The 128,182-nt window shown below is 39.6% G+C and overlaps 1 protein-coding gene across 1 annotated transcript; it reads right to left on the bottom strand.

Annotated features, from left to right (window-relative positions):
• Positions 1-20,961: 20,961 nt before the first annotated feature.
• On the bottom strand, positions 20,962-76,212 carry glra4a (glycine receptor, alpha 4a). Its single transcript, XM_008276150.1, has 9 exons — positions 76,145-76,212; positions 43,859-43,989; positions 41,480-41,547; positions 38,657-38,880; positions 36,757-36,839; positions 31,589-31,726; positions 30,995-31,209; positions 27,607-27,756; positions 20,962-21,255 (listed from the first exon to the last, which is right to left on the bottom strand). The coding sequence occupies exons 1-9, from the start codon at positions 76,210-76,212 to the stop codon at positions 20,962-20,964; spliced, it is 1,371 nt and encodes a 456-aa protein (XP_008274372.1).
• Between the last annotated feature and the right edge of the window lie 51,970 nt (positions 76,213-128,182).

The following is a 128,182-nucleotide window of genomic DNA, read 5'->3' as shown; positions in this document are numbered from 1 at the left end:
AGAAGAAAAACAAATAATGTCACGCACACCATTCTACTGTGTTATCACTTGAAATGTATTGCTATATTGCTCTATTTGGTGAGGGAAATAAGCAATAGCCTAAAGGGAACAGGTCATCAAGTCATATTATTCCACCTGGTCATGCAGAGTGCAGGAAAAGGTTTTTGTAAAAAGCCAGCAAAGTCCTCTTTCCCCTTTAGTTAAACTACCAACGTAATCTTTTGTGACAGCAAAACGCCACTTGTGACCTTAATAGAGAAAAATAGTGTAAGCAAGAAAATATGGCTTCTTGTGGATTTTTTTTTTTTTTGAGGGTATGCACAAGAAAACATAGTCAGGATTTTGTAAACACCATCGCCATGGTAACAAGGCAAAATCGCAACCGCTGTGCATTCAGGAGATCTCATGTTTGCTATTCCTTGTCCATGTTCCCGCGCTCTGACGTTGTTTACAGACCTGTTAAACGGAGGCTTTAGCTCATTACCTCTGTTACACTCGGCTGGTAAGCTTTGCAACACTTGAATCAAATGGCAAAGACATAATTGGATTCAAATGAGATTTTAACCTCTTAGAATGAGTTTCTCTTTTCTTTTCTCTTTCTGTGTTGGAAGATGCTAAAATTTTTTAATGCTTTTCATATTAAATGCTAATGAGGAATAGGTAGGTTAAAGCAAAGCCTTTTCACAGCTCGTTAATTATCAGAAAGAGCTTAAAGGTTGTGGCTGCTATTACTCTCAGGAAAAAAAAAATTTTAATGTTTGAAGAAGGTCTACTCTCACCTGTTTTTTTTTTTTTAGACCGTTTTAGCGCAGGGCATCATTATTCATCTAATGTGATTAAATTATTTAAAACAGATTAAACAAAACAGACATGCAAAGACATTTTCACCTTGAGTAACTTCAACCTGCCTCATTTCAACACAGTTCATTTGCAACATTAAAAAAAACTCAAGTTAAGAGCACTCATCTTTTTTCTCTGGTAAAACAGAAAACAGGCATAAAAGGATATTATTCTCATGAGTTTTCTATTTTTGGTGAGACACAGCAGTCCTAGATCTTGCAGCATTTGTTTTTTTTTTACTGAAAACTGGAAATTTAACTTAAAAGTTCATGCAAAACAAACCAACATTTTGACATGAGTAAAGCAATCAATGGGGCCTTTTGAGGAACAACAATCTGAATACAATGTTCACATATTGCACGTGCCATACTCAGGTTTCTATTTGCACATTTAGGAGATACAGAGCAGCTTTAATATTAATTTGCAATTGTGTGTCTGGACATCTAGTGAACACAAGTTCAGTATTTGTTCTCTCTCTATATATATATTTTTTCTGTTTATTGTTTTATTTGTTCTTCTGAAACGGATGCTGTTGAAAACTATACTGAAAGTTGTAAAAGCAAACTAAAAGAGTAGAGCTGCATTGAAATTCTAGAGAAACAACTTTTTTTTTTGTTTTTTACATTATACATCTTGTTACAACCCATTTTGAATGTAAAAATAATAAGCGCAGGTTTAACCAGGAGTAGTTGTTTGTCATACTTTTTGTAATGTAAAAAATATGTGTTTTTAAAAACAAAAGGTGTAAAATGTAAAAATGAAGAACATTTTCTTTAAAACAGAGACATTTAAGACATTTTCTTTAGAACATTTTTTTTCATATGCTGGTCAACTTTGTAGAAAGAAACTGTCCAAATTAAACATGTACAGTCTGTGTTTGTTTTACTGCACTTCATTTATCTGTATCAACTACAATATTTATCTTTGCTGTTTTTTTAAAATGTTTTTTTTTCTCCTACTCTGATCTCCACTTCAGTAGTATTTTTTATCCCTGTCTCTATTCTGAAGCTTTCTATGGAGATATGTGTCTATGTGTCATTTGCAACCTAACTTACTGAACATTTTATTTCTAAAAACATGCTAAAAATAACTTTTTTGTCCTACTCCATATGTGACAGTTTTTTTTTCAGGTTTACCTTGTGATGAAAAGAGACATCCAAAAATTCAATGTGTAAAAACCCTCAGCTTTGATTTGTCAAGAAAATAAATGTTATCTGAGGTTTATATTGCTTTTCTGGAACTGTATGTATATCAGTGGGTACTACTTCATTTGCAAGAACATTTCTGAAAGCTTGGAAAACAAACAAAACACATTATCTTAATGTAAATAAGTTTCACAGCGATATCTGTGACTTAAAATGTTTACCCTGGTCATGTGTAGTGTTTTGCCTTCAGATGAAATCTCAGTGACAAGGTGGAAAAGCTTTCAGCGCCCACCATGAGGTTGAACGGTTGACAAATGGCCACGGGTAAGGACATTTTATGACATTCAGCTATACATTTAATATCTATATATCACGAACAGTGGCAGAGAATGGAAAAATGCAAGTAGGTACAACATTTTTCAAGCCCCTGCAGTGACACATTGGATAAGGTGCGTGTAGTGCGGGGTAACTAGATTGGACAGACTATTACTCAGCAGGAAGTGGACAGTAAATAAAAGGGTGTGGTATCACCTGCTGAATGTTCCCTCCTGAGGCCCGTCTTTCACATTTTCGGATGTTTTTTTCTGCACGGAAACGGTGTTGCGATGCAGAGCTCAACGCGGAGGTAACAAAGAAAGATGTGATGTTTATTTTTGAGGCTCCTGCAGAGAGTGCTCACAGCAATGATGTTGGGAGAGAAAACAGGGTGAGGAGGGGGAGAGTCGCTGGCGTTGATCCTGGTGCGTCTCCTTCAAACGCCGGCGTCTCTTCCCTCCAGCGCCAGCATATGCATCGGGCGTCACGTATGCGCACCAAAACACACTCGTATGTGCACACCTTCATGCTTCAGCCCCCATAGACTGTTTGCTTCTCCTTCAATTACATCCCCGTGTCTCGCAGAATTACTCACTCTTAGCTCCTCAGCAGGCCCTTTGTTTCCAAGGCAACAAGACTTAGAGGAAGCATTGGGTTTGCTGTATTCTAGTCCGTCAGCTTTTTAAAGCTTCCCCAGCTTGATGGAAAAAGTTGACCAGATATAGGGACGTGTTTTGTGCTTTCCAGGTGCTGAACTAAGGAGCATGCGGTAAAATCCTTGTTGTTGCTTTTGTTGTTTGATGCTGTCTGTTGATGCTTAACGCAGCACTGACACCGTTGTCACACTTCTTTACTTATTGCAGGTCAAAAAGCCCTCTTGAGACACTCCTGGCTTCCTTGCAATTGACATGCAGATGCCAGTAACGAGCCCTGTAAGGCAAGGCACGTTTATTTTATAGCACCATTCACTCACAAGGCAACTCAGGGCACTTTAGGGAGGCATAGAAATGCATTTAGAAAGGAACACTGAAATTAAAATCACAGAATGAATGCAAGATATTAAGACATTAAAATTAAAGTATTATATTAAAACGATAGAAATAAAACATGATTTAAAGCCAATAAAAGTGCATTTAAAATACAAGAATGAATAATTAAGAATGAAGATAATTAATCTGAGAAAGCTGTAGTGAATAATAATGTTTGCAGGCCTGATATAAATGAGTTGACAGTTTTAGAAGACCTCTGGTTAAGTTAGTTCCAAAGATGAGGTGCATTATAACTGAATGCTGCTTCACTTTGTTTGTTTTTGGTTCTGTAAACGGTGAACGTGTTCCTGATGACCTGAGGGGTCTGGATGCTGCAAACGCAAGGCGGTTCCTCCCTATAAAAAGGCTTAAGATGAACCCTGAGTGATGGGACACTGACATGGAAAAAACACAGTTCACACCAGAATCAACCGAAGCTTGAGGAGAGAAAAGCTTTTCCCTTTTTCTGTTTCCGTGTCTGGAAACCCAGCCATTTATTGCCCCAAATGATTGAGTCCAATAGGGAATCTTTTTTTTTTTTTTTAAATTGCAACCCACATTCTGTTTTTTTTTTTTTTCACACATTGAAACTTGTCCAATATTGCAATCATATAATATATGTACAAGCATTTTCTGAATCAATGACATTGTTAAGAAATAATGGTGAAAATTGGGACTTTTATTTTTAATGGTTCCTGAGATATTGTTGTCCAAATATAGCTTTTCAATATTCAATGCAAAAACTAATAACCTGAAAGTGGGTTAACATGCTGTTTTTTTTTTTGTTTGTTTTTTTTTTCAATTTTGGCAAAGTATGTCATATACCAATCAAAAAATTCCAAGTATCCATATTTTATGATATGCAATGTTCAAGCAAGCCAGTGATGGTTGAGCAGAAAGTATTTTAAAAATGTTATGATTTGACATGAAGTTCATTTGCAAAAACAGATAACTCTATTTTTTTTTGATAGATTTTTAGAAAACTTTTTTGTTGTTGTTGTTTGCTTGAGATAATCTCAGTCAAAGGGAAGTTGAGTGGATTTGACTCCATGGAAATGACATAACAAAAATAGATGCAACTTAAGTTTAACTGATATTGTTTCAGTTAAGACGATGGAAAAGTGGGTTTTCTGAAGGTTTGTGAAGATGGAGTTCTCAGTTTTTGCAAATGAACTCTTCACATGGACTGACCCTCCAGCTTTGACCACTGACAACTACAAATGAAACAGATCCAGCTGCGTTCCGGCCATAATGCTGGTTCCTGCTTTCTTTGTGTGTCCTTCAGGCTGCTTGGACAACACTGTGGTGACCACTGTGGCGCGGTGGCAGATTCTCACCAACACGTCCTTCCCACTTATCGCTGACTTGAGGTGTCACAGGACCAACAGCAGCGGTGACAGTTGAAGCGAACTGATGTGACGACTCAACCTTGAGGACGGCACGCCACCTCTGAAGGCAGGTCACCTCTCAACCTGTCCGGGAGGTGTCTGTATTCACTGGACAGCCTTCCTTCTCAACTGGGTTTAGTACTGCCAATATTGAAGAATCGCTACGTCCTGACTGCTTAAACTAGGCTAGTATTCTGGGAATTACGTATGTTTTTAGGTCCAATGTCATTGCTTAGTGTCAGTGCAAACAACAGTGTGTGCTGCTGCATGCAAGAGACTGGAGTTCACATCCTGTCTGGGACCTGCAAATGACAATCTTTGATAAGGTCGGCTCAAACATGGCCCATTAAGCCACCGCTGCATCTTAAGTATGTCGAAAAAAATGTCATTGCTCTGCTACAATCCACTAAACTGTTTCTCTCCAAAGATCCTGTGGTCGCTTGTTGCAGGGCGTACCAACTGGGCAAATATAAAACATGAAAAACAACCTTCCACTTCACAAGCAGGAAGGTTTTCCAGTGCATGCTGAGGTTTTTAATCCTTTATGGGGCACGTGACCATATGCCATATGCATTTTTATTTAAAAAAAATTAAAAATACATAGAGAAAATCAATCTTCTTCATCTTCAAACACGTATGAATCATCAACTCTTCAAACATTTTGCTGGTAAAATAAGTGAGCTGTGAAGTCCACCATTTGTTATCAGTTGGAACAGTTCAGATCTATTCCTTTAAAACCAGCTGGTAACTGAGAGCAAAATCTGATGTAAATGAAGCAATGATAAAATGGACAACTTATGATGGAAATATCAGGTGATACATTTTTTGTACATCGTAGACTGGACTTACTGATTAGTCACCTGTTGGTTGAACACACCACAGTGGGACGACTCTCAGCAGCAGCTCTCAGTGTTAAAAGATGATCTTAAAAAAGTTCTATCATATTGAACACCAACCTTTATATAAATCCTGTCCAGTAATAATCATACAAACCTCAAGACCTGCAAACAACCTTAACACTTGGAAACCAAAAACAGTTCAGAGTTGACTTTGTTTTGTTGTATTTATTTGAATCCAGTTTTTTGGAGGGGCAATTTGTAGTTTCCAATCAGCGTGTTTTTGGGGATTGTGGAAGGAAACCGGAGCACCCGGGGAAAACCCACGCAAGCACTGGGAGAACACGAACACCACATAGAGACAACCAGCCGGACAGACAGACAAAGGAGGTGGAGGCGTCTCTGTGAGGCTGCAGTGTTAACCGCTGAACCTCTGTGCTGCCCTGAGGGGAGACAGTGGAGAGAGGGGAGAGACAGGGGGGAGAGAGAGGGTTGAGAAACAGACCTGCAGGAGGTGAAAAAAGACTTGGAGGATGAGGTAAAGAATGAAAAGGTTCCTGTCAAGAAATAAGGCATGGGATGCTTCGGTTTCTTGAGAGGACTGATGACTGGAAAGACGCTCGCTCACCGTTGTCTGCTTCTCAGGTGAAAAGCTCACTACTGCCCCTAGAGGCGGTGGCACTTCCGTTGTGTGACTGGACATGCAGCATTTTCTTTCTGCATTTGTTTTCATTTATGCAGTGCGTCTGTCTATGCAGCATTTTCCTTTTGCAGCACGTTTCTGTTTATGCAACACATTCATCTATATGCAGCTCGTTTGTGTATATGCACGTCATTTGCCACCATAGTTAAGTATTGTCTCCACACACTGTGAGAAAGTACAACTAAATTAAAATACTTTGCTTTCTTCTGAATGGCAAAGCGCCACATCAACCTCCATTTTCAAACCACAGAGATACAAAATGAGCCTTTTTTTGTAGTTAATTGTGGTGTTCCCACAGCCTGGATGCATCAGTTTAGTAACTTCCTGGACATACAGTAAAGCATACAAAGCACGAGGAGAATAACGGAGTCAAGAGGTTGACGTACATGACTCTCGTTTGGCAGAAAAAGAAGAGAGGTCATAATCTTTGGTTTCCTCCAACAGCATCAGATCATCGACCTCAGCAGGAAGGGAGCAGACCTACGGTGTGAGATCAGACATTAGGGCAGCCGGACTGGGCTTGGGAGACCACCACCGCTCTCACAGTAATCATATGACTGCAGGAGCTCAAGCACTGAAAACACTTCCAGCGCTGTAGCCACCTCTGCATACTAAAAGCATAAGACAATGAAAGCATTGAAGTACAGAGTGTGCGTGAATTAACACTTCAACACGGTGACAACAACATAAAGTAACCATTGTACTTTGCTGGGAAATTTATTCTTTTTCATTCCAAAAAAAAAAAAAAAAATCCTCATAAACAGTGAAGGCCTTTTTAGAAAGAGTGCCAAGAATTCAAATGAGTCAAAAAAAAAAAATGAGATGACAGAGAGAGAAAGTGTTTGATAAATTGATAATATCAGGTCAATGTGACTTTAGTTCAAAGACGGACCTGACTGTTTATCTTGTAACCAACCTTTTAGGATGAGATACCAATTTAGAGCAGAACCTTTTCTATAAACTAAGAGTACGCATAAAAGGAAATCTCTTTATCAACCACCCAAAAGTCATTAAATACAAAACACTGACAGATTAGGGAACACGTTTGTATGTAGTTGCTAAATTAATTACATTTTTCTAATTATTGGCAACAGTGCACTGCATCTGGGTGTATAATTCAGATAACAAAAGAATGTCCGATATTATCTCTTATTTGTATGAAGCTGAACTGTTTTCTTGCAAATAGAGGAATTATCAGACTGACGGGGTCCTGCAGGCTCAGCCTTGCTTTTGACCTGCCACTGAAAACAAGCCAGATGAAGATGGAAAGGCTAACCTTAAGAGACATCGCAAGCATTCATTATCATGCTGTCTTTGGCATTCTCTGGGATACGTGATATTTAACAAAGAGACTTTTCTTTGCCCCACTTTTAATTAGCACAGAGGAAAATGACCTTTTTGAATTGTCAGAGCCTGTGTCACCGTCAAAGAGGAAATTGGAGAAATCTGTTTTTAGATATTAGCTATATAGCTGTGTCTGGATTTGAACTTAGAAGCTTGGGAATCAAAATCAGACAAAGTTGCTTCAGTGGCTTGCTTCCATTAAACATATTTATATATATATATATTGCATTTGTTGTTTGTAGTTTAAGCAGTGTTTTGGTGAAAAAAAAAAAAAAAGCATTCCAAGGGTTCAAAGTTTGAATAATATCACATGAAATAGTGTAGCCACACAGTTCCTTTTGGAAAATGTTCATGCATATAGTCAGATAAACAAGGAATGAAAGATATCTCAAAGCATCATATTTCATATTGGGAAACTGTGGCTTGGGCTGCAAGGTGGCGCAGTTTGTAGCACTGTTGCCTCGCAGCAAGAAGGTCACCGGTTCAGCGTGGGTTCTCTCTGGGTTCTCCAGCTTCCTCCCACACAGTCCAAAAGCATGCTGAGGTTAATTGGTGATTCTCAATTGTCTGTAGGTGTGAATGTGAGTGTGCTTGGTTGCCTGTCTCTAAGTGTGGCCCTGTGATAGAATGGTGACCTGTCCAGGGTGTCCCCTGCTTTTTCCCTAAGTTGGCTGGGATAGACTGCAGCCCCCTTGCGACCCTAGTGAGGATTAAGCGGTGTATAGCTGGTGGTTGAATGGATGGATAAAATATGGATATTTATTAAGATACATAAAGATAAAATCTGATAAAAATGTTGCCAGAAAACATACTTTTAAAATGATGGAATGGAATACTTTAATGTTCAAAAACTGTTAAAACGGTGAAAATATCTGTAAAATAATAATATTTTTAAAGCTGATTTTATATAGTACAACTGTTTTTTTTGTTTTTTTTTTTACAGTCAACATGTAAAGTAATAACAATGATTGATGATGGCAATTTTGCCAGATAGTATCTGTAATTTAATGATTTACTGTTTTTTCTGTCCTTAACATACATTATATTCCCTCCAGACAATGGCAAATATCTGCAAAAATAATTATATTTTTTACTGATTTAAATACAATAAAATAATGTAATTTTATGGTCAAATGTTGAGAAAAAGGAATCACTATTTTTGACATTATGTACAAGTATGGCCTGTTTTTATGTTTTAGTTTTATTTAGGGTTAGCATGTAAATTAATTCAATTTTTTAAATTATCTGTAATCTAACAAAACAGAAAAATCAGTGAAATAACCAAAAAAAATGTTAAAAATATCACAATTAAAAACTGCTCAAACTCTTTCTTCTCTTTTCTTTTCTTTTCTTTTCTTTTCTTTCACAGTGCATGCACTGTTCTTGCTGGCTACAGAGCAGATGCATGTCCCTAATCTGAGCTCAGAGTTTTAGTGCAAAAAGGAAGAGAAACAAGTGCGAAACATTCAGAGGAAAACTGAGCCGGGTCTGTTGAGGGATGGTCTATTAGCCGACATGCTGACTCCTTCTAATCTGAACAGAAACAGAACTAAACAGAACACAAGCCGACATCTGGTAATAAAAAATTCAACCAGAAATTCATCTCATCTCACATCTTGAGGAGAGACGAGAACTGACAGAACTATGACCAATTCTGTGTTGTATAAAGAAGTACAACATACAGTTGAAATATACAAACATGACAGGAGCAGAACAGACAAATGTGTGTAGCCTACATATCATACATTGATAGTACACGTCTCTTTTTATGAGTACTGCACTCTTTTGTGTGTCACGTCTTTTTTGTACTTCACTGCTTGTGTGTTATATAATAAAATAAAAATGTTTGACGCTGTATATGCTGGTCACATTTTGCCACTGTATCACTTGAATTTATACTGTAAGTTACCATGAACACAGTTCTGCTCATCTGACAGAGATCATAAAACAAGCTGTAAAAAAAACAACGGACAGATGATGTAGCTGTGCCGCGTGTTACATTTAATTGATGTTTTTAAACGACAGCTCCGAAGCAAGAATGTGTCATTTCATTAAACGCCTGTTGCCTCGACTCCTCTCGCTCCTCGTTCTTTACCTCCTCCTCTGGCATCTCAGGTGGGAGGGGTGAGGACGTGAGGAGAGAAGGTGAGGAAGGCAAAGGAGGATGTACAAACTGAGAAATGAGAAGAGGGGGAAAGTCATGCTGGTGGGATTTACAGGGCAGAACTGGAGGAAACAAATAGTCATAACTCGCCTGAGGTTAGGACATGCACGGCTCAGACATAAACTCTGCAGAATAAAAAAGCACCCAACTGGGCTGTGTGCACACTGCAGTCAACCAGGAACATTCAAACATGTATTGCTTGAGTGCAACAGATACAATGAGGAAGAAAAACTTTAACATCGGAAGATTGGAAGAACCATATGGAAATTGCTTGGTGTTTTGATAAAAGACTTAGAGAAGACGGGAATAGGATCTATAATGTAGTGTTTTTGTGCCTGTCCACTCCCTCATACTCCAGTCCTAGGGTGACCAGTCGTCTTGTTTTCACGTCCTGTCCTGGCCGTCCTGGTTGCTTTTTATAAAGTGACTGTAACTATTTTCTGTCCATACAGAGGAGGCACACTTGAAATGTATTGAAATTATAAGGCATCTTTGAGTAAACTTCAAGTATCATGTGAGTCTCCCATTGCCGGGTCGAGTGTCCTGGTTTTCGCTAATCAAAATATGGTCACCCTATCCAATCCAGCAGGTGGCAGTAATGTACCTATAAGCTGCTTCCCAACTGCCAATGAAACCCAAAACAGAAGAAGAAAGAAGAAGTTTCCACCTGAGGATCATGACCATGATTGTTCCTGGTGATACAGAGAGCTACTCAGTAGGTTGATGAGGGCGTATCGAACAGGGAAGAAGACTGGAAACCAAAAGGAATCTTATGTACGATCAGAAGGCTTTTGCTAAGTGAAACAAAAAAACGGGGCCCAAGAGAAAATTCCTCTGGAAATTTGAATACATCTTCAGATTGGTTTTCTGATGGTTTTCTTCCAAGTGAGACATTGGATTCCCCAAGATCAAGCTACATTTCCTGAATTCCAGAGGATTACAGGTGCACCTACAGACTTCAGAGAAGATGGCATCATTAAAAAATGTGAACTCGCTGTTGCCTTTCTGCATGATGGAGGCCACAAGGTTGACCAACACCAGCTGAAAAGGTAGGTTTTTATAAATGACAGATGACGTGCTGGACATTTCTGGTGAGTAGTAGACATCTACTTTTACACTCCTCATGTCTTCTTCAGATGAGTCACATAATCGGTTTAAAACCCCCAAGGTGTGGAAACAGGAAAGGACAGAAAAATGAGCACCACCATGCTGCAGCTTCGACGTCAGATTGTTGTTCTGCATCATGCAAGTTAAAATGGAGGTTTGTAGCGGATCTGGTAAACCTAGCAACAGGGTGTATTTTATCACAAACCACAATCTTTTTCAAAACCTAGTAGTTTTATCAAAGGACAAAATGAGACCGATTAAAAAAAATAAAACAAAATTTCTGTCTCCTTGGTGAAAGTCCACTGACTTATACCTCTTCCATCCTTTTCCAGACTCAGAATATGGCCTTTTGTGCCGCTTTGTAAGTACTAAATTGCAGCTACACTGCCATCACATGGGTGATAATGTCCTCCTGAGCCTACTAAAAGGTGGAGGAGGTCCCTGCCTGCCTGTACGTGTGGGAATGATGTGTGTCGATAACCCCTAATGGTACAACAACATCCAAACTGGGTGTGTAAATGCAATCTAGCCACAGTGTATGCATTTTGAGACTTTAGCAGGCACAGATAAATCCAAGCTTTTAAAACACATGGAGCCGTTTTGAGAGGAACTCTAGAACAAAAATACGTTGAAATGGTGTTGAACTGCATTTGCAGCCTTTTGGCTACTGTTTTTTTTATTTTTTTATTTTATTTTTATAACATTATGCTTCACTAAGACAGAGTGAACTCAGAAGTAAGAGTGGCTTTGAGTTGAACTGTAGAGTTGCATCATCCAAGTTCCCAAGATCCTCACAGTTACTTCATAAATGTCCTCAGGAGAAGGAGGCCTCCAGGAGGGTTTTTTCTTTTCTGTTTCTTGTGATAAAAATATTTTCACAGAAATGGCAGCATGACTGTAAAAAGTAATCCCCACAACTAATTGAAAAGTGACATCAAACCAGCGTTTCTGTGTATGCATGCTGCTCGTATGCCTGTCTACAAAAATAATGAGTCAGAAACATTACCAAACACAATCAAAGTGTCAAAGTCTCTGGTGCTCGACTGACTGTGAATATGAGTCACACATGGAAAAGTGATGGAAGCCATGGTCCTTCCTCAGACCACGTTTGTCTCTTTTGCCCCTTATTTCCCTTTCTTTTTGATAAAAAGCCAGACAGACATTTAACTATCGTAACTTCACGTGCATGGCCACGCACATGTGAACATACACGCTTCGTCTCTCGGGGAAATAATTATTTTCCCTCCTGGCTCCCCTCTCGAAGCCAAACTCCAGCACTGAATCAGTGTCAGAGCAGCAGAGGAAAAAGGCTTCAAACTGTCTCCCTCCCTCGCTCTCGTGGGCATCAGTGGTAGTGACAGTCGCGTCTGATGGACAGGGCAGAAAAGAAGGTGGACTTACTTAAATAGCAGCGAGGAGAAGAGGTAGAGACGCTCTGTCGCCTTCTCAAATGTCAGTCCTCGGGTCAGTGGCTAAATACTTGCAGAATTCTTCATTGCATTTAATCTGGACAAAGAGGAGAAATGAGATGAAGTGCAAAGCGGAGAAGATACAGAGACAGGATACAATAATGATGAAGTGCTTTTTAGAAGCAGTGTAAGAAGCAATCAGATCATTTAATGATATAAAAGAACCAATATCTGAATGAAAGATTTTTATAGAAGTGAAGTTCCTGCATTTAAAATCCATTTCAAGCACAATTACTGAATTATGAGCTAAATACAGTAAAAGATTACTGGTTCATGCTCGAGTCCACTGCTCCACTCAGATAACATTCTCGTCTTAATGCAGCACACATCCAACATACCATTTGAATCATGGCGATGGACTTTTGCTGCACACCTGTGCACACTGCAAACCCAAAAGAAAGCTTGAAACTTTTGCTATCCTACAAATATGTATGCATGTTTTTTTTTTTTTTTTTTAATGTTTGATGAAATATTTTCCAAGTTTAACCTTGTAGGCCTCAAACAGTTATTTAAATGGAAACTGCTGGAAGTATTTTGAGAAAACAAAGAACCCGTGTTTGTTGTAACGGCTAACAAGGGGCCCTATCTAGATTCGAGGCCTTGCACAGTTGACTTATATTCCGCAGGCTACGCTGCACTACATGAAAGCAATTGCAATTTTGGTGTCTTGTGTGAAGAACTGCTGTTATACGTAATTCAATCTTCTGCTAAGCTCTCCCCATGAATTGAAGAAGATCTTAGAAAGCAAAGGGGGGTTGACGTAATTTTGACTGGTGCCTATTCTCTCTATAGAGCAACTGGGAAGGGACTTAGTCCTTGTTTCTCCTGTTAGCACACAAAGAAGATACGGTGCTCGTATACGTCCATAACCATTATCCATGTAAACCCTGAGCTCCAGTCTTCCCAGCTGTGGGGCTTCTCTCAGATGTTGGAATTACAGAAATGTAGAAGCACCGCGAGGGATTAGTGGAAATGAATCCACATAGGATTTTCTGTGCAAGTATACACAAGGATGAGTTTTTCAGCACTGCTTGAAGTGTAGGTTTTTCCTGCTGTGTACTTGAAAGCATGCGTTTTGAAGAAGTATCGTAACTCCATTATTGAGACCGCATAAAAAGGAAAGAATATATTTATAGCAAGTATTCTAAGATATGATTTAAGTCCCACCAAGGTAACTTGCCTGGATGTCTATCTGACGGTCTTTGAAAAATCCAGCTGCTGGTGCATCAATGCTGCATCAACCTTCTTGACTCATGCAAAGAGGGTGGACTTGTCAGCTCCTCTCAGCTTCACGTGTTTGCCTACATTTGCCTTTGCCTCGGTTATCTGGCTGATGTTAAAAGGTTGTCTGTCAGAGGTGTATTGGTATATGTAAAAATGCCAGCGGAGCTCGAATGCAGTGAATAAATCTCGTGCTTTATTTTGAACTGCTGCTGTAAGAGCGCAAGAAGAACAGCAGAAATGTTTGTTGACGGAAACATCATGTCCACTCCTTTCTTACATCTGTCTCAACCGAGCACACTCAGCTTCAGGAATGTGGCTTTTCCTTATCGTGCACTTATCAGGGGTTTGGATCCACAGCACTTTGGAAGAGAAAAAGACTCATTTTGCTTTACATTAGGCCTCATTACTATTTGATGCAGCATTCAGTAACCACAGATTCAGATCCACACAAGCGAGAAATGTGTTTATCAGCCTAAAACATTATCAATGAGTTAACTGTATGTGTCTTTCATGTCAGATTCGGTGGTGGAATATGAGGTTAAACAGACTGAAAGCAGGTTAATGGTTCCAGATTTGGATACGTTCCTCCTACATCTTGCATAAGATTAAACTGCTGAACTTAACCATGCATTTTATGTTTCAATCCAATTCCCTGGAGAAGTCTGGCAGACTTGCAGGAGCTCAGATCAGTTTAGAACAGAGAAATACAGAAGCACTGTGTATGTTAAGAACTGGACGTTTTACGCAACAAATACAGAACTTTCACAGATGGTTTAAAAGTTTTCAATTCGGTGTTAATTTATCACCAGCTTCTATAATAAACTCTAATCCTTTTTTAGGCAGGGGTAAATTTGTTGAAGCGAGGGCTCATGTGTGTGCAAACTTTACTGCAGATAGATGGAAACAAAAGCAAAATCTTAAAAATTTACCAGGCAGCTTTAAGTAAAATACAGGCATACCGTTGTGCACACAGCAAGTAGAAAATTAGATAACACTGTCCAATTAGGGAGTATTGTTGGGTATAAAAACCCAGCTGAAAACCAAAGAAACACGACTACATACACATCACAGCACTGTGGAATCAGATCATTTAGCATTGGATCGACAGGACATTTGCATTAAACCTTTGCACCGCCCACACAGCAGTGAAGTCTCAAGTAGTCTCACAGGAGGAGAAAAAATAAAAAGGTTTATTTACAGAGCAAGGATGTCTCTTTCCACGCACTGGGTGACATTCACAAGGCTTGCATCCACAGTGTTGTGAGGAGCAAGCAGTTTCCTCTGTTTACACTCATATATTTAAAGGTGACATGAGTAGCATTGTTTCATTAATGCATCACTGTCAAAAGACGCTGAAATTTCCCCCTTAGCTGCTATTTCTTCACCCAGCAGTCGTCTAATGGGCTGCACAGTTTCCTAGAAATGCAGGGCTGTTTTTCTTAGATTTCATGTTTGAATCTATTGATCTGATGCATGAGTTTTAACTTCGATTTTTTATTGTTTTTGTATTGTTTTTTTTTTTTTTTACCTATTCTTATCAGTTCTGGGTATTCAGCTAAATTTTAAATATGCAACTTTTCTGATTGTTGAAATATTTTGTAAAGACTCCTGAATGTTGTCATGATAGAAATTGGTTCAGGGCAAAAATTATAATAAAATAATAATAAAAAAATCTATAGATTGATCAGAGAGCTGTATAAGACGAAACGAACCAACAGGTCAAAGATAACGGCTCGTATAACGAATCGCTGACTGCTGTTGTAAAATTATGAGCACCCCACTCATGGGAGCCTTATTTTTTGTGTATGTGTTTCTGTTTTTTATGTCAGTGAAAGGGTAAGAAGCTGGTGCTGTAAGGGACAGCAGTATTGATTGCAGGTCTTAGGCTGCTCTCTTTAAAGCTCGCACATCAGTTCTAGCTCTGACACCATTGACATTCAGCTGAAATGGGGAGGGGGGAAAGCATGTTGATTACCCCCGAGGGGGAGACAGCAAGGGCATGCTTTGGTCATGGTGACCAGCCGCTCCATCAAATGCACATTCTTTTTGTCGCGTGCTCATTGTATGCTTACTTATACACAATCACGTGGCTTAAACATATGTGTGTCATTTATCAGCATAAAGCATCCCTTAGAGGAGGAACTTCAAATGGGCACCTACACACAACACGGCACTGGAGGCCTTCAGAGTCAGTTTGAACAATGAATTTTTAATGTTCTCATTTGGGCCCATCCTTCTGTTTGGGATTAATTTATAAATCGGGCAGGTTGATAGCTGTGGTCTTCTTTTTGCCCCCTTGTGACAGGAGATGGGTTAAGAGCTGTGGGGGTGTGTTTACTGAAGTCATGGCACTCTTGGGATGTTGTGCGGTAATGAAAGTTAGCGTGCAAATCTGGTCAGCAGAGTAAAGATGTTGTGTTATTGGAATCCATTAGTCTTTGCTTGTCCTCAAAAAATAATGCACATTCTGAGGTGACACGCTGTTTTCTGCAAGAAGCGATGAAGCGTAATGTGCCAAAACCATGGGGCCGTGTGTGTGTGTGTGAGGGAGTGTGTGTGAGGGAGTGTGTGTGAGAGAGTGTGTGTGAGAGAGTGTGTGTAAGTCAGGGTTTGTGGATTTAGAAAAGCTTCTTATTGTGATTTTTTTTTCTTTCCCCCTCATCAGTATCAGAACAATATCATGACCGACTTCCATTGAGTGGAGGGTAATTGTTAAAGGTGAGGATACGGCTTTTGTTTTCGGGACACATTTTTGGTCATTGTTGAGGGATTAAGTTTGATCTTTTGTTTATGAGATACCAATGGATCTGTGAACCTTTGATGAACTTCTGTATTCAGAATATTAAGTTTAAGAATGTGGAAAGCCTTGATGCTTCTTTTAGCAAGTGTATGAAACGCACCAATTTACAGTCGCTACCAGATCAGAACTCAAACACAAGGCTTGTTCAGACCATGGTGTTCTACCCGTGCAGAGCTTCGTGAGGCGCTCAACCGTATCCTACAAAGCCCAGATGAATAGGATGGAGAGGCACTAACTATGGCCTCTGGATTCAATTTATGGCCGTCTTAAGCTTCTGCATGCTTTATTGAAATCGGTTTTCACCAGAGCAGATGCATTGTTCTGTAATCTCCACACCACAGTAATGAACATAGGATTCTGTTCCGTTTGTTTCAGTGACATTGTGAAAGCCTTTAGCAGCCAGCAACGGTTGTGTGATGCATTTTTTAAGCCTTTTTTATGTATGAACTTTGTCAGCAGCCTACAACATCCTTGACTGCAAAAAGTTTCTTAAAGTCTGTAAAAAGTGAGCTTTGATGATGCAAAATTGAATAGTAGGTGCTAAATATTGCAAGCACTTTGATTTAGTCAGGCTAAAGGCTAACCTTATTGGATTATATAGTTCACATGTGCTCAAGGACAATGAAAAGGATCTTTATCAGCCTGTTTTGGAAGCATCAAATTCCTGAAACTGGTGTTGGCTGTTTTAGCTACTGCAAGGTCAGCAGAAGGTCATTTTTTTTGTGTGTTGAAACACATAAAGACCTACAATCACAAATGGGATGTAGTAAGGAAGACTTTCATCTCTGGCTTTCATATCGATTGAGAATGAGAGACTCATAAAAGTGAAGGCCCAGACAGATGAGTTTTATGATGCTGACACTAACGTCTTTGTTGAGAAGGATAGACGCCTCATCTTCAAACAAAGTAAGCAAGCATAAATACACTCTTTCTCTCTCGCTCACAACTGTCCACACAAACTGCCCACGTTGCCACATCACGTCTGTTGTTAACCTTCTAATAGCAGCTTTCTGAGTGCGGTGTCCATTGTTACCTCAGTTCGAGTGCCCTGGATTTTCTGTTTTTGTCATTGTATTGATAATAGTTTTTTGTGTGGTGATAGCAGTGGTCTTTGTTTAATATTACAAGCCTACGTGGTCAAGGATCATGAATTTGAATTACCTGTTCAATGGCTGATGTCATGATGACTGTGTGGATGACATGGATTGTGGGACGAGAGGGTGAACATATGTTTTAAAACCAATGCTGAAGCCTATAGGGAGAATGTAATAATGGTGACTGTTTAAGTTTGGTAATGGTTTATTGTGATCCTGAAGGATTCTTTTGTGCACTGGCTTTTATGAAATGCTCACTGGTGAGCAATCTGCTCTGCGACTGCCTACCTGTCCTCACATCTCAGGCTACTGTGAGTAAAATAACAAGATCACATGTCTGTTGTTCAATTTGAAGGCAACAGCCAACTGCTGGCTAACTTAGTTTAGCTTTTATGGCTACTTCATGCTTCCATGTCCACAGACCAGTAAGCAGAAAGCAGAAAGGTTTGTGTTCTTATTGCAATAGGTCTGCACAGGTAGTCTTATTCCTCCTACTGTCAAACACAAAAAACCCCCCCAAAAAACCACACGGGACAATTGTGAAAGGTTGGCTGTAACACATGTTTCGTGTGATTGTGATTATTCCTGAGGTGTGCCCACTACATTGATTGGACATAACACAGAATTTCTGGAGAAATTAGAACTTCCCTCTGTCCTCTGTTAATGGAAAAAGCATGTACAAATCAAAGACCTCCAAAGTGACTAATTTAATCACAGCTCTGTTAATCATGAATTATAAAGTTGTGGAAGGCCAAGAAGCTCCTTGTGCAGTCTCTCTTCATACCAAATACTTGTTTTAAGCACTGCTTGCATTCTTGGCACATGTGCAGTCGATACATTTGTAGTGTTGACGGTCTGCATGGACCCCCATGGATTTGGGTGGATAACGACAGTTAAGTCACATGTACCCTTGTGGACATGTAAAGCAGGAATTGGCCTTAAGACTGGAAGCCAGCGAGCGACATCTCTTGGGCTGATAAAATAAAGGTCCAAAAGTAAGCCAGTCACCATAGACCCTCATGTTAAAATGTTCAGCTTTACAGCAGAAATTAACAAGTTTACAGAACGGTGTGAAAAACAGTTTTGGTCTCTACAAGTAATTTCCCATTCGATGTTAACTGCACTGGGGGTGGACTTTTATTTATCTCAATTGTTTGAACCAACGGTGGGCACCACCACAGGAAGGTCCAGACATGTTTGCATGGCCCACCTCAGCTCCACTCATGCTCTACCTCTTTGCACATTTTTGGAGTTAAGAGAAATCAATCACTGCCAAGATGTGAACCGTTGGAGCCAACACACAGAGCTTCAAAGCTGCTGTTTAGGGAAACTTATAGGCGCCATCACAGAGGGTCTGTCAGTCTTTTTATAAAGCCAGTGGAGACATGGGAAGCTGCGTCCTTTGCTCTGTCCAGAGGTGAGAAAATCCTCACAGTGGTGCAAAGACACCAAGTGGTTGCTGGACATCAAACATAATCTGCACTAACCACAATGTATTGCTTCTTCCCTTTGTTTTTTTATATGGATCAAACAAATGAGATGTAAAGTGTAAACTGGTGAGCCTTCCACTTGCTAGTAGGTATCTTTGTTTACCTTTAGATAGAGACAGAACCAGACCTTAGAGGGATACAGATAGTCTTCACTAACTCCAGGCAAGAAAGCAAATAAGCATATTTCCCAAATTGTAGAACTGAAGGCCTGAAGAGTTGGGGATTAAAGGATGGGGAAAGAAATGCCAGTGACATGAAACAGCCAATATTTTTGACATTTGCTTGCCCTTACTTTCTGTTTTAGAAATCTACTTAAGCTGTCAGGGGGCAAGTATGGAGGACTTCAGCGAATGTGTCAAGCTACTTTGTCCTTCAGCTGTCTGAAGCAATGAGCAGGATCCTCTTGTTTTTGGCTGTATCTATGCTGCCAAGATGTAAATGAAACCAACTTTTACATTTGGAAAAAAAGACAATCAACAAAAAAAAATTATATATGTACAAAGTGTGATAAAGTTTGAAATTCTGTATCAGTCTAAGAACAACGAGATAATAAAGTAGAAACAAAGGAAAGCATGAAAACACACACATATATACACTTACAGATTCCCACACACTCTTTTTCATTACCAGGGGAACCGTACAATACAGAGGAGTTGATTAGGATTGCCGACAAAGGGACAGTAGGCTCCAGCTGCCTCTCTGAATTCATTGTCATTAGCAGTGGAACACCAAGCCCTTTTCAAACTCATTAGTTGATAAAACAACCCTCTGATTTCCCATTAAAAAACCCATTCGTCCTCCCTCACTGGCGATGCTCCCCCTCCACCGCATCCCTGCATTTCCACACCTTCAAAGCCACTCCTGAGACTGGGAAAGAAATGGCAGCTCTTATGCAATTTTTTTTTATTATTTTTTTCCCCCCTGCAAGTTTTTCCAAGATTTATTATGCAAGTGTATATTTTCAGAGCTAACAACTGCGGCCACTATCAAATAGCTTTATAAAGACCCAGAAGTGCGTATGTGAACTGATTAGCTATTTTACATCTGCAACATTTACAATTTCTATTATTGTAGAATTTGATTTCCACTTTTGCTTTTAGGTTTTCTTCCCTCTAGGGATTTCTGAGCTGATGGGAGTTATTAAAGAAGTGAAATAGGAAAGTAATTGTGTGCGATGCAGTTATTCGGTGACCGCATTTCTTATGCACTTGAACAAGCATCTCTGAGCGCATCTATTTTCAAAGCAATCAGCTGAATATTCAGGTTAAAGAGAAGCAAAAATCATTTCTTGTTTCCTGGCAGAATAACAATTTATTTAAATTTAGACAAAAGGAAATACATATTTGTGCTTTGTGCAGTTTAATGAACAGCTTTGTTTATATACACTTTTATACACTGTTTTATATATATATAATCTCTTGTTACACATACCTAAATTGAGTCATCATCACCTATTGAATATTCATAAATATCAAAGACCCACTCCTCCCCCCCTCCCCCACAGCCATATGCACCCATTTAATAATCTAAAGTTGTAAAAAACCATGATCTTTTTTTATTTTATTTTTCAAAAACATTCATTCAAAGCTGCGTAGTGTCAAAATTCAAGTCAGTATGTCTCATTCAGCCAGGATCGACTTCACTGAGCTCCATCATCTGAATCAAAGGTCATGAACCCACGAGTACCAGCAGTGTTTTGTCTTTGTTGTAATCCAGGCGAGTCAAACCAAGACAGATACGAGAGGGCAATCACAAACAACACCAGCCTGAATCCACGCAGCTTAACCTAGTCTTTCCTCTTAATCACTCCTCATCTGAGATCCTGAAGACGCACCTGAGCACAAAGTTTTTTTTATTTTTTTTTTTTATTTTTATCAGCGGTTCTGAGAGGCAGAAATGCCTCTTGACACGTTTCCTCATTGTAATGTAGATCTGACAGGCAGTTTTGGTTCTGAGAGAAAAAAGAAAAAAGAAACCAAAATGTAACATCTGGGGTCGGCAGAGAGCGTTTTTTTTACAAATTTGCATGGATGTCCTCGTGTCGCAGCACTTTATAGGTGACCCAGTAGAAGATGTTGAATATGAGAAAGCTCAGGGGGAACACGGCTCTGGATATGGTGTCGATGCGTTTGGCTCGATCCACGAAGCGCTTGTGAAGTACTTCTCCGTCGTACATGGTGACTGGTGGCGGCGGGGGGGTGAAGACGGTGGCCCCCTCCACGGCGGTGCCATCCTTGGTCTGCAGGCAATGACCCAGTCCGTAACCCCGGAAGTAAAAACCGCGGCTCTCCCTCACCAGTTCCTCCTCCTGTGGAGCGAAGCACAGGGACAAACAGATTGGCTTCTTGCTGTCAACAGTAATTAGCATACAGCTTTTTACATTTCCGCTCGCTGGATGATTCCCAAATGCGTTTGGGGTGTAGCGGCACGAAAGGGCACCAGAGTGCAACAGAGTGAGAACACCCGCACGAAGAGCAGGCAAAAGCCACCCTGGAAAAGTTTGACTTTGAGAATGAATCTTTTAGTTGATTTGTCAGTTTGTACTTCTCACATATGACCGTTAAATTTCGGTAAGCACCTGTTTCCCATAAACTATGAAAGATATTTAGAAAACCCATAAAGTTGTGACCACATTTCAGAAGTCCTCACACTCCCCTAAAGGTCCAAAAAGCATCAAAAAACTATTTCTCCAGGTGCAGCTAACCCAGGCAGGCAGAAATGAAAAAGATCCTTGCTACTGTAAAAGACAAAAAAAATACTAATGAACGTATTTTGTTGTAAAATAGAAAATAATACAAATGGATGCCAATATAGACAAATATGATGTAATTATTAAACATAATCGCTTCTGCTTTTTACAGTACAGCCACATTTTTGCATCCAGTCTGGTTACGAGAGTCTTTCAGGATTATGGAAATGCACAGGTTAAGTGTTGTTCAATGACCTTATGGGTTCAGCAGGTATATCTTTTTCAGAAAAACAGATGTGTGATAAGAGGAACTTGAAGGGTGCTTGAGCAGCTATTACCTTTTATGTAAATTTTCTTTAATCAGTCTAGCTTTTTTAAAGTTCCTATAACACTAAAATGGGGTATCAGAGGGCATCTTCATTAGGAGGAAAAAGAAAATTTGTCATTCTGAAAGTTAATCAAAAAATTAACCTCCATCTCTCCTTTGCAGCCCCTCTCAAAGTTGCGTAATGATAGACCTTTCAAAATGTTAATAAAACGGTTCAAAATATTAATAAAGTCATGATCTCACCAAAAAAAAAAAAAAAGCCTCCACTCGGCATTATGCTTTGATGAATGGCGCTGCACTTTTTTTTTCTTTTTTTTTTCTTTACAGTGAATGAGACACAGCTCCCGCCCTTTGAGGAGAATATTAATAGACATGCAGCTTAACTCTGACAGCCCTCTGACACTTTGAGAGATTCACTTTAGCAGCGGAAAGTGAAGATGTGGGATCTAAATTGGATGATTAGTAGTCGGTGTGAAGGGCCCTGAAAGCTCTGATCCCTGCATCCCGCCTCTCTCTGTTTCTCTCTTGCTGACCCTGGCAGCTCTCTGGTTCTCTGCCGACCTTCGCATCGCGGCGCTGGACAGACTTGGCAGAGAGGCACCAACAGCTCCTGTCACACATCTAGTGCTACTTATGTATTTCCCACCTGTCTCCACCTGTCTCATACTGTTAAACTTCGCTTGCAGAGTGTATTCATTTAGTCCTTAAAAACACTTTCCCTCCCTCTGATCTCTGCCAGCTGCCCTTTGCTTGGACCTTCACAGGTTTAGCTGAAGGCAGCTGCTAACTTAATTTACTGCAAACTTCCTCCTTCTCACAGTCGCCTGGATGTGAATAACTTTACGATTACTAGCTATCCGTTGCCCCAGTGACAAATTGCGGCGTACAACAGTAGGATAGGGAGTTGTAGCTCTTCTGGCGCAGCTTAATTATCCCCCCTACTTTTTCTTAAACGATACAGTACATCATGTGCGAAAGTCTAATGGTGCGTTTCTCTAAAGATAATAGGTGCTCATCGTTTCTGCTCCGTGCCCTCAGCAGCAGCTACACACTTTGATTTGTTGCCATAAGATCAGTTGAACCTGCTCTGATTATCACATTGTGCTCTTTGGAGGATAAAGCTGTAGTGAAAATGGTTGTCTTTAGTCGGTGACAATGTCAACCTTTATTTAAACTCAGAAAACACTGAGGTATGGAGGCCTTATTCACAATATAGCTGAAGAAGAAAATAACAGATGCCGGCACACATAAGAAGAAGGTTTACTATAAGTGAGTCATGTTTAAACATTTAGTATAATTATAGCATTTAAGTTAAAAAAAAAAAAAAAAAAAAGGATCGGATCAGACTAAAACAAGCGGTAAAGTAAGACAAAATGAAATACCAGAAATGCCCTAAAGATAAAATGAGTCAAGCTTTAGATTGTTCATGTTATTCCAGGTTGCAGGTTGCACAGTGAGTAAAACTGGATTTTCCAAGCTCAGTAAAAACAGCTGACACCTGCAGCATAATCCAGTCATTTGAGTGTTTATGTTTAGGTGTAACTAAAGATCATTAGAGCGTTTGACATTTTGGGAGCTATGCTTGTTCAGGGACTGACAGCTTGATAAGATTGATACCACTCTCACATCTGTTTGGTAAATGGAGAGCTCTGCATCACACGGTTTATGAGAGCTACAAGCTGTAAAAGCAGAAACAATCACTGAATTTTAAACTAGTTATGTTCGACATGGACTTCCTTTTGGAAAATGATCAAAATGTATGCTAAAAATATTGATATTTCATCAGAATCATATTAATCTACATGTCTTATTGTAAAAAAAATTGTCAGGGAAAAATTAAGGGACTTTTCAGCTAAGATCAGACAAAGCAGAGCCGAGTATACATGAGTACAAGTATGGAAGTCATAAAATATCTATAGTATGTTGAGTCAATGTTTTTTTATCAGTATTGGTAGTATCTGAGGCACTTGGAAAAATGTCCTAAACATTGATTTCAGGGTTTTTGTAAAATAATTAAACGAAATGAGCTTTCTTTTCCTTCTTTTTTCTTTTCTTTCTTTTTTTTTTTTTAAATGATACATTGCATTATAACTGTGTCCTACGGCACAAAGCACATTTGAGATCTCTCTATTTGTAGTCATGGTTGTGCTGTTTCCATACAGGTACTAAAAATCATCCCACAGTGAGAAAAAAATGTTACAGTAGCAAAAAAAACCCAAAACAAAACACCCAGAGCTTTAGTTTTTCCACTTTGTCTAATCGACACACCCAAAAGAAAAGTAATATAATCAGTTAATTGGGGAGCTTCAGAGGTGCTTTGTGGGATTTTCTTACTTTATGAATAAAGCCAAGCTAGCTATGCTATGATATGTGAAGCGAACCAGCAACTAGGTATAGCTTCATATGTACACACGTAAGAGCAATATTCTTATTCAACAAAAGCAAGAAAGTAAATAGAGGTATTTCCCAAGTTGCTATTCTTCCGATTAAAATTAGACAACTAGATAGAACACACACTGTGCTGTCTAAGTAAATGCCAAAACTTTGGGAGCGTACAAAGCAGGTTAAAATTTTGATGACGAGGAGAGGAACTAGAGGAAGAAAGAAATGTATGCTGAATTTAAATTAACCTTAAAACAGGTCACACATTGGGGGAAAATGAAGGACAAGAACTCCAAGTTAACAACATTGGTATAGAGGAGCAGAAGGTCAGAGGGAGACTATAGAGTCGGGGTGAGATCAGCACAACGTGGGTTTGGTTGAGGGAGAGAGGCCAGAATAAATTCATGTTTGAGGTGAAAGTTGCACAACACAATCAATTTGGGAGGCTGGAGGCTTGGACAAAAATTGGGTTGGAAGGTCAGGGTTGACACAGGGTTCTTTTTTTTTTTTTTTTACCCTGGCACAGGCGCTGCAGTGCTGATTCAGATTCCTGTAGGTTGAGTTGTTACCGGGGATGTCATTGGCTTTCCGTAACGACTCAACACTGCCCGGCTGACTGGCAATCACCTCCAACAGGAAGGAAGGTAGACAAATTGAAACAATCATTATTGCTTTCTATTTCATCTTTGTTGTAAAAACAAGAGGTTTCCTTTTTTTTTCCAAAGATATTAATTTGTGTTAAATTTATAATCGATTCTGGACACAGGCGTTCACATTTTGCAAGAAACAAGACTTGTCAGGGCTTCATTTAAATAATAAAAAGAACCTGCGCCATGCCAAAAATACAGTGATAAAATATGCAAACTTCAAATCCAAACAACAAACTCAAGCAGACGTTCTCAGCTTTTAATTAAAGAGGCACTGTGAGTCTGATAATACAGGACATTATCTGCAACTCTTAGTTAAGAGAGCTGCCTTTTGAAGACAAAGAAAGAATCCTCAAGGAGCCGGTTGAAGCTATTTCTGTAAAGACTATAAATGGCTGTTCAGATTATTTATTTTTTATCGTTTTGAAGGCTGTGTGGATATACAGTGCTTGCTATAGAGTGGCTGTCTGAAGTCTCAGGTGGTTTTTAAGCCAAACACAAGGATGGAAAGTTGCATTGATTAAGCCTCGGTCGGTCTAGGATTCGTCCGCTCCATCAGATTCCCAACGTCTCCTTTAGTACAACCGATTGGGTCATGCGTCAATACCTCTCAGATGGATAGTTAGTGACCTCAAACTCCTCAGTGGGAGTAATTGTGCAGCTGATGTGGACAGGGGAAGTCCTTTCCTCTACAGACCATCATTTTCTCTCTCCCGTATCGATGCTGGAGGGCAGACTGCCCAGTAAATCTGCTGGACTCTTCTGCATTTACAGGGAACTTTGCCATGAGTCTGGGAGGCAGCCCAGTCTCTGAGCTGTGTAATGGGATTTTCAAGATGTCCTGTCTGTTTGTCTTCAGGCAAACATCACTGTGTCTCTCACCTCTCTTTGGACGCTTTTATTTGTCCGCTTACAAGCTGTCGGCTTTAACAGTTGTTGCTCTGATGCAGTTTAGCAGGTGTATGTTTGGATACAAAAAAAAAGCCAAATTATTATTAAATTAAACTTTTTAAAAGGTTAGAGCTGTAAGTGATGGATTAAGTAATGTTAAGAAGCAATGTATTAATATGTTACAGATTAACAAACAGATATTAAGAACAAATTGTAAGTTTCCAGGCTGACATTGCTGCACATCCAGGCATCCATTTAAAAGAAACTTGTATTTACATTTGCTGACTTTATTGTGTAATAGAAAGAGCTTAATTGATGCTCCTCAAACGTTAAGAGTTTAACCGTAGGCTCAATAACTTACTGGGAAATGGTCATAAATAAAAGGTGTTGTCACTTTATATTAGCCATCATGTTTCCTGTTATATTAGTCGTGGTTGAAGCGGTACAATAATCCAGGAAATGTTGAGCTGTGAGTGTTCATATATTGGGTTTTGGTCAGGAAACACTGGTCAAACCTTACATTCATAATGTCTTCCTGAAGAATTACCAAGTTAAGTTAAAACAGCAAGTTATGCAAGAGGAGAAAACACAGTGTGCCAAGTTTAAGGATTGTTTCCATTACTCTGCATACAAATGGATCCAATATTGGTCTATTTATTAAGACTTACAAATCCAAATAGTTTCCTGAAACTTCTAAAACAGTGTCAAAGAAAAAGTTTTGGGAAATGTGCTTATTCTCTTTTACACCAAGACTCTTGTAAAAATGCTGTGTGGCTACTCCTGTCATATCTGTTCATAAAACATGAAACTACAGTCAGCAGCCAGTTAACTTAGCTTAGCGTAACGATTAGAAGCAGAGGGGCTCAAAAAATTGTGAGGTTGAGCAGAAGCTCCAGAAATTTACTGCTCCCAGCCAAAAAACTCGTCTGACATATATAACGCCGTATAGCCACAAAATGTCAGCTTGGACTCTTTTTTTTGTTTTGTTTTTGTATGAATTAAGCAAATGAGGTGTAGCCTGAATTGGTAAACTTGAGAGGTGATGATGGACAGATTTCTTTCTTCTTTTGGACAGAGCCGCGCCAGATGATTTCCCCTGTTTTCAGCCTTTATGCTACGTTAAGCTGACCAGCTGCCGGCTGTGACTTTATATTTCACAGACAAATGCAAGAAGACAAAATAAGCATATTTTCCAAAGTTTCTTTCTTTTTTTTTTCCTTTTAGGCATGCCTTATTAGAACACAGTACGGAGAAACAGTTTAAAGATGTACAAGTGCTAGAGCGGACCGCTGTCACACTGTCCAAACATATCAAAATAGTGGTCTGAGGGTGGATGCAGGGTGAGGGGCTGCTGGTGCCACGAGGCCGGTAGAAAGACTGTTTCTCTCAAATGTAGTGACAGAGGTAAAGGATCACCAGGCACCTCACAGGTCAGCGCTTGCCGTGGAAACGAGCTGAACTGAAATGAGCAGATCTTCCTCATGTAATATGACAGCCAGCTGTAGCGTGTTGATGTTGTCTGTTCCTGAATATACAGCATCCCAGAATAACAAGAGGCATAAGTCAATGTTATAGGGCCTGACAAGGACGTGTGTGTGTGTGTGTGTGTGTGTTTGTGTGTTTGTGTGTGTGTGTTCCTCGTGCTTACTTTCCATGTGTGGCAGTGTTTCATTGTGCTTGTTTCCTTTTGTGCGTGTGTTTGTCTGTGTGATTTACACTTACTATTCTCTGCTGCCGCTGCTTTTTCCTCAGCCTGATGAACTCCTTGTGTTGCCTCGAGACAAAGTTAACTGCTGCGTACTCCAGCAGGGCAGCGAACACAAACAGAAGGCACACTGCCATCCAAATGTCAATGGCCTTCACATAGGACACCTGGGAACAGACAAGGTCACAGAGTAATCAATAGCCAATCAATGAGGCTGATAGATAATTCGTGGGTTGTTCACAATCCACACATTCCTCAGCTGTGGCCTACAATGACACACATCTTGGTGATGACCTAGAATTGGAATGAGTCATTGGGATGTGGGCAGTTGACACATAGCCATGAGACAGGTCACAGCTAAGACTTGGGCAGCGCCCCGACCGTGTCATTTATGAGAGAAGATATGTCACAGCACATCAGCAACGCCCACTGAGCAGGCATTGTGTGGAAACTTCACTCAGTTGTGCAGCAGTTTGCTGACTGATACAGATACTGTACATACAGAGGAATTTGAAATAAACAAACCGGCAGCGGCATGCGTATCATATTCTCCCTAATTAGTCTCCATGCTTGTCCTGAATCAGGATCAGCTTCGTGCAAAATCGTCACGTCATACCTAAATACACCCCAATAGGTCGTCCATACTCAAACCATCCTTTAAATGTTTGTTTCATTGCCAGTATACCTTTTACAATGTCGTTTACAGACATTCAGCATCTGTCACTGTTTCACGGAGCCTTTGTGTTGGCCTCGTCAGGAAATATCAGGAACAAAAGGTAATGGTATTTCTAAATCATGTATCATTTTTGGGGGAATATGTCAAAGCAAAATGTCAGAATAGTCTACAAGTTTCAAACTCAGGCCAAGCTCCCGTTTATATTTTTTTTTATTTAGTCACTGACCTTTTTCTTGAGCTGATAGCATTATGTAATGCTATTTCCTCTAATACATACTTGCTTTTTGGAGAAGGAAGGGCATATGATTGGTTACAAAATAGGTTTTTTGTTTTCTGTGACTGATATTTTAGGTTCTGTGGCAGATAAATTACACTTTGTTTGTGCTTCATTGATTTTTCAAATGCCTTCATGTCTGGGTTCTGGCTGACTAGTTTACGTCTGATTACATCATGCATCAGCGGCCGCCATGACGTACAAACCATCACAATTAATGGTCACTAGCAGTGGTGAGGTCGTTACTCCAAAAAATAAAGTCGTACTTTACTAATGTAGTCACTGCAGAAAGTAATTCATCACACTAATGATTCATTTATTTTTGTCTAACTTTGCAACATCACCTGAGATGTTTCTGCTTTGCAACAAATCATGTTAAACCTTACATATGCTCACATAGCGGCACAAACCCCCCACTGATAAGGAGAACATAGACGAAACCTTTTCTCTTTCAGAGTAGTACCACAAAGTCAACAGCAACGTTTGTGAAAACCAGTACAAAGAGAACTTCACAGAGAAATGTCATAGCGAGACCCTTCCTCACATGTGTACATTTTGGTATGAAGCCATTTGGGTTACTCTGATAAGACAACTATCAAGACTTTTGTTCATCTGACCATCTGCGACAAGCACCGATTAACAAACCAGACAGATGTTTACAGCCAAAAGACAACCTCATATGACAACAGGAGATGTGTCCTACCTCCTATCAGAACTAATAATGGCTCAGAGTGTCAGTGCTGAGTCTCCACAGTCGTCTTTAGATCACAGGAGCTGTAGGGACCTGCAACTCACCTCCAGATCTTCTAAACACTGAGAGTTTTCTACCTGAATCAACTGCACATTTTAAACTAAAGACTAAGGAAACCAAACACCATTGGAGTAATGACTCAAAATCTGGACTCAGAAATCCAGGCCACTTTGTCATCCTGCACATTCAATATTGGACAAAACTCCTTGAAACGTGAGTGTGTGTGGCAAACACACAAACACACAAACCTCCAAGAGACACACAAACGCCCACTCTTTACAAGTTTCATCATATTCATTAATATATTACTCATCATTTGGACATTTGTATTCTCAATATTTAAAAAATTACACTTTAAAAAAAATGCATGCATATAAATAACAAAATTTATTTGCATGTTTAAACCATCTATTATTATTTCAGTAACCATATGAGATAAACATCATGTTTGATCTCATTTTCATCACCTGGGCACCAGGACCGCCGATCTTTTCTTCCTTGTAGTTATTTAGCAACCAGACATGGATATATAAGAAATTATCTTAAAGTTAGTTCTAGAAGTATTTGGCCTTTGACCTCTCATGGACTGTGTATCTAGTGGAAGGGGACTTGAACCTTAACACCACCCCTGGAAGTAAACACATCCATGATTGGTTAGATGCTGATCACAATTTTGCTCCAAAAAATTCCCAATAAAAGGTAGTCACTGGAATGCAACTTGGGTTACTCTTTGTTACCGGTAAAAGTAGGCTCTCCTTTGACAGTCTCGTTTAGGTGCCATCTCCTTTGCTACTGGGCAAAGGTACCAATCCTTGTATTAACTCAGCAGCTATTTCCAAGGCAATGCAAGCAACACGTTCTATCTGCTAAATGGGTGAAATTAGAATTTAAATTGGGTTCTAACGCGATTTTAAATAACTCACCGCTGCTTCCAGTGACCATCAACTCAATTCCATTTTATTTATAAATCGCCAATTCACAACAGCAGTCCTCACAGGGAACTTCACTTGTAAAGTTAAGGCCTTATGATGTTACAACATAGAGGGAAAAAAAACCCAAAATCCAAAGATTCCCTTTGAGCAAGCTCTTTGGCGGCAGTGGGAAGAAAAAACTCCCCTTTAACAGGAAGAAACCTCCGGCAAAACCAGGCTCAGGGAGGGTGGCCACCTGCCTCGACCAGTTGGGGTGAGGGATAAAGGGGAGAGAAAAAAGGATAGCGGAGAGAAAACAAACAACACATAAGAACACAAGAAACACAGCTAGTCACGCAGTTTTCTTACCTGTCGCATAGTTTCAAAGCCAAACTTAGTCCTGCATTCAATCACTCACATATTGTCTTTTAAAGGTGCAGTTAGCATGTTGTTGTCATTGTTGTGTTATTGTTAGTAGCATATTATCAGTCTTTTTTCGGCAACTGGAGGTCACTAAAATTAGAATATAACTTCCTACTATAAGACCAGTTCATATAAATGAATTTGATCAATTCCATTCACACTCAATTTGAAGTTTTTCCCAATAAGCTCTGGTGATGCTTTGATGAAAACATGCAATTTCAAGCTGTTGTTAATGCTACATAACTGTAGTGCGATTATTGAATTGAGGAACAGTGAAGCATTATATTACTGCTACATATAATGTGACGACAGTGACGTGTTACCCTGAAAAGTGTCAACCCCAACACTGGTCGCTCGGCTGCAGACTCACCTTGGGCAGTGAGGCTCTTGAACCAGAGCTCTGTGTGGTCATTGTCAGGACAGTGGTGATGCCCAGACCAACTCTGGCTGGTGCAGCATCCATGTTTATCCAGAAAGACACCCACGAGAGGATTACAATGAGGAGGGAGGGGATGTACATCTGGATCAAGTAGTAACCCATCTGACGCTCCAGGTGGAACTTCACCTCAATGCAGGTGAATTTACCTGCAGACACATGATGTTGACATTCAATTCAAGTCTGTTTTGCGTCAAAAGTTCTCTTTTTTTTTTATTTTAGAATAACTTTGTGTTTGTGTGTGGTGAGGTAAAATGCAAATGTAGGTAAAGGAAACAGATCAAGTGTGTCAAAGTACACTTTTGGTAAAAGCAGATTTCATGTAACCATAGTTTTGCAGCAGATTGAGGGTTAAGTACCCACAACAACTACTGCTGCATTTAACAAATGGTTGTCATTGAAGGGAAACTGTGGCTCAACCATTTGATGCCTCTGGAGAAATGACTGGCCGAAACACACAAAAACAATTTAGAATTCTACCATGAAGTCCTTTGATTCTCAACACTTTAAATAGAATTTATAATGCACCTGTGTTGTAGTATTTAGTGCAGTAGCCCAAATCCTTCTCTTCTTTTAGCACGAACTGGGGTAGAGTGAGATCATCAGCCACCTGAACAGGGTTCTCTGACAGCCACTCGAAGATCAAGTCATTCATGGTGTAACCAACTGTGAAAAGAGCACAAAGACGATAGAAAATTTTTTTATACAAAGAAGGAAACGGTGAGAAATGTGCCTTTCTTACTTTAACTTTGTGAACTGTACACTGTAAAAAAGAAAATTTAAAATCTGTAAAAAATATATATATATATGCAAAAAATATGTCAGCAAGGGTGCCAGAAAAAAATGTGCATGATTGTATGATTGAAAAGGATAAAAACTTAATATCTGTAAAACAATTATATTTTTTGCCATGTTTTACTTTTTAAACATTTAACTAATTATTTTCTTATGTGATTTAGTTAATATCTAGAATTTAATGAAATGGGGAACATCTGTAAAATAAATATTGTCGATTTTTAAATCCCATAATACACATCATTTTTATTTCAAACGTACATGACATCTGTCAAATGACGTTTTTGGGGAGCTAATTTAAATTGAGTAAAAGTAGTGTAATTTTATAAAGCATTGTCAATGGTTAATTTACAGGTAAAATTGACAGATTTTACAGGTTATCTGTAATTTAACAAAACAGGAAACGTCTGTAAAATAACAGTAAACTGTTCAAAAAATTACAGTTAAACTCTAATATATATATATATTTACAGTGTAATATTACATAATGTTTGAAATCATTGTATGGTGATGCATCTTACTATTGTCAGGCCTGCATTTGGTGCTTTTCAAAATGACATGAAGTAGATAAAGCAGGAAATGTGATACACCATTGTTCATTATTTTGCCCATTCAATATCTGACATAAAATATTTAAAATGTGTTCAGTTTTCATCAACCCAAGTCAAATCACCATCACCACTGTAGTGCAGAACTACGACAAGACTATATTTACACAGCCTAATTTTCACCAATATAAGAACAATGCTGTCACAACATCTGAGAAGTAGCTGTCAAAACAAGGCTGCATATTTGCAGAATGCATCATTCAACATATTTGCCAGTGCTCTGTATTTACAAATAAACTAACAGTCTGTTTATTTAAAAAAAAAACAAAAAAAACTGATAAAATCAAGTAACCAGCTTCGGTAGCTGATAAATATTCTCCTCACTATTGTCATTCCCCCTCCTCTTCCTCCTCCTTAACCTCATTTTTCACTGGGATCTTGTTACCACAGTATAAAATCTGTGCATGGGAAAACATTAGAATCCTTGGCAAAGGAGGCTTTGGAGAGGTAGTGGAAATAAAACTTGGAAGACTGTGGTGATGTAATGTTCCTCTGCCCATCTGTCCAGCTACCAGCTACCCTCTGCCATCCTGTTTGTCACAGTAAAGGTCACACCCAGCACAGCTACACTGGTGTTGCCATGGTTGTTTGAAGGTTACCAAATACGGGAGGACACGAGGAGCATATCTGCAGAAAACAGTGGGAGATATTGTATGTGTTCACACACACACTGAGCTGATTAGTGCATTCATGCCAATGCAGTTATGTACAAACTGAACCATAATAGAATATATAGATGTCATAGCCTATTTTCACAGTTGAATATAAAGCTTAGTGAAGCACTTGGATGAGATAAGTCGGGAGGAGCTAGTTAATATGTTGCCTACATGCTTGAAACACAAATGAATACATGTGTTGATTTGCATGATGTCAAGGCTTGTGCTCCTTCTCACAGCTGCCTGATTATAGGTGTATTAAAAATGCATGCTGCACGCGACAACAATGTGGAGTTGCATATCTGAATAATACTGACGTCTGCTGGGACCCTTTAGGGCCTGAGTTACAAAGACATTAATTATTCAAGATACTGTACCCAACCTCGTAAAACCAGTCTGAAAAACACCACCGCTAAAACACACGTATCTTGTTCATGAGAAGAATTCACTGTCATTCACACATCCTGCTGCAACAACCGAGGGGAATGCCAATACGTTCCGAAGATAATGAAATGGTCGTCTTCTGCAGCTTGGCGTCACAACATAACTGACACAGTGTTCAAGGTGCAATAAAAATGAAATTCATGAGCCAGAATGTCTGGAATATCTCAGCAAGGTAGAGCGATGGCTATTAGTCACATGCCATCACCCTTTTCATGTTGAAAAGTCGTTCTCCTAATGAAAGCTACTATCTCAGCGCAGCTACTGTTATGCTTTGGTGTCTTAGTCTTGCTTTTTCACTTAGCGTGTAAGTTCCAAAGTAGAATTGAGGTTCCTGGACACTAATGGCTCAAGGCGAAGCAAAGTGGTATAAGCTGCATATATGGGGCTTTGATGTTTAAGAATAAGGCAGAATCCTATAGTTGGCTCTATTTATACATCTATATAAGCCTGTGGCATGAAAGGCCAGAAAAGAAGATTGGCCTTGGCTCTCTCAAACCCCAAAGATAGCTCCTTTTTTTCTTTTTAAAATCAGCCTCCCGTCTTACTCTTTTTCGTGTTTAACAGATGGTGTTGCCACAGCTCCAGTAGTGGTGGTAAAACCTATAATGTCCTCTTAACATTAGGCTCTAGCCAAGGTGATCACACCCTTGGGTGGTGTACCAACACTTGTCAACACAAGGCCAAGTATCCTCACTAGGCCTGTAATCAGAAATGATTACATCTCCTCTAATGGCAGTGTGATGCGATACGGTTATCCAAACACAAGAAACGCACATACACACTGCCGCTTCAGGCACACATCTGTTTACCTGAGTCTCTCTCACTCTGCCAGAGGGCACAATGGCTTTATATTTTTGTTTTTAGTCTATTGGATTTCGTAATCTGTCCCTGTGTTAATTTGCAGCAATAAATCATGCTACTTGGTGCGCAAAGCGGGGACTAGTTTGAAAAAAACCCCAATACCTATTGTTCCTGTTCACTCAGATAAGGATGTAGGTAGTGATACAAGCATTAGGCTTGACTTATTTATTTGAAAGAAATGCTGCTGAAAAGATGACTTTATGGTACGAGGGCTCCGTCTCTTTCACCCGTAGCTAGACTTAAATTCTTTTGTTCCTATGGTGAGAAATTGGGTCACCTCTAGGCACAGGGGTGGGTCACATATAATAAAAGGGACACAAAATTAAAGTTTTATTATTTATATCCTGGAAATTGGTTCCATGAGGGCAGATGCTATCTCTGCTAAAGGCAAGGAAAGACTGAAGGAGGAGAATATTATTTCTACCTCATGTTTTATCAGCGCAACAACATTTTAAAAGGTTTCAAATGTCTTTTGTGCGTTTCCTCGACTGTTTACTTTTGATAAATGAGCAGAAACACTTTTGTTAAAACCCCATGGCCCTTAGTTACTGTTAGACCTGTCAAGCTTTTCATCCCGTGACCTTTACGCTGTTCAAGGTAGCAGATCTAAAATCTTTGTAATCTCTGAAACAACGGTTGCTCACTTTTTACGTAGGGGTACAAGCAAGCTGGTTTCCAATCTCTAGCAACTGGCCGCCAGTTTTGCTGGCTAAAATGACAGTAGCAATATTGTGCAAGGTATTGTGAAACAACATTTCTCTGGAACAAAAGACAACCAGCATCCTCACCAGCTGATGATCCATGTCGCTGCTTAGTTTACATACTTGGCAAAGCAGAGGTTTGTGCTTAGCTTTGAGACAGGCTGTTTTCTCTTTTTAACATTAGATGAGAAAAGCCTTTTAGGAATGAGAGTGAACTAGTGTTTGGTAAATTTAATGTAATCTCATAGAAGGTTGCCTGGTGTTGCTGAAGTGGAAAATTCCCCAAATCTAATAAAGAGACAGAGCTGCTATGATACAGCAGCATCCATTACCAGCTACTACACGGAGTCATACTGAACAGTAGATGGGCTTGTTATGGGGCATTTTTCACATAACATGTCACTTCACAAAATAATGCGGCATAAAATTCCTCCGGCTTCAGTTTGTTACTGTCATGGATACATTAAGGGGAATGCCAGATTGCAAGATGCTGCCTAACTTGGATGTTCCGCTCACTTGTGCACTTTTAGGCCCATCTGCTTGTTGAGATGTGAAGCGTCGACCTGATATGTTTCGGGGTCCAAGGCTCTCATCATTTTATACATAACGCAGCTGTGTGTTGTTTGGATAGATGTGAATCCAGAAAAAAAAAATCAGTTGTCTTTGTAGGCTTCCTGGTAATGCTCACACATTCAACAACAGGGATGCCTTTTTCCTCACTCAGATTAATAAGGCTGCCATATGATGGCACGTTTCTGGACACTTGCAGATGTACCTCACCATTTCACCCTAACATGCTCTGCTTTTACAGCTTTCTAATAATACGTATGTAGCAAGCCGGTGGATGGCAGATACTTACATGTTAACTATCCTAAACTCAAAAACTTAGCAACTGTGCATATTTAGTTTTTCATTTTTGTTTACATCCACCATTAAAGCAGTCCTGCATGGTTTTTTTTTGGTTTGTTTGTTTGTTTGGCTTTTTTTTTTAGAAATACCTCAGCCAGGGCATGGTAAGTCATCTTTGGATGCCAACTAGCTGGCGAGAGGACTGCTAACCGCTAACTTATTTCAGCCTCATAAATCCTTCTTTTCATGAATGCCTGCATTAGACCCTTGATTATTCCACCTGAACAGCTACACTTATCTTCATTTTTATCCCTCAGTGGAGCCTCATTAAAGATAGACGCGATCATGGAAGGGTTCAAAGGTTCCGTTTCCATTTGGGGCCTGGAAATCGTCATTAGGCCACACTGGACATCAGACTTAAACTGATAAAGTATGTACATTAGCCTCACATTAGGGTGAAAAAAAAAACTTCATAGACTATGGTTTGTTACTGTTGCCTAGTTATGCCCAGACAATTGTTCGGGGGAAATGCTTTGACTCCATGATACATGGATGACTTATTAGCTTGATTGTTTAAACCACCTTCCCAGTATCAGTAATAAATGACCACAAACAGTCTAGATAGCCTCAAACAAACTTACAGTTATGATGGAGTTCATGCCTCTTGGAATACAACCAGGATGGACACTTGACAAGCAAGGCAAAAGGTAGAAAACAGGAAACCAAAGGGAGATAAAAAGAGAAAAGTGAGACAAAAGGAAGAGGAAGAAATGAAAACTCACAGCTTTCAAGCTGCATGGTACAGGTCTGAATGTCCATTGGGAAATTCTTCAAGTCCATAGGGCAGGACAGGGTAAGAGTCAGCCTGAGATAGAAAAACAGATTGGAAGAGAGAATAGAAGCCAAAAGGGGGATGTCAAAAGGCACGAAAGGGCTCAAGGAAACGGCACCAAACATAAGGAGGAATGATAGGATCACAGATAAAAAGAACAGAGAAATAAATCAGTGTCAAGTTGCTTTGTTTTGCATGATATAATACAAGAGTCTGTATGAAAGCGTTCAATCCAGTAAAATTGGATAAATGTAAAAGCAACAGATTGGAAAGCATCTTCAGTTACTCTGCTGTTTGATGACTCCACGCGCCGCAGTAATAGCAAAGTAATTGGTGGAGGCATCCTTACTTTTATTTGTTGTGGTGTTGATGCATTAAGCCTTCAAGAATTCTTAGAGAAGAGAGAGAGAGGGGAGCTATTTGGGAGTCTGTCTGGAGGAAAGCAGCGTAATTACCTGCTGTAATGCATTGCCCAGAGGCGAGACAAGAGCCGCCAGCAGTATACACACAGGCACCCATTTGCTACTGTGTTATGATGACACAATATTTTATTCACCAGCTCAAGAACAAACTACAAATACTCCAGTGACTGACTGTTCTAACATTGCCTAAATTGTATCATGTGCTTCAAGTGCAGAGGGGGTTGATCCATAATTGCCAAAGGTAGTTAGTAAGCAAATCTAGAAGATGCAGTAAATCAGTTAAATGAGGAGGCGATTATCTGTGTTTGCAGTATTGTGACTGTGAGTAGACTTGTGTTGCACGTCTCTCGTTCTTGCCAAAGACGTTGCCACTTGTATTAAATCAAGCATATTAAAAAATAAAACTTAAATATTGTGAATATTGTCATGTATCGAAAAATATTGAAGCTCTATTACAATAAACAGATTTGTGAAGACATTAAAACTGCTTGGGGGATATCACACAAGAGATGGTGTTCATAAAGGGACACATTTTGTGGTTTCACAGACAAAATTACTCCTTTGTACAAAAAACAATTTGTTGCAGTTGCTTTCATGCCTGAAATAAGCAAAGGCTCGGTTGTAAGAATACATTTTGTACACCTTTTTAGTCTGCATATCAATTTGTTTACATTTCCAAGATGTGTAAAGTTGTAAAATGGGAACTTACGTGACACACACCAGCAGTGACTAAAAGACCTTCTTGCTGTGGTTTAATAAGCCATCTGCACATTTCTCATCTGGTGCAGAGTGTCATTAAACAAACTAACTTCAAAGCCTCTGTCACACACTTGCCGCTTGACATTTCTGAGATTCTTTTTTTCTTGCTTGCACCCTATTAGTATTTTGGTGACCTGCAGCGCACCTAACTGGGTGGAAAGGTGCAGCGGGGGGGTGCATGCGACTGGCAATTTAGCATTCTGCTGCCATTGTAGTCGAGAGGTCATGTATGTTTGGGATTTGTTTACTTTCTGCCTGTTTGGACCGGGCTGAGTGGCAATCATATTTTCAGCTTTTTTCTTCACTTTATTTGGCAGAAATGTACGGAAACGGGCTTCTCTAGAGAATATTTTCTCTTGTTTCATGTCGATCATATAAATTAAACCTCAGACATATTTAAAGGCATGGCAGAATTCCATTTTATTTAAGGCAGTCTGCACTGGGATACAAATTATTGCCGCAGAATCTAATTAGCACATTTTAAAGCAGTTTCTACAAAAAAAAAAAAAAAAGCTTGATTTTATTTACCAGTAACCTCTTACATGCAGGTGTTATATCAAACAGTTGATGTGATACAGGGGATTTTACACATCATACTGCAGCTGGAGGTTGATTGAGCCCCTTAAGTCATTCTCCAACTACACATAACTCAGCACAGCTCTGCTTTACCTGATGCTGTAAAGAACACTGCCATCTTGGAAAATCCGCAGCAGCTTGTTATCAGTAGTGACCTCGTGGAAATTGGCTCCTTTCTCGTTTGCAAAGAATAAATCAGGTTTCCAGATAGAGTCCAACATGGATGGATCCAGATCAAGGGAGTCGTCGGGGTATTCGCTGTATGCCAGACGAGGGTCATTCCATTTTTGCCGTAGAAATACATTGAGCCTGTAGTCCTGTGGAAGAACTCAGGGTAGTTAATGGAAAATATATCACCAGTGGAGGTTGTAGTACAGATGTAGAGCTTAGAAGGGGATTATTCTGCTGTCGTGGTTTGACAACTTTCTGGGACTGGTGTGATACTTGTCACTGTTGGTGTATTCTAGTATGAATTGAAGCCATTGCACTCATGAAAGATGAACATAATAATGAAAGAGTGTCTGTCTTTTGATTGAGTATCCCTATAAACTTTAGACATACAAAATTGATTTAATCTGATATGAAAATGTAGTATATATGCATGTAGGCCTGTGTGATAAAACTGTAGTGATAGAAATAAGAAAGTTCTTCAATAGAAAATTCAATAGTTTGACTTAAATGCTTTAGATGCAAAGTGCCCTGAAAGCACCCAATGAAAACGAACAGTTCAGTTGCAAGAACAAACCACAAGTGTGCTCCCTCCCTGGATCCTAACTGCCCGTCATATCCCTTGATAATAGAGCCACTTCCCCTTCATCACATTCCCTGTGGGTGCCGTGCAGGTCTCCTGAGGTGTGTTAGTCTGAGCTAGAACTCCCCTGGTGATGGTTGCAGTCAACAGGGTTTGGTGGTTGCCCTTACAAGACAGGCTTTATGGTCTAAAAGCACCCACAGCCCTAAACCCTCCACTTTGAGGCCAATTCATGCATTCCATGTGATGTAAATGTTGTCACCCACCCAAGTCTGCAAGGATTTACGTGGATCCCTTTGTGGATGTCTGTGTGTAGCTTAAAATTTATGATCCAGACTGTCTGAATTGCAAGCGCACCACCTACACGTGTGCCAGGGAAACAAATGGTCCTTAAAACTAATGCTTGTTATAAGGAGATACTTTTAATTCATCATTGAATGAGATGTAATTGAAATGATTACTGCCAGACTTCAGTTTGTACATTTTTGTCCATCGATGGAGCCCAAACACAGTAGGAAGTTTTAAATTCTCCAGAGGTCCTGTGCTATGTTCGCTCACTGCCCTTGGCACACCTCAGGAAAAATTACATTGACAGTGCAGAAGTCACAGCCAGCCTTTTACAAACATCCACAGGAGCCCTGTGTGTTTTTCTGTGTTCAGTATGGGGGCAATGTGATCATCTGTGTGCCATGCATAGCTACTGTAGCATGAATAGAACCGCATGTGTCCACTTTCAAAGTGCACACCAGTCATGTGAAAACCATGAATTGGCCTTAAGAGAGCTGCTCCTGGTGGCCTGCTTCGAGGGGTCACAGACTAGACATTAGGGTGAGCGTGGAGGCTGGTGCGGGGTCTCCATCCATAGATCCCTGATCCTGGCCAGCCTCTTAGGAGCTTAACCTCACTGCAGTGTGCAGCGTCTCCCTGATCACCCCTTGTGAACATCTAGATTTTACATTTGGATTTTAGCATTAGTTTATGGTTGTTTATTTTTTCTTTATTTTTATGTGTACATTCATTTATGTATTTGTTTGTCATTGTTGTGTTAAATTTTATTTTTTTTACTTGTATACCTTGATAAAAAGGCAAAAGTGCCTAAATTCAAATTAAACCTTGTTTCTCTTGGCCTTTATTAATATTGACTGCAATGCAACACGTTATTGTGATTTTTTTTTCTTCTTTTAAAAAAAAAAAAGCCATATCATCTAGTACTATATGCAAGGATATATTTCCCAGTGATGAAAAAACAGACTACGATGATCATTCACCCATTTTTTCCCCCATCAATGGTGTGATTAAACTCACTTGTACTCTTTGAAGCACTAGAGTTACTATAGAAAATCTATCTTTTGCAATGTAACTTCAGTTCTACATACTAAAGGCAGCATTTCTGTTGAAATGTCCTTGCTTCACTATATTCATCAGATTTTACCAAAAGTGACAGGTTGAACAGGATGGTATGCTGTCGGTTCAACCATGTGCTGCTCATGAGCTGAGGGTTGACAATGCCAAGGACACGCTCTGAACACAATCCTGCCTGTAGCCAACATACATGAGTAATTAAATTAGAATTCTAATCTGTACCATTAATTCACAATTCATCTCTGGGCACTGTAGATTGTTGCTTCCCTTACTAGTTCACCTCGTTTATCAGGATAAAAAAAAAACATGCTTCACAAGCACATACCATGACATCATTAGTGTTGTCATTCTCTGGGTTAACCTGACCGGAGGACCGGCCCTCTGGAACTCCCTCAGTTACCCTTAAACACTTCACTACTGTATTGCGCTGACCCAGCAGCCATAACACTGTAAATGCAGACTTAAGGGCAGCCATCTTTCTCGTCCTCTCTCCCTTCCCCCTTTTCACTCATTTTCTCAATTTTTCATTTTAATTGCAGAGTGGACAGTTCATTATCAGCATGTCAGTGACCCATTGGTCTCTGAAGGTTGCACTGTTATGCTCCAGGAAACAGAAATGAGGGAATGGCTTCAGCACCAAGAGGACAGAAGATTTTATAAGAAGAAGAGGGGGGGTTATTTTAAGATTTTTGTATAAAACATGATGCCAGACGAGTGACGTTTTTGGGTGTGTGTTTTTTTAAGGATAAACATTTGCATTTCTGACACATGTGCAACACTGGAAATCCTCAAGCTCTTCTTACCATGGTAGTTTCTGTGATCGACCCAAAGCTGTTGATGAAAATATTACAGGTGACATTCACAGGTGGGCCTGAAGGAAGAAACAACAGACAGAAGGAACACATTTTTCTTTCAGATGGGATTTATAAGATTACACCAGTGTCCACATTAAAAATACCGATTTCAGTTTATGTCCCCTGCGGCTTCTGAAAGATTTCAGCACTTAGTTCATTCCTTTTCATCCTCGTACAGTGATTATGACTGAAAGTGTTGCTTCAGTGCAAATCATGCCGGCTCCAGTTCTGATGTTAAAGAGGCTGCTATTTAAAGGCACACAAAGTGTACGCTCTTTTCAGGCCTCTCACTTCAACTGTAATTACAGTGGGAAAGTTTAAAGAAAAACTCTAGAGGAAAAGATAACACTGGGATTGTTAAAAATATGAATAGGGAAGGTCATAGAGATGTACTTGCCCACATTTTAATGTCTGAGAAAATGTATTCAATCCTTTCTACAATGTTGTCTAATAAAATCATGGCTAATATTTTATAATGTTCTGTTTAGGGCAACCAAAGCATTCAGTTAATGCTAGACGGTCTCGTTTTGAAACTGAAAGAATCAATGGTGACCTGAAGGTTTAACATCAAAGTGCTTTTGTTGCCTAAATCCTGAGATTTTCAAACTCAGATACACTCTTTCCAAGTGTGGTGCAGGAGAGTTGATGAGAGGTGTGTAAAGAGACTTGAGGCAAAGATAATGTTGGTTTGGCAGCTGGAGGAGCTGTGCCAGGCAGCTCATGGAAGCAATAAAGTTATTAAAACCTTTACCCCACAACTGTCACAAGTTGTATCACAACAAAAGATTCCTAACTGCCGTGATATTTGTGCAGCAATTGTTTCAAAACTTAGAAAATGTTATATTTAGAATAGTCTATGTGCCAAGACCTTCTACTTTAGATGCTCCACAACTTAGTGCAAGATCATCCCCTAAACCTAAATAAGATAATAACAACTAAAAGTGGTAACAGGAACTTAGCTGGCTTTAAACTACAGGAACTCAGGGCAGGTGTGAGGTGGTGCACATGAACTTGCGGTCTGTTTAAGGTCAAACCAAACCTTGCATGTGCATGTTCCAACCACTGGAACTGCCCCTGTTGAACATCTTCTAGGGCAATTTTTGGGGAAGGAAAAAACTACCTTTTCCAAGGTAGGGGCTTCTGAGTGACCCTGAAATACTGCTGTGCATATCTCAACTGATTGGTTAAACAGACAGCACAGAGTCGTTAAACTCTCGGGACTGAAAGCGACATTTTTGATGAAGAAAACAAACTCTCCATTGTTCTGTTTCCTACCTGTTCAAAGAATTGGATTGACGTCCAGTAACTACTATTTGTTGTTGTTTTGTGGCATTTGGAGTTAACTGTATAGCGGAAGCTGTGGGATCCTACACAGCAATGTGAAAACAAAGGTTGAAAGGGAGAGTTAAAGGACCTTTCCTGTAAACATTCGCACCACCTCATGTTACTGAAGTGGAAAACCACTTATTATTCTTGTATTTATTTGTGGGATGATCTTGCACTCAGTCTTGAAACATCATTCCATATAGAAAGTAACCAAAATGTAATACTAATATAATGCTATAAAGTAGTCACAATCATTTTGGGGATGATAACATTCTGTGTTTTGGAACTATTCTTCCTATAATTTCATGGCTATGATACATCTTTGAAATTTGATGCAAATTGTGGCAGTTGTGCCATAAATGTTTTAAAATACCTTAATTGCCTCCATCAGCTGTGGGTCACAGCTGCTCCAGCTGCTGTAAGCAGGCCAAATCAACAGTATCTTTGCCTTAGATCTCTTTCCACGCCTCCTGTCAACTCTCCTGCACCATGCCTGGAAGATGTTTGAAAGTCTCAGGATGAGAATCCCGGTCTCCGGTGTTAGAAGTCCTGTGCTTTATATGCACACCATCTACCCAAACCCCCTCCCTGTGACTTGCATGTGGTACAAACTGTCCCTGTAAAGGAGAAAATGTTGCCAGTGAGCATAATCTAATTCAGGCAGCAGTTACTAACGCAATTTAATAGTTCAGTATGTAATTTGCATTGCAGCATGTTTGCACAGCTTGGCAAAATATCCTGTACTTAAATTAAGACTACATCAAAAATCTATGGCTATCACCATGAAGGGTAATGTATAATGTATGTACTAGAAAGCTGGAAATCTCAGGATCATACTGCAGTTTTGACAGAACAATATACAACGCTTGCACATGCGATTGCTCAGCTTTTTTGCTTTCACAGCACAGATCCACTGGTGTTTGTTTTGCTCTCCAGAGCCTGTGCTTTCTTCTGGATTTTCTTGAGGGCTACTGTGAGGGTCTGCCTTGGCATACTCTGTACCTTTGAAGTTGGGTCTGATGCGGGCATCATATCCTGACGTTTTCCCCATGAGCTTGTCCAGGAAGTCAGAAGGTGACAGCTGTGGTCCTGCCCTGCTGGGGGGCTTTATCTCCTCCTTACAGGAGCTCAGTCTGAAAATACCCAGGGAGGGAGGCAGAGACAGGGGAAAAATACAAAGAGAGAGGATTTGAAAAACAGTAGAGGAGGAGTGCATGTATGTATGAGAGGCAGCAGTGGGGGTGGTGGGGAAAAAATAATGAGAATCCAACAGAATGAGGAGCGAACAGCTAGTCAGTCATCAGCACAAAATACCCGGTGGTAGATGGAAATGAGGGTGAAAAATGACGACTGAATGGTTTGCCTCAGCTGGCAACTAAAAGCTTATCTATTTTACATCATGTCTGAGACTCATTGTGGTTGTTAGGCTCTAACTACAGAGAAGCAAAACAGAAGCAGAGGTAAACTTGTCCCTCTTCTGTGCTTCCCACTGCTCGCGGCTTAGCAGGGGTAAAGCTTGACAGATTGATGGCTCAATTGTAATGCTATGAATGTCACACCGGGGAGAGGAAGGAGTTGATACGAGCTCCAGTGAGGCTCAGGCAGCCACTGACAGGAATAACCAACAGGCCAGAGTGAAAGTAAAGAGAAGAAGAGAGACACAGGGAAATCTTAAGGAAAGAGCAAAGATAGAAAGAATGCTCTTTGAATGAGGAAATCCTGGTTCATAATATATTTGATTTCTGTCTGGCCCCTGCTGTAGCACGGCATATTGCACCCCGCGGTTTTTATACAACTGTAAACAGTTCACGATCTGTCATGATCTAAAGCTCTGGAGTACAAATGGCAGGTTCAATCTCCTCCATGGCACAGCTTTGCTGATGTGCTGTGTTCTCGTGAGTATGTGTGTGTGCAGCCAGTCACTGATCCACCAATCTTATGGCCTCTTAGCTGTATTTAGAGTCGCATAAACCGCATAGTCAGGGGCTACAGGATGGGGGCTTTGTGGAGGATATTTTTGGATCTTCAAGAGTGAAGCTGAGGTGATACTGAGATATGTTCAGTTTGTGATAGTGTAAGCTCAAGTTAGGAATTGAAAATTAAGCTATAGTGATGGCTACTGCTGTGGCAACTTTATAGTGTGACATTTATGAAGTCTATGTTCTGAAACAAGACATCCACTTGTACTTTCTACTTTCATTGTACCAACAATAATACTTGGGCGGATTTCATGTTTATGTTCAATACAGATTTTTTACTGACACATTTGTCTTGTCTCTTCTCGCCCACGATTGGCTGATGATTCTCAGCCTTCAGATGGAAACCAGGATGCTGCCAATTCCTCAGTGTCCTTCAAGAGGAACTGACATCTTTCAGTGTCTGAATTTCAATGAACACAGCCAGCTGTATGCATCGCCCAACTAATTGTTAAGTATTGCATTGGCAGTAATTATACTGTAAGACACAGAGCACAAACTCCAAACACTGCAAAGCTGCTGCAGTTTGCATCAAATACCCTCCTTATTTATAAAATTGACGATTTCTGCACAGGACAAAACGTACCATACATACATCACTCATATAATAATTCAAGAATTAATAAGATTGTTGTATGATGTGCCGCCTCTAATATTGATTGTTTGTACATTATGAGACGCAGTCTTCTGTGTCAGTGTTGGATGCTTTAAGCCCAGATAACCACTTGGACCTCCTCTGTAAGAGGTTTCGCAGGGTGACAACAATGAGACACGACTTGTTGCCTTTTGCCTCAAATGAGACAGGAATCATAAATCAGCTTTCATAAGTTCCTTGAAAGGTAAATTAAACATAAGTTTGTTTCTTGTGAGGGTGGTATCTTTTATTAACATCGTAGCATGTTGCCACGCCTTAATTTAAAGTGTGTTCCAACTGCATACAGTGAATAGATACAGATTTGTTTCAGGTTGAACGGAGTTCATAATGCTACAAAACGCCTATAATAAATTGTCCCAAAAAAATTTGACAAGAGTAGGAAGGACAATCCAGGAAAAATAAGTTTTCAGATCAAAGGCTAAGCTGTCACACAAATACAAAGGCTTGCTTCACACACGTACACAGTGTGGATGCTGCTGCTGTGAACATCTTAACGGTGCTGTTTATGACAAAACGATACAGACTGCAAAAACGCTCACACACATTTTACGTTTTCTCTAAATCTTTAGAGCGTTAAGATATAAGTGAACAACAAAACTGTTGTCATTCTGGTCCTGCTGGTTGTTGGCTTCAGTTGAACATTTATGTATAAACTACTACCTGTACAGTTTCACAGCAGCTGCAGCTTAAACCCTATATCTATCAGTTGTTGTCCCGATACTATGACATACCTCAAGTTGCAAGCAAAGGCAAGTATATTGTGACTATTTCCAATTGTATTAATAATAAATATACAAATGTTTTTGACAGTTAAGAAAAATGTCTTTTTTCAGTTCACATTTCTCAGTTTAGACTGCTGCATTGATGTCTGTACTCACTTTAGTATGACTCACCAGATCTAAGCTTGTCATTGGTTGTGCTTTTCTCCTCTAGCTCCACTATCTGCATTTTACTGGTTTCAAAATCCACTTACAACAACAACCTCTGGGCAGCAACCTGCTAAACTCAAAATTTTAAATTTTGCAGAAAATTCAGATCATGCCATAAGAAGGGGAGGAGAAGGAACCATTTCTCATAGTTCTCGCCTCCCTGCATGCAAATGTTCCATTAAAACAATTCCCACATCATTATTTTGAACAGACGCATCCTTAGCTTAGCTCCAGGTATAATGATGGTGACTGGTTTAGAGAAATACAAACAAGCTGGAGAGTTTTTTCCCTCTATATCAGAGTGATAATGATGCGCAGTCAGAGCATTCTTTTCTGCAGAATGGGCTGGCAAAGTGAGACTGACACCGCTGTAACTTCTCAGTTCTGAGTAACACTTACTAAATTCAAAGTTCAGTATTTACTAATCTTAATTGTGATTTTTACAATGTGGGTGGTGTGAGCAGTGTGCACCACTCCTTTGATACGAGCTCTGAATCACTGTAATTTTCAGTCCTCCGGTTCTGCTTTGATCTGATTCATGACTGGTACAAAAACTAATTCTCACCAGTAGTCTCAGGTCTGTCTTTGTATGCACGGCTGTTGTCATAAATTCTCTTTCAAAGAAGATGCTCCTGTGAACTTTAATTTGGCTGCACTCAACACCCTGGTAATTGAGAAAATGCAGGAAAAGCTTGAGACATGTTGTGAAAACCCAAACCATGATATTTTTCTAAAGTAAACCAAGTAGCTTTAAAACTAACCAAGCAGCGAGTGAAAATGAAACGCCCGTCTAGACTGGTCCCTCAGGGTGAATGTGTGGTGTCGACCAGTGCCTCCACCTACACTTCATCCTCCTTACATAGACTTTGTGACTCACTGAAGTGGAAAAAAAAATCTGCTTCTAGTAAAACATAATTGAGAATGCAGTTTAGGTGTAAAAGAACGTAGTTCATGGCAGACAGGGTTGGCTGATGCCAGTCTTTCTTACATTTTAAAACTCCACTCTCACTGGTCCCCCCTGACTCCACTCTGCTCTTCTTCTGCTGTGTAGTGATCCTGGCGTTACAGTATGTTGGTACTGCTTTCATCCTTCTCACACACACTCCGATACAAACACATAGCGGTGCACAGGGAGATGGATTGATGGTCAGACTCTTACTTGCAGTAAGCCTCTGATAACAGTCTCAGTTGGATTGTGCCTCTTTCACAAACCAATACAGAGCAACAAGATGTCCCGCTTGGCTTGAAGTGTGATTTTTCTCTCACCGGTGGGCACAAGCGTTCAAAGACAAACGACTATGACAGCAAAGTCTTTAGACTTTAAGAAATAAGAAAGAAAAATGGGTCTATTGCATGTGTTGGCAGCGACTTTGGAATGTTTCTGATATGGTTTCTATCTAATGACGGATGAAAGGGTCCATTAGAATATATTTGCGGCGAGAAAATCATCAAGGGGTTAATTACAGTCGAAGTGCTTAGTCTCAACAGACATAGTAAGCCTACAGTAGTTCATAAGACAAGGTTCACTGCTTCCCCCTATAATGTACAAACATGAATCAGTGCACTGAAGTCAAAACTGTTAACCAAGACTTCCACATTATATTCTAGTGTAATACAGTGTCGATCAATGCAGCTGAGAGTGACTCATTTCTTCTTGTTGATGGTAATGAACACGGTATGAGATTCCCCCGCTATAAAAGTCATGTTATTTTAATGATAAAACACAGTGGTCTGCATTTTCTCAGTGCACAATATATGATATATATTTAGTGGCTGAAATGGAAACATATTCTCTGCATCGATCAGTGTTTCGTGGCTCTGTGTAGATTATTGATCCATAGCTTTGCATCAATAAATTTGATTATTGTTTGATTTTATAGCATTTTTATTAGAAATACTTAAAAAAATAACCAGCATTAATTGCATTTTACATAAGATTTTTTCCATGCTTAGTCAGTTCAACCAAACCCAATTGTGAACAGACTTCGGTTTGTTTTCCAGGTTTATGACAGACAGCGAACTAAGCTGATTTCCAAATCTACCGACAAAAACATGTTTTTACATCCACAATTTTTTTTCTTTTCATTAGTGTCAGCAATACACCCACATGCAACAACATCCGCATTCCTGCTTTACTTGTTATAAAACTAATCCTTCCTGGCCTCCTGTAATTTTCCTCCTTGGTGCCCAAAGAGCAGAAATGTTAGGTTTAGCTGACCAGTCATCAACGCAGTGCTTTTGGATACAAATAGACAATTTCATAAAAGTTAGAAAACATGGCAGATATCTTGGCATATGTACAACAGCAGTTACTGTAAATTCAGCACCACCAATACTGTTACCATTGGTACTTAAAGGCCAAAAGTAAAAATATTTTTTCTATGTGAATAAAGACCATTTTACTTGCATAATGCTGTTCAGGGAATAATCATAGTATAAGTAAACTGTTTGCGGTGAGGTCTGAAGCTGAACTTCTCACCCTCAGCTGCAGGCAGAGCTGTGGGTTTATGCTTTCCCTCAGGGCCTACATCACCTCTCCATCAGCCCTCATGCATTTCTAATTGGACTCCTTCCTATTGTGCGTTAAGCCACAATAGGACCTTATATCACAGGGAGGCTGAAAGAAGAAACAGCCCAAGACCATGCGTGTCAAAACAATTTTATCTTTAAGTTTCTGGCACAAATCCACCCATTTGAAAATGCCACTTGTATTCAGACTAATAACTCCTGACAGCGGTTTTAGCTGCAGTGAAGGAAGTTTAGGAAAAATTGAACTCCTTCCAAAGATTGACATCTTCACTGGCAAACAATCCACGCTGTCTCACACAATTATTTTCGGATGTTAAGTCTTTTCAGGTTAATGTACTGTACAGCACTCACTCTTAAAATTATACCTACAGGTTCTATTGATTATAAAACTACAAGCGTAACTGCAAGAGGCTCCTCAGAACCTTTCAAAACTAAATTATGTGGTTCTTTGTCTGAATGATTCAATTATTAAGATGCTCTTTGCTGACATTTAATTAGCCTGACCTTTTGCTTCTCCCTGCATCCGTTTCATTTGAGCATCCGTGCCAGACTGCTGTCGAGAATACGTAACAACTCTTTCTGTCCTTCCATTAGAGAGTGGGTTTTGGCTGTCACACTCTTGTTAGCAAGTGACTTCATTTGGCTTTGAATGCAGAGCTGAATCGTAACTTAATACGCATACATTTGGGTACAAGAAACACTATAGTTATGAGAAAGTGGCTGATAAGAAGATTGATTTAGTGTCTTTGAATGTTTAGTACACCAGACAGTATTACTGTACATCTTTATTGGTTTTACTTGGTAAATCATTTTCTCTTCATGTATTGAACCAACAGGAAAGTTATACTGACATGGACAGCACTGTTTTAATCCTAGGACCTGTCCATGCAAAGTAATTAGAAGTAAAGATTCAATACCTTTGTGCTGGATGGAATGTGTATGGCAGTTATTCATCATCCTGCTTTCACATAAACTCAACCAGTCTACGAGAGGAAAACACTGTTATGACAAGCCTGTCAGGACTGTGCTGTCAGCGGATCAACCATGGGAACCCACTGCATGTGCAACTAATCTGAAGAGCTAGTCAGCGTTTGATTACCGTTCCACTCCACCTGGTCTTAAACAAAAAAAATTCAGTCAGTCATTAATTTTGATCAAAGTAACACGCTTACTGTGTGTACGCATGACCAGTGGTTCAAGAAAGCCACATGTCGTCATTAATTTTCTACAGACATAGATGCATGGACCAGTGCTGGAGATGGTTGCCTAGTTTTGCAATTTTTCTCACAGGAAAATGCTTCTTGGGTAGTGGGTGGCTTTGTCTGTAATAATAGACAGTGCATTATTCAGAATGTGTGGTAATATTGTAAAACAGATGTTTGTCCACAATCCTTACGTGAAGTCCCGATCAGGGTGAGCCCAGATACATTAAGTATGCTGTACATGGTAAACTCAGGTAGAAAGCCACGAGTCATTTTAGCATGTGTCCCAAAATGACATGCTTGAAGTGACATAGCCCTCTGGGTGATTATAATGGGAGTGAAGGAGGAAGTCTGGTGACATTGTTTTAAAGCAACAACAGGCAGAAGGATGGGGTGGATGAATGAGTCAACAAAACTTTGAATTTTATGTTTTTCAAAATCATCTTGTCTATTTGTTCTATCATTGACATGATTATTTTAATCAAAATAGTCGTGATGTTGTTTTAACCTTAAAGTGGTTCTAACCTTTCAAAAATCTAAAAAGTGAAAAACCCTGCCCAAAGCAATGAGTCTATAGCATAAAAATAACCTGAATCTGCATCATCCTTTGGTTTCACAAACCTTTATATTGAGTTTTGAAGTCACTGTTATCTGCACAGCTCACATCTTTACTGTTGTTTTTCCTGTCATGTCAACATTTTCATCACAGCAGGTAACTATTTTCAGGAAGAAAAAACAACTTAAACGCACTCTACCCAGCTTGTTCTCCAAATGGCGGCTGGATACAGTTAGCTGGTGAACACAGTGGATAAATGATATCATATTGTGGCAACTGCTGGATCTCAAAATAACGAACAGCTTGCAAAGTGCTGGTGTTCTGTTTTTTTTTTTGTTTTTTTTGTTTTTTTTAAAGGTTTGAGCGCTTGCTTTAACTCAAACCATGATCCTTGCCTATTAAAACTTTTCAAGTTGTTGTAACACCATAAAACACATTTATTTTTAAACTGTGTACACACAAATTATTATCGTCCTGTTTATAAGGGCATTGGATAAGAAAATGCCTTTGTGAGTTGCTCTAGGGGGCATGAACAAACAGCCTATTTTATTGTTTAATTGGCTTTTGTGACCTCCACATCCTTACTTTCCAGCTCACAACATTAAATGCACACTCCTTCCTGCATTGGCCTTGAATCTTGGCACTAAATTTAAACCATGAGGGGTATGTAGAATTGTCCAATACTGATATCATTTCAAGGGATACTGTGCTGTTGCAGGTATGAAAAGTACAAAATCCTGTAAAAATGTGTAATGTTGCATTTCAGTGACCAAAGTGCTCAGGCAAAGAATGAATAGCAGCATAACCTGAGAAATGGTGTCCGTTTCCAGTGTAGTGCATGATTTAGTTACAGGGAATATACTGTATAAGCACACACAGTAAAAGAAGCCAGAGCTGTCATTCTGTATATATTACATACGGTTCAAATGTATAAGGATATAAATGGACTGGAGAGAGTTGGGGGGAGGGAGGAGTAGGGAGGCAAGGTCAGTACGAGACCAACAGCTTTTTTTTTTTTTTACATCTGCAAAATTCATTGCTTCCCTTTTTCTCATAACATAAATGCTCCAGAACTGAAGAGGTAGAGTAGGTCATCCACTAATTATAGGACCACACCATATAAATGCAGCCATTTACCGTATACAATATTAATATTCAATTCAAAAGACTGGTTGATTGGTTTTTACTCAACAAGATCTTATTGTGTATGATCTCAGCCTGGCTGAGCCCCAGATTTGAAAGTAACAGATTAAAATGACACCTTATTATATGGGAAGGGATTTTTCTCACGGAGTACAAACATATTCTACTAATTGCTTTTTCATTAAGAAGCTGGTGATCACAAAAGCACATCATTTCACAGTATGGCTGTTCCCTGGTTTCCTACAAGGACGCACTGGGGGATGTCAGGGCCATTAGACAGCCATACATGAGCATACTAACTTTTTACTTCCATTAGCATAATGGGAAATGGAGCAAAATTTCTCTCCCCGCCTGTTGAAACACATCGCTCTAATTTCCTACTTGCCAAATTGTCCTTGACATCCACGTGAGCCTTAGGCATTGCTCCATCGAAGGGATCTGAACGCAGTGCTTTCAGACAACTGACACAACTTTCTATGCTGGCCTACCAAACCTCATGAATTGATTCATGCCAGTGACAGGCCTTTCATCAAAATATAGTCAACCATGCCATGCTTTATGGTAATACAATGATATGTCATTTTTTTGCCTTTTGTGACCTGTGTAGCCAATGTCTTCTCACTACTGTGTATGATGGCCTATGGCTACTGCTGTCTGCTTTTGATCAATAGGGTCATTGGGGAATGGGATTCAGAGCACAGTGCAATTTAACCTTCCACATTTATCTTCAATGACATGACCACTGCCACTCCTGCAATGTGACACCTCTAGGTTTGGAACCACAGATACAGAGCAGAGCTTCCTCAAGTAGAAGGCTTCTCATTTAATCTGACCATGAGGTGAACCAGATCTGGATGTCCAGTAAATAGTGGACGCATCTCAACTTAAGACTTAGTGAGGGTGGAAGAACAGACAAAAGCAACACAAAGAGGCCAAATTGCACACAGAACTACTGTAACTTGGTGGCAAAACATGCACTGACTTACTTGGTGGTGTCAGCAATAAACTGGAGTTAAGTAGGATTGAGGCGAAATGTGCAGTTTAAGCATTCAATAGAGAGGGTCCTAGAGACTGTTCAGCTGGGTTTATGATGTCATGGAGAAACCTACAGGGCACATATGCATATTCTATGTAGATAAAAGAGAAGACGGATGGATTTTAAACTACGTTCGAATTTTTCAGCCAGTCACCTCCATCTGAAGAGTAATACGTCAATATGCAGATGTCATTATGCAGCCTAAGACTATTGTCTTCGATTGAAAGACTACATTATGTTTTCTGGTGAAGAATAAGGCGGCTAACATTTCGCAATTTTTAATAATACAGTAAAGCGCATGAAAAATGGAAAAAGTAGTCTTTTAAATATTTAATCTTTAAAAACATAGCAAATCTATTCTTTGATAATAATAATAATAATAATAATAATAATGAATTTAATAACAGATGCTAATGGAACCTGAAAGAGCTGCTTTCTGCATATTGTTGTTGTTTTTTGTTTTTTTGTTGTTGTAATTTTTCTCTTAACCCGAACCCTGGAACAAGCTATTACACCTTTGTGTGTCATTAGTACATTTTTACACAGGAAAAGAATAGATGTATACTTAAATGTATGTATGTCAGATTGTTTTAGCAACCTCATCACTATTTCTTTACCCATCAGTGTGTACATATACAGCTGAGAGAACAGAAGAACAAAGGTAGCTGGTGGATTCAATGCACTTTATGTAGGAGCAGATGACAAATTCCTGCTAGATATTGCAGCGTTTATAGGCTTGCTTTCAATTCAAATCTTTGAATTATTCCTACTCTCCTCAGCATTATCTTCGATCTCTTTTGTTATGTGGTAAAGGATAATTACTTCAGCCATGAGCCAATGCTAATGGTATAATATACTTCCAGTTAAAGTATATTTAGCTGTAATGCAAACCTCGGGGTTTAATGATTTAGATTAATCCATGCTAACCCAGAGTAAATCACAACTCTGTGCCATCGCTCATGCGTACTAATTTGTAATGCAATCTTTAATCTTGTGGGAGTGAGGCTTGACATCTCTGAAGTACCCAACAGAAATGATGTTTCCAGGCTTGTGCCACAGTAATGACAAGGGCACAATGAGCTGTGGCTTGATGACAGATTTATGTTCATGTTTCCACAACACTAAACTCCAACTACCACCCTGGGCTTTCCCCGTGCAGCCCTTAACAAATCCTCAGCAGTATAATGCATTATAGTCTACTGACTTGAAATTCTTATCTGTGTGAAAATAATATTCTTCTCTTGATGACTTAATTCATTTGTCTGCCAGAATCACACTGTGTTAAATCTGAAGAAAGTGGACCTAAACTCCAACCCCTCTTTGCTACATCTGCTGTCAAAATGTCATGATTGTTTTGCAAATGCATCCTGTCATGCACTCACACATCATCAGTGATATATCCAGGGGTCATTGGGTGTTTGAGGTCAGCCACTGTCGCTCGGGAGACTCAGCTGAGGCTGATCTGACCCGCTTGAGTAGCAGTTGCTCACTTCTCCTCAACCATCTTGAGGCCTTCTTGGTGGCCTCAGAACTGTGCATGATGGTAGTTTTTTTTGTTTGTTTGTTTGTTAGTTTTTTTTCACTTGTGGTCCCTTGGAGATGAAACACCTTTGCAGAGGGCCTGAGCAACAAATCCTCTGCATCTCACTCCAGTGAACAGGAACTATATCCTCCAACCTTGCCCGCGGCACTTTTCTACCAGGTCGATGTAGATGGTTCACACCCTCCATGATTCTCACTGTAGAACTATGCCTGGTCTGAATGTGATGAACTTGGGTGCTTTGAGCCCCTCTCCTGCCTTAACGAAGGAGATGGCCTTTTCATGCTGGTTGTTTTTGTTTGTAATGAAAGATGGCTGAACAGATGGTTCCAGCTATTGTCCACAGCTCCTTGGGTTGGCACTAAGGATAGACCGATTATTGGCCTGGTTGATTATCGTGGCCTATACATGCCATTTTCTCGATTATTTGTATTATTTTTATTGCTCGATTATTAATATATTGAGTGATGCAGTGGTCTCTCTCTATCTGTAGTAATTCTCTGGTCTCAGAAATGTCTCCCAAGCAGCACTACCAGCAAAAACTGAACAAGAAACACAAGCCGTCGTCACAAATCAGGCAACGAGCTTTTATCACATAGGCTAAGGCTATGCTAACAGCTAGCGGCTAAGTTAAGAAAAAGCCACATCTGTCCATCTTGAGATGGCGTCAAAGATAGCCATCTTCCCCCAGAGCTTTCAGGCAGCAACTGGTTCACCAGTGTCCCTGTTTTGGTTGGGAGCACATCTTACACTGACTGAACAAAGAACTTGTTGGTGTTTAGCCCAGCATAACTTGGACCAAGACATATTGTCTCCACTCCTTGTAGTTGCATTCTCACTGCTTCCCACAGAATGAATTGGTCAGCATGCACACATTATCTAGAAATCGAATAACGAGTTCATCTCAGAATTGTTTCTTTCTAAGCTTAATATGAGGCACTAAGTTTCAGTTTCCTGTACAGACATACATAACTGTTAAGCATGTTCAAGATCCCAGATTACTGAAAGCTCTTCATCGAAACCATGTATGCTTTATTTAGGCTGCATTGCACAGGAACTGTCAAACAGTGATCATATAAAGACTGTAGTAGTGTACCCTTGCCAGTGTTTTTTAATCTGATGTCTCTGCCACTGCTGGTGGCTATGTGCTGTAGCCTTGTATTACCATTAGCTTACTAGCACCTTAATCCTGTAAGCGCATGCAAAAAAAAGCCCATAGTGAGCTAAGGTACCTCTGTTATAAATGTGAACATACTCTACAAAATAGGTGCCTGGTGAAATTTTTATGTAACTCACTCTTGAAATTGCATTAAGGCTTAATGTTATGCATAATTAAGGGCTTGGCTGCTTTGAGTGACAGGTGGGTGGAAAGTCCACGGCCGGAGACCTCTGCATGGCCTGCCTCAACTCCACTCATGCTCGACTTACTTGCTCATTCTTTTCATTCACCGAGAACCGGGCGAAGTCGGCACTGCCAAGACAGCAATGGCAGGAGCCCCTGCGCTAAGCTTCAAAACAAATGCTCAGGAAACCTATGGGTGATGTCACATAAATCTTTTGCTGCTGTAACACTGCAAATTTCCCCACTGTGGTATTAATAAAGGCTTATCTTATCTTAATGTTTTCCCACGTGTTTATACAGTTAATGGATGCCGCCCACTATGACCAAAAATCAAAAACCAAAACAAAACAGTACAACATGGGGAAATTGAGAGATGTAAAAATGTTTTGTAATCATCTTCTTGCTTTTGGGAGTGACAGCCAACTTACAACAAACCATGCTCGTTGTGATGAAACCGAAGCACACACTATAGCTGATTTTAACAAAATGAAGGAAAAGCTCACAGTGAACAGTTCCCCACTTCCCTGCAATATAACTTTAACAAGCTGCTGGGACCTGAATGAGACAAATGATGCACAGAAACACATTGCTCAGGGTAGAAACTACTGTATACACTTTTATAGTGACAACAGAAGACAGTTACTGCCTTCTTAAATATATATGTGTGAATGAGGAGTTATGATGCTTGGTTAGCTCACATACAAGCCTTGACGAGAAGTCCCTCTTGTATTTCGTCCTCCTGTCCATCATTATAAAGCTACAGATGCTATCGAATGCATTTTCTCAGCTATACCCTCCAGTCATCACTGACATTTGAATCAATAGTGACTCAACCAGGGTTTTCAACTGGAGCCCCCTTACCAAATGACCATTAACATTGGATTTTGAATGAAAAATATGTATTTAATTGTATATGAATAGTTAAGCCTTTATCTCCCGTTGGCCTTCCCCGAAGCTAAATTAAACAAACTAAAGGTTTGCAACAGTGGAAGATAAAATGGCAATCTCTGTGATAAACCTGAGGAACTGACCTTCCACCCCAAGGCAGATGAATCTAACCGAGAACATCGCCAGACCTACCCATCCTCCCGGATCCCTCTTCTAGCCACTCTGTATTCAGACCACCTTTTTCACATCTAAGATCTGATATCAGTGCGGATTGCCTCCTGTCAGTCTCTGAAACAGAGCTCGCAGATTTCTGATACAGAGAAGGGACGATACTGAGTGCAAAAAATTGCTTTGATGTGTCTGCTTAGGGGCTTAAAACGGACCGTGGCATTGTCCTCGTGCATAATGAAGCTCAGGGACTGGCACATCACATATACAGTACAGTATATATGCACAGTTTATGTTGTCATTAATCTATCTTGTGAGCTGACCGGTTGTGTTTAAAGGCTGTGGGTATAAACGCCATGATCAAAGCAGGACCAATGTCTCTCCCATCCTCCCATCTGTGTACTGTTTTCAAGGTAGTGAAATGCAGTGATTAGGGAAGAAAGACAACATTTTCTAATGCATCCAAACTGTTATGGTAATTGCATGACATTATGAAGTGTGTGCACATGTGCAATTTTAGCATATAAAAAGAGAGTTTCATCAGCTGTGCATGTCTCCACATGTTGGGCTCGACAATGCCCCTCACCCCTTCTATCTTCCTAGATTTAAAGGCCACTGGGAAATCTCTCCAGCTGGGTTCTTACAGACTACAGGCTAATAGTGTACAGTGAACATGTAATTAGAAGCTGGAGACTGCTTTACTGTGATGATTAATGTCTTCCATTTGCTACTGCACCTATATGAATATGGATACAAGTGTCAGCTTCCATCAGCCTCAGTATAAATCACATCCTCTGATAGCATATGCTTGTTTTCCTGTCAAACCCCGGCTCATTTCCTGCTACCATAATCTTTTTCTTTTATTAGCCATTTACTAACCACTTTAACCCTCCTATTATCTTTGGGTTCAATTTGACCCCATTCAGTGTTTAACATCTCTAAATAAGTCATTGACATCATTTTTTCAGTTTAGTTTAAAGGGCTATTTACACATAAACTGCGGTAACAATTTTAATTATGATATTTTCTGGAGGTTTAAATTGCTGGGGTCAAATTGAACCCAAGGATAAAAGATGTCAGTAAATTTGAAGGTAATAGGAGGGTTAAACCCCTTACATGGTACTTGTCCTTGGTTAGTCCACATTTCTGACTTGAATGGAATAGAATAATTTTTTCTAAGCATAACCATAAGCACAATACATAACCACAACCATAAGCAGTGAAGTAAGGTTTGGTGGCCTTCTCATTTTGCCCCATGGACTAGAGCAATACAGCAGTTACTACTTTAAAAGTGAAACACAAGAAAGCCAAGGGACAGCGTGAGTCAGTGTGTGCTCTCCCAAATCATGGTCCACCTGTGCCTTAAACAAAAGCATAAAAGCCACTGGGGGTGTCCTGTCAATCAGTGTACATTGAAGTAAGATTTCAGCCCGGAAGAGGTGAAAGCAGGTTGTCAAACACAAAAGTGTTCCCATAAAATCACACAGTAAATCCTGGCACACAAAGACAGTTACTGCACTCTACATGACCCATATTTTGGACATGACACTGAAGAGGAAGGAAGTTGTAGGCATAGCCGCTGGCCTGTTTCGCTTGATCAAGCTGCTGGCTGGAACCAACAGCGTCCTCACAAAGCCACCATGGAGCGAGGTCTACCAGGGATTTTCTGAATCAAAATGAAGGCAATGCTTTGTGAAATGACAGTTTCTCATTTCACTTCTGATGCTAATGGAGGGTTTTCGTTTGACTAAAGGTAGAAGCTCGTTTTTACCCTTCAATACTATTTATTTATTTTTTTTATTTTTTTTACTGCACTGTTTGAGGTTTTTATGGTTACATTAGTGCCCACTGAAAGATGTGTAGTGGATGGTTCTGTAAGGATAGACTGTATTGTGATACTTTTGGAGGAAAAAAGGTCATATTAGCCGTGTAAACATCGCTTTATTTATTTATTTATTTTATTCAAGGTAGTTATTATTGTAACTAAGCAACTCTGAATCCTGAAATAGATTTGGCTGTTGTTTTAATCTTACAAATATATTAATTCATTTCATCATTGCTAAGCACTTCATGTCATTGTCAATAATCATTAACAAGAGGTACTCATTATGCACTTTTTTGTGTTTGCTAGTGAAAACCCTATGCTAATTTTATTTATTTTTTGTTATCCTAACAGAATACAGGCTTCAATTAATGGAAGAAAAAGAAATTGGCCATATCTTGAACTGTTCTATGTAAATGTAAATTGTTCTAACTAGCTAACGCAGCCAAGGAGCCTTTAATTTTAATAGGGCAGTGTAGCTTTCCCCCTCCAGAGGACCTAAAAATGCAAGCCCTTGAATTTTTTAACAAGTAACGCCAGTAAACACACTTCCCAAAAAGCACAGTGTACAGTGTTTTTGGAATGAACACAATATTGTTTAAATGTGCATTGATGCTTAATGATTAAAAACACAGAATCTGAGGGACAGGCATTTATATTTTAATAGATATTCAGTTTATTTTGTATAAACATGAGCCAGTACCATTTGTTTTTTTTTTGTTTTGTTTCTTTTTAAAGACCGCAATATTTTATTGGTTATATCCTTTAAACTGCAAGACAAGTGGGATGAACAAGTGTTCATCAGCAGAAGTTGCAGGTTTTTGCAGGCAAAATGGATTAAACAGGTTTCAGAAAAGTATGATGGCTGTTATAATGATTAGCCCACAAAGTTGTTAACAGTCAGAGTAACTCTGAGAATAGTGAGGCCTAATCCATAGCTGTTATTTAGCTGAAAATTTTAAAAAATAACAGCTGAATCTATTGGGTAATGTCAAAACTACGAAATGTTCTGTATGCAAGACTCAATGGATGTGGTAGCTACACCTTCCCCTTCTCCCCACATTTTATTTACAACCAAAAGTTGTTAATACAAGAACAAACTAAAATTAATCCAGTCAACACCATTTGTCCACACTAGCATTGTAAAATACAAAGAATGACTCCAACTCCAGTTCCACTCTTGTCCATGCAACCCAGTCTCCACAAGTTTACATTCCGAAGCTGCTAAACTGCAAACCTAATGACATTTTTGATATAATTGTTTTTTACATTTTCTTTGCAACATATTGCCAAACTGTGTATATTTCCCATTTATTTTCTTGCTTTAATGTCGCTCATTTTCAGCTAACCAGTCATGTATTCGCTGGGGCGGGACTTGTCACTGTGGTAACCCAGAAAGTGGAGGAGAAGCTTCAAACTTGTAGTGAAGGGGGTCATATTTTAGCTGAAACCCAAACAGTCCCATTCTTTATGAGAAGCAAACTCTTGCCCTCTGGATGAAGGTCTGCTGGCTGCGCTTATTCTAAAACAGGCAGTTTCAAAGGGAGGGGCTCATATGTACGAACAGGCACATGCACCCATGACGAAACAGAGCAGAGAAGCTCAGATTGCAACACACACTGTATCTTCACACAGCAGGTTGTTGTTTGCCAACATATGTTCATGTTCACAATCTTGCATATTCCATCTTTAAAATGTTGAGTTTGAAAATTCCCTCTTGATGTCAAGAGATGGTGATTTCTGGAGGTCTGGATGAATGTTTTAATGGTACCTGAACAAACTCCATCTGCTGATGAAGGCCGTTCAAAATGATTAGAAATTCCAGAACAGTCATTAAACTAAACAGATTGTTTGATGTTTTGTCAAATGATATAAAGTATTTAGAAAGATAGTAAGCTAGTTTTAATATATAATGTGTCTGCATATGCCACGAGTCCAAAGATTCCCTCTCTGTACATGCACAGTGTGGATCATGTTGTAGTGGAGGCTTCAATTGCAATCTGACTCAACAACAGTTTTGATGTTGCAACTCTCAGATCACTGATAATGTCTCCGTAAACAAGTCTGTAATGCTCCAAAACAGATGGCAGGTATAAATGTCCCAATGTATCCGTTCTCACAGATTTAAAAAACCCACAGGCGAAACAGACACTGCCTCGGTGAGATTTCCTCAGAGGCTCCAGTCCAAGACACAACTCAGGCACGGCTCCATTTGCTTTGTGCACTTTTTCCAGGGTGATGTCTTATTCACAAGAGCCTCTTGGGCTGCTGGACATGCATTGCATGTCTTGCAGTTTTTCCAAAGAACAAAGGCATATGGCTATGGTAAGCCTGTTAAGGAAAAACAAGTTCAGACAGACTATGAACTAATCCCCTTTGACATACACTGTTGTGCTTTCTTCATGTCTTCCCATCAGGTGAATTTAATTACTCTGTTTTCTGAGAGAGCGGCAAATCCCTTCATATTTGAATCATTTTTTAGGTGTAATATGTCTTTTACTGCAGACACAAGGAAAAATAAATAGTATTTTCTGGGTATTACTGAAGGAATAAATAACAGCATAACCCTGTGTCTTCATGTGACACGTTTGTTGGGCGTACCTCCCATTTATTGAAAAGCAAACATTTCTGAGCCAAAGAGAACCACAGGATTTGACACACTATTTCAGGAAACAATGTGGGCGTCTTGTGGGGACAGACAGAAAAACGGAGGGAGTCTCAGTGGTCAGGCAGCAAGGTAACGGAAAGAATACATTCAGGACTCACACTGTGTCTGTTCAACACGATTAAGAGACGCGCCTGCAGCCCCGCTATGGATGGTTAGGAAGCTCTGGGCTGACTGTGTGGTCTGAGATAACCAAGGTATGGCCATGCATAATAGTGAGCATCACCAGGTACAAATCATCACGATAATCTTTTGAAAATCAAGCCTGACATCAATGTCGAGTCCTCCAAAGAGCCCCAATAAAATATCAAAGAACCTTCTTCGTGAGGACATCATGAATTGTTTTTAGCCAATGTGACCCCCAAAGTTGACATCATGATGGGCTTTGAAATATTAGCCGGCTTACCTTGAAATGACCAATGCAAAGGGGGCTTAAATAGAATTTTACTGGCATTCCAATATCACTAAAGCTTATTTTGCTGGTAAACAGAAACTAGGTTCTGTTTATTATAAATCTTGTATACTGCAGTAAAAATATATCCAAGATGTACCAAAACCAGCTGACGTAGACAGTTGAGTATCATGTATTGTAAGAGAAAACACTGCAAGAATACACTGATCTTTTTTCTTTTTTTGCCTCTTGAAATTTTAAATTATGTACGTCTAGATTAACACATTAACTCTGATGGGACTGGATGGGCTTAAACTGCGTGTCAGGTTGGATTTGGGGGTATTTTCTCATACATCTTGAGAAGTTCAGTCTGGTTCAGGCTTATAATCTAGATATTAATATTAAACTTTTAATGCAACTCTTAATTAAGTAGTAGTAAGGCAGGTTTAGACAATCCTCAGCCTGACCCCACTCACATGACTTCACAAACAAACATGACTTTGTCCTTCTTGGGGAAGACAAATGCCTGGCAGGCCAGTGATTGAATCCAGAAAAGGGGGAAGAGGTAATTAAACCTCAGGATAGAATCTAATGGACCCGCATGCTTTGTGAAAAATATGCCTCAAACAACACTTTCAGAGTCTGAAACTTCACATTTTGCGCAAAGCCCATCATACTGTAAATATGTTTGTTTCCTTTTAATTAAGAGGTTTTAAACAAAGATGTCTACTTTCGCCCCAGACATCGGCCCACGTGTTGAGCCGTTCATAACTAAAATCTGTACACAGCACAATTAAGCACATTTGAATTTGGAAAGCCTGATAGCAGGAACTGTCTCTTTTTATAGGGAGATTATTGTGCTAGTCTTAAAAAACCCAGAAAATTCCTGTCAGCAATATTTACTCTGTAAATGAATAAGCTCGCTAGGTTTAATATTAAGGTTCAAACAGAAACATATTAAACAATCTTCATCCAACATGAGGCTTAATCACTGTCTTTGTGCTGGGGATCCACAAAGGCATTGATTTTTTTTTTTAATGTTTTCTGCTTAGTGAAATAATAAGACTGCAAGGACCTAGAATATCTGCACCCAAAAAGGCTTTTTTCTTTTAACTTCTCAGCAATTATTTAAAAAAAAGCCTCCTTGGTAGAGCCACAGTCGAAGATTTATTATTTCAAAATCATTCTCTTTGTGAAGCTGTGCACCGATACAACCTGGAATATCCCTGAGATTAGCTACAGTGCCTTTTAAATCGGTTGTGTTCTCCTCTTCAGGAAACTTTTTCTTAAACTTGAGTACACGCTGATATCATTACAGTTCAATACTGTACTTCACCTGTCAAGGACAACCAGTCATCTCGTTAATGTGGGAAGAAAAGAGCGCGCCAGTGGTGCAGAGGTCAGAGCACGAGGGATTTGTGAAAGTACATGATCTTTGGTGTTTACCCTTGAAGCACTTTGTATTAAAGAGTCACCTGCAGGCCACTTATGGCAAACAGACCACTTATATCGCAAAGTGTCTGATAATGGACACCTACTGTGTGTCTATCCATCAATACAGAGCACTTTCCCTGATAACTGCTATTACAGACCATACTGAATCTGCTACAACAGAGACAGAAAACCCACAGACATCAAAGCATCTCCGGCAGCTTCTTGCTTACTGCGAGATAAAACCGCGATTAGCGCTACTGCATGTAATTTAATTCCACCCATAGTGTTTGAGAGTTGAGGTGAGCCCGAGCATCAGGCCGTAATTCTTTCAGTGTGTAGGGGAATTACAAAGGATGCAGCATTGTGGATTCAGACCACCCTCATTTGATGCTGCCGTTGTGTTATCTGACAAACACAGCTGTAATCCCCCTCAACCAACGCTCTCAACCCCCTTTACTACCTGACAGATTCTGCTTCACTGGTCATGTGTGACTTCGGCCGTAAAATGTAAAATGAAGGAAGAGGAGCAATTTGTTTTGCCTTGTATTTTAACATGCACCTTTTAGTGAACTTGACTTTCCTCAAAACACCACAGCGACGCAACGTATCAGGTGGAACATTTGATTGATTATTCAATTAGTTGTCAGGTATTTTGAAAATCAGTTAAAGTATTTTCTTTCTTTTTTTTCAAGTGAAATTCCCCTGATTCCATCCATCCATTATCTATACACCGCTTAATCCTCACTAGGGTCGTGGAGGGGCTGGAGTCTATCCCAGCTGACTTAGGGTGAAGGAAGGGGGCACCTGGACAGGTCACCAGGGCTACACTCAGAGACAGACAACCAAGCACACTCACATTCACAACAATGGACAATTCAGAATCACCAATTAACCTCAACATGTTTTTGGACTGTGTGGGAGGAAGCCGGAGAACCTGGACAGAACCAGATCCAGCTTCTTAAATGTGTTATTTTCTGGTTTCTTTACTCCTCTATGACAATAAACTTTGGTTCAGGAAAAAAAAGACACTTAAGGATGTCATCTTGGCCTTTGAAAGTAGTAATCAACATTTTTACTAATATTTTTTTAAATTTTAGGTATTTTATAAGCCAAACAATTTATCTATGGATTAATTGACAATGGAAATAATTAGGAGTTGCAGGCCTACACAACTTGGAGTCAGATTAGAAAAAAATCTACATAAAATTACATATTTGTTTTGGAAAGGCCATTTATTTAATTTGTTGTAATCCTGAATCAAAACTGCAGTTCTTAACCTGAATCCCATACCTTGACTGCAATTTGCTCACTGATTCATTTACTGGACTGCAGCACATGCAATTTAGAGTTAATTGAGATTGGTTCCAAAACAGCCTAAATGACTAAAATAAAAACTAATGCTTTAGGCTGAGGTGTAAATGTAACTCTGAGTTAATGATTAATATGTGCAGCATGCTCTACTACTGTTGGCTGTAGTCTGCAATATTTAGCTGATAAATCACAGCCCTATGTAATTACTGATTGATTACAGCCTGGTCATTCTAAATGGCTCAGTTAATGAGATTTTGATTCAATTACAAAGCAGCTCTTCAGTTTGACTCCACCGGCTACCGTCTCTTTTTGTCCGACACTGTGTTATGAGGTCTGGGTTTCTGAGACCACACTATTCCTTCACTCTGGAAGTGAAGTTTAATCAGCATGGACCTTATGGTCAGAAATAATGACATGATGGAGGGTTTCATAATGGGCCCCCACTTCATGTTCCTAATTGCAGAGAACATAATGACCTACAGTGGTGAACCTCAGAGCCAAAGTGCTGCTTTAGTCAATAAGTGGCCATTTTAATCTGCCAGGCCCAGAGAAGAAGAGTGGAGAGGTCCACCTAATTGCATTACCTTACCACTGTGTCATATATTTTGTTACCTAGATCCCGAGGAGCCTCACACTGCTTCCTGCGAGGTTGTGGTTTGTGCACAGAGTGAAACAAAGAAGCACACGTGTTTGTCGGCACAACTGTAGTTTTATAACACTCATGAAGCCACCTGAAGGCTGCACACCCACAGTACCTCCACCTCAGCTGTCTGTCTGGCCTTCCCCTTGCAGCCAGAGAAAAAAAATTCATTTTTGCCAGTACATGTGACTATAGCAAGTGCTGAACAGTCCTCTTCCAAACTGTCAGTCTGACTGGAGAGTTGGGCCACTGTCAGCATTAATAAGAGACAAGTGTGCATGCGGAGACTGCACTGTGGAGTGTTCCTCAGGTACACAAATAAATCATTTGTTGTGTTTAATTATTTAACCAAGCCATGTGAGAAGCACAAACATTTGATTGCATTGCATTGATTAAACCCCTAAAACTAATCACAAAATTTAAATTACTTACTTAAAATGAATCCAATCATGCCTTAAAATGACTCATATAACTCTAAATCATTGTTTCCTCTAGAATGTGCAGATCTGTGAAGTGTGCGCCTCCTTTCCACCCAACCCTCTGATCCAACACACCAGCTCATCTATTACCCTCCAACTACAAGCCAGTTCTGAAGAGGAATGGCCATGGCCTTGAGTGCTTATTTCACTCATGGAGTGTCTTCCAGCATATATTATGTTTTAAAAAAGCACCATATGGACATGTTAACAAGGTCTTGATTTTCCCAGAAAAGGTCTTTAATAATTTATGGAAGCCTGTGTTGTCTACAGAGAGAGAACCACATTTGCATTATTTTATTTTACTTTCTCTAAAAATGAATTGCACCGTTGGTTAAGTTTGGTTAATTTCAATTGATAATATCACTAAAATAAAGGTCCTTTCACAGTGTTTATCATCTGCAATGTTTTTCAAAGTATTATTATTTTGAGGTCTGCAAGGTGGTGCAGTTGGTAGCACTGTTGCCTCGCAGCAAGAAGGTTGCCGGTTCGCGTCCCGCTGGGGGCACCGGGATCTTTCTGTGTGGAGTTTGCATGTTCTCCCCGTGCAGCGTGGGTTCTCTCCGGGTTCCCCGACTTCCTCCCACACAGTCCATAAACATGTTGAGGTTAATTGGTGATTGTAGAACTGTAGCCCTGTGATAGACTGGTGACCTGTCCAGGGTGTCCCCTGCCTTCACCCTAAGTTGCCTGGGATAGACTCCAGCCCCCCCACAACCCTCGTGAGGATTAAGCGGTGAATAGATAATGGATGGATGGATGATTATTTTGCCATTTGTCAGAAGTGCAACAACCTAAAAACCCAAATGTATATTATGGCCTCATAGTGTTGATGTGACATGTTGTGTTAACAAACAGTACTTAAATATATATCTAACTGACATGCAGCAATCATAAATTTCTGGCCACCAAATGAATATAATTCAAACATTTTCGCATTTTTTGCTCTGTTTGGGTCTCCATCTGTTCCTGAGGAAAATGACTGTTTAGCTGTTAAATATTTCATTCTGCTCTGTGTTACCTTTGTGTATTTCCTCTTTGGTGCTGTTGAAGGTAGCAAAGGGCACACTGGGTTTATCTCAGGTCCTTCAGTCAAAGCTGAAGCCAATAATAATTAAAATATTGAGAGTGAACCAAAACTGAAAAATGTGGACTGAAAAATGCTAGAAACTTCCATAACTGCAGAATTAATTGATCATCCTCATTGGATTTGTCAAAATAAGACATTTCTTTCATACTATTAGGAGCTATTTCATACCATTATAATAATATAGATGCATGCCTGAAAGATTTTTGGCAGTTCCCTCCATGACCAGTGGACAATGTTGTGTTTAGTTCTCTTTCAGCTCAGCATTAGTTGGCTACATATCTTCAGAGATTAAGAGTTTACCCTGAGCTGATGCGCATCAGTTACACTTCACGATGCATTTATTATTCAGTGGCTCGAGGTTTTGATTTCAGCTGGCAGCAAAGGCATGTCATAAATACATGGTTTAGTGCGGAGGGGAAAACACACAGAAGTTGACCCATTCTCATCCAGAATGGAAAATTACATTTTCTTTTAACATGCCAGTGATTATAGCTTCTTAAATCATGGTGGGATTTCTTTTAATAGGAGAAAAGATGATAAGGATAATTGCCATGTTTAAGGAGATGAACTTGCCGAGGACGAAACCACAGTTTTTATCTAGCATCAGGAAGTCAGTGAAGCCGGCTGTGTGTTAAGATGCAGCGAAGGAGGCTGTTATGTACATTTCATGTAATAGAGGCAGAGAAAGGTCGTATGGGGTGTGATGGAAATGGGCAGAAAACAATCAGTCACAACTCTCAGCCTGAGGTGTCAGACAAACACTGGAGAAGGCTTTGGCTGACAGCGAGGGACCATCAGTAAGCTGTCACCTCCACCATATATCCAAACACAGATCTAATGCCCACTGAAGCAATGGGCAGCTCTGTGTCAGACAACGCTCTTTTTGTAAGGGATTTAGATTAGACTGTGTGGTATGTATCTGCACAACTCCCTTTTTTATGATTAAAAGTTGCTCCTAATAAATACAGGGGGAATGTTAGTTTTGCTTAAAGTATGTCTTGGAATGACTTTTCCCGATTGCACAGGCAGTTGCTATGTGAAACTAAACCCAAATCCAGACATTCCTCTGAGAACCACCAGAATAAATAACTTGTTTTGAAGTTTTTTGTTGTTGTTGTTTTTGTTTTTTTTAAACAAGCTACAATTAAATCTTCAAGATATCCTCAATGGAATTTAAAGCTTACCAGCGCAAAAACATAAACTCTTTGTTTATCTTTTGATGAATTTTCTTTGTGTCCCTAGTCTTCATATTTCATTGATAAGTATGCGACTATTGTTCGTGGTGGGGGCGGCTGCAGAGAGCAAACCGTCTGTTCGACTCTTGTCTCCAGCTTGGCTCTCATTTTTTAGTCATTAACTCACGTAAACATCCCATCTGTTCTCCTTTCACGCTTCCTTTTTTTTTTGCCAGCACTCCTTGATGCTCAAGTCTGTGTATCAACCAAGTGTGTGGGGATTTCCTGTGTTTTTGGAAAGAATAAGAGAGACCCAAAAGTGTCTGACAGTCCAACTCAAGGTGAAATCACTGATGCACTCAATTAATTTTCTTTTTCTCCACTGGCATGGCAAACCCTACATCTGAACACTTTATTATCTATTTTGTCATATACTTCAGTTTCAGTTTCAGTGGGTTCGAAAAGGTGTGTAAAAGTTTCCACACGTCAGGTTTTTTTGCTTGTTTTTTTTCCAGTTGGCAGGCATTTTCTCACCCAAGTTTTATTTTGGACAGCTCCTAGTGGGTTGTGAAATGTTTAAAATGAAAGCACACAATCTTTGCAGTCCTCGTCTCTCTACTGTTTACTTGCCTCCAGATATTACTCTGCTGTTGCAGATACGTCCATACCAGCTGGGAGTACCATCAGAATTTAATTAAAAGCTATCACAGAAAGATTGTGTCCTCACCCAACAACTCAGCTTTTGAAGTTTCAATTGGCTAAATTGTGTTTACTTCTTTCCAGAGCGGTTCCTGTGAGAAACAGTTATTTCTATTGTTAAACAGGTGTTTCTGAAAGGGCTGAGGAAGAAAACACCGCTTTCTGATAGAGATAAATTGAAAGGGACGTTTTAAGTACATGCCTTATCTTTCGGAAGACTTTGTTTTTACATTTAAATTAAAGTTTGATGATCCATCTTGATGCACAACAAGTCCAACAGCAGCTTATGTTCGTTATCAACAACTCTAAGGCCCAGTAACAATGATCTTCATCTGCGTGCCTTTAATATTGATGTGGTTGTAGACGCTTGGCCCACAGACTGAGCTCAGGGCTAGTTGATGAACAGGCGAGCTAAGATACGACCCAGCTAGGAACATACTCGTCCCAGTCTGTCTAAACTTGGTACTGGCATTTAGTTCTCAGAACTGTACGATGTTCATGCAATAAAGATCGACTACCTCTCTGAAGAGGAAGTGGTTAGATGGTTAGTTCATGTTGGTAATGAGACGACACATGTACATTTAAGAGATGTACGAGGTGTGTCAGAAAAATTCCAGGACTGCTGTCACAAAAGATATATTTCAAATTCAAACTACAAACCTTTCCAAGTAATCCCCCTGGAGTCTAACACACTTTCCCAGCCTTCTCTGCCTCGCTGCCATGCACTCCTGGAAGGATTCTTCCAGGGTCTTCCGCAGCTCTGTTGACACAGCCATCTAGATGTCTTCCACATCTTCAAAACAGGTCCCCTTGATGACCCCCTTGAACTTGTGGAAGAGGAAAAAATCCCACGAAGCCAGGTGGGGTGAGTAGGGAGGTTGCTCCAGCACGGAGATGTTCTTCTCATCCAGGAACTGTTGGATGCTCAGGGCGTTGTGAGCAGGTGTGTTGTCATGGTGAAGCAACCACGACTTGTCCTGCCACAACTCTCACCTCTTCTTGCACACTGAACGAAGCAAATGCCGCAGGATCTCTTTGTAGACGTACTGGTTGATGGTCTGAAGGGGAAAACTTGTTGTTTGTAGTTTGAGTTTGAAATATGTCTTTAGTAACACCAGTCCTGGAACCTTTCTGACACACCTCCTAGTTATCCCATCAACTCCTGTTTCATATTTGTCTCCAAACTATTCTGGGGCAGTTGATGCTTTGGAAAAAGTGGAAGCTCCATTTTCACAACTCGTGGCTTCATTTGGTCTTTCTGGCTTCATCAAAGTTTTTTGTCACAACAGTTTGCGATTGACCAAACTTGATCCAGTTGAGATTTAAAGACCCCCTCTGGTAAAAATCTAGTTAGCTTGTTAACATGTCCATGTGCTGTTTTTTATATGCTAGAAGACACATTGTTAGCAAAATAAGCAGTCAACACCATGGCTGGGCATTTCCACCTTGATGCTGCACTGATGAAACAAATTTGGACTTCAGGGATTTCATATGTAAGAAATCTAATGAACCAATCATGTCAGCCTGCAGGGTGGGACTTTTCAGGTCCTTATCCTAGTTTGTGTTATAGCTCAACCAGCATCACTGCATTGCTCCAATATTACAGCTTGCCATTGTGTAGTGTGGAGTAGTTTTACAATGTTCGAGCAGAGTGGTAGGTAGCTGGTGTTCTGTAGCTGCAGCGAGTAGGGAGCGGTGGAGAGGAAGGCAGTGTCTTCAAAGATCTGCATATTCTAGAGGAAGCAATGGTGTAGACTTACATCTAAGCCATATCCAGGCAGGGAGAGAATATTTTCATGGGGAGAACTTATGTAGTTTTTAGGGATTTAATTAATGATTGAGGAGGAACCTGACTAGCCTCGGCAACTTAGAAAACGACTTGAGGCAATTCAGCCCTTTACCAGTCATTTGCATCACTTCGTCACTGGAGGAATTATGTGGATGTATTCTACTAAAGCTGCAACCATTTATTCAGCAGCACTTTAGATGAGGAAATGGTGTCCTAAGAGACATCATTTGGATCAAAACACACTTCACACTGGCTACACATACTCCTGAACTGTCTTTCTCTTCCTCTGCTTCACACTGTCTGACATGCAATTTTTGCCAAAATGAAAAAAAAAAAGCACAACTTGGGAGCAAAAACACAATTATACGACGCTACAGCCTGATAAAGTCTGATAACGGCTACGTACAGCTGATCTGAAGCGTGAATACACCCTTAGTGGGGCTCATTGCTGGAATTCTTTTTTTTACTGAATATAATGCATTTTATGTCCAAACATGTCAGAAGAAATGTTGAGTTTCATTCTGACAGAAGAAACTGTTCAGAGCACAATAAACACAACCTGAAACTGAAAATAATCAGCTCTCAGCCTATAGTATAGATTTATGGACACGACTGCCAGCTGGAGTCTAAAAGGCTTTTTTTTTCTTGTGATTGTCAAGTTTGACATTTATTGTTCATCATTTATCTGAATATTTTCCTTATTTAACAAAACTGTAGTAGCGCTAGAAGTGTCTCAGTGGTTTAAACATCATTTTAATTGGGCCGGTTACTCGTGGGGATACAAGAAAACTTTCCACAGAATAACAAAATGGACCCAGAAATGCAAATCTGCAGGAGTGTTTTTTTAGAAGTGTTCACACTTTTAGGTTGGGGTTTTTGCTGCAAGCCCACTGACAGTACATTAAAACTTTTCCACATTTAAAACCAAATGTGAGAAACGGAATGTGTCAGCAGTGCAGTGAAGAGTCTAAAAGTAAAAAATAACTTGCCTTGTTATATCCCTAACTGGGTTAGTGTTTTTGCTAATATTCATCTCCAAAGATGCCAGCCATAGAAGTTGTTTATTTCGGTGATGCTGCTACTGACCTATTTTCTAAATATGAAATTGAAGTTTATAATCAAGTAAAGGCATTATCTAATTCAATTAACTCATTACATTTAGGAGGGAGAGACGCACTGCCTCCCCCACAACTACCTCTCACTGTCACTATGCACACAAACAATAATCAGGCTCATGAGTTCCCAGCTCCATCTGATGACAAGACCTATTCTCTGATATTTTCAGTTCTGACTCATGATCTTTCAGTGACTGGAGGCAAGGACAGCAGGGATCCTTGGTGCGATTCTCTGCCCTTCACTTCAATGCAATCCACTTCAGCTCACTCTCAATTTGCCAATGAACAGAAACACGCCAGATGACCAGGGAATGCTGATGGACACATTTGCACAATTTGTCCACTGTTGTGATGTTAACACTCTGTTGAAGTCTGCACGTGTTGTGGTTTGGGTTGATATTGTGTAAAGAAACACACAACTTCTTTTCTGGTTAACATCCAACTGTGAGCAAATGCAAGTTGCACGACTTGAGCGCCGTCAGATAATGACATTACACACCAGATGGGGGAGCAAACTACAAATCAGAGCTGACATTATGATAGTGCAATTGTCGCAAGAGTTTCCTATTATAATTCTGGTATCGAACTACACTGTAAAAAAAATCTGTAAAAAAAAAAAAGAAAGAAAAGAGAGATGAAAACTTAGCAAGGGTGCCAAAAACAAAACGAGGCATAAAAAAAAACTGGAACACTGTAACTTGTATGTACTGTAAAGACTGTGACATAACGGCAACTATTCATCAAATAATTATATTTTTTAAACCAATTTAAATGCAGTAAAACAGTTTAGGTTTACGGTCATACATTGTAAAAGAACAAATTACTATTTGGTAAAATATACATTCTTGACATGAACATTATGAACACTTTTGGCCTGTTTTTTTTAAAAAAAATTTCCATTATCTGTTCTTTTACTATTATTCATTCTTTTATATCTACTTTTCACAAGATAATATCTACTAGGTTTTACAAGAATTTAACAAAACAGGGAAAATCTATACAAAAAAAACACCTAAAAAAATTCTATACGATTTTTCAGTACCAAAAACAGAAAATATCTGTGTACTAATTATTTTTCTCAGATTCCAATACAGTAAAAATGTAATTGTATGGCCAACTGTTGTAAAAGAATGAAGCATCATTTTAAAATATGTATATTTTTCTGTAAAATAACACTTTTTTTTTTCTCTCTTTTCATCCAAAGTTCTTGTTTGGCTGATGTGTTCAGGGCCTAAAAGGTCTTTTTCACAGCCAACATTTTAACTTTAACCACAGAACAGGTGTTCATAGTAAAATGAACGATGTTGCTGTTCTAGTCAAGTATCTCAGTAAATCCTGACAGAGTGACAGCAAGCCAGCATGAATAGTACCAGGACTCTGAAACTGAAGCAGCTAAATGGAATGTAGCCATCATTCGGTTTGCTATTTACATCTGTGCTTTTCCTGATGTGAGAAACATCCTGAGAGATAACGTCTATTAAAGTTAAAACCTCAAAAGTTTTAGACGCTGTGGATGACTTTGTTCTTTACAAACACCAAACTGAAGCAGATGATTTCTTGTGGTGAGTTGCAGTGGACAGACAGTATGACATGACACAGCATGTGGATTATCCTTATCTTTCAATCATATCTGGGTTGCAAGAGCTGTTTACTTCCTGTTATCCAGGTACTTTTATGACACTGAGGTGCCCCCACAGTACAACAAGCTGTTGCCTCCTATTGTTCGGAAGTTCAGAAAAACATCTATTATTCACTAGAAAAGGAAAACATCCAATGTGATTTATTTCATTTTTTAATGAAATGTAGAAAAATCAGCCAGAACATTAAAGCCACACACAGGAAAAGTGAATAATGTTGATCATCCTATTACAAAGCTATGTTCTACTGGGGAACCACGTGTCCTGGCCTTTGTTGTGGTGTTACTCTGACATGTACCTTCCACCTAAACATTGCTGCAGAGCAAGCACACCCCTCCATGGCATTGGCACTCCACATGGCAGCAGCCTCCCCCAACTGGCCAATGCGATTTGCCACACCACAGAAACTGGTCAGGAACAGCTTGAGGACCATGACAAAGAGCAGAGGACCTCCAAACAGAGCACAATAAATTCGAACATCCAGTCCAATCCACCTTGCACTGCACAACTCTGCAAGGATCCACTGCTGTCATCGTGATGCCACAGGACTATCCTAGAGGTCCTGTATTCATTTCACAACAGGTCAGAACTGTTTTGACGGCATGAGGGGGACCTACACTCTATTAGGCAGGTGGATTTAATGTTGTGGTAGATGGGAATGTTCATTCTGAGATAACTGGATGATTTACCGGTTAATGGTTTGAAACACTTTCTTTTTTAAACAAAAACGTCTCAAATTAATGGTCTCTGATCTTTTTGGGGTTAAATTTTTGTGTATCTTGGTATATTTTATGCACAGATTATTACAAAAAACAATTAATTATTTAAATCTAAAATCATTTGGTGCTGCCCTGTTAATATTTTTCAGTGTTTAAAGATTTGTCAAACAAGTATGGTACTGAATTTCAAGTTTTACACTCGTACTGAAAAATGCCAGTCTGGCCTCAAACTAGTTGGCCTTACAAATAACCTGAGAAAAGCGACATGCAATATAAAACAAATGAATAAACCAGAAAAACCATAGGCCACAATGCAACCAATCAGATGCAAAATGTCGAGTACAAATGGTATACAGGGAGAATGTGAACAAAATAGACAACTTCTGCTAGTTTGAACAACATCTGTGCACACTGCAGTGACTCAACGGAGGAATTAACATAAATCACCAACTTTGCAATTTAAATGTATTTAGGGTTTTATTTTTCCCTGGGGAAAAAACATCGAAAAGCAAATGAACTGGGTGGCAGAATAGAAACCAGAGAGATCCAGGTTTTCCTGTATCAAACCTGAATAGACACGGAGTGCAAGACACAACACTTTCTCTTTTTTACATGCACATCTCCAAACCTCTTATAGCCGTCACCCTTTCAGAGTACGATATGAACTTTGTTATTTATTACACCCTTCTTTCCTATTTCTCATTTCCTCTCGTCAGCAGCTATCCGGTCCGAACTGTATCATATCCATCCAGCTTGAGCACCATTTTTACATGACAATCTTATTCACATCTCTTTCAACACTTCCTGTCCCTCATATCCACGATCCTCTCTCCTCTTCCAACTCATCTCCTCTTTCCAATCTGAACCATTCCTCTCCATCTACCAGCACCATTCTCCACTTTACTAATCTCCCCGCTGCCTGCAGCTAAATGAATCACCCTCTCAATTTCTTGTTCGCATTTCTCTCCATCCCAGGTTGCTTCATTCCCATTTTCACCTTCCATCATTCCCCCCAACGTGTCCACACCTCCATGAGATTCTGCCTGCCTTTTACACCTGCCCTGCTTCCTTAATCCCTTCCTTTTCCTTCTCGCCTCCCCTCCCTCCCAATCCCTACCTACATGGTGAGCAGAAAAGCTGGTAGGAGAGCATATAATTTCTCAGAGGAGGTGCTGTCAGTTGACTGCTCTCCAGGCTAAGAGCTGCTCTCCTCGCCCCTGGGTTCACGGAGTCACGGCTCTGTTCCGCTCCAGGATTATGCAGATCTTAATTCCCGACCTGCCACCTGAGGGTGGCAGGGCATGAAATAAGGAAAGGGTTCAATGCAAATAAAAGTTTTTGCCACCAAGAGGAGGAGAGAGGGAGGAAGAGGGCAAGGAGGTATGGAGAGGAGGAAGGGGAGCTTGGTTGAGGAAAAAGAGGAAGGGAGGTTTTCTCTGTCGCCAAGCACTATGAACACACACTGACTCGTCCTTTCACCTTTTTAGAAAAAAATCTTTTTTTTACAATATTGAATCAGCTCTGCAAACACACACTATTTCTTCTACGTTTTTTACATAAATGAATGCAGATGTTTAATCTGGGTTACCTCTTTGAGGGCTCAATAAGAAAGAATGAATGGATTATTTCCCAGTGACCTCCTTGATCACATGTTGTTGTTAAATTGTTAATCACACCATGAATATCAAATCATACACTGGAGCGTTGTTGTTTTCATTTAAACTGCTAACAAAGCCACAACTCAACACTGCAATGCAAGCGGGAATTCCACAGGTAGTTTGCGACCAGGACAGGTTTTCTGTTTTTTTGTTTTTGTTTTTCTGGGGGGCACTTAAGGACAGGGTTTAGTATCTATTGTCTTCTTTTTTTTCAAGGTTAATTATTTGCATGCTGGTTTATTACTGAATACATTTGCTAGCAGTTTACAAACGGCGACCATGAAATCAGATTTTGTGTTTTTGTTTTTTTTTTTCTAGTTCGTGACATCTGTTTGCTCTGTGCGTAAAAGGCTGTGCGTAATTTTTTTTGCGTAATTGTGCCAACGTTTGCTCGTATGTACTGCTTTGTGAAAGGCTGTTTTTCCTCACTATCTTATTTTATAGCAATGAGATTTACGATTTGGAGGATCGATTAGTTTAGAATGATCTCGTATTTTATATTCGCGCCAGCGTTCGGACGCTTTACGCACAGTGGAAGTTCATCTACGGAGCTACATTAAGTTATAAAGTCATTAAAATGGGACGTGAACAGACAGAAACGTCGACTTAAACAGTGGAAAAGTTTATGTCGAGCAGCTGATGAGAGAGAAAATAACTCGCACACAAACACAGAGAGAGAATAATAAATGCCAGTGCGCCTCACCTGATAAAGCCTCCTTGGAAAAAGCAGAAAGACAAGACATACAGAATCCGAATGACCTGTGGGAGCATCCTCTGGCTCAAAATCTCTCCCCACTCCCGCTGAATAACTTGCACAAATAATTTCGGGAATCAGCAAATCCACTGAGCAGCTTGTGAGATTGGGTTAGAGGAGGAAGGCATCGTCTCTCTCAGTGATCCAAGCTTGTCTTTGGGGAAACTTCTCCCCCTCCCACCAAGTCCAGAGGGCTGCACACATCCACACAGCAGGCTCTCTGCTTCAGGCGGCTGGACGGCGCTGGTCAGTCTGTCAGTGTGTTGCTGCTTGTGTTCAAGGGGAGTGTCGTTTTGCGTGTCTGTATGTGTGTGTGTCTGTGGTTTTTTTTTCGCCTCCTTTTTCTCTGTATTTCCCTCCCTCGCTCCAAAAATTTTGAAAAGGGTGAAGATTTAAAGGAACAGCAGCTTTTGTTTTGATGGCTGCTGGTAATTAGCCATAATTAGGGTGGCTGCGATGGGGAGCTAAATTGTAGTGTTGGATACACGCTGGTGGTTGATGACCAATCTGGAATGAAACACTAATCTAAAATTCAGTTAGGAAATGGAGGATGAGGGTCCTCAGAAACACTGCAGCCTGTGTAGAGCTTGTGGAATGAAGTCTAAAAAAAAAAATTGCCTGAGATAGTTTTTGTGTTTATTATTTTTTCTGGATTATATTGGGTATTTGAGCCACTAGAGGACACTACATGTTAAAATACTTTGTGTAGCCTTAGCATTGAGGCAACCTAAAGCTGCGCTAATGTGTTTTACTTAAACAGCGGACTTGAGGAAATGGGGTAGACTGTGTATAAAAGACTGACGTAGATACTGTGACGTTACCAAATGGTTTATGGAATCCTGTTTTGGAATTCGATCATGAGTATCTTGTTTGTTTTTTATAAACTGTAAGTTACAAGTGGGGCTGGATATGACTGAAAACGTAAGGACACTACACACTACGATGTGGTAGCGACCTGTCAATCCCAAGGTGGCCCCGCCCTGGAAGAAAAAAAAAAAACCCTTGTAGTGTATTTTCTGCTAAATGGGACCATAATTTACCAAGTTCACATCATGCTGCATTCAAAAAGTCTTGAAACTAACAATTGAGACCATAAACTCTTGACGAAAACTTTTCCAGAGGTAACAGATCAAGTGACAAGTAGGGCCATGGTCTCATAGACATTTGTGCAATCAGATTTTTTTTGCGCAACCAAAGGAATCGCCCCCTGCTGGTTATCAGAAATAATGGAGATTGAAGGCACTTCCCTGTTGGCTTTACTTTTCAGGCTCAGAGGCTACATCTGTCTTTGATTTACTGCTATGGTAAATGGTAGTGCCAAACATCATTGTGGCTTGCTTGATTTGCAAACTCCTGATTCTTCAGCTTAGCTTCCACTTAAACCAGGCAGCGGTTTCCTTTGGGGAACATTAAAAAAAGAAAAAAAAAAGAAAAGAAGAGAATATCATTATGTAAATGCATCTCCATCTCTGCAAGATGTTAAGGCAACAGCTCATTTTAGGCAAGTAAGGCACAAAACAGGGTTTTAGTGATTGCCGAAAAATGATTTTCCACCTAAAACCTTCCACCTTTCAGTATTGCATTTTTGTTGTGGCTAATTCGTCACAATGCAGCTTCCAACATTTTTGTCAAAAATTGTGGTGCTTAGTGTTCTGCTAGTCATGGGATAATGCTGCCTCTACTTACTGTATCACCCACTCAACCCGCCATAATGCAAACATCTCTGTGACTTGGACTGTTCTATGACGGCACTCACCTGTTGCTCAATGCAGCCACGCCCTCATTTATGTATAACTTTCAGCCTTCATGCAAATTAAACAGGTTATTTTTGTAAAACGTCACCACACTTACAGTTGTCACGAACAGGGAATTTAGCTGTACAAACCAAAACAGTTTTCAGTACCAGGCTGTAAACATGTTTATTGCTGCTGTAAAGTTGAGCATTTTAAGGTGGAGGTCTGTGGAGGTTGACTTTTGGAGCCAGCATCAAGTGGCTGTTTAAGGGACTGCATTTTTTTGTTTTTTTTCTTGTCTTTAGCCAGAACCGGCTCTGACTCAACTGACATAAGGCAGTTTATAAGGTTTCTGATATTTTCCTGTGGAGCCACAAAAGACTTTAGCCTATAGGGCTTTTTAAAGAAGTTATTATTAGGTAGCACTCATCAACACCTGTAAATCCACTTTACCTGGGAAGTGGTTCTGAGACCGAGTTAAGTGAAAACTAAGCATGCTAATCTTAAGGAAAAAGGAGAAAAAAAATCTGGGATTTTCATTTCAGAGCGGTCTATCCTTAAGTCTGGGTCAGTTACTATGGCAACTGATTCAGCAGTTACCATAGTACATTACCCCGTGAGCCTAACCTGTTTGCTGGCAGGCTTTCTTCAACAAACCCTGTCTTTTTCTCAGACTCCTCCCCTCCTGCTGAGTCTGCGGTCGTCGTCTGACAAATCATTTGATTTTCTTGTTCATACAGTCGATATCAAACCACATAACGCATTGATTTAAGAAGTTAACGTCTTTAGAAACATCGAAATCTCAGTTAGATATTAGATCACTACCCAAGAGCTACCTTTGACGTGACCATTTTTCCGCTCAATCTGTCATCAATATCAGGATAGATCTGTGGACAACGTGGATTCATTCTATGTTCAGGATAAAATCTATACATCATCTTTTATTATAACACTGGGACTCTGTGGACATGAAGGCAGCTGTCAGGTTGTCGGCCAGTTACTGTGCAACGAAAACACTTACCGTGCATTAAAAGTAGAAAACACTGTTTAAATAAAACGGATCAGTATGAAGGTTCAGACCCGTAAAACACTGATCAATAAGTAATTATTTGTAATGTTGCGATCGGTCGCCCTGATGGAACATTCCTATCATAGTTAGCGCATCATGCTTGGAATTATCTGATTGTTTCTGAGTGAGGATGATTATGGTGCTGCTGAAACAAGTTTAAAATGTTAAAACTTGCTGCTTTAAAAGTTTTTTGAACATAAGCAGCACGTAAACTTGAGGTGTTTTGATAGCAGTTTATGTTGAAATATTCACACACATTTCATATAGTCATTGAATGCAGTTAAGCACGATTTTTAAATGTAAAATAGCTCAAATTTGACACTTTGATCCTCTTCCCCCTTTTTAACTGCCGACCATCACGTCTGGGTTCCTGGGCCTGACTATGACTTTACAATCATAGGTGTTCTTTATCAGTCATGATCCATATTTCTAGTTGCTGTAACATGCATTTCAGGTTACAGCTGAGTAAATATATTTCAAAATCAATTGTGATATATAGCATGATTCCAGCTGAATTCCCGCCATATCAACCATTTAGCAAAATTCAAGTTGGGTAAATGATGAATGAGTAGACTACACTGAATGAAAACGGAACCATGTTAACTTATTGTCTCCTTCCTCCAGTCCTGTTTGAGAAAAAATATCAGACTCCACACAGGCCACACATTATTTATCTGTTTTGGAGGTGAATCATAGTATCTAAGCTCCATTGACAGTTTTTTTTTTTTTTTTAAGCCACACACACACATTTAACCCAGAGTGAGCATTTTATTGAACTAACTCTACCAAAAATATTGAACTACAAAACAAACCAAAAACTTGGAGCTGGGCACCTTGGGGTCAATGAACTCATAGTACAGGGTGAGAGCCAGAGTTTGTTCAACCAGCTTTAAGAAACTGGCCCCAGGAGTTCGTCTTTCATATTATGTCAATATTGGCTTTTCAGCTTGTTTTGCTGTGCCTGAGTGACCACATAATCAGAAAGTTGACTGTTGGGTGGAAGCTGTGTGTATTGATTTCTACCACAGTTGCTTACACACAGTGATGCTACCGGTGGCAGTCAGAGATATTCTAATTCTACAAAATATCCTAGAAACATGAGTTTAAGGTTGGACACCCAAAGACACGTGGTTTGGGTTGAGGTTAGAGCATGTGCATGTACAAAAAAGCCCCCCAAAAAATGAAATGTTGCAAAAGTTTACATATTCTTCATACCCAAACTACTTTGATATGAAATGTTTTAAAGTAAAAGCTTTTAGAAGATTAATCAAATACAGTTTGTGATAACTAAATGTTATGGCCTCTTCATGAATAACTCAATTTCAACAAATTCTTTTTAGTTTGTCACAATTCATTAGGTTTATTTAATAAGTGGGCAAAACATTATTAGGTCATCACGCCGTCAGTCACACTACATTCGTTTTACATGAATGGACTCTGTGTTACCAATCGGAAAATAAATCTCCTGAGTGCCTGTCAGGCTCTGCAGTGTCTCAGGTTATAGATCAGTGTATGCACACTTTCAGGATCCATTAACATCTCTGTAAGATCACAGGGCGGCAGCGCACTGTGACGCATCACTCTCAGGGTTTGACCATCAAATTGTCTTTTCTTTTGTCATCCATTCATCCTCCCCCACTTATACCACCAAGCAGCTCCAGCGTTTGCTAAGCCGGCAGAGGGATCATCATTTTTTTGTTCTTTTTATGGGAAAAACAGAGCAGATTAACCTTCATCTTATACAGTTACTCAGTCTTCTTGTTCCTCTTTCCCTGAAGCATGGGCATTGAGGATACATTGGATTTCTCTGTTCTTATGAAGGACTGAAAAATCACAAGCCTCTTTTAATTCAAGCCAGTTTTTATTCATAGCATTCAGATGCTGTTTTCGTGTTTGATTCTTTTCGTATGAGATGGTAGGCAGACTTTCATCACTGTACAAGAGGTCAAAAGGCATTAGATATTATATTTGTTGAGTTTATTAGAAAAGTCTTCCATGGTTTGCCATAGATTAAATGCATAAGGGTACTCTGATGCCAGTGCAGTCATCTGTTTCTTATCTACTGTCATGCATTTCTTTTTATTTTCCACCAGCTGCAAAAAACCTGGGATGTCAGCTTGGTAGTGTAGTGAGCGTGTTGAGGATTAGGGAAGGTGAAGAGGGGCGAGTAGATTTGGAGGTGATGGTGGAGAAAGAAACAGAGGACAAGAAAAATAAAGAGTTCTGTTGTTAAAAGATAAACTGCTGTTGCTGCTCTCCCAGACAGTAGTAAGCATACAGGACCTCCAGTGTTGGTTCTGACATCTGGAGGCAGACAATGTGTCCCCTGCCACAGACCACTGCCACCCATCAGAGTTTTACATTGGTGACTGCACACCACATTAGGATAAATATTAATTCATTAATTAATTAATGCATCCTACATCTGTAACGGTTGTGTGGTCTGCATTACATAAATTCTGTCATCTGCCAAAGTCGTTGAGGGTCTGTATGGACTCCAGAGTGACATTCACATGTAGCCCAAAATTCAAACAACTGAACGTTTCAGACATATATCTTGTGGTTGCTATATTTATTGCATCAGTACATGTCAGGAAGTTCTTTAGAGCCCCATCAATAACTAGGTTATATACAGTGCTCAACAAATTTATAGACCGCCACCCAATGTAAGGTTTATGCCACAGCTGCCCTAAATTGAAAGCATTGGTTATTACCAAAATCATTTCTGATGTTTCTGTAATGTTTAATACACCAGTATGTAGAAGCTCTTTAATTGAAATGGTATTTTTAACGCTAAAATATAATTATTATTGTTATCCATGTTATCCAAATGTACTGTTTAAAAAAAAAAAAAAAAAAAAAAAAACCTGAAAAAATAGTAAAGCATGTTATTATTTCCTGATAAAGATGTCAAATTCTAGTTATTTACTGACATTCCTGAACAGAGGTTTGGTTTTGGTGGTTGAATGTTATGCTTTATGAATTTCTGACTTCTCAGAGACACCCAGTGAGCCGGCTCAAATTAGACAAGTGGTCTACTAAATTTGTTAAGCACTGTACTTTACTGCAAAGATCCTGTAGCTGAAAAGGACAAAGTTCAAGCTGCAAATCTTCATGGGTGTTTTTCTGTGTTCAGTATGAGATTCAGTGCAGCAGGTTGGTTCTTCAGATTTCTTCTACGTAGCAGACTGATGTGTACCTAAAATTGTAGTATGAGTGAAACCATGTATACCTTCACTGTCGGCTTTCAAAGCCAGCATCTGTTCATGGGTACAGAAACCACAAATCAAGTTTTAGCCAGTTGTTGTGGAAGTTATGAAATTGAGCCACTGGAGTTTTTTTTTTTTTATTTTTTTTTTGTTTTAAAAAAATTTAAAGCTTTGTGTATACTATATAGATTAATTCAAATGTTTGTGTCAAGATGGATTAATCTATATGTTGGCCTTTCATAATGACAACATTACACTAAACAGGTTGCATTTTGCTTTGTTGTTGCATATGAGTAAGTACTCAATCTTATACAACAATGTTTTACTGTAGTGGCTGAATTTAAGAACACATTTTTTCTGGAAATTAGGTTTGAAAAGACTGTCTTGAGGGTCAAACAACAAAACAATTATTTGTTGAGATATTCTTTTTGGATGGATAGTGTATCTGTGTTCTAAGGTCTCATTTATTTCAGGTTTATTTCTATTGCTCCACTAAGTCCTCTTAGTGGACTTAACATACATGGTCAGCACTTTACAATATTACAAAGCTGAGCAGCAAGAAACAGACAGACATCAAACAGTGTGTTGCATCGTGAGCTGTTTGTGGCCATAATGTTGCTCGGTTACCAAGTGTTTTCAAGTTTATTTATAGTGAGTCTTTGGTAGAGTTAAGTGTTTGGTTCACCTACTTTAACCTTCAGAAGTGTCTGAAGAACATGAGGAAATCGTACATTTGTTAAGGCTACTTTCAGTCGTGGATTACACAATTGACCTGCCATTGAATGAGGCTGACCCAAAAAAACCACAGCACCTACTAAAGAAAGGCCATGTCAGCTCATTTGTGTGAAGCCTCTGGGGATGAGAAACGAAGGCAACACAGTGGTAGAAACTGCAGTTCCTTGAATGGCCACTTGAGGCTGGTACTAAAAGCTAGTCAATCCCCATTGACCCTTGTGTTAAAATGTACCACTTTACAGCAGAAAAAAAAACATTTTTACAGCCTCGTGCAAAAACTGGCTTTGGTCTCATTAATTTCCCAAACCAGCAACCACTAACTACAGCAGTGGAGCTCCATGTCACAGAGCAATAAGCTGCTGTCCTCACAGACAGTACTCATTAATGAGATAGATTAATTGTTGGTTTCTTTTTTTTTCACGGGATACATTAATTACATTACATTTAAGATCACAACCTAAAAGTGCATTAAGTGACAATACGATGTCACTATTTAATAAATTGTAATTTAAAGAAAAACATTGTGTGCAAAATAGAAATATACAAACATAGAAAAGGAAAATAAGCTGTAACCTAAGTGATAACTGAAGTGATTGCTGAGAATGTCAAGCGTTTTATCTTCCCTGTCACTATGTAACCTCTTAAACTGCCCCGATCTTAGCTTTGTAGATTAATGGGGTTTGCATATGAAAGGTCACATTCCAGCTGTGGCAATCATTCTGGCCTTCTTCTCCTTCACGCACACAACTGAAGGGAAAGTCTTCTTCAACCAGCGCCACCTTAATATAACCTCCTGTTTTATTCATGGTCACATACCAAACTTGACCTTTAACACAGTAACCTAAACTGGAGACAGTGTTTTAGATCGGCTCTGATGTTTCTCCATGTGACGTCACAGGCTCGTTTCTTTACTTGAAGTCGAGACCGTGCTGCGGGTGAGAAACATGTCCATGCAGTTGGGTGAAAATTGCTCCCAAATGTCTATGTAACTGCCTGCCTCTCTGCTATGCAGCCATCATGTTCACCAATTGTAATTTTTCAGCTGCATACTGTAGGTTGTACCTTAAAGAGTTTTTACCCTTTAATCCCAGAGACATGGCTGCTCAGCCTGGCACAAAATCCCAATCTCAAGCTCTTCCCTGAGGGATAGACCTGTGGCTGGAGTGTCCTGTTTGTGGACTAACCTCTTCCTTATCCCCAGCTGCAGAGTAAATAACATTCTGCATGGCTGTTGGTCTGGGCGAATACAAAAAGCTTTGTGCAGTGGTCCATGCTGTTTATGGCCTAAAGAGGTGATTATCCTCAAAATGTTTAGAGAAACCTAGATGGGGACAAGGTTAAGGTGTCATCCTGTCTGGTTTTATCGTAGCTGTTTAGATTTGATAGGACTTTGGTAGCAGCTGTTTGACCTGTTTTGCCCATGTCATTTTGTCATTAGATGTTAGATACAAACTCCAATCTATGGTAGTTCTACAATTTAATTTTGCAGATGTTTTTATCCAAAGCGACGTACATCTGAGAGTAGATACAACACAAGCAAGGATCTAGTCAGGAGAGGTTTGCACTCATCTGAATTATATGTCAATAAAGGCAACAAGTGTTTTTATTTACATTGAATACATGTTTGGTTATATTATTTAAGATACCTGATTTCCTTAATATGAAGGTTTAACCCAAGGAACCCAAAAACTGCTGGGGATTTGGAAGACATGTTTTTTGTTTTTTTTTTAAAAAGAAAGAAAGAAAAGAAAGGCCATTTATCATATTAAGATACTGTTAAAACAGAGAGAATTGTTAGATTCTAAACTCCCTCATGGCCTGTGAATGCATCATGCATCAGGTAAGGTTCTATCAGGAAATTTAATTAGAAAAAAGAAAAAAGAAAAAGCTTAGAAATTGTGAAATTTCATTAAAATTACTTCATTCTACAAGCCTCAATCAAAATTTGCCAAAATAAACAGTTTGCAGTTGCTAGATCCTGTAAAAAAACACAACTAAGAAGTCATGATTAACTCAGTTACGACCAACTGTCACGTAGCAATAAAAATCAGAGATATTTTGGTGAACTGCAGACTGTGTTTGCACAGAGCAGAGAGGAAACCTTCTTGATCAATGAAATAGATGCAGCATGGCTCACAAATAGCGTACAGAGGAAATACATTCAGCACAGTGAAATGTCTTTCTCATGTTACTGTGCAAGAAAAAAACTTTTTTTCTTATTGTAAAAGAAAAAAACATGCTGTAAAAATGTAAATAGATCTAGTCAAATAGTCTTTCTAAAACATGTGGAACCCCCGTTTTTTTCAATATTGGCAGCACTTGTGGGCACTTGGAAAAACATGAAGAGGAAAAAATGAGCCCATGATAAGTGAAAATGTGTCATGAGCGAAAAAAAAAAAAAAAAGCTGCTTGATGTTCGGAAGTTCTTAGAAGTCTGGAAGTTCTTTGAGACAAACAAAAAAAGTGAAATTCCTAGGATTGGTTCACATGTTTGGCCAACAGACAACAAAACAACAAATATTAAACCAAAATGCTTTCAAACAGAAAAATACAATTGATGTTGCAAATGGTCCTAAAGTTAAAAGAAAAAGTTGTAGCCGTGACAGAAGACAGTGCTTCAAATAAGGCTTTTGCTGCAAAGAAGCTACAAATTCTAAAATCCTTCACATGCATCTTTTATACGAGATCTACTGTATAGATGATCTGTTCAATCACATTAGTTTCAAGATGGGCACCCAAATCAACAAATCAACAATCTCTGCCTCTGTTCCTGACTTAAAATGTTGAATAAGAACCAGAAAAGTGTTTCTGCAGAACATTGTAATGTGACGGTGAAGCTAAAACTCAGTCACTTCATCATTTTGTCCTGTTAGACATTTGTATGAAATGTTGTCATAATTACCAGATTATTTCCTGCAATATGGCCAAAAACACTGTTTGTAACGTCTCTGTGACCTTTGACTGCCGAAATCAGTTTAGTTCGAGCAAACGTCTGTGCTAAATTTGAAAAAGTTTCCTCGAGGTGTTCCTGTGATATCGCCTTCACAAAAATGGGATGATTGAAACATGACGCCTCCAGTCGGAGTTAGCTGTCGCTGGTGCAGAGGCACAAAAACACTTGAGATGAATAAGAGCAGAAAGTAAGATCAGTCCGTTACACAAATCTTTTGCTTGTTTGGTCTAATAATAATCTTAATTGTTCCAGAGTGTGAGAGGACACTCATGTTGGTTCACAGCTTCTCTGTCACTTTCAATTTGTGCAGTGAAGGCTGCAGTTTGTTTTTAAATGTGGGCACGAGACACATTTCTGATAGTTTGTCATTAGTTCTTCATAAAATTCATTTTTAGATGATTAATAATGAAATTTCAGGATAGATTGGAGAAACAGCATCTATCTAAAAGACAACAATCAAGAAGATTTTATTTCTTTTCTGTGTTCTCTTTCTACTTTCTACTCATATTCTTTCTTCTTTTCTTTGAAAAACAGTCTTTGGAGATGTTTGGTCTCAAGTCAGTTTTTTGAAACAAGTTTTGTGGAATTTTCCTTTAAGAATTAACATCAAAAGCAACATTTATGCATTGTACTTTTTTTTTTTTGCTAAAAAAATGTGTGTGAAGGAAACTTTTTGATAAGGTATTCTAAAAGGTACAAGGATAAACCTATTCAAGAACTACCCACCATTCAATGCAGAACGTGCTTGGTCATATCTAACCCCCTCATACATAAATATGGGACTCAACCCATTTCAGTTTAATCCTTGTGGCCTTTGCTGTTTGCTCAGTCGTCTTTTCAGTTCCACAAACTTGATTTCAAACTTTATGTAAAAGAAGTGTGTGTTATTTTATTTGTAACACTGAAGGATGAACTCACCTGTGTGGACATAAACATGTAGCGATAACACTCTCCAGGTCTTCACAGATGTCTACAGTAAAGGAATAATCCAGACAGACATGACCGTCCGTCTGCATGCATAAAGCATCCATTCAATTCGCACTGCCAGCCAAAGAAGACAGCCGGTCCAAAAGAAAGCTGATAGGCTCTGACAGACGGACATGGTTGCCACAAAGTAAATGACAAGGCAATACAGAGTCAGTCAGCCAAATTATTGGAAGATTACAATGTCAAAGTAAGTTTAACACAATACGGGCTCTACATTTTATTCATATTAGTGGTAGTCAAAAGCTCCTTTATGATTCCCAGTCCGGTAGTTCAGTGCAGCGCTGCAGCCCTCCATTCAGAAGCAATCTCCCTCAAAGACTGTTTAAAAGGAAATTCCAATTGTTTTGGTTCATATTAGCTTGCAGACAAGGTACGAGTCAGCATAAAACCGCAGCTTTAGACGGCGACAAACTGAAACCTTTTTGTATGTATTGGTAGGAATGAAGCGACACCTTCAAGCTGATTGATTCTCAAGTTTGCACATATGTTTGTATGTAACTGTTGTTGAGGACAATAATGACAATAACAAGGTCATATAAACATAATCCTGCATATTAAAGAAGTATGTGAACATTTTGGAAATGCGCTCATTTGCTTGTTTGTTAAGGCAAGTTTATGCAAACAGTAAATATGCAGATGGTTAGCTTAGCATATATCTTGTTTGACTTTCAGAAACTGATGTGTTGAAAGTGTTTTAAAGTCGGGGCAAAGCCAGACAGGTTGTCTTCATCTCTGTTTCCAGTCTTTATGCTATACCTCTCTCCTGGCTGCAGCTCTAGATTTCAAAAAATCGATCATTTTTAACCGTTATGGCAATTAGCAACAATTTTGTGATGATATTTATATGGGTTAGGTTAAGTTCTATAACTTACAATACTGTGGTGTGTAGTTATATTATTCCATTAGTTAATCTCCATCATTATTTACTCAGGAAGGTCTCTTCCCTAATATGTGTTATAATCAAGTAAAGTAGTATTTAATAGGTTTAATCCCTAATATGTTAAAAACTTTGGTATAATTACACCTTAAGCAACACCACAGGGCTATAACTACAATGTCTGGCCTTGTTAGGTTGCTTTCATATCGTAATCAATCATATTCCTTTTTATTAGAAGGCAGTTTGGCACAGCAGCTGTTTTCGTAGATGTACTGGATAAAACTGTCTTTTATCCTGTTTATGTTGCATGCTTGTGATGTTATTTGTTGATTTTGTTTTCATTATTGCTCTAATTTGACATTAGCTTCATTGTAAACTAACTTTGTTTTTTGCAAGGTGCCTAAGATAAACATGACTGCTGCTTCCTGGTTCCACTTTGATCTAACCTACTTACCCAGGTTTTACTGGCTGATGCTTGGCGTGGTACAGCCCTGTGCTCTCTCGTAAAGTTATATTTACCATTACTGCCATGCCCTTGTTTTACGACCGTTAACACCAAAATATGAAGGCTATCTCCAAAACGCAAACTTTTAGGCACAAAAAAAATCTACCTATTGCACAGTAATCCAACTCAAAAAGGCTCTAAAGAAATCTTTCAAAGATGCATGAACCCAGATGGAATAAATAAAGTACATGTCCTGTAGGTTCCTTGCTCCATGTATCTGATCTATGTGACCCCTGTCAGAGGAGCTCAGGACCTACTGATGTTGCCAAACAACTGCACGGAGCTAGACAGAGGCTGGTCCTGGTATGTTTAACAGTGGCATAAATAGCTGGACTGACTAAAATGGAAAGAAAAGGTCAGACTTTGACAGATGAAAATATGGTGGCACAGGTTGGGTAGGCCACGGAGAGAAAGGTCACTAATGAATGTCTCGGAGGCCTGATCAAAGAGAGCTCAGATCTCCTTTCAGTCTTTTGGATTCCCGCAGTGTCTATCTTGTACGCTATGAAGTGTATTAACAAGTGATGAGGTTTTAAAAAAAATATTCACAGACAGTGGATGCAATATTGAAAAGAAACAAAAAAATGTCTCGATGAGATGTAATAAAGTTCCAGGGTCCTTTCAGTCCATCAGGTCTATCCTCACCTTAAAGCATTAGTGAAGCTTGTTGCATTGATACCAAGTTTATAAAGTCCGTACGCCAGTCCTCCGTACTCAAACAGTTTGCATTGTTTCTGGCCAATTGGAAGGCCAGTATCAGGATACCATGGACATTTTAGTTGTGCAATGATGATTTTTTCTACTGGTATACAAGTTGGAGGACCAAGTTTAATAGCTATACGCCGTTTTGCACTGCAGGAACAGACTGGCTGTTCTGAACACAAGAGACACTCCTGAATCTCTGTCAGGGCCATGTTCGGGGTAGAAAAACACACTTCCTCCAGGGTAGGTAACCCTGAAACTGCTGTGTGGGTCTCAATGCTGATTGGTTAAACTCATAGAAGACAAATGTCTATTAGTTAAACTAGGATATGACAACAAGTGCCATTTGTTTTCTGACCTTTCCATGTCCTTGTTAAGTCTTTCTTATTTCCAAAACGTTGCCATCTTCAAGTTAAAATTGAACATTACCAGCTAATATAATAAACCGTTGTTGCTGTTTTTGGACACTAATGTTGTGGACGACGCAGTCCGATTCTACACCACAACGGAAACAGAAAGGCTGTTACTGTAAATGTTCCTGCGGTGAAAGACTGCCTTATCATACATATACAAAACACAACCATGCCAATGTCCATCCATCCATTATCTATACACCACTTTATCCTCACAAGGGTCGCAGGGGGGGCTGGAGTCTATCCCAGCTGACTCAGGGTGAAGGCAGGGGACACCCTGGACAGGTCGCCAGTCTATCACAGGGCTACACTTAGAGACAGACAACCAAGCACACTCACATTCACACCTACGGACAATTCAGAATCACCAATTAACCTCAACATGTTTTTGGACTGTGTGGGAGGAAGCCGGAGAACCTGGAGAGAACCCACGCTGCACGGGGAGAACATGCAAACTCCACTCAGAAAGATCCCGGGTGTCGTCACTGGGATGCAAACCGGCGACCATCTTCCTGTGAGGCAACGATGCTAACCACTGATCCATCTTGCAGCCCCCATGCCAGTGTAATTTTGATAATATACATGACCCATTTTCTTCAAAGTCCAGGTTGTAATATTATCTTTGAATAAAAAATCTTTATCTGACACAGTTAGATATGTTTGTAGTATTTTTAAGTGCTGCATCCTGTTGTGTTGCAATAATGTTTAAACCCATAGTATAAGTTGTTTTTCCAACAACATAGCAAGTATGTTGTGGTGCATTCCTCCAAGTGGACAGACACTGATGCTTTGGTCTTGCATATAATGGTAAAGTGAATACGTTTCTCAGTAGCGGAAGAGAGCTTCAAACCTGAGCAGCAACTCTGTTCTGACCTTCAAAGAAGAAAAGATCTCCCCTGTACCTTTTAACGCTCTTTTTACAGCCTTACTTCCTGCTGAAGAGTCTTTCTCAGCCTTTGATTAAATAGCCACATGTGGGGCGAGACTGAATGACAGTTCTGGACACCACGTAACCCCTTTTGCACATACATTTGCATTCCTTTCAAATCACTGCACTGAACAACATCCTCCTATTTTGTGGGACAACAAGCAGCATGGCCTTACAGAGATAGCCTGGGTGGGGTTTAATTTGTTCATCCTTGACCTTCTATCCCTGCCTCCTGACTTTGGTTTTTAAACGATGTGGCCCACACATGAACACACATGCTTCTAGTGTTTAAAGGCACAATCTGGAGTACAAAACCAAAAATGATGTGCTAGAAATGAACAACAAATGTGTCGTGAAGTATGACTGGACCCTGCTATTAATGTCACTCTTATTGTCTTTTAAGAAGCCTAAAAATACACAATGACATTGGTGGACACGTCTCAAGACAACAGATGTTTCTAAAAAATAAAAAGGCAAAACCCTCAAAAAAGGAAGTCAGGTGATGGTAATACATCGGGACAGAGGTCATAGAGGACACATCAGTCGATAAACTTTGATTTTAACACAAGAGGTGCTTTTTCTCAGCAGCCGTTCCCAACATTAACCAAATGTTTATTACTGTAACAAAATGCTCCTTTAACTTTAATACACTAGTCATTTTAACGCAAAGCATATTATTTAATCACAAAATAGGTATATTTCCGATTGTGCCTTTAAACCGAACACGGATGCACTCGGTGTGTGTGTCCTTTGCCAGACACACACTCTTGTTTTTATTGTACAAACACAATCACTCAGCCCGACCACCGTCCTCCACAGATCAATTGAAATGATTTGTATACCGAGCAGATTGTATCCGGTACGCTTCGAGTCATGTTCCAACTATGATGCAGTGGATTTTAATTGCCGCATCTTTTTATGACACCAGCCACTGTATCAAAGAGTTGTAACCGTGAAATACAACTCCGCTGCGCTGACTTGAATGTGCAGCTATGTGCACCTTTATGGCACAGAAACATGCAGCAGCCATAAATAAATTGCTCCGTACTGTCTTTGTTCTCCTTTAAACTTACTGAGTCAAAATGTCCTTAATTGAGCGTGGAACCATCTCTTGAAGTCAAATATTTAGATCCTTTTTTTAAAATTATTTTATTTAATATAAGACGGCTTATAAAAGAACTTTTGAAGATAGCAGTTTGAAACAGCATTTGTGTGACTCATTTCTGTTCGAGTGGATTTTGAAGGAGCGTTCAATGGATGTCCTATTTTCCACGTTATGCCTGTGACACTCGCAGGGGTAGAAACAGTGAGAGACAACAATACTGTGCCCTGTAGCTTCTTTTATGTTGCTGCTCTGAGTTTGTGATGGAAATGAATGGAATGCAAAAGCAAAGGGGTAATGCATTAAATTTTAATTAGCTCACAGAAGCAGAGAAGAGTTAAGAAATCTCTCAGTTGTCATTTTCCCTCACAGCAAGAAATCTACAGTGCAATCTCTGTCTGTGGACATCTGTAAGAGTTGTGTTGAATCTGCATCTTTGTATCTTTTTTAATGGATTTATAAATGAACATAAATATAGGTGCTCAGCGGAACCAACACTATTTTCATGATTGTGAAATGCTGGAATATTCAAGTGTTTTTCTGTAATTTATAAACACTAAGTTCCCTGCAGCTTTGATTCAGACTGGTCTTCGTGTTTTTCCAATTATACAACTATTAAGATGAAAAAAGATGTGTTTCTTCAGATTCATTTAATAGTCTTAAAACATCTTTGTCTCTATGAATACAATACCCATATGCCATGTTTACTGTGAAACATCACCGTATAAATTCTTCTTTCATACTGGCCATAGAACCCTCACTTAGTAAGACATGAGACAAGCTCCAACTACTTCAGTTTACATCTAAGTGTTGTATTAAGTCTGACTTACAACTTACTTAAAGCTGGAATAGGCAATATTTTTTTGGCATCATTGGGGGGAAATCCATACTAACCTTTCCACCTATTGTAAATAGACTATTGCACCTCTTCTTAGCAATAAAACATGTCAGTATTAGCAAAGTGTACCTGTAGAACTGGAGTTGTATCCAGTTTCTAATGTATTGAGCTTGCGATTTTTCTTATGGACAAGTGCGCTTCATTTTTGTACAATATCTAATTGTGTAATATTGATTGGTTAGGTTGCATAGGTAGAATTACCTGTCAAGCTAACGATGAGAGGCTATGGGTGCACTTAAATACCCACACTGTTGTACTATATAGGATGCCAGAAAAAGATTCAATATGTTCCAGTACTTAGTACGCAAAATGTCCTACTTCATCTGATTGCATTTGTGACATGCAAACCACTGTGGTTTTCTGGTCTTTATGAGAATCCTCTGCGCAGTGGAAGATATGTCGCAGTGTCTCGCTTGAGTAACAGGCTTGAACTGACGAGAGCCCACAGACAGGGCATTTCACATTGCCGACAGCAACGGATATATAAGCAAGATGGTCAAAACTTAAGGGGTAATATTTTGAGTAAGTAGTATGTCCCTGCATGCAACGCAACACAACTTGTAAGGGCAGCTGTAGCACGTACTAAAAGGAAATTGAGAAAGTGTGCGAATGCAGGATGTGTTTAATATTGTTAATAGTTTAGCACTCTGCTAACTGTAGGTAAAGGCTCATAGCTGCAGCTGTGGTTCAATAAGTTTCATGTTTCTGTTCATGTCTACAATCAAGCTTGTGTTGCGTATTCCAGCAACACAAGCTTGATTGTAGACATCCTCACCACAGCGCTATACCATTAAATTATGTTTTTGGTGTTCAGGGTTTATGTGGTTATATGTCAGATTTGACTCAGAATAATCTGGCTCCGTCTGACTGAGTAGCTGTTGTACCTGGGAAGATGGCTGTGGTGTTTGTCCATGTAAACCTGCACAGATTTGATTTCACCAACAGGGCAAATGCAACCAAAATGAGGTTGGTTACGTCATCTTTTTTGGTGAGTGTTTCAGACTGAATTACAAAAAAGTGTTACATGGGGTTTTTCTTTCATGGTGACCAGAGCACACCGGACCAACAGCAGTATTTAAAAGGAACTTGTCTATAAATGCACATTATGAATTTACAATGGATCTGCTCTTATTATTCATCTTCCACCTTGAATGATAGCTGAGTGCAGTCTGAAAATGTTTTCATAATTGATCAGCGACTCTTAGCTGCAATACAAATTAGCTGCAAAATTAGTCAGGGTGAAAACAGAGCCAGTTAACATGCAGTTGATTGACCCCTTTCTGGTCAGGATCCGTGAATCTTAACTGGTTCATTTGTCTGCTCTCAGCTGTTATTGATGCAGTGGGATGTGAAAATGTTTCTCAGTTAATAGGTCTAAGAGGGATTTGAGTTATGTTACATAAAATAAACAAGGCATCAGCTTTTCTAAGCTGCCAGACACATACAGATAAAGAGGAGAGAACCTGCAGAGTTCAACAAGAAATTTCTGACATGTAGTATGATGAAACCAGGAGCAACCGCATCTTATCTTTTTATAATGGGAAAGGTTGGCATTGTAGTCTTCCACCTTAGCAGGTAACAGAGCTCAGATATTACCTTCGTTAGACAGCATTTGTTTTGTGCATTATATACCTGCTGCTTAAGGGAAAAGCAGATTTTCAGGGGGGAAAAAAAGACTGTTAACTAAAGCTACTCATTTTTGAATAGTCTGAGGTAAGAGGGGATAACTAACAATTGTGCTTGCAACAAGAGAGCAAGAAACCAAGTGCAGCAAATGGGGAGAGGATGATTCATGGTGCAGTATCAGGAATGTGCTTACGTGAGGTGGCACGGGATGTACCGTACCACCACTGAAGGTTACAGATATACTAAAAAGATTTTTATACTTTATCGTTCACATGATTAATCGTGTTTTAGTTGGTCACCTGTGGGGTCATTCCAGTTCCAAGAGATTATTGCAGGAGAAAATTCAAAAGTTTTCTTTATTTTTTTTCTTCTACTCCAAACTTCCGATATCCAGAGTTCAAACTACCCAATCACCTCGCTGCACTTTGTAGTTTATGGTATATATAAATTACTTTCCTTGCTGTAATCACCACTGAATTCTCCAATCATTCTTAACATATCATAATCTTTTCTTAGTTTGAAAGATAAAAAACAAAAACAAACAAAGAAAAGAGGAAACAGTTTAGAGTGCACCTTATCTTTCGATAGGATAACAATCAGTCTTGTGCAAGAGCAAACATTTCACTGTGATATAGTGCTCATCTGATTTGCAGGAAGTACAAAGAGCTACAGTGGCTACACCCCCAGTATAAATCAGAGGTGAGCAGTTAAGGTTTTTATTCTTAGTCATTCCCTTCTACTCTTAACTTTCTTATAGGGACGGCATAAGGCTCGAGGTATTTCTAAGTTATGAGTCCAGGAGACTGTTGGAGAAAAGGTGAGGTTCAGGTTGTCCTTAACACTCACATTAGGTATTCTGAACACTTTACCAGATAGAGGAACTGAAGTTCTTAAAGGGATGATTATTTTTTCTTCTTCTTAATTCTCATAAGAAAACAATGATGAACAAAAATATTCTTTAAGTATTGGGCAGCCTGACCTTCATCCGTCTCACCTGCTTGTGTTCTCACACTGGCACCAAAATAAGCCCACAGCTGGAATACAGCAGGAGATTCACCAGCACTGTAAACAACACAAGTACTCGTGACCTCTGGTATTTTAACGAAAGTAAAGAAGATCCTGAGGAGAGCTTGCTCTCTAACACTTGAGTTGGGCATTTGCTGCTGCTGCTGCTGCTGCTGCACACTCAAAAATAAAGATTTGGGAGGAGTGCATGTTTGTACCAAAACTTAACGTTTAAAGCAGATGGCTAAAAAGTTTACTTTAGCCACAAGCACAAAACAGGGAAATGATCAAATACAGTTGTGACTTGATAATCCAACACTAAATGTAAAACCTTCTTTTATGTCAGACAGCAAGACTGTCGGATTGTCAAGACGGAGGTCGAAATACAAGGAGGGCTTGATGCTTGAGGGTAATTTGTTGTTAATTATTGTTCATGGTTGTTATAACTAGCAGTGCTGGTTCAAATAGCACTTTCTGGTCTCTGGATATTCAGGCCTAATAAATGATGATTATCCAAATATTCTGCACTGTCGGGGGGGGGGACACTTCCACCCCGGGCAGCGCTCTGATGAGGTGGAAGTGGCCGGAACGCACAGGCAGTACTTGGCTGCTGATACCAGTTTAGGATAGTGGTCACGCTTCTTATTCCACCGTCAGTGATGGCGGCATTGCCACTCCCCCGCTGCCGCCACCATCTGTGTTTAGTTCCGTAAACATTGAGCACGCTCGGTGTGTGTGACATCACTGTGTCCTCTTCTGCGCATGCGGGACACTGTTGGGCTGTATGAAGTTCACACAGGAGATCACATACAAGTCGTATTTAATTGGAAATGTGAACGAACTCGCAAAAAAATTGGATTTCACAAAAAAAATCTGAACTAAGCATTAAGTCCTGCAGTCTGAACATAGCCAATCTGTTAAGTCAGATAATACGCCGTTATCCTTATTTGTGACATAAAATGTCACGTTGGAGTCGGAATCTGTCGGAAGGCTGTCGGTATGTTAAGGCTATTTTTCATGGGTTCCGTTAGTTTTTCCTAAAAACCTGTCGGATAGCAAGGTTTTCAGATTGTTAAGGGTCGGATTACTGAGTCACGACTGTACAGTGTCTGTATACGGTAAAAGCACCGTAGCCAACGAGGGCAGATGACGTGCATATACAGACGCACTGCATAAATGAAAACAAATGCAAAAAGAAAACGCTGCATATCCAGTCACGCAACGGAAGTGCCACAGGCCTCTAGGGGCAGTTTTTAAGACTTTAGCTTTTCAGTCACTGTGATTATATGGGTGCTGAAGTGATGTTTTACTACCATCTCCCTGTGTTCTCTCTGTTATTTATGTTTGTCCATGGAGACGAGAGAATACAAACCTTTCATGGAGCTTTTCCCTGAACTAACATTGCTTGTCTCGCTCACCGTTGTCTGCTTCTCAGGTGAACAGCTCACTACTGCCCTCTTTCTTTTTCTCTTTCTGCAGCGCGTTTCTGTTTATGCAACGCATTCATGTACATGCAGCTTGTTTGTGTATATGCCCCTGTCGGCCACCATATAAAACTGCACGTAGAAACAAATTGCACCGATTTAGCCAGTGCTAAAGGTACAGCAGTGTGGGAGGCTAACCGTTTCCAGTGACTGTTTCACACTGCATCACATAATTCTAGTTTCTCGTGTTCAAAAAATGTATCGTTGGTGTTTTTCAGCAGAGAAAGCACACTGTCCTTTTTCTGTTTGATATGCATTGAGGTTGCAATCAAAGATTTTCATTATTCACAATAAATCCATAAAATTTATAATACTAAGAAAGAAAAACAATTCTCTAAAGACAACATTGGCGTTTTTAAAAAGCTTCTCTGGCAGCTGTGTCGATATTTAGCTTGGAATCATGTATGACTAGGATGACCAGCAAATTTTCAGATTTGAAAAGCTGGAAGCTGTGAAGGTTTTTGCATTTTTGCCGACTGATTTAAATAATTGATCATTTATAGCTGTCGTTTCTTTCTCCAATAGCTTTGTGCCCAACAAAATACTATGCAGGCAGGACTACAATGTCCTGGTAAAAATGACGAGAGACGTTTTCACGTTTTGGATCAGGTCATATGTGACATGTTGTGGTTAATGTAACATGTTGGTCCAAGAGGTGGCTTGTAGGAAATGGTCGTGTAGTTCACAGCTCTAGCACTGCACAAGGTACAGTTCTGCTGTATATTTTTCTGAGTGTGATTCTTTGCTCTTCTCATCAGTTTCCCCCTCTCCCTGGTTATGAATATTTAAGAGAGCTTCAGACCAACAGCCAGGGGCGCATGGTGGAGCGAGAGAGAGAGAAACATACAGTTTGAGTTTGGGATAATGGGAAGGGAAGTAAAAATTTAGGGGAGTGAAGAGTGAGAGATTTGGGTGGTGATGGTCATATTCTCAGCCGAGCAGCAGCCAGCGGGAGGCAGATACAGCGTGTGCTTAAGAGAAAGTAAACCGATGCAATAGGTCAGCCTGTGGGATCTCCTCACACTGCTGCCTGCAAGCAATGATTTAATTATGATTGTTTGTTCACTCACACTTCTTTACCAGACCAGTTCAGATGGATCAGTTATAGTGTTTTCTATTGGAGAGGAAACAAACCTCAAGTTAAAACTATTGTACCACTGACAGGCGGTGCAGTGGTGCCGGGTTCAAAGCTACATGTCAGCTGGGGTACATAGGGTCATGTTTGCATGACTGTGAGCGTGAAAGTTATATTTCAGTTTTGTTTTTTTTTGGCCCATGAAAATCAAAATAAACAGTAAAAAGAGGCTCCTAATCTTGACCTGGGAGTGTTGCAAATCACGGTCAGCGCCACAAACTCTCCGATGACCAAGGGCTCACAATCTTCTCATGTTTTTTGAAACGTTAATCGACTGTTGCATTGTGTTCGTCCTTCCTGCAGATGGGAACAGACTGCCTCCAACTGGCTCAAAAATCTCCCTCACACAGAAATGAATAAAGGCATGAGTACTGTATGTTACTCATGCCATAGTACTGTATGTTACTGCGTGGTATAATGTGTAGTGACATGATGTGACTTCAGCGTGGCAGAGATAGCAAGCAGAAGAATGTGAGAAAAGTGGCATCAAATCTTCAGCAGCAGCCACTAATAGATTAGCTCTTTAACAAAGCCAAAGAGGATTGAAGTAAAATAAAAAATTAGAAAAAAACAAGAAACCAGCTGGCAGATACTGCAACCGGAACAGAGCCATGCACTCACAATGCCAGGGACAAAACACGGTGTCTTGGAAGGAAAAAAAAAATGTCAATATGAATCACAATTATTTCCCATGGAAACAGAAATTATGTTCCGAGAAAAACATCAAATCAGCGTCCCTGCTCCTCTCGGTACAGAAGATTGCCACTGACAAACTGCTGTAACAATGGTAATTCACTTTCCGATACACTATGAATTGATGAATTCCATCACCTCCATCTTTGCACTGCAGCACTTTTGACTGCAGCAACTTTAGAATAATGTAGGCAGCCGCTGATATTTCTTCTCCTCACATGGTGCTCAAGAGCTGGAGGGGTGTGGATGGTAATTGGTTTGACTGGAGGTTCAGTCGGCTGGAGGAAAGGGGTTCGCCGGTGGTGATAACTGCATCTCTCACTTGCAACTCTGTCTTCATACATCACTGAGTCAAATTTGAATAATTCATCAGCATGTTGTGGGTTTATTTTGTCAAAGCATCCCCAGACATGATGAAGGGCAGGGTTTGGGTGTGGGAGGAAGAGGAAGCAGCAGACTCTCAGGGAATGATCAACATAGTTATTAGTTCTTGTCAGAAACTTGTCTAACATCCATCATGGCTAATTAGGTTTATGACATGCAAAGGCACAACATCTTATTTTGAAAATTAATGGGGAGTCGATCTAAATGCAGAGCAATGTCTGGAAATAAGAACGGGTTCCCTGGATATCAAAATTATCTCAGCTCCGCATTACAGATTCTCTTTCTGAAGTAGTTTGGTTGCGCTCTGTGTTGTGTCAGCTGCATTATATTGATAGGAAAACTTTTCTTTTTTTTCCCGCAGACAAAAATAATATGCACAGTCCAACGTATGAATCCCTCCAATCACTAAGTCTGTACATGAACATTTAGGTCGTCCCTCTTTAGTTAAGATGGCTTCGGTGCCCTGCAGCGAGTGTCTCCATTGTAGGATACACCACCCACTCAAGAGGGACCACAAAAAACTGGAGCGTTTTGCTTCACTCGTCTATTAAAATTCAAAAGTGCTCACACTTGTACTTTTGCCTCCTGAGATAAATGTCTTTGTTAATGACAATCACACCCTCCTGCCAGTCTGAATGTTTGCCATGTTTGCATCTTCATCACAATTATCACCGTCCTCCTTTGAAATCCCTGAACAGCGGTTTTCATGCCTCAAAAGTACCTTTGTGTTTTTTATACCGCATAAATGACAGCTACCCTCTGGGACTTGTCTCACTGTAGCCTTTTTCAAATTTGCAAAACACTTGCCGCTTCCCAAGTTCCAAGAAGTTGCATCTTTAAAACTGCGTCTCTGCTTGCAACGATGATGAGGTGAGCCAAGACTGATTTGGTGTAAAAATACCCCGCTATTTTTAATTTCTCACTTCTTTTTTCTTCTATGTGCTCTTATGTCAACTTCATTTTCTGACTCACAAAAACTCTGCGCCTTCCTTTCAGGCCACAAAATTGCATGATGCCCTGCCTAGATATGACTTCCAGGCAGTTCTTTGTGGGTTTTGTGCTTGGCTGTCTTGGAGGCCTTCTTTAAACAGTGTCCTGCTGAGACACCTGCGGGATCTTCTTTTCAGAGAAGCTGACATTCAGTCGAGTCTCTCAGGCTCATGGCTAGCTCTCCAGGGAAGCAGAAGAAACAAAAGCCCAACGTGGCATGGATCCTGACAAACCCAGTCGCTGTAGATTGGTTCTGGCCTCCCTGCTGAGATACACTGATAAGGCCGGGCAGCTGACTGACAGTACCCTCTTTCTGACTAAGAAAAATGTGCCACTTCCTATTCTCCTCTGTCTGCAATATAATGAAATACACTTTTTAAAGGTCTACAAATTCTAGCATAATGTTGCACACCTGTAATTCGGCAGCATGGAGATTAGGCAATGAAAAAATCCTGAAAAATAACTTTTTATCAAGAATAATGTGACCATGAACTTCATACTCCTTTTCTATTCATAAAGGATGCATGATACTTTCAACAATGGCATTGAGCACCAACATTTCAGATAAACTGTAGGGTGCAGAATGGTTTCAAATAGATGCAGTAACAAGGACGTTAAGATGCTCACATACAGCACACAAAGTGTTGTCAAGTGATGTGGCTGCATGTGTGCAGTTTTCATAGATTTGAATAGGCTTTAACAGATTTTAATACATTTCGAGGAAGGCTTTACCAGATAAGTGGTGAACCACTTGACTTCTTAAAGGAGAACATGTTATGAACATATGACATTTTTAAGGCTTTTTGTTTTTTTCTTGAAAAGGATATGTTCATCGTTAAGGTTCTGAGTGTAAGCTTCTTCTTAAAACCTGACACTGCATAATGAAGTAACAATGCATTAGAATCAATGTTGGTGGTTATCATTGACACATGCTAGCCTATAATAATAATAATAATAATAATAATAATGATAATAATAATAACATAGTAAACAAACTGGCACTTAAAGGGTTACAATACTGAAAATGAATGACTATTTTGTAATTATAATCAGGACTGATTATGGTGGAACAAAAGTTTAATGTTGCTGTTCATCACTGACACATCCCAGGCTGGGATTATCAAAAAACAATTTTCATCTTAGTACTTACTATATGCAAAATAAATAAGTGTTACTGTTTATTTTTGTCCTAATTTAAAAAAACAACAACTGTTGCATCAGTTAAAAAGGAAAAGGCATTTAAAGAGTAAATTAATATTGGGTAATTATAATAAGAAGTCATTGAAAGTGAAAAATCATTTTTATATATACATTTTTTTGGCATTGTATTTGTTGTGGACATTTTTGTCCTTAAGGATCTTAGTGTCATTTTTAGAAACTGACATGTAAGGGTTAATGCCCAGTATTGTGTATTTAATTTCCTTTAAGTCGCTTTACTGTAAAATACACATGCACTTCCACAAGTGGAAACCCGTGAAAGATTAAACCTGACATATTTGGTGTCTTTAAAGACTTGAAATTAATATAAAGATCTAATTCAGACAATGTGTGGCAGCTGGTAGTTTGCTTTATCTACTTCACACGAGGAGTGCCCCTGAAAGTCAGTGGTTCGAATCATCAGTCTAAGATCCCTGAATCAGCTCAGATTCTTCCAGCTGAGCATTCGTTTGCACACATGATGACACAGACTAGTGGTCAACTGATGAGATGATCTAAAATCTGAGGTGAAACATAGTCTTGTTAGGAGTTGAGCTGTGGGCGGGACGTTGCTCAAGACCACAGAGTGACTGCAGAAACATGGAGGCAGCTGCATGAGAGCCAAATTAGCAAATTTACCAATCCATTTATTTTATTGGGAACTGGCTCCCAAAAAACAAGAAAACCAATAATCGTAAAATTTCTTAATATCTGATCCAATAATCGGCCAGACTGATAATCAGTCAACCTCGAATGGAGATGAGAAATGTCAGTTTTGTCATATTGGGCAATTTATTTTTAAAATTCTAATTTGTTTTGCACATTGATTTAAACAGAAATACATGTTTGCTGCCTGATTTATTCTTCTGACACATCCATAGTCATAACTCCTTCACTGGTTTCAGTCACTTGGACTTAAAAGTGTGTCGCTTTTGGCCCTTTGCTTAAATAACTGATGAATGTTATTCTTGCACGCTTGCAGTATATCATGAAAGGATTTTGTGGCACTGAACAGAGTTGGCATTACGATCCTACAGGCATTTGCAAACAGGGTACAGTTCAACGTTTTCAGAATATATCATTGTAATTGACAAACTACCTGATGCTCTCTGACCCAGCGGCCAATTCAGATTGCACAAATAAAAGCCTTGGAATGTTTTTATGTGCTGCATGAGCCAGGCCCGCATGGCGTCTTAGATGGAGGGAGAGTCGGGAACATTTAGACGGTAATGCATGTATGGTTTCCGATCAATGCTTAGACGGAGATACTTAAACTCTTCGTGGCATTGTTTTGGATGCCCACTGACTCTCTGTGCTGCCCTGTAATGAATACAAACTGCAGCGTCAAACTGAATAAAACAGAAACAACACAAACGAAAATTCAATAAGAAGAAATAAATGGGGATTTTCTGCAAGACCAGGGAAGTGTATCTAATCCCTTAATTAGGCCGGATGTCCACATAGTGTTTCAGTGTTTTTTTTTTCCTTTTGTTTTGATGACCATATAGATTCAGGGGAGTGTTTAGAGGATGTGAATCGAATAATTAAAATAAAAGAATAAGACAGGAATGACTCACATGTGCTAAATTTGTCATGCAGAAAGAAGGCTTTTTGGGAAATGAGAAACTGCTTTGTGAAAAACTCAGAGGCATTCTTTTGACACCTCAGTTGTTTTCCTTCTGTGATTAATAAAAGCAGCGTCTGTTGATATGGTCTGGTCTGTTTGGATAGTGTTATTGCTGCCAAAGAGAAAAGCTTTATTTTATTTATTTATTTATTTGCCTTTGCTTTTTATTCCTCTCTCTTTGGGGGCAAAAAAAAAAAACAGCTACTTTTTTGTTGTTGTTGTTGGACCACAAATTTAAGCTGCTGCCACAAACTATCTCTGAAGCCCAGAATATTTAATTTTAAATCACACTTTCCTCAGGACAAGCAATAGGTTTCATGTTTTCTCACTGCTATTGTGTTACAGCGAGACCAGCAGACATTAATGGAATGATGGCAAATGACACCAGGGAACACAATATTGCTCCTCCTGTCTTACGAGTGAGGAATTACACCAATAAATATGGTTAATGGGAACACAAGTCGGAGCGCGTGGAGGGGCCACACATCGACAGAATACTAAGCTGTGTGGTAAACTATAAAACAAAAGATCAGTGAAAGGAGTTTGGAAGTGCTGTGGATGCGCGGAGGTTAATTCTGAGTCCGAGGATGTCGGAAAAAGACAATGAACGGCAGAAGGGGAGGCAACATACTGTAACAATAACTACACAAAGACCAGTGATGTCTCCCTTTACACCTGTTCCACCCATAATTCTCTATATTGGTCTCTATGGCAACCAGGGGCTTTTGAAGCCTCCCCCCAAAAAACAGAAAAACACACACACACATTCTGCACACGGACACAAACCTGTGTTGTATTCTGCACTGACTGCTGCCGTCACTATTTTCTCTTCATTTTTTCCCCCACACTAAATCAAGTCAAAATCCAATCAAGTTTATTTATGTGGCACATTTAAAAGCAACCAAAGTTGACCAAGTTGCTGTACATGCAGCGGCAACAAAGTAAGTGCAAAAAGCAATCAGTTTGTAAAGCTGTAGGTAGCGTTTTCAGCCGATTGTTAAATCCAGCACAAGGCTGCGTCATTGAATGGGGTTGTGTGTGTTGTTAAAGCTCGAACGATGACTTGTCTTTGGATTTATATCTGGGGGAATGTGAGCAGCGTGCAGCTCCAAATGTCATCAAGAGCCACATGGGGGTAGTGAGAGGAGCAGAGGCTAGATGTAATCTTCTAATAATTCAGTTTCATTCATACGTGCACCACTCCAGCAATCACGACGGAAACATCCTGAAGGGGGATGTCCAATAAAGCATTTTCCTTCCACGACCGTGAAACAAGACCCGCAGAGACCCGTTGGCTGATAGTAAATATGGTTATGTGACATGTTCACCCCAAAGGTGATGTAGATCCTGGTGGACGTGCGATGGCCCTTGCTTCCCGATGCAAATGTTTTGTTTACATTTGCATCTCTCTTTCATTTTCTGGTACTGTAAAAGGTGATTCATGGTTGGGCCTGAAAGCTGTAATAATGAGACACCAGTAAAACTTAGTAGCCAAAGTGTTATTTATGCTTTGCTCTGTCGTGTGCATTTTTAGAGGAGGGAAAATGAGGATGAAGGCGAAAATTGTAAAGAATTAAATGGAAAACAGCTCTTTTCTGTTCTCATGTATTATAATCCTTTTGGACTATGGGCTCAGGTATTATACTAATCATCCTGCTGACAGCTTTATTGAATTATCGAGCCTCTTTATTATAAATCGGTGCTTCCGCTATTGCGGGGTGAAATAATTTAAAGACGTCTGAGCAAAGAAGCAGCAAAGTAGTAAAAATACAGCTTCAAAGCTCAGGCTGTGTTATTTATTCAGCCCTGACTAGTGTATATTTAGGGACAAATTCATCTATATTATCACCCTGAGTTTTGCTGTATAAACCCCTTTATTCACCCTAAAATACCCATATAGCTGCTGTAAAATGATTTCAATGCTCAGTAAAGCCCAGTACAAGGTTTAAACTGTCGAGTTTACTGTGATGTTGAAGCTGCACAACTCTTTTGTTCTATGAGATGGATGTGTTACATATCCATGCACCATTTATCATAAATCACAGGGAGGTCCCCATAACATAAAATCTATAGTGTATGTGCTTGAAGGTGGTGAAAAGCAGGTTTTATAGGAAGCCTTGTAAACAGTGTGGAAGGAGAGGCTCAAGGTTGTATTCAGGTGCAAGTGTGTATTTTGCTGTCTGCCTTTGTTTACTGTATATATTTGTGAATTTGAGACACATCAATAGTAGTGATGTTTTTCAGCCTCCCTCTCGCTGCTTCTATCAATGGCACAGTGACTGTGATGTGCAAACACTGTGTGTCTGCAGGAGGAAATCATGAAAAACAACCACAGAGCCGCCTGCATGTGCACAGATTCTTACTCACAAGTCGCACTTTCAGACGGATGCATAACAATGAAGTTTCGCCACAACGCCTGCTGTAGGTTGTAGGTTACCAGTAAGTGAATAAAGAGCCGAGACATGATGAGGGATGACATTACTGAAAACACAACACAAACACACAGCAACACACCACAAGAGCTAACATTACATTTCCTGTATATTTACAGGCTTCTGGCATGACTGTAAACCACGTTTCAACACCAAACACAATCGAAAGTGACACTGGTGACAAAACACATTAAATGCGAAACCAGTCACATGTGTGCAGCATCCAAATTAACATGGACCTACAGCAAAAGTTTTCCATTTCCTGCTGCCCATTAACTCGGCGCTTACTTGCATAGATGAGCGAGCAGCGAGCTATCCACTTTATGTCACTTTAATTATCACCTGGAAGAAGACACAGACTTGCTCACTCCAGGCAAAGTTTGCACTACTGCCTATCTATGCCACAGCCAAGTGAGCAGAAAACATAAACCCTGCAAAACACTGATATTGTTCACAGAAACAGAGAGAAAATAAGATGGAATTTTATTACTGAGTGGAAACCTGTAATTGAACTGATGAGTCAAAACCCCAAGTCCACAAAAATAGTACATAAAAGTTGCATAATACGTAATGGAAATGCTAAACTATCAGAACTTTATATGACTTGACTGAAGGATTTCACTTGTAAATGAGCTGTTTTGCTATTTGTCATTTAAGTTCAAGTACAACAAATATGCCAGGTAGCATGCTGAAACATTTAAATCACTGATAGGTGAAGTGTGTAACACTGATCATCTCCTGGCATCCCTGTGGATTTCACTAGGACACCCACCTAGACACTGTTGCAAACCATTTTTGACCTCCAAACTCCATGAATCCCAATCTGATCAAGCATCTGTGGGGTGTGTTGGAACATCCCTGATCCACAGAGGTGGCAGTGGCTCAGGTGGTAGAGCAGTTGTCCTCTAATTGCAAGGTTGGTGGTTTGAACCCCACAGTCGAAGTGCTCTTGAGCAAAACACTGATCAAAAAGTTGCTCCCAATAGCAGGCAGCACCTTGCATGGTGGCTCTGTCACCATTGGTGTGTGAATGGATGAATGAGAAAACATTGTAAAGCACTTTGAGTACCATTAAGGTAGAAAAGCGCGATGTAAGTGCAGACCATTTACCTCACAACCCACATGACCTCACAAGCTTGACCGCCAACGTCCACACACCCCGGGATACCCCCGTAGGTCGACCATGCTCCGACACTTCAGTGCTGTTTTTGCAGCATAAGGGGGACCAATACAACAGTAAAAATTTAGCTGTAGCGTTGCGGTTGATTTGTGTAAACTTAATCATTGGAATTATTTCACCCAGTTTGATTTAGTTCTTTTTAACAGAGTTTGCTCTTTAACATATAAGTTATGATCCGAGAAACCTCTTCCACAGAATGGGATGGCTGCACCTAACCAGCCATACTTTAAAGATGTTAGTCCTCTACAGTGAATTGTCCCACAGTGCCAGGTAGTGACAATGTAAACTATATACTACTCTTTGTCTTTTTACTCAGGTCGATAGTTAGGTAGCATGAAGACACCTACATGAGGCTTTCTGATAAAAACAGTTCATCCATAAGCCAGTGGCACATTTCACGTGGGGGATTGGGGTGACAGGATTCAACTTAAAAGCGGTCAAGTCAGGAGCCTTCTGATGGATGATATAACTCAACAACTGTCACAGGGAAGCCCTACCGCACATTTACCCATACATGCAGTTTTCTATACATGATCCCATAAATCAGCTGAACCAAAAGAAAATAATCTCCGTAGCTCTTCTTGAGGAGTCGGACACCACATTGCGTGATGTGTAAGTAGGAAACAAAATCACTTCATAATTAAAGCTGTAAAATAGTGAGATGGCTGGTTTTTTGTTTATTTATTTATTTTTATTTTGAGAAAGTGTCGGCCATGGCTAGTGGGGTTTGAGTCCCATGTGGTCCCATTGTTTTGTGGCTCTACTTTAGTTTTCTGTCACTGTTTCCCTACATGTAGGCTACAAAAACCCTAAGTTTAAGCACCAAAACTACTTGGTTAGGTTCAGGAAAAGATGTTTTGGATTTAAATCTAGCTGCTAAGATGCATTTCAGTCCCTGTCTACTGTCATTTTTAGTTAAAGATTTCCATCACTTTTTGTCATCATTTTCTTGGCTGTTTGCTTTTGTTTACGCCACAGAAATGTTTGCTTCAGTTCACACCCCAAAACTACTTGGTTAGGTTTAGGACAATGGTTTGACTTCAAATGCACTTTGAAAACACTAAACGCAAAGTTACAGTTGTCTACATTACAACCGTGTCACAAATGTACAACTTTTTTGTGAGAATAATATCTGTTGTGTTGTGGATCAGTTTAGTTGTCAGGCATTTATAGTGAAACTGGGCTGGAATGATTCCATTTATGAAACATGCAGTAAATGGCTGCAGGTAAGACTACTTTGCAAGCTGACTAAACTTGTTAGACCAAAAGTTTGGTTAGATCTCACATTTCCAATTTCAAGTTAGCAAGTCCAAAATTTGTTTGGTTGTTGAAAGCCAGAAGTTTTCTTTCAGCTGTCAGATGACAAAATGTGAAGAACTACAGTGAAATTGGTCATCTAGCTAACATGTTTTTAAGAAAAGTTCTACAGTGCAGCTACTACTTGCTCATTACACTCAGGCAGTCAGCACCATGACAGCAAGTCATCAGATCTTCCCTCTGCTGGAACACATGCATGATTTATCCCTCACTTCCAGCACATATTTAGATGTTTCAAGCACCTATGACTCATGCTCTGGTATTAAATGGGTTAATTGCATCCCTGGGCAGTGTGCAGCTGTGAATAAATATTCACTAATTGAGTGATTTTCTTAATTCCAACTCATTTGGAATCACACTGGTTCTAACTAGCTCCCACCGAAGTCCAGCAGTGTTGATGAGAAAATTCTATTTGACCAGCAGAGTCAAACTCACAGAGTGAGAATGACACGGGCCTCCAATTAAGCTGGATCATAATCTCGTAAGCCTACGCCATCACCATGATACATACATTATCGAGATTGGAATGCCTGAGTTCTCCCTTACATTCTCAAAGCGAATAGAAATTAGCCTTATCACCAAGTGAGCTGTAACCTTGAACGGTTGACAAGTAATTTTATTTTACCCCTGCTACAACACCTAAGATTGCCCTTCTCTGTTAATGCACCAACAGTCTTCTAGTTTTAATTGCACAATGGTCATTAGAGAGGTATGGAAACTAGAGCTTTAAAAATATAATGAGGGGGGTTATATAATAGTATTACCTCATGTCTAGACTAGTAGGTCCATCAACGATGAAAAAAAGAAGAGAAAAAGAAGCTTTCTTGCATTTTTAGATGAAAGTAGTTTTACTAAATGAAGCCCACACAGCTATGAACAACAAAGGATCTGCATCTTCAAAAGAAGAACTCAGCATCACTCCAAACTATTCCGAATCCATCATTTTTCCACAGACCCTCAGGCGTCAGGTGCTCATGCCTACGGCAACAGAGATGTTTGTGCTCATTTGAAGATTGCTTTTTTTTGTTGTTTTTTTACCTAAAATCTGCTGTTTGCAAATACAAAATGTTTCTCTTTTTTTGTTTGTTTTTTTCCCTTTCATATTTACCAGAAATCCTCTAAGTGACTGCTCTCCCAGAAAAGTGGTGAGCATAATTTCACTAAATATAAGTATGGCCTGGAGGGCCTGCAATTCAGTGGTGGAATGGCAGGAAAAAAGAGGTGGCTCAGGGCAGACAGTGATGGATGGGGAGTGTCTGGAGCCATCGGCTTAGTGTTAAGCATACGCTGCATCTCTCTCCCATCCTGCTGCCCTTTAAGGACCATCAGCAGGCGCTCCATAACTCAGTGGCATATTGGAGGGGAGGAAGGTGGGACACACAGCGCTGGTCAGCCCTGATAAAGGTCTGTGTCCTTGAGAGGTGAATAAAGAGTAAACAGCATGAGGTGATCCCCGTCTCTGTCATATGGACATGGGAACGTTTGTGCATGCAGCTGTGTGTTTGTGCAGTGTGACAGAAAGAGAAAGTGTCGACCACAGCTAATCAGGCTGCGTGTCAAGGTGGTCCAGGCAGATCCGATCAGGACGTGCTTAAAATTTTAGACTTGATCAATCCAATGTGACACAGTTGGTTCGTAACTTTTACCAGATTTCTTTTTTTTTTTTTATCATAAAGCAGATCTGATTTTCCATTTATGTAAATACTCTATGGTGTGTCCCAGAAATCACTGTTTCAATACAACTAAACTGCCACAACATGTGTATCTGGAAGGTCAAGTTTTCTATCAGTGTAATGTGGAACGCCCAAATAGTTTCTGAGGACGTTTTTGCTACTTTTACATTTTTACTGTGGGATCCTTTATCAATGCAATGTAAAGTCCTGCATCTTTGTGGAAACAGCACAGCCATGGCTAGAAGTAGAGAGAACTCTTGCGTGCTGTGCAGTATAACACAGTTATAGTGCCAAAAATCATAAAAGGAAAAAAAGGTGAAAGTTGAGATTTCTTTTGCAAAAATGTAAACATATCTTGAATCAGCATGTGCAACATTTTTCCAAGTGCCCACAGATGTTTAAAACATTGGTGGCTCTACATGCTTGTGATATTTTACCAATTCCATTTCTAATCTGATCCCATACTTGTCATCTTTCTGCTCTGTGTAAACACTGCCTGCAGTTCAGCCCAGTAGTCTGAATTTTTGTCTCGTGACTGTTGGTCACAGCTGAGTCAATAATAGCTTAAAGGTTACACCGAGGAGTGCAGAATTTTTGTTTTTCACAGAATCTTGCTAATGCAAATTTGTTGTTTTTGACAAATATTTAAATGAGACGTGTAGTTTTAAGGGGTTGAAATATCACAGTTTTAAGGTTAAATTTGATTGACTGTCCCTGTGGAATGGCACATCACAAATGATTAGCTCATAAATCGTTGGAAAGCTTAAAATCCGACTATGCTTCCTGTTATTGTAATTTCAGCCTGTGAAAAATGCAAGAGTTTGCCATTAAAAAAGAAAAAAAACATGCCTTTCAAACCTGCCGATAGACTTCAGAGGATTAAAGTATTTGATAAGTCACACAAACATTAATAAGGAATCTATCAGTAACACATTCACTAACCATATACAGCATCCACTAGTGGACACTACAACGTTAGTAAACTTGTTCATGGTTATGTTTAGGTACTCATTGTCCTCTTAAGGGAAAAATCATTGTCTGCTGTAATACAAAAAAAACATTTAAAGATCTTATCCTAACTGTAACCAGACTGCTTTTGTTGAATCTAACCACAGCCGGGGTTCTGGATGCAAACAACAGCTTTGATTTGACTCCGTGGTAAAATGTGGTGACTCGTTTATTTTTTAAAAATGCATAGAAACATAATTTCAGTAGGCAGGGTTGAAATCGCACCAACCTGACACTCTCTGTTTGTGAAGTTTGGTGCAGCACAGACGCACAAACTAACTTCTCTGTAAAGAAAAGCGAAAAATGTCTGTATGGCCAACGGGGACCAGCTGAACCTGGGGGTAATCGTCCAAGGAATGTTTCATCAACTTGTACGCTTCCTTCCTCAGCAGATTTGCATCCCCTCCTGTTCGCCTCATCTTTCCAACTTTCTCTCGCACTCCATCATTTGATGAATGACCCTGAACAGCTGTCAGTGTAGCGACATTTAATAGCTTCTGCAATCACTGTGACATGTCTGCAGTAAACAGACCCCTTCGTGCCCCTCTGTCACATGGAGAAAAACAACACAAACAATATCAGGGCATCACTCCGCCACCGAAACAACTACGTATACAATTAGGTAGGTGAGCTATCCTTTAAAATGAACAAAGACAAAACAGTTGTTACCTTGTGATGTAAGCATTTGGAAATCTCTGCGTGTCCCTGTGCTCTTAACATGGAATTAGAATAAGTGCTTTTCTTCTGGTGGAATAAACTGTATATGAAACAAATAGGCTAGTTTGCATGTTATATTAAATAGTGAGGCTAAGACTTTTAACTTATACATTGACACAAAATTAAGAAAAACTGAAAATAAAGTCATGAAATAAAATGAGTGAGTGAAAGATTTTTTTTGTTAAAGGAAATAACACACAATATGTTTCTTGTTTCAGTTTTAAAGCTACAAGATATACATTCTTGTCTTAATGCCAGTGGAAATCCAGCCCACAGAGTAACAGTGTCACACAAAGGCTTTTATCAGCTCTCCTAAATTTTGACTCAGTGTTGAGAGAAAGACGGGACATAATGAAGGGAAAAAAACATGGATTTTCGCACTCATACTGATGGCACCGAAAGCTGTGGGCTGAAAAATGTTTGTTTTTTCAGCTGCTGCTCGGCATTAAGTAGGCATAAATTTGGGAGGGCACACATTCTTCTCATTGGAGTCTGTTTTCATCCTAAACTTGAGAAAACAACAGTGTTGTTACTCAAACTGATGAGCAATGCCAGAAGTGGTTTCAAGCAATAATTGAGCTTTGATTTCTAAGTGTTTGCCTCCTTGGTATTCACCTGCAATACACCCATAATGCTGAGGATGTTTGTTACACAAAAATGAACAACTGCTAAAAAAAAAAAAAAAGAACGATATTGTGTGTTTTGCTGAAACGTACATTTAGCTAGTGCAAGAAAAACCACTGATGACAGAGTCATGTTACCATGCCAGAGACAGAGAGAAAAAAATCAATGCACACCTCGCAGCATATGATGAAATCATGACAGCACATATAGATCATTCTGATGCCTCAAGGCTTTCCGTGAAGCTAATAAAATTATTTTTCATTTCACTACTGTTTTATTACCATCTGTTGTATTTGTCTTCAGAGGAGTCTTCTTAGTGAGCGCTGACTCTGAATAATGGCTCACAAAATTCTAGAGCACCAGTCATGTTGCCTTTATGAATTTAAATTATAACTATATTGCATTTTAGAGCCACATGACCCGTCCTCCATCATATGTTTAACTTAACTGCTTCTATTGAGAATACAATTGCACAAAATCTTTTTCATAGTGCCTCATACATGATACCACTACAAAACATGTTTGCACCTTTTGGCTCCCAATGAAATAATAAGTGTAGTATCAGGCAAGGATACATACATGTACATCATCTGCATATCTGAAAGTGTTGAAAGGCAACTCAGCAGCTGCTTAAAAAACATTAATGCCTTCATGACAGAGAGTATAGCTTAATCTGATCACATTCTCATTTCACATGTGTCATATTTAGTTTCTTTAACTAATCATAAGACATGTGCTGTTGAGATTCTTCTGTTTATTGATTTCTTACCTCATGTTTTTGTTTTTGTTGTTGTTGTTGTTGTTGTTTACAATTTGTGACGGTGTGTTTGATCTTTCAATGCTGATGGACAATTTTCTTGGGTTTCAGGTTAGGGTTGAGAAGTTGGTTTTTAAAAATGGTTATGTTAGACTCAGATGGCTCTCTAGTCTTTGTTTCACATGAGATAAATGTGTACATTCTTGGCTGACAGACGTGACAGACAGCATGATAAACCCTGACCATCACAGCTCGTCACTGCTCATAACATGCATGATGCCATCAGGCAGGTGCAGTTTGCATTTGGAAAAGCCAAAAACAAAAAAAGACCTGAATAAACGACTGTGGGAACAGTATGGTTTTAGGTTATCATTTGCATCAGTGGGTTATGTGCAGAAGAGGTCACGGATGGGTTGTGAAAGTTCTCATATGACACAAGAGAAGGTAAAAAAATTCTGACACACTCATCTTGAGGTGTGCCATATGTGACATCTGAAGTTGTCGCCATTGATAAAACTTCACAAGATACAACGGTCATTCTTAGTAGTGATACCTTCATGTTTTGCATCAGGCAATTTCCACCATGTTGATACTGTTCAGTCTGAACTTGACATTTGGGACACATCACCTGAGATGAAGCAGAAAGTGACTATTTGTTGAGTGAGTTCTTTTTCTTACTTCACTGAGCATCAGCAACACCAGGTAAAGTGTGTCTGGTCAAGCATGAGGCGTCTTCAGTATACAATGTCCTGGAGTCGGTGTGAAGATGCAGAGTATACAGATACCTGTGTCAGCTGGTCAATGAGCCACAGGTCCGCTGATGTGCATCTGCACAGTGTGATGAATTGAGTGCAGACATCTGTCTGTCCCACAGCAATGGGCTCATTGCTCAGTGGAGATGTAGAGTGTAGACGGGCAGCAGGAATGGCACCATCTGAGGCTAACAGGCCTCATGGGCAGAGGGACCATGTGGGACTCTGTTTAGGGTACATCTGGGCAGCTGGCTGTCCTCTGTCTGCCAGTGTGGGAGCCACAGTCAGCTGAAAGTCCAGCTGTCACTTTTGCTGCTGTGATGCCTGGTTTCTCCTCCTCAAGTACCATCTTCTGATGAAAAACATTGAGTCATTTGGCCTCAGAACTCACAGCCTGTCATTGCTGGTATTTTGCTAAGCCTTGACCATCTAACTGAAGGTGCTTGATGAAGTTTTTATTGCAAACCAAAAGTTTCCAAAAGTTTCAGTGTATGTTTTTAAAAAAAAAAAAAATTTATTATTTTGTTTAATTTAAAATATTTCTGTCTGATTGTAGTGTTCAAAATTTTTAAGTTTGGAAAACAATCTGCTGATTTTTTTTAAATTATTTATTTTTTGCATTAACATCAGTATATTTAATGAAGCCATGCAAAATATTGTGTCCGTTCTATGAATATTTTGAGTTACAGACACTCAAAGTGTATACAGGTGGGTCAAAATCCCCTGTTTTCATATTATTTTTCCAGTATTTCTGATCCCTCTCAAATACAGTACAGGAGACAGACACATGAAACTTAATGATGAAAACACATTTAGGTGCTGTTACAAACCACAAACAAGTTTTTTTTTTTCAGATTTCACTTTAGTGGTACAGCTGCACCAGTTCGATGTCTTTGAGTTGTGGAAGCTAGCATGGCTTTCCTGGATGTGTTCTATATGATACATGATAGTTTAGTGGAGAAAATTCAGGACACATTTCCAGGGTCATATCATTGTTTGAGATAGATGGTTGATCAAGTTTTTAGCTACATTTTGATACCATGCTCATCTTCTAGTCCCAATCCCTTTTGTGTAAATGCACTTTTCTAATACAGTCATATTTTCAAACCGCAAAGGTTCCAAAATGCTGAAGAACACAACACAAAAATACATTCTTTGATCACAACGCATGTAAATTGCCCTGATTAGAGGGATAACGTCCAAATCCAAAACTGTACAAAATATTGTTTGTGTCTGTACTTATATTGCTATGGTTGGGGTTTGGTCAGGCTGAGGAACAAAAACAACTTAGTCTGATTTCAGAAATCAACAGTTGTCTCCTGAGTTAAAGTTGGGTGTTTTATTGACCCATTCATGTACCCTGATCTCTTCCCTCTGTGGACTCTAAGGCAATGTCACACCATTTCCTCCTTTGCTCTCAACAGACAAAACACAAGAGTATTATAGACAGTAGAGAATTTTGTTGCTTCAAACACTTCAACTTGATGTTGCTCATGGGCATCTGATGGCACAACTAATTCTGTCACTTTTCTTGGGAGAGCAATTTCACTTGTGAATGCAAACAGTACAGACAAGCAATACCTAGTGATAAAATCATTTTTGGAAACAATTGTTTCCTCACATGATTGCTCCGTATCCAAACTGATACCCTCATGAAAAACCCAAATAAAACAAAATTGCTTCTATCCTATTTCCCGTCACAATTAAATTTGACCAGTGAGGGTCTGTCTTTTGTAATGTGCCAGCTTCTTGTCGATGCTTCCCATTCCCTTCTATCAAAACAGTTAGAATAAACATGCCGAAGTTAATAAAATGCAATTGTCCCTGAATGTTTAGAAGTGGCTGCATTACAGATATTGCTGCTGCTCCCTCTCGAGGGCAGCACATAGTTTGCTGTATGTGTGTCAAAACAAAACGTATCTGGAGGCCATGCAGGCTGGTGAGAATTAATTCTCTGAAACGGTGTTCCACATTACAGAGTGATGACTTTATTTGGACCAAATAAACTGCTATGTGGAAGGAAAATTGAACAACTTTTTTGTATGTTATGCCTTCTCATAGTTTTTTTTTTTTTTTTGTGAACTAACTTTGACAACAGATTTAACTCTCATCATTTAAAGATGTTTATAAAAGCTTGAAATGAATAACCATAAAGCTTTGCTGTAACTTCTCTCTTTTTTCTTTTTTTTTTTTATTAAACACAGATTCTTTTTTTCCCAACCTGGAAAAAAAAAGCTTAGATGGTGATGTGCTTCCTACTACTAGGCATTTTAAGACCACTGACAAATTTAGAAGGTAGTGAAAGAGGAATTGATTTTCCATCATTCTAAAACAAGCATTCCACTTTTTTGTGATCTACCATGTCAAAAATGATGATATAACATAAATACCTCACCCATATTTCACACTATGTATCATTTTATGTGGTGTCATTTTAGTGTTCAAATTGCATAGTAGTCACATTTTGCTACCAAAGACAGGCTTACAGTGGATTTGGACCAAGGTCCCGGTACAAAGAAGAACTAAGTTTCACATTGAAAGTTTGCCAGTAACTTTCCCTTTCAAAGCCTCCAATCACCCACAGCACCTCAGGTCTCGAATTCCAATTAATGAATCCACACTTTGGGCTGCGTCGCTCATGAGAGAGTGTTGAGAGTGAAGGTGTTGGTCCTGTGTAAAGAGATGGGCCCTTTTGACCCCTCTGATCTATATATGTGACAGAATAATGCTTCACCTCCGGGGACGGCCAAATGTAAATGAAGACAGTAAGCACTTTTTTTTTTTCCTACAACCACCCCCCCTCTTCTTCCTCATTCTGTTTCATCCATCATCTCATCATCAGGGCAGAGACAGAGCAGAGCACCTTGTTAAACTGCAGCAGCAGTAGAGTCACAACACTGTTTAACAGCTCAGTCAACTACTTACAAAATGTTTACAAAATACAATCATATCCTTTTGTTAAAGTTTTATTAAATGCTGACTGCATGAGCTCAAAATGAAAATCACCCTACTGTCTTTTATATTGTGTCGTATGGTTTGGTCATTGTCTGTCAGTGTCGTTTTGTATTTGATTTGTTGTTTTTTTTTCCATCAATCACAGATGATAAACTGAAGCATACTGAAGCTGATTTACATTCAAGCAAGTTTTTCTAACAGGCTCCTCACCAAAATCTTGTTTTAGTGTGCTTTCTTGGCCTTCTTCTTTCTTCTGTTAAGCCTCATAAGTGCACTTTACTGTGAATGTTTAAATGTTCATCCATGGTGTTGACTGCTCATTTAGCTTGTGATGTATCTTCTAGCATTTAAAATCATCACATAGACATGTGAACAAGGTAAAAAAAAAAAAAAAAACAACAACTTGATTGTCACTGGAGGGGATGAGAAGAATTAAAACCCAAACCTCTACTGCAGTGAATCATGTATTTGATGACTAAACACTGAAACGTCTCCATACAATCATCATTTTGTAGTTCAGTGCACTAAGTGTTGGGCTGATGTTACTTTTTTTCACATCTACAATGTGATGGTCCACTTGCTTCCATATGACATAGATTTTGTCATCTCTAGTGCACACAATATTTCACTGTTTCCTAAAAAGTGCATTTTCATTGTGGTTTAGAGGCTTTAATTTAACATCGTGCTTAAATTTGTGGAGCACTAATATGGAAAATAATTTACAAAAGCTTGTTCTCGGCATTAGATGCAGAAAAATAAATGTTTTTTTTTATGTTTTAGCAGGTTTTTGGGGAAATATTTTAATATTGCAACACTGGGAGCAGATTTTTTTTGTATTTGTGCTGATGTGCTACAGAACTAAGAATTTATTTGCAGAGTTGATTGCTTCTGTAGGCCCATGACAGCATGTGTAATTAGTAATAATTGCAAAACAGTCATATTTTTTTATGAGGGGTCTTTTATTAATTGCAAACAAGAGGGGATGAAATTCAATTCAATCCATGCAGACCTCTTGTTTGCACATGTCTGTGTGCAGCCCAAAATAATTATTATCGTGTCCTGTTTGCTACCACAGATTTGCTGAAAGTTGCATCAGTGAAATGGATGTGTCTTATTACTTTGGGTTACCTTTAAATAATATTTCTCTATATATTTGTATATCATGACTCATGCTCATGATGATATTTTATTCACTGTCTCTACTGAAGGAATTAGGTTTTGAAAAGAAACAGACCCTGGGCAAGAATACTGTTGAGAATAGCAAATTTACAGCATCCCAAAATCCTTAACAATGCCTTGTTGCTGGTGTAGGAAACTGTAGAATAACATTTCCACTGTTCTTGCTGTAGCCACATCTTTTAAGAGCTATGCAAATGTTTCATTCTCCTGATCTCGTAATTAACTCATCACTCCCTCCTGTCATTTAACCGCACAAATACAGCACTGTTTCGGGAGCAGTTTTCCATTTTTCATACCTGAGAGTTTCATGCTAATGCAGGGGCTGGCTTCTTGTATGATCTGAAGTGTGATCAAATGCAAAGTAACCCCAGTGACTATGTAAATGAGTTCATTAATTAGAGAGAGACTGCGTTGTGCTCAGCTTCTCATGGTCATAGGGTAGGAGACGGGGAGATAGGTGTTGCGCTTAGGGAAGAGAGGAAATCAATATCTTGCCATTTCAGGTCTCTTTGGGCTTTTTTTAGTAACTCGTTGCACAGGTGTTAATCACTGAGTCAATTGTTTCATTAATCAAGTGAGGAGTCCCAGAACGTGAAGACGGGTCTCACAGCTCTCTCTCTTTCCCCCCTCTCTCTTCTCCGTCTGTCCTGTCCTCCTCCTGACAAGCAGATAACTATCCCTCAAAGAGAGAGGAGATAGAGGTGACTGTGCTACAGCGGAGCCAAATCTCGCTGGGAGGCTGTCAGGCTCAGTTCCAATACCGAAACGTCGAGTGTCCTGATCATCGTGTTTCCTCGGCTGGATGTGTGGTGCTGACAGGACCAGTTGTGTTCTGACAGTTTCTGTCACTGCCTCAGTCTGGTGAAATCTTACGTAACAGAGCAGATGAGCAGGCAAAGGTTGCGTGTGACATTGCATTAGATATTCTGGGTAATTTTTTATTTCTTTTTTGTCCTTTATTGAAAATCTTAAAAAGTCTGGGAGAAATGGCTCCCGTTTATCTGCTGTATTAATCAGTCGGGGTAGATTGCAAAGCCCAAGTGCCTTCCTCATTGTGCGCCTTCAGAAACATTCAGCTGGTTCACTAGCCTGTAATTAGTTCGCTAAATTGAAGCCGGTTGTTCGTTAAGTAATTCAATTATAGTTATAAATACATCATGGATAGATTGTTTAAAGCATACATACATTTAGCTGTCGGTCAGAAGGTTAGATGTGGTGACCTGAGGTATTTACATTTTACTGCTGAGATTGTTTTAAGAATGACAAAAATACTCTGATTAAAAATTAACTGTCTAATATGAAATGTCCTCAGAAAGCTAAACTACATTGATTAGCATTCCTAACATAATATCTACTTCTTTGTCCTCATTGAAAAGTGCAGAATCTACAAGTATGCAGATATTGTTTACTTCCAAAGTGTAGCTAGTGCACAAAGTATTCTACTATTTTCCTAAAAAAATTGCATTTTCATTGTATGTGGTATAAAGGCTTTGTAGAGCACAAATATGGGAAAAAAATTAGGCAAAAAATGTTTTCACATATTGTTATAGGAGGCATCAGGTGCAGAAAAATAAATGTGTTTTTCCTGTTTTGTGTTTTATTGTTTTAGTAGGTTTTGGGGGAGACATTTTAATACTGCAACAAGGGGAATTTCTGTATTTCTACTGATATTGTCCAAACAAATCTACAGAACTAAGAGTTCATTTGCAGAGTTGATTGCTTATGTAGGCCCCTGACAGTATATGTAATAATCGCAAAACAGTTATATTTTTTATTAGTAGTCATTTACTGACTGTAAACAAGAGGGAACAAAATTGTACTTTAAAAGATTTACTGACTTCCATCTTAGTCCCAGTGTTGAGTCCCACCTGGGACCACGACTGGCTTCCAAACTCCTCTTATGCACGAGTCCTAAACTCAAATTTAAAGCAAGCGCACAGAAACTTTTCCTTTTGGCAAATGATTGTGAAAACATCCTTGGAGTGTCAAACTCGGCACATACATTGTCCTGCACGGCGGAGGTCAAACATCAAAGTCAATTAACAACAAGTAATCACATTTTTCAGTGGAACAGGACTGCCTGATTTGAATGAGTGTGTATTTTGCAACACGATAGTGACCCAACATGATGCAATCCCTTTGGTATCTGTGAAAGCAGGTTTTTAAAATGTTTTTTTGAATTACAATGCATGCATTTGTAAGGACACCTTGGTCATAGATCTTATGTCAGCGCTTAATCACTGAACAGTGACAAATGGGCTCCTTGTCATTGACCTGCAGGTGGGTAATTCCCTTTGCATTAACCCAAAAGAACTGGTCAGCGAATGGGCTGATGCTACACTTTGAGTTAAACCCTGTATTTACTGTGATCCACCACATTGTGTGCGACAGTGTACAGTGGGGGAAAATGCACTTCATCTCTTTAACAACTTATTTATATATGAAGCCGAGCTTCTGCAGCAGATGCGGAGGGATCATATTTTACACTTCAAAGCTCATTGTTTTTCCTTGGGAAAAAAATAATGAGAAAAGGGTCATGCCTTCATAATAGATTCTGGCACGTACAGTGAGTATACCAGGTTGCACCTCAAAATAGAATACACACCCAAATATTTTTTTAAAAAAAACAGTGTGGGTTAGAGGAGGATTTTATTAATAGTGCTCATATTCATATGTATTTCGGTTTAGCAGCAATTTTTATGTTCTCCTTCACAGAACATGCACTTCACCACATTAACAGAAACCTGCAGTCTGTGAAAGGAGAATTTCAAGGAATTACAGGATCATCTCCTCTGCAGACGCTCGATGTGTCCTTGAGGTATCCTTGAGAGAGAATGAACTCCTACCAGCTCAAAAAGAACTGAACCTCCTCTCCGAACCCCTTGTGTAAAATATGTGCATTCTGCATGCATGTAGAGTATAAAAGCATAGATAAAAAAAATAAATAAATAAATAAAAACTGTCATAGCAAGGTTGTAATATGATTAGGAAGCGCTGTATTCCAAAAAGGACTATCAGTGTAAAAATAAATGAGCAGTGCGATACTGTCTCTTAACCCTTCTGGCGTGTTCTGTACTTGACGATTTTAATCAGCCATAAGGAAGGGCTCTACACAGAGTCCGAAAATCCCCAAGCAAAGGCACACAGTTATTAACATTCTCACTGGGACAGAGATAAGAGATGAGCGAGCCAGAGTGCATGTGAGAGACAAATAAAGGTGAGATGCGAGATTTCCCCTCGCTGAGATAATCATGTGAACGGATGAGGCCAGCTTGGACCCTTCTCTGAGGCTCACCAGCAAAACAGAGCTGACAAATACGGTGACTGGGAGATGAGGAAGGCGATTATGAGCATGGCGGCGGGGAAAGGCCTTGGTGTGGTGAAATCTCTTAATGTTCTTGGATGGAGACAGCGAGTCACGCTAGGGAAGCCCATGCATGTGTGCGCGCGCAGCTAACAAGCCTAGCCGAGTGTCACCTCTGCCTTATCGGTCTGCCACTCATCTTTGGATCATGCGTGTGTGTGTTGCGTGTGCACGTATAGTATATCTGCACATAAGTGTGCATTTATATGACTGTTTGAACCGACTCTTCTCTGAAACACCCACCTTTTCGCATAAAAGGTGTTTAGAAAAGATGAGGCGTGAGTTGCCTTTGAATTAAACCGGCAGGGATGGCTCCTGTTAGCAGTGTTGTTGTTTGCAATCCAGTTTAATTTAGGAGAGGAGACGTTCTGCTGGTAAGTTTACGTTACTGTAGGCTTGACAGACTGAATTCCAGAGAGGCTAATGCTGGGAAGATTCAGTTGAAACAAACAGGAAAAGATTTTGACAGGGCTCTTTAAGTGGAAACGGAACAAATGTGGGCATCGTTTCATTTTCATTCCCAATGACTTTGTGCTGAATACGAGTTTCGCTCTAATGACTGCTGAGCCTCAAATCCCGCCAAGATTGTCACATCGGATTTCAGCGGTCCCGGCATGGAAGTTGGTTCTGGGAAAAACATGAAGACACATAAAGGAGAAAGAGGACAAAATGAAGCAGGAAGTAGTAATGCTGGAATAATACCTGACACGTATGAGCAGGGGGAAAAAAGAAAAAGAAGAAGGAATTTTCTCTATCGAGATTCTCATCCTTAAAGCTGGATCAGTGTGCCATGGTTCATAGGTCATTTAGTAACGTTAAATTACAATGCTAATTTGAATCAAAGTGACAGTGAATGGAGTGTGTCCAAAAGCAGATTACCTGTGCTGCATATCAATGAGGACAGAAGGGAAGCTTCAGTCTTGTGGCAGTTTATGCCAATGTGTGCTTACATGCCCTAATTTCCCTCACTTGATTGTACAGCTTTGTTTACTGTACAATAACACATCATTTCACATCCATTCGCTGCATTTTACAGAGCAAAATGACAAATGTCTAGAAGGTTAATCTTGATGAAGGGGAAATGCAGGAAAGAAAAAAAAAAAAAAGCTCCAAAATGAAGCTCCAGATGACGCAGCTGCAATAGATATGATTCACTTTCAGTGGTTTTATCGCTCAGTACATTTCTGTGCCTGCAGTTTTTTAGTTATTTCACATCTCTCTCTGTGTCCCTCTTCACTTGTTTGAGATGGATTAATAAAATGAAATGTTGTGCTGTTCCGGCACTCTGCCATCTTTCTGCAGAACTGGCAGAATGTAAAAGCTCCCCTTTCATTAAGAGTGCAAATGGTTTCTTTGACAGCCAGTGTCAAAAACATGCAAGAGGTCTATTAATAAGCGATTGGAGAAGCACACTGGAGGGGTAACCTCAGCAAGGATTTAACCTTAATGGTCATCTCTTTCATGAATTTTTCAATTCCTCATTAAGGTTTTATCCATTAAATATGCGTTTGTTTCAGCTCTACGCTGTCAAACAAATGACAGATATGTAGAGGTAATGAAGCTGCTGCATATCCATAGACCACATTTGCAAAGAAAGCTAGAGGCAGATGGGTAATTTGATAAACGCAGCCTCAGGCAAAACTAGGAGCCATTTGTTGTTGCCTGAAGCCATAGAACTAGATAAAAAAATATCTTTATACTCAGTGCAAATCAGTAGTGTTAGGAAACCCTTGGGGAGACTGAATGAAATCCTCATTTTTTTCACCGTGTAAAGGAGCAAAGGATTAAAGTATAAGCACAGCACAAGAAATGGTGTCGATATGTAATGCTCGATATTGTGCTTGGCAAAGTTTCGCACCATATGAGGAAGAAAAGTGTCTCCCAAGGGTATAAATTGAGTGACCTTATTTTTCCCCTTTATGTCCCAGCCTAAATGTTGTCTCTCCTGTACACCGAGTATTGTTATGTAAATGAGATGCATATTTGGCTCAGCCTGCTCTGCTGAAGTGGAAAGGTAAATATTTGCATTATGCTTGCAGGCTGTAGTGCTCGCCACATTGCATTATTCCATTAACCCACGTCTTCATGCACAACAACACTGTATCTGCGCTAATCAGTCTGTAGCTCGATGCATACCAAAGCCTGGACCACTTACAAGTCATATCTGTGTGCTGGTCAAACTACTCATGTTATTCCAAACTTATTCATGAGAAGTACAATTTACTCTTGTCTTGTTGTTTACTCTCTATTATTCTGCTTCATGTTTTTCTGTTCCAATAGTTTAATTATCCTCAGATGTATTGTTCCATGGAAAATGCTTTAGGTCAATTGGACGTAATGGATGAGCTCAATGCTCCCGCATTGTCCCTGTTTGAGCCTCTATTGATTTGATTTCATTGAACGGCAAGGTGTAATTTCACTCATCCATGCCTTCCGCATCATTGTGTCATTGACATTGCGCTGTTTTGTTTGCAGGGTGGACAGTCAACCCCTTCCTTGATCTATGTTTCAATAAAATCTTCAAGTGTTCACAACAGAAACACTTTGTTTATTGATGCCCTGTAATAGCAGGAGTGTGTATCTCAAATAAGACCAGAAACTTGGACAAACACATCAACATATAGATCTATATCTATCTTCTCTATTTTGATTGTCAAAAGCCATCCAATACTACAGATAGATGAGGTAATAATGCATGCAATATTACACGCCCTACTTCATAATAAAGATAATATTAAACACACTGTGTTAATACGACATCTTTCAACACAAAGTTGCAAAACATTCTTAAAGCTGATTCCTCTAGTCTTGGATGATAAAATGTTACCACTATGTAGCAGCGATAGACGCTTTGTAAAAAGCAATTAGAAAATTGTTCAGTAGACTGTTTGATAGTTTCTACTGAAATACAGTAGATGCAAACCTCCATTAAAGCACAGAATAAACACGCAAAGTTCCGTTGCATGAACGAATCTCAAGCACACTCCGTCCCTGGCTAAAAGAGCCTGAGGGCCAATTCATGCTTTCCGCAGTTATGGTCATACTGCAATAGGTCCATGCCGGTCTGTGCATACAGTCACATTTCCCTTCATACTGAACATAGAAAAACACACTGGATGTACAGAATGTAGCAGCTAATTACGGATTGGACGATAGCTTCCTGTCAGTGAACATTTCTAAGGTGTGCTGAGCACAGTGGGTGGAAATCACACAGGATTTCTGGAGAATTTAGAATTTTTGACTGTGTTTGGAATCCATCGATTAGCAAGTATAAATCAGAGCACCTCCAAAGTCAGGCAGTGAATGCTTTAAATATAACGGTTTTAATGATTAATTATAAACGTGTAGATGATGAAGAGTCTCCCCATACAGTCTTCCCTCTGGACAAGCATTTGTTTTGAGCACCATTTGTTATCCTTGCACATGTGTAGTTGGTTTGCAGTATGACCAGTCCATACAGTCACAAATTTTGTGGCTGCATGCGAACATCTGCTGGGGCATTCATGTGGCCCCTCACAGACTTTGGTGGATTTCGATGTTGATATCACGTGTGTCTTTGCAGACCATTGCTGCTGTGCAGATGCAGAAAGCATGAATTGCCCTGAACATATTGCTGCTGATAATACAGCCCCTGTGCAATCAATCACTGTCCTCGTGGCTACTGTGTAGTCTAGGTATACTGTCTTACTACTTCTGTGCACCATCCTGGCTTCTCCTCACCTCTTCTGCACCCACCTCCTCTAGTGGAGGCTGCTTTAAGGTCTAAAAACACCAACAACACTGTTTCACTCACCAACTCCACTTAAGTGAAACAATCCCGGTGGCCTATTCAGGGTGCTAATGGACTTGATGTTGGAGTGCATGTGGAGTCTGGTGTGGTCCCCCATCCAGTGTTTGCCCTGTCCAGGCCACTCCATTGGAAACTTATCTTAAAAAAACTTAGAGCCTATCCCAGCTGACTCAGAGTCAAGGCAGGGGACCTGGCCATCACAGGGCTACACTTAGAGACAAACAACCAAGCACACTCACATTCACAATTTAGAATCACCAATTAACCTCAACATGTTTTTGGACATTGTGGGAAGCCAGTGCACAGGGAAAACATGCAAACTCCATGCAAAAAGATCCTGGGTGTCCTCACCGGGACGCGAACCGACTTCCTTCTTGCTACGAGGCAATGGTGCTAACCACCAAGTCACCTTGCAGCCCTAACTCAAAATGGAAGACGCTAAACAGCACATTGGCTCTCTCGGTGGAAAATTTGAGTAAAAAGAAAGAAAAAACAAGATGGAACAGTCGACCGACATACAGTAATATGCACACTCTGCAGGACAGACTTTTTTTTTTCACTGAAGCACTTCCAGCTTAAAGTACCACATTAACGTGAAGCATGCGTTAGTCGGGGATTCTGCTAGCACTTCGGCTAATGCATCACCTAGCTTGTGACAAACCACCCTCACTTTAAAGGTGTTTAATAAACATATTAAGTGCATATATATTCACTTCTTTCTTGAGTTTGTGTCCTCATGCAGAATGAAACACAATTATTATAGATTAAAAATGAATTATACTTAATCGTGATTAATTGAAATTTATCCACAGCAACGCTGTTTTTAATCTGATTAAAAACTGTAATTGTTTGACAGTGCAAGTTTAAATTTATTTGTTGTGTTAACATTAAAATTATTACTTGTGCACCTTGATACTTGAAAGTGCTTCAATTTAAATGAATGCGGTCAAACTTAAATTAAACCTTTTTTTCATCTGGTCTTTATTAAAATTGGTCGTTAATAATAACAATAATTATCGATGTCCTCTGAAATGAGACATTTTATCTTGATACATTTTTTTGACCAGACCTTAAGTCCACTGCCATTAAAAGGACTTCTTCCAATTACACAGGAGGGGAGGAAAAATGCACAAAACAACCCAGATAAGATAGAATGAATTAAACAACACACAAGTAAAACACATACAATAATCACAGATGATGTACAACAAAACAATTTTAAAAGATTCAGGGTTTTTTTTGTTTGTTTTTAAATCCCAGACTCTGCAAACGTCAGATCCCAGAGTGGGCATTCCAAGGCCCACAGCAAGAGCTTGCTCTTCTTTGGTCTTGAACCAGGTTTTAGGAACAGACAGAACAGCTCTGCCCAAGGATCCAAGGTTTTGCTCTGTTTAGTCAGATGCAGTAATTCAGCAACACAACTAACCCAGCCATCAGGTGCTTTGAAAGTGATAGGTGAAATCTTAAAATCAACTAAATCTCACTGCTTTGTCTTGAGGTATTATGTGATCAATGAGTAATAGGCCTCGGCTTTATATTGAAAGCTCTACTACAAAATCATATCAGCAAGGTCACGATTAAGTGTTATTACTATTTATTTTTTTTATTTTATTTTATTTTATCTTTATCTTCCAGCCTCCAACTGATATTTGAGAAACAACATAGCAATAAATATTGCACACTGACGATCTCTGGCACCATCAGACTGAGACACATTTAACTTCGATTCAGTCAGTTACGTACAAATTACTGTTTTTTTTATGCCTGAGAAGACCTTATACATCAATTGCAGGACTGTGCGTTTGGAATACAGAGATCGAGAAAAAAGTCAATGCTTAGCTGGCACCTCATCAAAACAAACCAGAAACATAAATCGCAAGTTCATTTCGCACTCTGTTACTTGAAACACTTAAGTACCCAGCTAAATAAATAAATATTGTGAAGAATGGCACTACTTTGGTGAATAACATCTCACAGTGCCTAGAACCAGAAGGCATCATACAGAGAGAAGCTGCAGGGAAAACTGAGTTGCACTTGGCAAAAACATGCTTGCTGAAGTGGCTGGTTTGCCTTTACTCACTGTAGCAGTGTGAGACTTCTGTTTGGCACCGCCGTCTTCTGAATGCAAGCCAAGGCCTCCTGCCTGCTACCAAGGTGCAACAAGGTTGCAGCTGCACAGCACTTTAAAGAGAATATTTAAATGCCTGCTGATAAATTGGGCCCTGTGGTGTGCTGTGTCTGTTTGTTCACTTCATGTGTTTTGGTGTCCTTGTCAAATGATGCGGCGGTCTGCGCAGTCAGCGAGTTTGCCGAGTGTACTCTGATCTCTCTGTGTTGAAACATCTACTTGTCTGTGGGTTTTGTCCAACTGTCCCTGTCAAAGATTGCTAAATTTATCCCAACTATGTTCTGTATATGAATTGGATTGACCTGAAGGCTTAATCAGCCTGCAGTGAGGGCAGAAGATAATGGTCATATTGATAGCAATTGTTTTCCCAGCTTGATAGACCAATTAATCTCTATATGAGGATTGTGGAGTCGAAGCTTTGCAATTTCCCCGCCACGTACGGTGCTGAACATAGATTAAAGTATCACCTGAGACCAGAGACAAGTGAAACACCCAAGCTGCAGCAAAGCTCTCACTTTTCTTCATACACACAAACGCAGTTGGGGTTACATCTAGAATGAATAATGTAGTAATCCACTTAAAATTCCCTAGGATTACTTGCTGTTGAAATAGACTGCCCCCATCGATGCTTGCCCAACCCAGTGAACCCAGTGTACCTTAGAGGAGATATCATCTATACATGCTCGAGTAGAATATGCCATTTCCTTGCATGTTTCTGTGTTTGCAGAATCAGATTTGAGATATTTTCCTTGTGCATGTTTTGTGTTGCATTTTAAGTATACCACCATATAGTAAGAAACTCCACCATTAGCATAATGCCAAAGTTTTGCCCCAGTACAACTCACAGCAGTAAATAATGCTAAATAATTAATGCCAAACATATTAGTTGGACTATAGCCTGGCCTCATTTCACTCCTTCTCGGGCTCTTTTCATTTATGCAGTGGACTAATTTGTGAGGGAGCAGTTAAAGCATTTCTCCATCCCCTCAAGTACAATATCCCATAGTCAAGGCTGCTCCCCCTATACTGTAATCAAAGGAAAATGTGCAGCATGAGCACATTCACTTAGGGCTTGCTAATCTTCAGCTCTGACTGTTTTCTGAGCAGGAAACTACTGGAGAGGCCAGAGGGAGGAGGGACATGCACCACTGGTGTTTCTTACACAGGGAGGTGAAGTAGATGGCAAGTTGAGGGAAATGGTCGAGTCAGTTTTCATGGTAGAGGTCTGAACTTTCTGCAGGCTTTCACCCCAACCTCAGTTTGTTGGTGACCCCATTAAATACAAAAGAAGAAATGGCTGGAGCATGATTCTGCACGGGAATACTCTTTGAGTCTTAATTGAAATGATGCCCTGGGCAAGAGGTAAAGTTTAAAGAGATTCTGAGGTTACTGAAGAATTCCCTCAGCTGTGACGTTGGAGCACTTTAACCCTATTTTGCAATCTGAAGGGACAAATCCATGAAAGAGGTCTTACAGGATTAAGTTTGGAGAAGTAAAATATTTTAATAACACTCCCGATTAGATAAAACAATATAGTTTAAAAGCAGACAACCATTTTATCCAAAAGTAACAGAAGGTTTGAGCTTGTGTTTCTTTACATTTGCAGTAGCATAAGAGTGACTCATCCAGAGTGCTGCGTGATCTATCTCCAAATTGATAGTTATCACATAGAGGATTAAAATCAGAAGCTGTCTTCTGTCCAAGCAGCACAATCTTAAAGCCTTGATGAGAATTCCCTACAGCACACAGATTTGAGCTGCACGATACACCGCTGATCGCCACAACGTGATTGCATCAAATAGAAGCTGCACTTTTCCTTATTCTCTCTTACAGTCAGTGTGTGATACTGAGGTCTTGAA

Source organism: Stegastes partitus, unplaced genomic scaffold (assembly GCF_000690725.1).
Source record: "Stegastes partitus isolate 25-593 unplaced genomic scaffold, Stegastes_partitus-1.0.2 Scaffold2, whole genome shotgun sequence".
Taxonomy (NCBI): Eukaryota; Metazoa; Chordata; class Actinopteri; family Pomacentridae; genus Stegastes; species Stegastes partitus.
The sequence above is the reverse complement of the archived record's forward strand: the minus strand, read 5'-3'. Positions and strand labels throughout refer to the sequence as shown.

Bases quoted from the DNA above. Each gene is read 5' to 3' on its own strand.
- glra4a (XM_008276150.1), bottom strand. From the start codon at position 76,212: ATGCTCCCACAGGTCATTCGGATTCTGTATGTCTTGTCTTTCTGCTTT. The intron at 38,881-41,479 runs GTAAGAAGAGCT...GTTCTTCCACAG, and splicing joins CGATCACAGAAACTACCATG to GACTACAGGCTCAATGTATT. The intron at 31,210-31,588 runs GTGCATTATAAA...ATGTGTCTGCAG, and splicing joins CACTAAATACTACAACACAG to GTAAATTCACCTGCATTGAG.